Here is a 136,807-nt window from a genome sequence, read left to right as displayed (position 1 = left end):
TCAGCCCCTCATTCATCAGTTTACTGAGTGCCTCCCATGTGCCAGGTACCTGGTCCCCCCCAAGAGGCTTGCTGCCCAGATCCCTCTAGGCCCTGGCCCCTGAGGAGCTCACTCTGCTGATGACCTAGTTTGTGCCAGGCACTGCTCAATGCCCTCAGGGATATGGCAGTGATAAAAATGGACAACAGCCACATCCTCATGGAGCTTGCAGCCTAATGAGAGGAGACAGACAATAAAGCAAGGATGTGAGCGGTGGCAGTTTGTCAGGTAGTGCTAAGTGGCGTGGAGAAAAACAAGCAGGGAGGGACTGGGTAGTACAGGGTGGGGGTTAGGGAATGCCTCCCCGAGGTGACTTCTGGGTAAAGACCTGAAGGCAGGAAGGGCGAAGCCGTGCAGAGGTCCGGGAGCATCCAGATGGCAGGGCTAGTGTGGTGGCCTGGAGGCAGGAGGACACCACTGTGTTCAGGGCACAGGGCAGTGTGGAGGAGACAGTGGACGAGGGCAGGTAGCTGAGGGCTTGAGTCTGAGTAGACAAGATGGGGTGCACTGGCCCTGTGCCCTCACATGAGGGCAGGATGGATGCAGGGTGTTCGTTGCCCCTGGCAGAGGCCCCCCCCACCCCACCCTGTTCCTTCAGACTGGCCTCTCCCCTCCTGCCCGTTGCAGCGGAGATCCTGCAGGCCAACGACAACCTGACCCAGGTGATCACTCTGTACAAGCAGCTGGTGCGGGGCGAGGAGGTCAACGGTGATGCCGCCACTGGCTCCATCCCTGGTGAGCAGGTGGCAGGGGAGATGGGGAGGGGCCCGCCAGGCTGCAGGGGCACAGAGCTGGTAGCCGTGACCACCAGCGTGACCCTGGCCCCTTGAGATGGGGAAGGCCCCCAGGGAGAGAGCTGGGGACAAAGTCTGTGCCAAGCCTGCAGCTGTTGGGGAGGAAGTCTGGATGTGGACAGGGGAGGGAGCCGAGGGTTTGGCACAGGCAGGCAGAAGGAAGGCCTTTCTTCCATTGGACAAATCTGGCGTCTGTTGTGCAGAGCTAGATGGCACTCCCAAGGCTTAGTTTAATCATCAGAAGGCAGGTGGGAGCGTTTGACACGTAGACATTACAGGCTTGGCTCCAGTAAGGATAAAGTGACAGCCCTGGGGACCACAGAGGAGGGTAGAGTTGGCCCTGTTAGGGAGAGGTGGGGGTGGGCACAGAAGCAGCAGAGTTTAAGCGGGGCCTTAAAGGATGGGAGGCAGTTTGCCAAGTAGAGAGAAGAAGGCAATACATTCCAGACTGAAGGAACACTGTGTGCTAAAGAAAGGGCCTGGTGGGCAGATTCCGGGGCCAGGGCGCTGCGGCCAAGGAGGGGGAAGCAGGAGGGTTGTGAAGGGTAGGGGGACAGATTGCTGCCCCCCAGCCCCTGTGGACTTCAAGAGCCTGAGTGTCCACCACCCAGGACTTGCCTGACTCTCCTCTCCTACCCCAGGGAGCACCTCGGCCCTGCTGGACCTCTCAGGCCTGGATCTCCCTCCTGCCGGCACCACCTACCCAGCCATGCCCTCCCACCCTGGTGACCAGGCCAGCCCCGAGCAGCCCAGCACCTCCGTTTCCCTGCTTGACGATGAGCTCATGTCTCTGAGTGAGGAAGGGGCTGGGCTGGAGGAGGGCGGGCTCGGCTGCAGGTGTGGGGTGATGCCTGCAGCACACGATGCAGCTTGCAGAGCATGGTCAGCTCAGGTGTTACTCCTCCGCGTCCTGTGGAGGATGGGGGGTGGGGGGGGTGGGCGTTAGGCCCATTTCACAGCTGAGGAAGCTGAGGCTCAGAGAAATGAAGGAGCTCTTGCAAAGTTGTACAGTCAAAGGAGGAGGCCGGCCAGCCTCTGATAAGCCAGCCACACCTAGGCCCTGTTGGCCTGAGGGAAAACGGAGGGATTTCCCTGCAGCAGGTTAGAGCCTAGAACTGGGGGCTGCCCGGGCAGAAGTTCAGCATTTCCCCCTGCACTGGGAGGATGAGAAGGGGAACTGGGCTCCGCAGCACCAGAAGCTCCAGGGAAGCCGGCACCAGGGCAGAAGGCTCTCCGTGTCCCACGCTGGTCCTAGGCCGGGCCTGCAGTCACCGCAGGGCAGGGCAGGGCTCCAGAGCCTGACGGGAAGCAGGCTCAGCCCTGGGAAAGAAGCTGAGGGTGCCCAGCGGCCAAGCAGTTTTCGAGTTTCCCCATTTGGGTGCAGCTCAGAGGCAGGAGGGTGTGGTAACAGCCTCCTCTTAACAGCCCTAAAGCTGTAAAGAAAGAGGTGGTCGGGCTCTGTCATAGGAACTTGAAGGATAGGTTGGGAGGTTAACTTGGAAGCCAGGAGTCAGGTTGCATTCTCCTGAGCCAGTTCTGAGATAAAAACCAAACCTGCTGGATTCAAAAAGCGATGGTGCGCTGGGCCCCGGCCTGGTGTGCTGGGCCCCTGGCGGCCCGGCCCAGCAATGGAGGAGTGCTTCCCTAGCCAGTGCTGCCATGCTGTCTGATCTTACACCGCCTCCACCCGCCACCCGAGATGGGTGCCGTCCACATCCCCATTTTTCCAGATGCGAAAGCAAGGCCTAGAAAGGCTGGAGGACTTGCCCAAAGTGGGCGCCCGGGTTTGGACGAGACGCTTAGATTTTGAAGCCTCCTCTGAGCCTCTGCTGCTCTGACTCAGCTCCTCAGCCAGGAGAGGGAAGTGAGGACTCAAGAGTGAGGGACGAGGGGGACTGCAGCCCAGGTTGAGTTTCCCTCTGTGGGCATGTCAGCCGGCACCCTGCCTAGGAGGGTCTGATTACGGGGTGTCCGTGGGCCTGCTTACGAGTCCCCCCACCTGCCCCCCATTCAGTCAGAGCCCAGGGGACTCAGGGAGAGAGGCCCCTGACTGTTTTACCCAGAGGTAAAAACTGATCCAGAGACAGAACACACAGGCCCCTCTTCCCCGGCAGAGCCAGGACCGGGCAGCCGCTACCTGACCGGGTGGTGGGTGTGCATGCCCTGGTCCCCCAGCGAGTGGCTGTGGCAAAGCCATCTCCTCGTGAGAAGCGAGGTCTGCTTTGCACTTCCTGTCCCTGAGTCACTTCGGCAGAGCCCTGAGCCTCCCACTTCCTCTGGTTTCTTCTCAGAGGCAAAGACTGTGTGGGAACAGGAACCAGAAGTGCCAGGGCAGCACCTGCCCCGCTCTGAGGAGTGAGGAAGCCTTGGGACCACAAAGGGGGCTTGTCCTAAACGGTTCTCCGTGGCAGGGGGTGGGGGTGGGGCAAGCAGTGTGGATTTCCTGTCTGTCAAAGAGGGTGTCCCGGCACCGTACAGGCCCTTCATCCGATTTGTCTGGTCTATTACTCACAGTAACCCCCTGCTATAGATGCTGCCGTTGTCTCCATCTTACAGAGGAGGCACAGAGAGGTCGTCACCAGCCTGAGGTCACACAGCTAAGGGGGAGAGCTGTGTTGAAACTCCAGTAATTAGGCCACGCTCTGTCCAAGTCCGGACTCTGCTACTTTCCAGCTCTGTGACCTTGGGCAGGTTACTTAACCCCTCTGAGTGTCCATTTCCTTATCCATAAGAGAGGGATGAGAACCCCACACCTGCCTTTTAAGGTTGTCTGAGGATTAAGTGAGACTCACGTCTGAAGTGCCTGACACATCAAGGGGCATAAGAAATGGTAGCCGTTCCCGCTGTGTTGTGAGGGGGGGGGCCAGAGGAGGAGACCCAGGAGTCCCCACTTGCCACACTGCTTCAGGCTGGACCTCACTTACTCAGGATTTGCCAGAAACAGGAGAACTTGTCTTCTCTAGGTCCAGCCTAGGGTGAACTTGGCTGGCTTGTGCTTCAGGGCGGGCAGAGGTCAGACTGATCAGCAGGCCAGTGAGCAGGGCCACCCAGAGGGCCCCGGCTCTCCTGTGCACCAGGCAGCCAGCCCTGTTGGCACGCGCCAGGGCGGGCAGGGCCTTGAGAGTCGGCCCCAGTCCAGCCCCGCCTTTGTGCGCATGGGGATGCTGCGGCCCAGCCAGCCCTGGCCTGTGGTTGCTCAGATTCTAGGGCAGGCCTGGGCCCAGGGCCCTGCTCACTGCACCACAGCACCCTTCTGATGGTCAGAGGGCATCCCTGGAGTCAGCCGTTGGGCACAGGATGCTGACCCCTGCCTGCCTGGATCGGGAAGGTTAGGAACCTCACTTGGTGTCCTGCTCCCTCTTCCCCTCCCCCAACCCCCAGCTGTCAGCTGATGAATGAAGAGGAAAGTCCTGACATCTGTGGTTGGGTTGGCTTCTGAGTGGCTAGAGAGGAAGCGTGTGTGGGCCTGGGGAACGGGCCGTCGGGACCTTTGGTTTCTACTTCTGCTCTGCTGCTGGTTCCCTCTGAAAGTGGGGGTTTTTCCCCTTTGAGCTGCACCTCTCGGCGGTGGGGGGGGGATGTGGGGGAGGGTAGGAGTCAGGGAACCCCAAACAGCACACTGTCCCCCCAGCTCTCTTGTCTCTGCTCAGGAATGCAGCTCCATTACCTCTGTCTTGCTTCCCCACAGGCCTCAGTGACCCCACACCCCCTTCAGGCCCAAGCTTGGATGGTGCTGGATGGAACAGCTTCCAGGTAGGAGGGGCCGGGAACCAGCCTGACCTGTCCAGGGGGCAGAGCAGCTGCAACAGGCAGCCTGAGGGGGCAGGAGGGCCATGGGGCAGGGGGCGGCCCCGGGGCTGAGGCACCATCCCTGGGCAGAGGAAGAAAGGCAGTCCTCTCCTCTCCTCCAGGCGCATCTCTCCAAGTCTCAGCCTTGGAGCTTGAGATGGGAATTCCCTATTCCTTTTCTCTTGAGGGCAACTTGGAGGTCCCTGGAATGTGATGGTTTCTGGAGAACCCCAGACCAGGCCTGGCCCACTGATGGCCCTCGAATGAGAGGGGCATGGGCCCAGCAGGAATGTTGTCCCCATCTCTGCTGCTGCTTCCCCAGATGTCACCTGCAGGGAGGAGAAGGGACCTTTCAGCACAGCCCCACCCACCTGCATCCTTTGTATGCCCAACAGTCGTCTGATGGCACCGAACCCCCAGCCCCTACTCCAGCCCCCAGCACGGACAGTCGGCCCCCAGCGCAGATGCCCGTGCCATCAAGCAGTGGTCTGGATGACCTGGACCTCTTGGGGAAGACCCTCCTCCAGCAGTCACTGCCCCCGGAGTCCCAGCAAGTGCGGTGGTAAGGGCACACCCTGGTTGGCATGGGGTGGGAGCCCCCTCCCCCCACAGCAGCAGCTTCCCCTGGGCTTTCTCTGGCCCAGACCCTGCCCCAGCCCCAGCAGGGAACGGCCCATTGCTGGGTTGGTCCTGTGAGCAGTGGCTGCCGGGGTCCACCGTGTGCCAAGCACTGCACGGGGCTCAAGGGATGCGGCAGTGACCAGGGCAGGTGCAGGGCCCATCCCACAGAGCATGGAGTTTATGAGAGGGGGACCCATGCCCCACTCACACACCCTCCACTAGGCATTCCCAGCACCTAAGACCGAAAGCCCCAGGGTCCAGCAGCGAGGGGGACGCTGAGCCTCAGTGGGCGGGGGTGAGGGTTGGCGGGGGAGGGAGAGTGAGAGCTGCCAGTTCCAAGGTGAGGAGACCAAGGCCAGAGGGACAGGGACGCAGCTGAGCCGGCTGTCAGGGTCAGCCAGGAAGCCCAGCCTTTCCTGTGCCCCTGATCTCGCGGCCACTGAAGATTCACCTCTCAGTGCACTGTCCCCCAATAAGGGAGAAGCAGCAGCCAGCCCCCCGGCTCACGCTCCGCGACCTGCAGAATAAAGGCAGCTGCAGCTCACCCAGCGCCAGTGCCACCAGCCTCCTCCACACCACCTCCCCCGAGCCCCCTGGGCCTCCGCGGCAGCCCATGCCCACTGAGCTCTCACTGGCCAACATCACTGTGCCCCTGGAGTCCATCAAACCCAGTAAGTGGGGCAGGGGCGCGGGCGGGCACAGGCTGGGCGGGGCCGGCTCGTTGCCCTCTCGGGCTCCGTGTGGGAGAGCAGGTAGGAAAGCGGGGCTCTCCTCCCAGCCCTGCCTGACTCAGCGGGGAGCTCTGGGCAAGACCTCCCCCTTCCCAGGACTCAGTTTCCCTCATCTGTCCAGAGTGATCACAAAACTGCTTCATAAACCCCACGTTTACACGGGCAGGAGGACAGCTTATGGATGGCCCCCGGGCCTCTCCCCAGAAGGCAGGGCCAGGACACAGAGAGGTTTGGGGGTTGCCCCAAGATCGTGAAACCGAACCAGGATAAAGGTCCAAGCCTGGGCCTCTCCTGCCCAGGAGCCATAGGGGGGCCACTCGCAACACCAGGCCCCGAGCAGACAGGTGAAGACCGGGCAGTCTTCTCAGCCATGTCCATCTTGTGAGCTCACTGTGAGTGAGCGTGTCACGCCCTCAGTGTCCCAGGAGGTGGGTAGTGGTGCCTCTGTCTTACCAGTAGGGAGGACCCTGAGCTCAGAGAGGCGGAATGACTATACCAGGGTCACATACAGCGTGACCCCAAGTCACCCACAGTCCTTCACTTCAGCATGCCAAGAAGCAGGCACACAGCACTGGGGGACCCCCAGCTGTGAGTCCGTTCAGGGGTGGGTGTCCTGCGTCCACTGTCACACTAGAAGTTCAGCCGCCCCTCTGAGCAACAGGGTGCAGCACCGTCAGGAGTCGAGGCCAGGACCTCAGTTGGTGGGTTTGTTCATTTGTTCCCAGTGCAGCAGTGGGCACCTGATGTCAGCTGGGGGCGGGGGGGGGGGTGTTGGTCACATGTGCTTGGGCTCAGGGCTTGCACCCCTCCCATCACCCTCTCCTCTTCTCCTCTGCCAGGCAGCATGTTGCCAGTGACTGTGTATGACCAGCATGGCTTCCGGGTCCTCTTCCACTTTGCCCGGGACCCGCTGCCCGGGCGCTCCGACGTGCTGGTGGTGGTGGTTTCCATGCTGAGCACCGCCCCCCAGCCCATTCGCAACATCGTTTTCCAGTCAGCGGTCCCCAAGGTGACACGGGCATGCCTCCTTCCTCTCAAGGCAGGGTGACCTGGGCTTGATGAGGAGCCAGCTGTCCTGAGCAGGGGGACAGCTATCCTCCCTCTCTTCCTGGGGAGTCAGGGGGTAGAAGGGAACCAAAGGCAGAGCCCCAAGACCCCAGAGGAGAACGGGGACCGGGGACGAGAAGGTGGGGCTAGCTCTGGCCTGTCCCGCCCTACTGTCTGCAGGTCATGAAGGTGAAGCTGCAGCCGCCCTCAGGCACGGAGCTGCCGGCCTTTAACCCCATCGTCCACCCCTCAGCTATCACCCAGGTCCTGCTCCTCGCCAACCCCCAGAAGGTGAGGGGCCTGGTTGTGACAGGGTGCCGCTCTGGGGTGGGGGCAGCCTCTTCCTCCCCTGACCCTTCTGCCTTCCCCGTCTCTGCCCCAGGAGAAGGTTCGCCTCCGCTACAAGCTCCTCTTCACCATGGGCGACCAGACCTACAACGAGATGGGGGATGTGGACCAGTTCCCCCCACCTGAGACCTGGGGGAGCCTCTAGAACAGAGGGGGGCTGGGGAGCGGAGGGGCAATGGGATTGGCCCTGGTCTAGCCTGGGTGGGAGGCTGTGTGGCCAAGGACGCCCTTTGTTCCCACGGCCATAGCCCCTGGGCCTGGTGCTTCTCCCCTCCACCCCTGGGGCCCCTCCTGCCTTGTCCTCTCCCCTGCTGAGCCAAACCCAGCAGGAGGCTGGGCCTGGGTTTGCACTGCTGGGGACCTTCACCACAGGGGGGAGCCTGGAGCAGAGAAGGGCTGCATGGCCCTGGAAGGACTTGGGGTCAAGGGGGAGAAGCATGGCTGTCGGGCGAGGGCCAGGACCTCAGGCCCAGCTCCGAACCCAACCTGGGGGTGGGGTCATCCCTGCCTGTCTCTTATGCCTTATGGGAAGGCCCAGCCATACCTCGGGGGCTGTGCTGGAGCCGGGGCCCAGCTCAGGCCTCCTCCATAGGAACCGGGTGACTGTGGGGGTGATGCCTGCACCCCCAGCCGTTTGCACTCTCTAGTGTGTGGTTTGACTCTGCTTTTCTTTCTAAGTGGCCCTGTGGTCACCTTTCACGGGGCCCAGTGGAGGAGCTCCTCCTGTCCCCCACTCCTCCTGGGGGTCTCCCACCACCCGCCCTTTGCTCTCAGGCCTCTTGAAGGGCTGTGGGCTGTGTGACTGCTGGCCAAGGGGCATGTCAGAGGTGGTGGCGCCACCTCGGGGTTCTGGGCTTCTGGCCAGGGTGGGTGCTGCACGGGAGTTCTCGCTGTGTGGCCTTCATTCGTCGGCCTGTGCTGGGGCCTCCTGTGGGCGTCACCTCTGTCTATCCATCTGTCCCTGGGCAGAAGTAGGGCCAGCGTGTGAGTGAGAGCAGGAGTATTTATGGAAATAAAACGTCCTTTTTCCTGGACCAGCTGCTCTCATGGCCCTTCTGAGGTGGAGGGAGACAGAAGGGGTCCAAGTGGGAGGTCCCAGGGCCGCCCTGCAGACCTCTCTGCCTCTGTGGAGATGAGGCCATCGTTCTCCCCACCACCCCTGAGCCCTGCGCTGGAAGAGGCCCTGCTCAGGGGCTTGTGGCCGGTACTGAGTCACGAGAGAGGGCCCAGGGCTGTGGCAGGCCCAGAGCTGTCCTAGCTGGAAGTGAGTGGCCGCTGGGGCCTGCCAGGAGCCCCAGCTGCTGCAGACGGTGAGGGGGAGGCCCTGGCCGCTCACAACTTCCTCCTGCTGCACTCAGCCTGCAAAACACAACCGCAACGCAGACCCATCCGGAGGGCTGTGCCTCAGCTTCTCCCTCTCCCCAGGGGCTGCTCCCAGGAAGCAGGGCCCCAGTTGCAGCTTGTTTCTGGAGAGGGCCTGCACCAGGCCCCTGCCACGGCCAGCTGCAGCGCTCCCCCGCTGGTGTTATCAGTGTTTTCTCTTAACTGGGAGACTGGGGTCCAGGCCCTGGGAGCGGCTTAGAGGCCACACAGCTGAGAGAGCCAACCAGTGCAGAGAGAGTGAGGGGGAGCTGGTCTGGGGACTGCCGGTGGGTGGGGAGCCAGCCCTGCATGCTGCTGTGCAGGAGAGGGACACCTCTGGGGAAGGCTGCCCGCCATGTCTCCTCCCTAGCGGATGATGGCAAGTCCTGCATCTACGAAACCAGTTTCACTTCGGCTAACCTAGTATTCCCCCGTCTCAGCTGGGCCACTGAGCCCCTTTCCACAGATACTGAGACGTGCTGAGGAATAGCCCAGCCCGCCCACCTCCCCAGCCTGTGAGCTTTTTCCGTTTAGCAGATGAGTGACGCTTCTCTGCCAGGCCCACGCTGGAAGTGCAGGGCGAGAGTTGCTCCACGTTGGCTGTGCTGCCGAGGGCCAGAGTGGGAAGGAGGCCTCTGAGAGGGCACTTCCAGCTCCTCACAGTCCTCCTGGAGTGGGCCTTCTGGACGCCTGCCCCCCCAAGCCCCAGGGTCCAGTTGCTGTTCCCCTCCCCTCAGGCAGCACTCTTCCTCATCACTTGTGATGTCGCCGAAAGACTCTCTAGTTGGAAGGTTCTTCTTTCTAAATGAAACAAAACCCTGTTCCCTGTACCGTCCCCTGGGGTTCCAGAAGCACCATCTAGAGCACACAGTGAAGGACTGCAAGGTGGTGTGGGATGCGTGCAACTTAAAGCTGAGAGGCTGGGCCTGCCTCCAGCGGGCTCGCTGCTTGCTGTGTGACTTGGAGCAAGGTGCTTCCTTCTCTGGCCTTAGGTTCCTAGTTTGAAAAGGTGAGAGGGGCCCAGTGAGCTGTAAGGGTCCCTGAGGCCTTCTGAAGAGTCCTTGGGCAGAAGGATCCCCCAGACTGTCAGCTTGCAGTGACCTAGATGTTACAGGGACAGAGATCCCTTCAGTCTTTCCCGGACCTCCCATCTTCCCTTGTTCTAGTCTCTTCTTGGGCAGCCCTTGTGTCAGGTACGACCCCGTCCTCAGAGAGCTCACAGCCTGGCATGGAACCTGTGAGGCAGGAGCTCAGTGAGACACGCTGAGAGCTGGGAGGGAGGTGGACATGCGGGCCCACAGGGCCCTGCGTCTGAGAGGCTGGGGTGGGCATCTAATCAGAGGGGATGCTGGGCCTCCACTCCCTAGAGGAGTCATTCCCCAAATCCTGCATATCGATTCCGAGCTCTGGAGCGCTGCACAGGAGACCCGGAGCCTCGAGTCCTCAGGCTGGAACGGGGGGCACAGGGAAGTCCCACCCCAGGAGCAGTGGGACTTCCCAGCCCTTGAAGCCACACTTCCACTTCTATTTGTGCAGCTGGAGGCAGCAGCTCTTTTTTTTTTTTTTTTTTTTTTTTAGCAACTACAGCACACTATGCTTGTTTGTTCACAGCAGCCAAGAAAGGAAGAGGCCACTGCTCGCCTGGGGAGCCTCTCTGCTGTGTTCTCGATGCCCCTGCTCCCAGTCTCTGCAGGCCTCCTGGCCAACGCACAGGAGCCAGCCCTGGGCCTGGGACTGTGCTAGACCTGCTGCATGCAACCTGTCTCTTCATCCCCATAACTGCCCTGTGAAGAGGGGAAACCGAGGCTGAGAGCTCATCAAGTGCCTGAGGGCATGCATCAGGGCCCAAGTCTTACCAGCAGGCCTGTGCGCTGTCCACTATGGCGGCACACTGCCCCCTGCCCCCCGAGCCCTTCTCCCTAGCCCCCTATCAGCTCCTGCCCTCTGGGGCCAGGGTCAAGGGTGCACCCTCTTCAGAGCCATCAGGATTGTGGAGGAGTCCTTGTGCCTCAGCCCCGCCCCAGGGGTTCCTGGGAAGTCCTTTTGGCTTAAGGAGGAGACAAGGATGTTTTCAGAGCCCCAGAAATCACACCACATGCCCAGCTGCTCTGGGCAGAAACCGCCACCAGGAGGGCAGCACAAATATGGCCATAAGCAATTTGTCCAAGTGTCTAAAGTGGGATGTTTTTGCTCAGTTTGCGGCCCCACAGCTGACCCCTGCTCCCACCACCTCAGCGCCCGGCCACTGGCCTCCCTGCCCACATCCTGCTCGAGCTTGACCAGCAGACATTGCCTGGACCGTCACAGGTTTTCACAGACAATCTGAACTGAGGTCTTGGCCCCTCGAAGCAGCCACAGAGATTAAGGCGGGGGCAGGACCAGCATTTCTGGAGTCTCCAGGCTGCGCCATCTGGCTCAGCAAGAGAGCACGGGGGCTTTGGAGCCTGTCAGATCTGCTTTCTAACTCTCTAACTTGGCCTCTACCCCTTAACCAACTAGGGACCTTGGGCCGGGAGCTCTGCTCGCTTGTAAAGTGGGGACAATGGAACCAGCCTCACCAGAGGATGTGTTTAAGTATGTGACAGTATGTACCACTGTCCCCTGGCAGCAGGACACATTCAGAGGGCAACTGAGGCAGGAATGGGAGTAAAGGGTCTTTCCATTCCTGACTTTGCAGGCTGAATAATAAGAAACAGGGCCAGCACTGTTCTAAGCATTTTACATATTAATTCATTGAATCCTCACAACAACCTATCAGGTAGAAGCTATTATTATTGTTCCATTTTACTGAGGAGGACACTGAGGCTCAGGGAGGTGACCCACCTCACCGAAGGTCACCGAGCTAGTGAGAGGCTATGCCCAGCTAGCACTCCATCCACGCCCTTAAGCTCTGTTCTTGCTGTCTTTTGGGTTGGAAATAAGTGGCCATTGATACAGTGTCTTCACTTGGAGTTCAAGTCCGCTGTGTTTACTGAGCTCCCGTGACGGTGGCACATTGCTAGGCCCCGAGGATTCAGCATGGGCCAGGCAGGACCGGGCCCTCTGCAGGAGGAGACCCAGCCTAGTCCACGGGCCCTCGCAATGCAGTATGGAAAGGTCTTGCAATTGGAGAAGGGGTTGGCTAGTGACCTCCGACGTCCCCCTTCTGCATCTGTAGTTCTAAAACTATGATCTCACATTCTGAGTCCAAAAGTCTCTGATTACAACATCCTACGAAGGAACAGCCTAGGACCCAACCTTTGGGGCTTCCAACCTTTTATGATCCAACATCCAGTGTGCTTGAGCTTAAATATACCCTACAATATACCCCTCCCCCGGCCAAGAGGCCAGCTGTGCCATCCAGGCCGAAGAGCCCAGTGCTCTTCCTGCAGAGGCTCCTGGGTCTCACGAGGGGAGCCCGCAGCCCGGGTGGAGGCCCAGGGCTCTGGGGCCTGATTATGTGGCTCGGGCTGTTTCCACAGCAGCTGCTGCTACAGCCCACGTGGACTGACCCCTCCCCAGGCAGCTGGGGCTCAGGCCTGGGCAAGCCCAGGAGGGACAGAGGTAGAAGCCAGGCTTTGCCCTCAGGGACCTTCAGAACAGCTGGGGAAGTGGACAAGCCCAGGCCCAGTGTGGTCCGGGCTGGAGGCGGGGCTGGAACAGGGTGGAGACACCATGTAGCCTGAAAAGTTCCTAGATGGCAGGACCATGACACCTGGTGTCAAGCTGCTGGCTTGGGAGTCTTCAGTTTCCTAGTTCTGCACACAGTAGGTTGTGCCCATTGCACAGACAGGGGAAACTGAGTCACCACTGGGTGACTGAAATTCTGGGATCTGGCCATTGAGGAAGGTGGAGAGGCCAAGACTAGAACCCAGACATTGCACACTCCAGCCCCGCATTTTAAGAAGCCAGGTCTACACTGGACTCTGGTGTCTCCCTCCATGGAGGCATTCCTTAAGCCCTGCCCCCTTTCTAGAATACCCTCCAGGGGCCTTCCAGTGGGATAAGGGAGGTGGGAGGGAACAGTGCCTGGAATTTCCTCGTCCCCACCTCAGCCTCAGAGCCAGGAGCCTCCCAACTTCCGGCCAGGATTCCACACCCAGGTGGGCTCCCAGCTGAGAGGCTCTGGCTAAAGCAGCAGCAGCTGGGGGTCCCCTTCGCCCCTCCCCACCCTCCAGGGCCTGCCTGGCTCTCCCTTTGCGGAGTGAAGGGGCAGTCAGCACCCAGCGAGTGCCTACTGTGTTCCAGGCCCCGTGCTGGGCACTGGAACACTGAGATGTCTGAGGCCAAGGTCCTGCCCTCAAGAAGTGCCCAGTCTGCCAATCCACACACAGTAGGTGTTCAAGTAATCCCCAAGCAACTGAAACTCCAACAAAGCCAAGTGCAGTGGGTGTGGCAGGACTCTCCCCCATGCCCCCCCATCCCGCCCCGAGTGCTCCTGATGCCTCAGGGGTCCAGGGGTTCAGGGTAAGGTGAGCCTACTGCTTCCCAAAGGCTCTCATCTTGTATTGACTGGCAATTATGGAGCACCTACTGTCTGCTCAACTCTGTTTTGGGTGGAGGGCCAAAGCAAGAACTGCTGAGTTTGGGGGTCAGTGCAGTAGCCACATCACTGCCTTACAAGAAGGAAGGGCAGGGCCTGAGGAAGTTTGCCAGGAGAAGGGGCTTTACAGATGGAGGAAACTGTCGGTGTTGGGGCTGGGAGAGAGCAGGGTGTCGGAACAGCCCTGGGAGGGTTCGCTGTGGCTGGAGGGTGGTGGGTACCCCCTTAAAGGGGTGATGGGAGCAGGAGCATGGGTGCTGGAGGAGCAGGCAGGGGTATCCTGTCTGCTTTTCCGGATGGGCAGGGCCAGGACAGCTGGCCCATCAGGCCATTAGATAGCGAGTCCAGAGTTCCAGGGACTTGTCCAAGGGCACACAGCAGTGGGGTGGCCCCAGGAAGCCAAAGCCCTCAGCCAATGGCCCAGCAGGGGCGCAGGGGTGACCTTTAGCTCAAGGCAGCCAGGAGGTCCTTTGGGGAGGGGGTCGGGGCAGCATCCTTTGGCAGGCCCAGATGGGCCATAGGGGTCAGAGAGGCCTGTCCTTGGGCTCTGCCTCCTAAGCATGGAACTCTCTTTCCCCTTTAAGAAGGGTGCAAAGGTGATTTATACCCGGGCCTTGCAGGCCGGCGGGTGGGGCAGGAACCCGGGAGGCCTTGGCGCGCGGTGGCAGCAGCCGGCTTACCTGCTTCCCGCCACCGGGGCCGGGCGGGGCGGGGCGGAGCCGGGAGGAGAGGCCGCGCACACAACCTGCGGCCGGCCAGGCGGCCGGCCCGACCGACGCTCTCGGGACCGGCCGGGGGCCGTGGGGGCCCGGAAGACAGGGGAGAGCGAGGAAACAAACTTGGAGAGAGGAGTGACCTGGGGGCCGGGGGCGGAGCCCGAGCGGGGGAGGAGAGCGGCGCGAGAGCGCGGCTGGCCCAGGAAGCGGCGAGCGCCGCCCACCCATCCGGGGCGAGAGAGGCGCTGCGGGCAGGCAGGCTGGGCCGGGGGCTGCCGGGCCCTCGACCCCCACCGTGACCCCGCAAGCCCAGCCCGGCCCCAAGATGATGAAGAGGCAGCTGCACCGCATGCGGCAGCTGGCCCAGACGGGCAGCTTGGGACGGTGAGTGTCAGCCGCCTCCTTTCCAGCCCCGCTCTCACCCCGCCGGACCCTGGGGGAGGTAGAAGTGTCGGGGAGGCTGGGGACAGCCGGACAGCCGCCCTCTGACCGCCAGAGTCCTACCCTCTCTCCTTGCCCTCTGAATGCCACCCCCACCTCCCAAGAGGGGCAGGCGCTGGCTTTGGGAGAAGGGACACCCTCACCCCTGAGTGGAGAGGGTGCCGGGAGGGTCAAGGATGCTGGGTCTTCTCTGCCTCCATGAGCCTCCGAGTGGACAATCCTCCCTGGCCTCACTTGTCCCCTCTGTACAATGGGGACAGTCAACCATCTCTGGTTGCCTGTGGAGGGGGGAGGTGTGATCAGGGCCCCAGACTGTGGGGGAGGGGAGGAAACAGGGTCACGGCCTGGGGGAGGAGGGGCCTGCCCCTGCCCTGCTGTGTGCCTCTCCCTCCCGCCCTAGCCGCTGCCTGCTTCTCTGTCTTGCTTCTGCTTTTCCCATCCTCAGGTGGAAACATCCCCAGGTCTCCCGGCTCCCACCCCCAGCCCCTAAGCTGGTGGGGTGGAGGCCGGAAGTTTGGGGTGCTCCGAGGGCCTGTCTTCTCTCCTCTTCCCCCTGCGCTGGGAGTTTCCCATTCTCTGGGCCCAGGGGTGGGGACTGGGTGTCCAGAGACCTGGTTCTCGGTTCATGCTGGCACAGATGCCTGTGTGAGCCTGGGCAGTCAGGCCACCTTGCTCTGGGCCTCAGCGTCCCCATGTGTCCCCGGGGAAGGATCCCAGGGCCTGCCCACCCCCAGTCCAGAGTCCTGTGTGACTGACAGCCCAGGAGTCTGAGCTCGCACACTTCCCGTTCTTGGGGCCAGCCTAGGCCTCCTCTCCCCAGGGTCAGCAGAAGAGAGAGGCTGGGCTCTGGGGTGGCTCCCCCAGCCCCTCCTTTGGTTTCGTCCGCCCTCTCTCAGGACACAGCCCTGGGTGGAGGAGGAAAAAGCCATGAATCCTATTCCCGCCCCCACGGAATGTGCTCCGACTGGGATGAGGCAGGCAGGCCACCCAGGGCGGGCCCTAACTGGGAGGGGCACTGGAAGCAACAGGGGTCCAGGTGCCCTGTTGGGGGGGCAGGGGGTTTCCTAACCTGGGCCGGCTCAGCAGATGCTGTCTCCCCCCACAGCACCCCGGAGACTGCCGAGTTCCTGGGTGAGGACCTGCAGCAGGTACATGCCTGGGCCCGTGGCGGGTGGCAGGGCAGGCCCGTGCAGGCTGTCAGCGGAGGGCCGGGCGGGGACGCCTGTTGGGGGCCCCGGTTGAGTCATTCCCCAAGCTGTTGGACATGGGGTCCCCAGGAGGAGGGAAGAGAAGGGTGGTTCCTGCTCTGGGGGAGAACAGGGCCGGGAGGGTGGGGAACAGTAACCCCCCCCGGGCCCCCCTCCCAGGTGGAGCAGCGGCTGGAGCCGGCCAAGCGAGCAGCCCACAATGTCCAGAAACGGCTGCAGGCCTGTCTGCAGGGCCAGAGCGGGGCGGACATGGACAAGCGAGTGGTGAGTGGGGGTCCCGGGGAGGAGGGTCCTGGGCAGGACGCCTCTGTCCAATGGCAGAGCAAGGTCGGGGCTGGGGTCTCCCTGTGGGTCTGAGCCTCTGGCACCAAGAGGGTGGAGACTGCTCTAAGGCCCCTGGGTACCCTGTTCACGAGGCCCTATCTCTCCCCCATCCCCTCTTGACGCCTCCTCCCTTTGCGCCAATCCCTTGAGCCAACACCAGGCCTCTGACAGTGCCTGAACTTTTCTGTCCAATGAGCACCCAGAGCAGAGCAGGCCCTCAACTGAGGCAGTCTGTGAAGGCTTCCTGAAGGAAGTGGCATTTGAGCCAGATTTTGAGTGCTGCTCACAGGTATTAACCAACAGCCAGCATTTATGGACCGATTACTGCTAGTCTGTTACTAAGATGTGTCAATGCATCACCTGACTTAATGCTGACAGCAACCCTCAGAGGAGGCTGTGTTTATTAGTACTGTGTACAGATGAGGAAATGGAGGCTCAGAGAGGTAAAGTGACTTGCTCAAGGTCACACAGCTAGTAAGTGGCAGAACTGAGGTTTGAACCCTGGTCTCTCTGACCACAGCTGGTGCTCTCCATAACTGTGGGTGGGAATGTGTAGGGCTTGCTGTGGAAGCAGTCACAGTTCAATGTGGCCAGAGCACTGGGGGGAACGAGGAGCAGCGGGGACCCTTGGGGGGGGTTTGAGCTCAGCAGTGGCCGGGTTAGCCACATCTGCCCTGGGGCAAGGGGAAAGAGCCCACTAGCTCCTCCATTCTCTCTCCAGCTGTCTGACCTGGGGCAAGCTCCATGCCCTCTCTTCTTTTTTTTTTTTTAAATCTTTATTTTTTTTTCCCCCAAAGGCCCAGTAGATAGTTGTATGTCATAGCTGCACATCCTTCTAGTTGCTGTATGTGGGACGTGGCCTCAGCATGGCCAGAGAAGTGGTGCTTCGGTGCGCGCCCGGGATCTGAACCCGGGCCGCCAGTAGCAGAGCGCGCACACTTAATTGCTAAGCCACAGGGCTGGCCCCACGCCCTCTCTTCTTAGTTTTCCAGTCTGTAATGGTCATTCCTTTCTGCCTAATCAAGTGGCTTCTGAGAGGGGATAGGGGATCCCAGATGGGTGGGGACTCTACGTGGTCACAGGGAGATGTCACCCTCACCATGCCTTGTCATCATCCTGCTTCCACTCTCACCTGTGACTGTGGCCCTCCCAGGTCCCCTCCTCCCCTATCCCACCCAGTGCCTCAGTGGGGCTCTGCCCCCAGGGACTTGCCGTGTGCTGGGGGGGGGGGTGTTGGATGCCCAGCAGGCAAGCGCATACACTCACCTCCTGGCCGGCCCCACCCCTCCTTGTAGAAGAAGCTTCCTCTCATGGCTCTGTCTGCTACAATGGCCGAGAGCTTCAAGGAGCTGGACCCCGATTCCAGCATGGGGTGAGCACAGACATGGGCTCTGCCCTCACCTGGAGATGCCAAGGAGGGATCTGGGCTGGGAGGGGGTTCAGGTCGGGGAGGGCCTCCACGGTGGAAGGATGACCAGGCTGGGGAGAGTGTCTGGGCTGGGGACAGTGTCCAGGTCAGGGAGGGCGGCCAGGCCTGGGAGGGGTTGGGCTCAGTGAAGGTGAAGGAGAAATGGAAGGGCAGGAGGTGATGGGGAAGAGAGGAGGCCCTTCCTCTTTCCAGATGGTGGTGAGGGGCTGTGGGAGCCCGGGCCCACTGCGTGCTGTGTCCACAGGAAGGCCTTGGAGATGAGCTGTGCTATTCAGAACCAGCTGGCCCGCATCCTGGCGGAGTTTGAGATGACCCTGGAGAGGGATGTCCTGCAGCCGCTCAGCAGGCTGAGTGAGGTGACCCTGGCCCTGCCCCCAGCTTCCCCAGCCTCTGGCTCCCGCCTCCCCCAGCCCACTGAACCGCTCCTCATGCCTGCCCCCAGGAGGAGCTGCCAACCATCCTTAAGCGTAAGAAAAGCCTACAGAAGCTGGTGTCTGACTGGAACACCCTCAAGAGCAGGTGAGAGCCACAGCCTCTGGGTGGGGTCCATGCCTAGGTCAGCCTACGGAGGTGGCCACAGAGCTTCCAGGCCCTTCCCACACTAGGAGGACACTGCAGGGCCCGCTGGGTAATGTGTGTACTTATGCACACGTCTGGTCCTTAGGAACACGTGGTGAGGGTGCATGTGAGTGTGCCCCTGTGCACGTGTGTGTGCACGTGCTTGTGCCAACTGGGGGTGACCCCAAAGCCCAGGATAGCCATAAACAATCCTCCAAGATCCCTGGAGGCAGGAGGGCCCTCACCTTCCATTCTGGAGCTGGGTGGCTGTGATCACCAAGCCCACCACCAGGGGGTGCCCTAGAGCTCTCATGACCCAGGCCGGGCAGAGGCCCAGGGCCAGTGGAGCCAGGATTTGCGTCTAAAATCCTGGAATCCCATGTGGTCAGGCATATGGAGGGGACACTTGGCTCTGGGCATGCAGTGGGGACAGTGACCACCCCACCTTGGGATCATCCCCAGGCTCAGTCAAGCAGCCAAGAACTCAGGCAGCAGTCAGGGCCTGGCCGGCAACCCAGGCAATTACAGCCACACCACCGCAGCCAACAAGGTGGAGACGCTGAAGGAGGAGGAGGAGGAGCTGAAGAGGAGGGTGGAGCAGTGCAAGGTGAGGGGGCGCTTGAGGTTCCCCGAATGTGTTGGGGTGGCAGGGGTGGGTACTCTCCCCATTTCTCAGATGAGGAAACCACAACTCAGAGAGGTGACGTGACTTGCCCAAGGCCACACAGCTGGAAAGCAGCAGAGCCGGGGTTTGAATCCAGATAGTCAGGCTCCATGGACTGTGTACTTAGCCATTGCCTTGTCGCCTCTTCTACACCATACGCATAACACCTGGGAGGCAGAGACTTGGTCTGTTCCCCAGAATCTCAGTGTGTTTGCTGCGTGAGTGAACGAATGAATGACAGGTGAATGAATGAATGAATGATGAGTAACACAAGGCACTGTGCTAAGGATATGGGGACACAGAAGTCACAACTAGAAGCTGTAAAAGACCCTCAAGAATTTGAAGGGGTTCCTGTGGGCTGGCCCCAAGAACAAACCTTGGCAGAGAGGGGAGAGCTGGCTGGGACCCTCCAAGCTTCCCCACTGGGCCCCCGCCTCACTGGTGTAAGCTGTCCCCTCTCTGTCCCCAAGGACGAGTACTTGGCTGACCTGTACCACTTTGCCACCAAGGAGGACACATATGCCAACTACTTCATCCACGTGAGTCCAAGACCAGGCTCCAGCCACCAGAGCTCAGGGGTGGACGCCAGAGTTGGGGGCCACTGAGACCCCCTGCGAGATGGTGGAGGGGAGGGATCTGCTCTTGTGGACCCTGGGGGATGCTCAGATTCACCCACTTCCCCGGGGGTGCCCGTTGTCCCCACAGCTCATGGAGATTCAGGCCGATTACCATCGCAAGTCTCTGAGCTCGCTGGACACGGCCCTGGCGGAGCTGAGGGAGAACCACAGCCAAACAGGTAGGGACGCAGGTGGGCCCCGACCCCGTACCCCCGCCCCCTGCCCCGCTCAGGGCATGTTAAGAATCTTGCACTCCATCCTGAGGGGCGATAGGGAGCCATGGACGAGTTCTGAGCGAGGGAGGGCTCCGTTAGATGTGTAACAGAGAGATTGCTCTGGCTGCTGCATGGAGGATGGAACGAAGGGGGCAGGACTGGAGCCAGGAGACCTGTTAGGAGGCAGAAGGGAGGGGACGGTGGCCTGGACTGGGGTGGAGGCAGCGGAGGTGGGTAGATTCGAGAGAGATGTTGGATGATATCAAGATGTGTGGCATTGATGGTCGGGTGGGAAGTGGTACCAAAGTTGGCCAAAGCAGTAGCCCCTTGAGGACGTCTGGGGGTGCCCCTGTCTACCCTGACCTGGCTGCCCAGGGGTGGGAGGACCCTGGGCCGCTGATCTGTCTCATCCCTGCAGACCCCTCCCCCTCGATGACGGCCGCCCCCTCCTCCAGGGTGTATGGGGTGTCTCTGGGAACCCACCTGCAAGAGCTGGGCCGGGACATCGCCCTGCCCATCGAGGCCTGCGTCACGATGCTGCTTTCTGAGGGCATGAAGGAAGAGGTGGGACGTACTGGGGCAGGTGGGGAAGGAGCTTCGGGGCCCTCACTCTGTCCCAGACCTCCCACGTGCACCCTCCACTGGCTCCTGTAACCCCACCGTTAGAGCACGGGTCCTGGGAGAAGGCACGGCCTCCTGCTGCTGAACTGACACCACCTCCCACTTACTGATGCTCCCGTGGGCCAGGCACTGTGCTGCAAGCCCTCTGCATTCCTTGCTCCATTTAATTATGCCAATAATTAAACTGGCTTCATTTTATAAGGAGGAGACGTCCCAGCGGCACATGAGAAGGTGGCAGTGAAGCCAGGACTCCGGTGCAATCCCGGCTGCCCGCATCCGTCCTTTGCATCTCCGTGTTGCTAGTACACCAGCTCCTTCCCTGAGGACAGACCCCTGGGGGGTGGAGCAGACTCAAAGACAGACTTAGGCGTCTGCACAGTCCTGCTCGGCCTCCTGTCTCCCTTCCACTCCTAACCAGACGCCTGTCTCCCCACGACTTTCCCCAGCTCCTCCCAGACTTCCCACGTTGCTCATAATTCTAGAACTTGAGAGTTGAGAGGATCCACAGATACTGTGGTGTCCACTCTGCCCACCAGACCAGTGGGGATGCTGAGGGGCAGCGAGGGCCAGCCGCCTATCCCAGGCCATGAGTGAACCAGGGCCTCCCAGTCAGGGCACCCTGCCCACCCTCCGTGACCCTACTTGCTCCCTCTCGCACCCCAGGGCCTCTTCCGTCTGGCCGCCGGGGCCTCGGTGCTGAAGCGCCTCAAGCAGACGATGGCCTCAGACCCCCGCAGCCTGCAGGAGTTCTGCTCCGACCCCCACGCCGTGGCAGGTGCCTCCTCCAGGGAGCCCTGGGTGGGGGGCCTTCTCCCCACATCCCTTCCCCACAGCTGCCTGGAATGATCCCATGATAGTTTGGCTTAAGGCCTGATAATCTGCTGAGGAGACATGGGGTCCTTGACGTAGGGTCCATGATGAACCCCCTGAAATGCATGTACGTTTTTCTGGAGACAAGATCACAAGCCTTCATCATTTTCTCAAAAGGGCCCGTGGCCCAAAGAAATGATCAGACCTGGACATGTTAGTGTGAACGAGGGCTAGAGGTTCCTAACAGGTGGAGAGGGCTGGGTACTGGGGGTGGAGGTGGGGGCTTGGGGGCTATGTCTGAGCCCCCACCGCCACTTCAGGTGCCCTCAAGTCCTATCTGCGGGAGCTGCCGGAGCCCCTGATGACCTTTGATCTCTATGATGATTGGATGAGGGCAGCCAGGTGAGGACTGGGGAGGGGGGTGCTGGGGAGGACGAGGCCGCAGAGGTGTGGCCCTGAGCTGGCTCACCAGGTCTCTCCCTCCCCAGCCTGAAGGAGCCGGGGGCCCGGCAGGAGGCCCTCCAAGAGGTGTGCAGCCGCCTGCCTCATGAGAACCTCAACAACCTCAGGTGAGCCCCGAGCCCACCCCCTAGACGTCCCCGCAAAGCCAGGGCCCAGCTGGGACTCCAGGGCCCCAGGTCTGAGTCCTGCCTCCTCATCCTAAGCAATATTGCTGAAAACATAGCTTTGATGTACCAGTCATATTTTTTAATACTAGACATTGAACTAAACACATACCTTGAACTTTTGAAGCCACACCACCAGGCTTCAAGTCCCAGCTCTACCACTGGGTGGTCCTGGGCAGGCGGCTGGCCTCTCTGTGCCTCAGCGCCCTCCTCTGGAAACACGGAGCATTACAGTCCCTGCCCCCAGGGTGGCTGGGAGACTTAGCTCAGTGCCTGACACATAGTTGGCGCTCGTAGGTCAGCTGATTTGTTAAAATTTTTTAAACCATCTCGTGTGGTGTCTCTGCCACTGGTCGGAAACCCCAGGCTCTGAAATTCTCGGGTCTCAGGGTGTTGATGAGTGTTCATGGCCGAAATGCCCTGCCCCTTGTCCAACCCACCTCCTGCCTCCCCAGGTACCTGATGAAGTTCCTGGCACGGCTGGCCGAGGAGCAGGAGGTGAACAAGATGACCCCCAGCAACATCGCCATCGTCCTGGGGCCCAACCTGCTGTGGCCCCCTGCAAAGGAAGGGTGAGGGGCCGCGGGTCCGGGGAAGGTGGTGGTCCCCACCCCAACCATGTGTGGCTTGCTTTTCGCCTGGGCCTCGGTTTCCCCATCCTTAGAGCGGGTTGAGCAGCTCCTATTCTCAAGGCTGCTGTGAGGAGCAGCCCGAAGAGATCATGGACCCCACAGGACCTTGGAGAGAGGTGTTCTGGATGATGGGGTGCTGGGGGGTCTGAGAGCCCAGCCCTACCCCTCCACCTTCCAGAGATGGACTCAGAAGTCACTCCCTGGACCTCCATATCCTCGTCTGTAAACTGGAGAGAAATAAACTTCGAGGATTTTCACTTTGGGAATTAGATGAGATAATGGATGGAGAAATGTTTTATAAACTGTAAAGTGCTGTGATATGTGAGGGGTCTTATTATTCACCTGGCCATGGATGGCAAAAGGATGGCATTCATTTGCTAAGTATAATCAGTTGGTGGGGGTCCTAGATCCAAGAACAGTGAGGAAAGGGAGCCGTGACTGACGAGTGTCTGTCATGGGCGAAGGAAGGGGAGAATTGGGCGTGTGAGTGACACATTTGCCATCCACTGGTGATCTGTGAGCTTGTAAGAACAGGGGCCCAGTCTGATTGGTCCTTATGTCCCAGTGCCCAGCACAGGGCCAGGCAGAGTTGGGTCACTAAGACTTTGCTTATTGATGACCCACTTTGGCTCCCTTTCTGTCGCAGGGACCAGGCCCAGCTGGATGCAGCCTCAGTGTCGTCCATCCAGGTGGTGGGCGTGGTCGAGGCTCTGATACAGAACACAGACACACTCTTCCCTGGAGGTGAAGCCCCTGCCTTTGTGAATGTGTCCCTTTGTGCCCTCATCTGCCCAGCTCAGTGCCCTCCCGACTCAGCCTCAGTCCCTGGCAGCCCCACAAACTCCCCACGAGGTCTGGGGGAAAGTGCTTCTCCACTCTAAGCCTCAGTTTCTCATCTGTAAAATGGGGATGAGCCTGCCTGCCTCGTGGGATTCTTGTGAGCCTCACGTGGGAGCAGGAAGGCGAAACATGGTCCTGATGCTGTTGGGAGAGGGACAGCGGTCCTGATGCTGGCTGAGGCAGGGAGGCTGGCAGAGGCTCTGAGAGTTGAGACTGGCTCCCTTCTGTCTGCAGACATCAACTTCAACGTGTCAGGCCTGTTCTCAGCCCCCGCCCCCCAGGACAAGGTCAGCAACAAGCCGGCCTCTGAAGAGCTTCCAGCGGTTGCCATGCCCGCCCCGGCCACCACCCCCGCTCCAGCTCCGGCCCCTACCCCGACCTCAGTGGCTACCAAGGAGAGGTGAGGACTGACGGACATGAATGGCCCTGTCCTGGCCCCAAGATGCCCAGCCTGAGGCGCCATCTCTCAGGCGTCCAGCAGCATTTTAGGATGTGTAATTATTGTGTTTTCATCCCAAATACCAGGTTTCCCAGTTGGGAGGGGGTGGGGTGGAGACTCAGAGGCGGTGTCCCTCTCAGCCTCCGCTGTGTTCCCTCGTTCGTTGTATGGCTGTTTCCTGAGCACCTACTGTGTGCCAGACATTGTTTCAGGCCCTGGGGATTTGGAGAACAAGGCAGCTGATCATTCTGGAATTTGTAAATACCTGTGACTCTTCTCTTGGTCCTTTAAGTCCAGAAGGGCTGCGTGGCACTGTGTTGCCTCTCCACCCAGCAGGTATTGTCTAGTTTATCACAGATGACTGGGGCCCGAATCATGAATGTCCTCAGATGAGCAAGACAGACAAACGCTGCCCTCAGAGCTGGCATTCCAGGGGGCAGGGAGCGAGAATCAGCAAGGACACCGCTAAGCGCGCAGTAGAATGTCAGGCGGTGCTGTGCGCTATAAAGGAGAATAGGGCAGCGTCGGGGGATCGAGTAGGGACCTGCTTTAGCCGTGGGGTCAGGGAAGGCCTCCCTGAGGAGGAGCCAACTGAGCAGAGACCTGGAGGACGCCAGGAACGAGCCATGGCCTCCCTTTCTGCTTCTTACCCGCTCTCTGGCTTCTAGTGGCCGGAACATCCCATAAGGACCACATGGAGTCTGGGAGCCAAGGCGGAGGGAGGCCCTGCTTTCTACCCTCATCCTGGCCCCACAGGGGACCATGGACGCTGTTGCAGCGTCACACAGCAGCCAGGGGCTCAGCAGATGCAAACCCTGGCCAGTGCCAGAAGCATCTTCTCGGGGGGCCCAGCCTGGGGACAGATCCCAGGCCCAGCCGCAGGTGGTGGGAAACAAGTCCTGGAGGACCCAGACTCGGCCCGTGGGCTGGGAGTCTCCGCAGGATTCCAGGGGGCTTCTGGGAGATGGCCAAGCCTGACCCTGACCCTCTCTTTCCCTCGCAGGACAGAGTCCGAGGCGCCCCCCAGACCAGCCTCCCCCAAGGTCAGTAGGACGCCCCCGGAGGCAGCCGCCCCAGCAGAGGACATGGCTCGGAGGAGTGAGTTGGCCACGGGAGGAGAAGGGGGACAGAGGGTGGGCAGGGGGAGGGCTGGGCAGACCGTCCCCTGTTTCCAGGCAGCCGGGGAGGCCAGGAATCCAGGTGGCTAAGGCCCGAGTTTGCTGCCTGACACTCGGTTCAGATTGCAGCTCTGGGACCCTGGCAGGACTCCACCTGTCTGCGCCCCGGCCGCCTCCTCTCTGTAACGGAAGTCACTGCACCTGATTTGTGGGGCTGTTTGGAGAATTAAAGGTGCTGCCTGGCGTGTAGCCAGCACACAGTAAATGTCCGATGAAGGTCAGCGATCATGAGCGTTGGGGGCCGTGGAGTCCAGTCCCTCAAGAGGCCCAGAGACCACAGAGTGAAGAGGGCGGGGGGGGGGGTCTTCCAAGGGCAGTGAAAGGGAGGTGGTGGTGGGAGAAACCTGGGGCCTCCTTCTACGCCCTTTGGTGCCCTCACCTGTGGAGTTGGCCTAAAGCCAGGCAGGTGAGACAGCCGAGGATGCAGGTGAGGAGTCTGCCAGGGGGACCAGGACACCTGGGAGGCCCCGCCCAGCCCAGGAGGCTCTAGAGTTTTCCACCTGGGTGTCCTTGTAGAGCCGGGAGTAGATGGAGCGGCTGCAGGAGCCTCTGGACCAGCAGGAGTTGGCAGGTCACAGAGGGACCTCCTTGCAGGAGGGGGCTTCTAGCCGCCTTTCCTGGACGGGGGGCAAGTGGGATATTTGCTCACTGGGGCACAAGTCGAAGGACTGTCACAGCCTCACCTGAGCTGGTCCTCTCGTCAGCCCTGCGAGATGCAGGCTTTCATCCCATCTGACTGATGAGGAAACTGAGGCCCCAGGGGGCAAGTGGTTTGCCCAAATCCCCCAGTGGGTAGAGGCAGAGCTAGGGTGGGAGTCCAGACCCCGGCCCCACCCAGCCGCTCGGCTGCTTGACCAGGTTGGAACTGTGCAGTGGGGTCTCTGAGAGCTGGGGTAGGGTAGTTCTGGTGGGCTTCTGAGAGGAGGTGAGCAGGACCCAAGTCTCGGGGAAAAATGCAGCATTTCTTTATTCAACAAATATGTGGGCCCAGCCCCGTGGCCGAGTAGTTAAAGTTCAGCGCGCTCCGCTTCTGCGGCCCAGGTTCGTGGGTTTGGTTCCCGGGTGTGGACCTACTCCACTCATCAGCCATGCTATGGTGGCATCCCACATAAAAAATAGAGGAAGATTGGCATGGATGTTAGCTCAGGGCGGATCTTCCTCAGCAAAAACAAATACGTACTGACCACCCACTCCGTGCCCAGCAGCATGCTAGCCCCCTGCCCTCACTTAGTTTACGTTCTGGTCCAGGAGACAAGCAGTACCACTAAAAACTGACAAGATCATTTCGGAGGGCAACAAGTCTATGAAGCAGATACAACAGGAAAATAGGACAGTACTTGGGGCAGGGTGGGGGAAGGGCTGCACCTCAGCTGAGGGGGTGAAGGGACAGGAAGAGAGGCCTGAGTGATGAGGAGCTGGCCGTGGAAAGAATGTTCCCAGCAGAAGGGACAGCACATACAAAGGTCCTGAGGCGGCATCGAGCTTGGTGGATTTGCCACAGGCCACGTGGTCGCCTAACTGCCCCTTTCCTTCCTCCACAGCCAAGCGCCCAGCACCGGCCAGGCCCACCATGCCGCCCCCTCAAGTCTCCAGCACCCGCGCCTCCCCTCCGGCCCCACCCCTGGCACCTGGCTCCGGCAGCCCTGTGACCCCCCGGGCTCTGCCCCGCCGTCTGGTGGGCAGCAGCCTCCGGGCCCCCACAGTGCCACCCCCATTGCCCCCCATGCCCCCCCAGCCTGCCCGGCGCCAGAGGCGGTGTTCACCAGCCTCCCCCAGCTCGGCCTCCCCGGGTCCAGCCTCCCCAGGTCCAGCCTCCCCCAGCCCAGTCTCTCTGAGCGGGCCTGCACGGGAGGACCTGGGGGCAGCCACCGAGGAGGGAGGGGCCCCTGAGGCTGTAGGCAGGGCCCCCACTTCCCCACCTAACCCCCCTCAGCCCCGGGCCAGGAGCCTTGCCTCAGAGACTGACTGAGCTAGCGGCTGCTCCCCGACAGCCCTCAGCCTCCCTCCCTCGCCGCCTTGTCCTCCCAGGACACAGCCCTGGCCCCTCCCAAGGGGGGGGCCTCCAGCCTTTGCCTGCAAGTGCCTCGGTGCCCGCTGGGTCGGCCCCCACCGCGAGGAGGACTCGGGACAGTCCTCCACTTCCAGACCTTTTCCTCTTGGATCCACCCTGGGCTTGGGGGACCCCTCAGCCGACTCCCCACTCTGGCAGGGTCCCAGGGGAGGCGCCGGAAGGAAAGAGAGCTTGCCTGCTCCTACAGGACTTTTATTTTTCTCTTGCCAACGTGTTTTGTTTGTAAGGCTGGTAAATAAATTATTTTGGACAAAACTGGAACAGCTGCCCAAAGGATCATTTTATTTTCTGTCCTTGAAATAAAGAAGCCACTTTCATAAAAGGGGAAAAAATACCTCTTCTTTGCCTCCTTTCTTTCTTCATGTCTGAAGTAACAGCCAAGGATTTGAGCACTTTCTCGATGCTACACACTGTGCTTTTGTATGCATGATTTCCTTTTAATCCTCTTCCGGGGAAGTAAATCCTGTTCCCTCTTGCAGCTGAGGAGACTGAGGCTCAGAAGGTGACCCCGGAAGGTCACATGGCGAATGAGGCATGGACCTGGGATTGGGACCCAGGTCTGACTGATTCTAGAGCCTGGGCCTGTCCCTCACATCCGGAGCAATTTATTTAACTTTCTGGTGTTCTGGTTTCCTCATCTGTGAAACTGTGTAACCACTTCCACCACAGAAGTGTTGTTCTGAGGATTAAATGCAACCCTCCCATAAAGACCAAAGCACACAGGAGCCCCCTGTGGTGATGGCTGCTGTTGATGCTGTGTCCTCAGAGAAGGTGGAGAAGGATCCCCAAGTAGCAGGGTTGGATCTGTCCTCAAACATTCCCTGAGGCTGCTCCGGGCCAGACCCTGGGCTGGGTCCCTGACTCAGCCCGACACCCAAGGAATCCTGGGAACAGACAGGCAGGAGAACTGACAATTAGAATCAAGTGTCACAGCACGGGGAGCCCAGGTTAACCCAGTTAAGGGCAAGCCATTTAACCCAGACTGGTACGTGTGTATGTATGTGGGTGGAGGTCAAGGAAGGCTTCCTGGAGGAGGTGATATCGAAGGGGAGTCTCTCAGGACTTGGCCGGGTAAAAGAGGGAAGAAGGAAGAAATTCCAAGCCAAGGAGACCACCTATGCAAAGGCCGGGAGCAAAAGCCCAAGGCACTGGGGAACAGAAGACATGTGAGCCTCAGAGGCTGAGTGACAAGAGCGTGGCTTTTCTCAGGTCTTTGGACCCCCAGTTGCTTCTGGGGGTCAGACAGGTCTTCAGAGCCTTCTCAGAAGTTGGCAGACAACCTCAGAACTGTGACACATCCCTCCCCAAGTGGGGATCTAGGCAGGCGGGAAACCCCATCACTGCCGTGGGCAACCGGCAACTGCTGCTCTGGCTCCTTCCCTCCCTGCCTGGTGACAGGCTGCCTTTAGCCCAGTGCATCTCTACCCCAGCCTCACAGTAGAAGCCCCGGGGGGAATTAAAAAACATAGAAACCACGGTCGGCCCGGTGGCACAGTGGTTAAGTTTGTGCACTCCGCTTCAGCAGCCTGGGCTTTGCGGGCCCAGATGTCAGGTGCAGACCTAAGCGCTGCTCATCAAACCATGCTGTGGCAGCGTCCCATCTATAAGGTAGAGGAAGATGAGCACAGATGTTAGCTCAGGGACAATCTCCCTCAGCAAAAAGAGGAGGATTGGCAACAGATGTTAGCTCAGGGCCAATCTTCCTCACCAAAACCCAAACAAAACAAAACAAAACACCAAAGAAACCAAAAACTACCAGGCCCCACCCAGAAAATTAAATCAGAATCTCTGAGGTCCTGCCATGGATTGGTTGTTTTGTTTCAGTTTGGTTTTGGTGAGGAAGATTGGCCCTGAGCTAACATCTGTTGCCAATCTTCCTCTTTTTCTTTTTTCTCCCCAAAGCCCCAATAGATAGTTGTCTGTCATAGATGCACATCCTTCTAGTTGCTCTCTGTGGGACGCCGCCTCAGCATGGCTTGATGAGCGGTGAGGAGGTTCGCACCCAGGATCCGAACCTGCGAACCCCAGACCAGTGAAGCGGAGTGCACAAACTTATCCACTGTGCCACCAGGCTGGACCCTGGACTGATATTTTTAAAAAGCACTTGTCAAGTCATCGAACTGTGAGTTTAAGATCTATGCCTCTTATATCTCAAATGTAAATTACATGTATGTAAATTACATCTCAAAAAATCACTTCCCGGGCCAGCCCCAACAGCTTAGTCGTTAAGTTCAGTCGTTAAGTTCCGTGCGCTCTGCTTCCGCAGCCAGGGTTCGTTTCTTGGGCACAGATATATATACCACACGTCTCTCAGTGGCCATGCTGTGGCAGCAGCTCACATACAAAAAGAGGAAGATTGGCAACAGATGTTAGCTCAGGGCGAATCTTCCTCAGCAAAAACAGAAAAAATAAAAATCAGTTCCCCAGGGGACTCTACAGCACAGCCAGCGTGGAGAACCACTGGTCCACGCCAAGGGCTCCAGAGTCCAAGAAGACACCATGCACCTCTCTCCCCATCACACCCACACGCTGCTCAGGACTTGCTCAGAACTGGAGCGTCCACTGTTCAAAGGGCAATGAGACTCAACCCAAACACGACATTTCCTTTGGCATCTGTTTTCCTCCTAGCAACCAGCTCTCCTAAGCTTCTGATTGGCTGAGGACCGGGAGTCGGCTATTCGTTCCACATTTTCTACTCGTAACTCATTATTGGTCAAAAAAAGCGTCAGTCTCCCAGAGAGGCTTGGGGGTGGAAACTCGGCGGAGACTGGCTCAACAGAGCTAGGGGGCGGGGCGAAGGACCAAGCCAGGCCTTCATTGGTCCCCTTGCCTCGGTTTCGGCCACGATTCCGCCCTTTTCTCCAAGCTCCGTTAGCTCCCGGCCCCGCTCCTCTCCGAGACTCGCCCCCATTGGCCGCAGGCCAGGCCGCGACCCCGCCCCCCGGCGCTTCCGGCGCGCTGACTGGCAGGTGCGGGGGCCGCGCCGAGGGCGTGGAGCGCGCCGTGCCCGCGGAGGCAGAGCGGCGCGGCGTGCGTGCGTGCGGGCAGCCAGCCGGCTGCATGGCGCGCTGCGAGCTGCTGCGCGGCGCGGGTCTGCGCGACGTGCTGGGCCGGGCTCAGGGGGTCCTGTTCGACTGCGACGGGGTGCTGTGGAACGGCGAGCGCGCCGTGCCGGGCGCCCCGGAGCTGGTGCAGCGGCTGGCGCGGGCCGGCAAAGCGGCGCTGTTCGTGAGCAACAACAGCCGGCGCGCGCGGCCCGAGCTCGCCCTCCGCTTCGCGCGCCTCGGCTTCGGGGGGCTGCGCGCCGAGCAGCTCTTCAGCTCCGCGGTGTGCGCCGCGCGCCTGCTGCGCCAGCGCCTGTTCGGGCCGCCCGACGCGCCGGGCTCCGTGTTCGTGCTGGGCGGCGAGGGGCTGCGCGCCGAGCTGCGCGCCGCGGGGCTGCGCCTGGCCGGGGACCCCGGCGAGGACCCGGGCGCGGCCCCGCGCGTGCGCGCCGTGCTCGTGGGCTACGACGAGCACTTCTCCTTCGCCAAGCTGAGCGAGGCGTGCGCGCACCTGCGCGACCCCGACTGCCTGCTCGTGGCCACCGACCGCGACCCGTGGCACCCGCTCAGCGACGGCAGCCGGACCCCCGGTGAGCACGGGGCTGGCGGGGACGCGAGGTGGGGGGCGACCTGCGCTTTCACCTCCGCGCTTGGGGGTGAGGAGCGGGGAAGGGGCGTCTCCAGGTGACAGGTGGGGAACAGGAGGGATGCGAGGGCGGCCCCCACCCAGCAAGAACCCACGTGTCCACGTCTGGTAATTCTTACAGCCGCCACCCTGGGAGGAGCAGCAGTGGGGTCCCCGTTGGACACATGAGGAAACTGAAGCCCGTTGTGGCTCAGGGGGTTGCAGGTCCCCGACTCCCGGCCCTGGCCTTCCTGAGCCAGCCTCAAAGACTCCTGTCATTTTGTCCCACCCACCGTCGGGGTGAGGTTGGAGAGGTGGGGACAAAGCCTGGAAGGATTGTTCTGTGGGAGGTTGGAGCACCATTCCCAGGGGCAGGTTGGAGGCAGGTGTGTGGGGAGCACAGGAGGTGGATGGAGTTTGACCGAGTTGGAGTTCCAGCACCAGGCTCTGTTATTTTGCCGAGTTACATAATCTCCGAGCTTCTCTGTCCTGGGGGTAAAATGGGAATGCTAACCGTGCCAGTTTCATCTGAGGGGAGAGTGATCAGGGTGAGTGCCTGGCACTGGTAGGTGCTCAGGTGATGGAAGTTGTATCCCGAGCCCTCTCATGTTACAGAGCTTTATGAAGCATCTTGGTATCTGTTCTTTTTTTTTTTTTTTTGGTGAGGAAGATCGGCCCTGAGCTAATATCCCTTGCCAGTCTTTCTCTTTTTGCTGAGGAAGATTAGCCTTGAGCTGACATCTGTGCCCATCTTCCCCTATTTTGTAGATGGGTTGCTGTCGCAGCATGGTTTGATGAGCAGTGCATAGTTCCGTGCCCCATAGATCCGAACCTGCAAACCCTGGGCCGTGGAAGCGGAGTGTGTGGACTTAACCACTATGCCACTGGGCCAGCTTCTGATATCTGTTCTTATTTAGTTTCCACATTACTCTGGAGATGGGAGTTATTGTCCCATTTCTCAGTTAAAGAAACAGAGGCTGCGGGCTGGCCTGGTGGCATAGTAGTTAAGTTCGCGCGCTCTGCTTCGGCTCAGGGTTCGCGGGTTTGGATCCTGGGCGTGGACCTACACGTGGCTTATCAAGCCGTGCTGTGATGGCATCCCATATAAAGCAGAGGAAGATGGGCACGGATGTTAGCCCAGGGCCAATCTTCCTCAGCAAAAAGAGGAGGATTGGCGGGGCCGGCCCAGTGGCGCAAGCGGTTAAGTGCGCGTGGGTTAAGTGCGCGCGCTCCGCTGCGGCGGCCCGGGGTTCGCTGGTTCGGATCCCGGGCGCGCACCAACGCACTGCTTGGTAAGCCATGCTGTGGCGGCGTCCCATATAAAGTGGAGGAAGATGGGCACCGATGTTAGCCCAGGGCCGTCTTCCTCAGCAAAAAAAAGAGGAGGATTGGCGGATGTTAGCTCAGGGCTGATCTCCTCACAAAAAAAAAAAAAAAAAGAGGAGGATTGGCAACAGATGTTAGCTCAGGGCCAATCTTCCTTACCAAAAAAAAAAAAAGAAGAAGAAGAAAAGAAAAGAAACTGAGGCTAAGAGAGGGGATGTGAGCTGCTCAAGAGCACAGGGACCTGAACTTGGCACTTGTGCTCACCCCCTGCCTCCCCACCCTCCACGGAGAGCTCTTCGGTGCTGTTATCTTGGGTATTCAGACCTGCAGAGGAGGCAGGAGCAGGCGGAGGCTCCTACATCTTGGAGGGTTCAAGTCAGACAAGAGCAGATGGCAGCAGAGGTTGAGAGTAGTGTGTGGATGAGTCAGTACCCCAGCCAGTAGGCTGAGGGCCGGGACGAATCTCCATCACTCCCTCTCTGCTGACCACTGACCCAGACGGTCATTGATACCACATCCTGGGGGGCAGGGTGGTATTGAACAAAGAGTAGACACAGTATTATGATGGAGTGGCAAGGAGGGCCTAGAGCTGAGGGGATCTGGGAAGGCTTCCTGGAGGAGGCATCGTGCAGGACAGGGTTCTAGGGGATAAAACATGGAACAGGGCTTGGGCCATGGTAGGACCACTTCCAGGCTGGGAATCTATAGTTCTAGGCCTGTCGTAGCTTGGCTGCAGACCTACTTGCTGTGTGACCCCCTCAGTCTCAGTTTTCCCTTAAATCCAAGGGGAGGGCTCTGGCCAGGGCTCCCAGCCACAGCAGCTCGGCCTGCCCTGGGCCATGCTATGAAAAGTAAGTTTCTTCCTGGAGGCCTCAGAGCTCAGGGTAAGGCTGTGGGTTAAGAAGCCCCCGAGGGCTCAGGAAGGGTGGTGTGGAGGAGCAGAGGAGAGCCCAGGCCCTGCCATGCCTTCCCCTTAGGTCTCCAGCACCCACCTGGCTGTGCCCGCCTGCTCTGCTGGTTGTTCCCACAGCCTAGAGGGGGAGACAGAGGCTTAAAAACAGCACTGCTGTCCTATTTGTGCCCGACTGAATGGTGCAGCTTTGAAAGTGATATAAAAATATTAATAAAGGCCCCCGTTATGCATAAAATCTGAAACGATGCAACTCTCTTGTCCCAGTTTCCCCTCCCCTGCCCCATGGGTCTCCTAAATGGCGTGTTTACCTTGTTAGACCACATGGCAGCCACTTGAGCTGGCAAATAGAAATGCTGCTGTCTTAGGAGCACGTCATCAGCAAAACATGTGACAGCTTGGATGACAGGATGTTGAGAAAAGTGGATGACAGTGGTCTGAGGACAAAGTTCCCTTCGTAGATTCCCCTGCCAGGATGCTCACTCCCCCGGGGCCGGATCTTCGTTGCATTCGCGGCTCCGTCCCCACTGCCTGGCTGGTGCCTGGCCTGTAGCTGGGCCTCAGTATATACTGAGTGAACGAAGCAGGACGTCGGGGCCAAGAGTGGTCAGCTCTGTCCTGGTGGGAAAGGAAGTTGCTAACAGAGCTGAGACCGTTCTTGAGCTGAGAACAACACCTTGGGGTGACTCAGTTGAGTCCTTCCCATCCTGGAAGGAATTTCTAACCTACGGGCAAATGGCTTTTCTTTCCTCCCCAGTTCTCAAGAAAACAAGCTGGCAAGCCCTAGGTCAGACGCCAGGGAGAACCCCCAGCGTGTGGCTCCGGGCCAGCTCTGCCCTCATCTTGTGACACTGGGGGAGTTCCTTCTCATTTGGGCGCCGCAGGGCTGAGGATTCTTGGTGTTTTTGCCCGCATTAACCTTCTGTGCCTTTGGTCATTACTGTGAGAAGGGAGACAGGAGGCCCAGAGCATTTGGGGTCAGCCCAGTCATGTACTGATGAAGGTTTCATAACTGGGGGAGCCCTGATTCACACCATTCGCCAGATTCTGTGGTGTGAATACTCCCACTATGGCCCATTTCAAGCTTCCAATGTTTACTCCCTGTCCATGCAGTTGGGAAGATATGTACACTCCACTGTATGGTGTTTCCATCGTGGCAGATGTCAGTAACCTCAAGAGCATAGACAATGGTACAATAATTATGAACTGATGAGTTCTGAGAATTTCTTAACTTTGTTCTAACATAATTCATGCGATTGTAAGTTCATATAAGTTGACTTTTTTTTTTTTTTAATAATTTTATTTATTTTTTTTCCCCCAAAGCCCCAGTAGATAGTTGTATGTCATAGCTGCACATCCTTCTAGTTGCTGTATGTGGGACACGGCCTCAGCGTGGCCGGAGAAGTGGTGCGTCGGTGCGCACCCGGGATCCGAACCCGGGCCGCCAGCAGCGGAGCACACACACTTAACCGCTAAGCCATGGGGCCGGCCCCATATAAGTTGACTTTTAATAGTGACTTTGTTTAAGGACCAGCCCACAAAATCCCTGAAAATGACACATTCAGCACTCCTGACCCAGTACAAGCTGGCTCAGCACACGACTGGGTCAGACCCACCTGAACGCAGATCCTTCATCTGCCACCTACTAAGCTGTGCAACCCTTATCTGTAAAATGGGGTCCTTGAGCACCCAGCACAGCCCAGGCGCTTTAGACGTGCTTAGTAAGTTGTGATTAGGGGCCAGCCCAGTGGTGTAGTGGTTAAGTTCGTGTGTTCCGCTTCAGCACCCCGGTTCGCAAGTTCGAATCCTGGGTGCAGACCTACACACTGCTCATCAAGCCATGCTGTGGCAGCGTCCCACATACAAAATAGAGGAAGATGGACACAGATATTAGCTCAGAGCCAATCTTCCTCAGCAAAAAAAAAAATTGTGATTATTATCATCATCATTTGTTCAGGGACATTAGTGTGCAGGCAGAACATTCTGGCACCAAGATGTGCCTGTGGGCCGGGCACAGTGGCCTCATTGTGTGGGGCAGGATGGCACTGGGCTGGGAGTCACAGCTCTCCTTCTCTAAACAGCCCTCCTATTGTTAAACACTTGGGCGCCTTCCACAATTTTGCTTATTATAGTTACTGTGGCCATGGACATCTTCAAGCACGTAGCTTTTTGTCTCCAGTTTGAATTCTCTTCTTGTGATCCTCTTCCCGGCAGAGGTGGACTGGGTCAGAGGTGCGAACGTTTCTGTGACCTGCTGTGTTCCCAGTGGGTGGTGCCAGTTTCCGGCACCAGGAGCGCACGTTCTTGTAGCAGTAACCACAACTGCTGTTTGCTAAGTGCTTTTCCGTTTCCAAAGCACGGGCCCCTCTGATGCCCACAGCGCCTCCTTGAAGGTAGGCATTACTTGGATCCTCCTTTTCCAAGGAGTCCAAGGAAACTCAGAGAGGTTGAGTGGCTTGCCTGAAGGCACACAGCTGCCAGGGTGAAATAGTGAACTTTAGGCAGGACTGAGTGAGCCAGGCTCAGTTACATGCAGTGGCTCATTCAGGCCTTACAATACACCCATGAGATCAGTGCCATATTAGAGATGGGAAAACTGAGGCCCAGAGGGGTTCAATAGCCTGCCCAGGAAAGGTGGAGATGGAGTCTGAATGCAGGCGTCCAGTTACAGAGTCTGTATTCTTTTTTTTCTTTTTTTTTTGTTGAGGAAGATTTGCCTTGAGCTAACATCTTTGCCAGTCTTCCTCTAGTTTGTACGTGGGTTGCCGCCATAGCATGGCCGCTGACAAGTCATGTAGGTCCGCACCTAGAAACCGAACCCAGGCCGCCCAAGCAGAGCACACGAAACTTAACCACTAGGCCACTGGGCCGGCCCCCAGAGTCTGTATTCTTAACCACCACACTAAGACTTGGAAGCAGGCCTTTTGGCTCATTTCAGCGTCTCATTTTAGCCCCCTGCTAAGTTCCCTCCCTGAGAATTCCAGTTTCAGGGCCTGGACGCCTTCCTGGCCGCCCACCCCCCGTACTGACCGAGTCTCCATCTCCCTGCAGGCACCGGGAGCCTGGCTGCCGCAGTGGAAACAGCCTCGGGCCGCCAGGCCCTGGTGGTGGGCAAGCCCAGCCCCTACATGTTCGAGTGCATCACAGAGCACTTCAGCGTGGACCCCGCCCGCATGCTCATGGTGGGCGACCGCCTGGAGACTGACATCCTCTTCGGCCACCGCTGCGGCATGACCACCGTGCTCACGCTTACGGGCGTCTCCCGCCTGGAGGAGGCCGAGGCCTACCTGGCGGCCGGCCAGCAGGACCTCGTGCCCCATTACTATGTGGAGAGCGTTGCGGACTTGATGGAGGGGTTGGAGGACTGAGCCCACCCAGCCTGCAACCGGGGCCCCACCCCTCCCCCTCCCTGATCCCACAGATGGAGGCGATGGGCCGAGGGCCGCATTAAGCGCCACCAGCTCCCTGGCCCTACTTTCTGCACCCTGGTGGGGCTGGGACCCAGGGAGGTTTTAGGGCCCTTGCACCCCTTCCTAGTGGTGGCTGGGTGCTCTTTACTGTCCCAGAAGCTGCCCCCCTCCCCCACCGGTTCACCCTGGCCTGACCCAGCCAGGTGGCCCTATTTCCTGCCCTGTGACCTCCCCTCCCTGAAATCTGGGCCCTGATGCCCGCTGAAGATTCCCCCAACCCTGAGCACTTAACCCCCTACCCTGCCCTGGGACTGCAGACCTCCACCTGCCCCTCCGTCCTGGCCTTGGGGTCAGAGACCAATCAGAGGTCTAGGCTCCCATGAACCTTTGTTGTCTTGAGCCGTGAATGGACCAGTCAGAAGGCAAGTGACAGCCGCACTGATGGGTCCTAAGTGGACCAATTGGGAGCCTAAGTAACAGTGATCCTCTGATGTCCTGGAGCCTGAGTGGACCAATCAGGACACCAGGTAATAATGACCCATTGGTCACTTAGATCCTGAATAGAACAATCCAGAAGTCAGAGAGACAGCAGCCTCTTGACAATCTGGGTCTGACTGAACCAGCCAGGGGTCCAGATTTCTGTTGAGAAATAAGGGTCCAAGTGCTGAAAACACCCCTCCTCCACAGATCACGATCCAGGGGGCCCCTCAGTGGCTCTGGGGGCTTCTGTAGCCAAGAGCCCTGCCCTTCCCTGATCGTGGTACTAGTCCAGTGCTGATGGCAGCCACAGCTCGGGAGGGGGGGCTTTTGTGTCCCTCCATGTGTTGCCAGTGTTTGCTGTGCCACCTCTGCCCCGTGCCCACCCCCAGCTATTTATTTATTTATTATGGTGTGCCAGTGATGGTGGGGGTGGGGGCTGGGCCTCCCCCACTGCCTCCACCCCTGTTGTAACCAGTCCTCCTGGACTTAATAAAGTGTGAGTGGGAATGTGTGTGGGGTCAAGTCTGTGGGTGGGGTGGGGCGGGGCAGGAGGAAGAGCTCCCTAGAATGGGCCCACCAAGACGTTCCTCTGCATGAAACGATCCAACCCAGTTCCAGAGTGTTCTCTGTGCAGGAGCATCTTGACTCAATAGCACTTTATGCCTCCCTGAGTCTTTACCTACCAGTTTGTTTCAGTCCTTCGGAAAACCCAGCAAGCTTGTATTCCTCATCCCATTTTACTACTTGGGAACTGAGGACCAGAAACACGACGTTAGCTTACACAAGGGCACATGTCTAGAAAGCGTGCTCCCCTGAGGCAGTATTTGAACCTGTGTCGGCTGACTCCAGGAGGCTGCAGCCCCCTCTCTGTAGAACCTGAGGGGGAGACAGGTCCTCGCTGTCTGGGAGCTCAGGTGAGATGCTGCGGGGGCCCTCCTTCAGGCATCCTTCTCTTGGGGGATGCTGCTGTGACTGTTTGCCCCACCGGCCCCACATCGCTCCATCCCAGTGCCTCCTGCAGAGCAGGTGCTCCGCCATCAGCTGGCAGAGGGGCAGCCCGGAAAGGCCCACAGATGCTGTGTGGGGAGATGCCGTGGCTGTTCCAGGCCTGACTATCGCTCATTCACTTGTCACTTGAGCTTGCATGGGCCCCTTCCTGCTCAGCCTGTTTCCTCATTTGTAAAGCGAGGGGTGGGACTTCACGGTCTGGAAGATTCTCCCCAGTGAGATTCTCCTTGGGAGAGGGAGTGCTTGATGGAGCTTGGCGGCGTCTTGACGTGGAGCAGATGTGCACTCTCGAGATTTCTGGCTGCAGCAGAGACTCAGTCAACCTGCTAAGACACGGGGGTCTGTTGGCTGCCCTGTGGGGTGGTCCAGCAGCCTCCGGGTGTGTCTCTTAGCTGTGATGCCTTCCAGACGGTGGGTGCCTCTCGCTGGACCAGCATCCCAGGGCAGACTCATCGTCCTGCCTGGGGTCACATGCCCATCTCAGAACTGTGCCCAGGGGGGTAGAGCACAGCTCTTGGCCAGCCTGGGTCATGTGCCCCGCTGATGAGGGGAGTGCTTGCCCCCCTGGCCCCACTCTGGACCTCGCAGCCACTCCCCACCTTCTTCCTTGCTGACAGAATCCCGATTTCCTGCAGGGGAGCACATGGTGGGGTGAGGCACCCAGTCCCAGGTAGCGACTCTCTAGTGGCTTAAAGCTTGAGTCTAAACCAGTCATGGTTGAGTCCCTCCAGTGGGTTTAGTTTAGCCATGGACTTGTGATGTGCTTCTGAGGAGAGGTCTTCTGGGAGATTCTGGGAATGTTTGCCTCACTTTTCAAGGACATGGAGGAAAGACTCGCTTTTCTGGGCTGTGGGTGTGGAAGCTGTTGCAGCCATTTTGTGATCATGAGGTGTGACCCAGCAGATATCTCTGCGTTGTGACTCTGCTTCAGGTGGCAGAGCAGAAAGATGGGAAGAACTTGTTGGGATTGTTCCCCCCCCCAATTTTAATTTAAATGAGTTTCAAACCGACAGAAAAAATGCAAGAACAGCACAATGAACGCCCATATGCCCTTCACCTGGATTCCCAGTTGTTAATATTTCAGGAAGCTGATGGCCCTGATCCACGAAATGAAACAGCTCCTGCGCATTATACCCCCTGGTTTCAGTAGTTTCCTGGTTTTGCCCTCCCCCTATGCTGGTGACTTTCTTCATGACCAGAGGCCTTAGAGGTACTCTCTGTTGTCTCTGCATAATTTTTCCCTTTGGGGTTGGCTTTGAGGCGAGTGGCTGAAGCTCATACTCACTGAAATCTGAGCTTGGCCCAGCATCAAGGTCCCACCCAGCACTTTTTTTATTTCATTTTTGCTGTTACTGATAACCATAACCAAGGGCCTGTACACTTCACTTTTTTCACATTTCCTTATGCATCTGGTAAAGCAGCTCCTGGGGGTTGGAGCCATCTCTCGATTCCACTGGAAACTCTTACCTTCAGTAACTGACACAGCTTCTGCTCCAGACCAGGGGTGACCACATGGCCGCCCAGGAATCAGAAGTTCCTCATCCCCCGCCCTTTCACCCTTTCTCTTCCCAAACCACATGTTTCCATGAGCCAGGGCCACTCTAGCAAATCCCCTTCTCTGATACCAACTAAGAGGGAAAACTGTTTCCTCCAACCACAGAATACTTCTGACACCGACTGTAGGTTTTCTACACCAAGCAATTCTGCGGTTTCCTGCAGACGCCAACCGGGTGTCCTGCAACTTAATTCAATTCTGCCACTACCCGGAGTTAGCGTGGACCCCACAGGTTAAGGGCGCAGTCCCACAAGACTGCCCTCCGCTTCAGATGCCAGTCACAAGTCCTAGGTTGTCACCTGCACTTCTGACCAACTGGCTATAAATCAGGGGTTCCCACAACCCCCTTCTCAGTTTTGATAATTTGCTCTAGCAGCTCACAAAACTCAGGGACACACTTAGGTTACCAGTTGATTATGAAGGATATGATACAGGATGCAGATGAACAGCTAGGCGAAGAGATGCAGAGGGTGAGGTCCAGAAGGGTCCCGAGTGCAGCAGCTTCTGTCCCCGTGGAGTTGGGTGTGCCACCCTCCCGGCAGGCAGATGTGTTCACCAACTCCGAAGCTTCCCCAAACCTGTAGTTTAGGGATTTTTATGGAGGCTTCATCGTGTAGGGATGATCAATCAGAACTCAATCTCCAGCCCCTCTCCCCGAGGATGGGGGGTGGGGCTGAAAGTTCCAAACCTCTGCTCATGGCTTGGTCTTTCTGGTGACCAGCCCTCATGCTGAAGCCATCCAGGAGCCCACCCGGAGACACCTCATTAGAGCAAAAGACGCTCCTGTCACCCAGGAAATTCCAAGGCACTTAGAAGCCCTATGTCAGGAACTGGGGTCAAAGACCAAATATTAGAACACAAGATGCTCTTGGCACCCTAGCATCTAGGAAATTACAAGGGTTTTAGGAGCTCTGGGTCAGGAACTGGGGTCAGAGACCAAATATACATTTCTTATTATGTCACACTCCCCTTCTAATTTAAACTTTTAATTTAGACAAGTTCCAAACCAACAGAAAAGGCGCAAGAACAGCACGATGAACACCCACGTGCCCTTCATCTGGATTCCCAGTTGTTAATATTTGCCCAATTTGCTTAATTGCTCTTGATATATATTTACATTTTTAAACTGTAAACTCATTCGAGAGTACATTGCAGATGTAAAGACAGTTCATCCCAAATACTTCAGCTCATCTGCCTAAGCAAGGACTAATCGTGGATTACGGCTGTGCAGAAGAGCATGGACCGTCTCCCCGGCCACAATCCCTGATCAGACAGAAACCCAGATCTTTGATGATTTCATGGAGCCACTGAATTAAGTTGTCCTGGAAACCTCTTAGTGCCAGACTTCTTGTTATACGAAAGTTTTCCTTAATTTTAAAGCAATTTGTTGATTTTTCTGTTACTTGCAGCCAAAAACTCTCCTGATAACACAGGCCCCAGGCCCATGATAGAAAACATTAAAATGCATCCATATCCCACCTTAAATATATATATAGGGGTTTGTGGGGGTTTTTGCTACACTTTTTCTTTTCTTTTCTTTTTGTGAGGAGATCAGCCCTGTGCTAACATCTGCCAATCCTCTTTTTTTTTTTTTTTTTTGCTGAGGAAGACTGGCCCTGGGCTAACATCCATGCCCATCCTCCTCCACTTTATATGGGATGCCGCCACAGCATAGCTTGCCAAGCAGTGCGTTGGTGCACGCCCAGGATCCAAACCAGCAAACCCCGGGCCACCGCAGCAGAGCGCGCTCACTTAACCGCTTGCACCACCGGGCCAGCCCCGTTACACATTTTTCAGTTTTGTGTGTGTGTGCGCGGAAGATTAGCTCTGAGCTAACATCAGTTGCCAATCTTCCTCTTTTTGATGAGGAAGACTGGCCCTGGGCTAACATCCATGCCCATCTTCCTCTACTTTATATGTGGGATGCCTGCCACAGCATGGCTTGACAAGCGGTGCGTAGGTCCACGCCAGGGATCCGAATCCGCGAACTCCAGGCCGCCGAAGCAGATGCTGCGCCACCAGGCCAGCCCCTCAAGGTACTTTTATACTTTTGTTTTAGACGTTATTTGGCTGTGGGGATCTAATTTAGGGGTGACCAACCTCTAGGAATACGTGGGACACTTTCAAAGTAAGTAAATTCAACCTACAAAATTGTTTTCGAATGTAATACAGTTTTTATGACTACCAAGTTTTAAGTTGGAGCACAGTAAACATTTATGAATTTCAGCTCTGCAATTTTAGTATTTTGGAGCCAATACATTTTTTTCCTCAGGTCTCAAATATTTTCTAAGCTCTTAAAAAGCACTTAGTTTCCTGTGAGTCTATAATTATTTCAAAAGAAAATATTAAAAAAAAAAAAACAGAACGGACTCATGCCTGAGCCCTGGAGGGCTAATGAATGACAGAGTCTGGACCCCGCCCAGACCTCATATGAGAGGAAGAGCGGGTCCCCAAAGGCAAGCAGCGGCCTGTATTCAGAAGGGGGACAGACACCAGGTGGGAGGGCGAGAGTGACAGGTCCACTGTGTTTGAGGAGGAGGCTGTCTGGGCAGGGGGGACAGCACCAGCAAAGGCAGAGGTGAGAACGGATGAGCAGGTAAGTGGGGGCGGGCTCTCGCACAAACCAGCTGGAAAAGTGCCTGAAGTTGGGGGCACCCCCCACTAGTCCTTCCTACCCTTCATGGAGCAGGATCCAGAAAAGATCGTTCTTGAGGTCCAGGTACCCCAGGACCACAGTGTGCTTTCCCTGGCTTAGGAGATGAAAGGGCTTCAGCTCTAGCTCCCTGTGTGACCTTGGCCAAGTGGCCACTCTTGCTGCTAGTTTCTGTGTCATTAAATGAAGGAGCAGGTCAGGTGCAGTATCTCTGCAGTCCCTCCCTGCTCTGACTTCTAGGACTCTGGAGCTGGCTCTGATCACCCCCACCTTCCCAGGCCAGGCCAGCCAGGTCGGCTGGGGGCTGCGGATGGTATCCTCGTGGGCCTGGCAGCCCTCCCCACCACTGCCAGCTGGAGGAGACGCAGCCTTCACAGAGAAAGAGCAGGAGCGGGCAGGGCAGGAGGACGAAGGCTAGGAAGGGCCTGGATCCCCAGTCCAAACGAGCTGAGCTCGTTTCTCACGGCAGCAGCCAAGGTCCAGCCCACAGGACCAGCCTGTAGAAGAGAGGAATTCCACAGAGCTCGCCGCCTCTGCTGCAGGGCGGTGAGAGAGGAGGAGAGTCCCCAGGGTGGGGGGCCTTGGCCTTGGCGGGTACAGGAGAGAGAACTAATGCTGAGTCCCGCACATCACTCTTGTAATCTTCCAACCAGCTGGTGAGTGGGTAACATTCCCAATTCCCCGGCCTGGAAACGGTTCAGAGAAGTCCAGGACCTTGGCCACAGTCACAGCCAGGCAACCCCCAAATTAGGACTCGCCTCTCTTCTCCCAATTCTAACGTCAGCTTCGTTTCTGCACAGCTTCCCTGTGCAGACGTTCAACCCAGTTGGCAGACACGAAGCAGCGGGGAGGTGAGGAGGAAATGAGATAATGTATGAAAGCACGGCGCCGGGCACAGGGCCTGGCAGATAAGTGGGCGCCACCACTAGGAGGCCCTGAGGACGGGGTGGGAGTGGGGTCACAGTGCACCTTGTCCCTGCCTCCCCCAGGAAAACCACAGTCCTTGTTATAGGGGACCCAGAATCTGGAGAGACTCTCTGCCAGCCTAGGCAGGAGGGGACTGTTGGGGATGAGGTGAGGGTGGGAGAGCCTGGGAAAACAGACAAGAGGGAGGCTAAAACCTTCTAAGACTGTGGAAAAAACAATCATCTATTGAGTACAACAGACCTGAACTCCACCCTGTACTAACCTTGTGCAGGAGAGCAGGGTTTCACCTCCCCAATTTACAGATGGGGAGACTGAGGCAAGCAGGGAGAGGCAACTTGCCAGGATGCCCTGGGGAGGGCATGGCAGGGCCAGGACCAGAATCCAAGTCTCCAGACTCCCAAAGGGGCCTTTCCAGGGGGCCTATTCACAATGCCATGCCCCCTCTCTACCAGCCCTCAGCTGGCCGGACCCTGGAGGGGAAGAAAGCAGCCCCTCATCCAATAGCAAACACTTCCTGGTGCTGGGCCAGTCTTCCAGGTTGGGGGAAGAATGGAGGAGCAGCTCTTGGGGCCCCGGGGGAGCCCCACTTCTGGGCTGGAACAGCCAGCCAGGCCCACCTGATGGCAGTTGGGTGAGGACTGTGCCTGAAGCACCTCTGGTCCCCGGGCAGGACTCCTGCTGAAATGCCGCCATTTCTCCATCAGATGGAGAGGGTGTCTGGGCCCTTGGAGGGGGAACACGGAGGAAAGGCAGCAGAGCTGGCCCCACCTGCCCCTGCCTATGCTGAGGTTTGGGGGGGGCCCTGGAGGAAAAGTGAAGCAGCTACAGTTGGTTTCTGAGGCAGCCCGCTGGGAAGGGAGGAGGGGGGAGGGGCTTGCAGGAGGTGAGGCCCAGCCTCCTCCCCAGGCCTTCCCGTGGCCCCCCGTGCACTCCCCACTCCTCCTGTGCCAGGGTGGGCTTCAGTCCTCGGGAGGAGGGTGGGCTGGGGAGGCAGCGGAGGGCAAGGCTGGTTTGCTGGCCTGGCCTCCAGATGTGAGTCACTCCTGGTCTGCATCTTCCTCCCTCTTCGGTGCTGGCAGTTTCAGAAGGGGGATGGCAATGACGAGAAGGAGGTCCCATTGACAACTCCCCTAGCAAGCCCCCTACCTCGCCAAGTGCTCCCCATGCCCCTCTCCCCAGTGGTTCCTGGGTGCGAGGTGAGTACCCCTCTGACCCACCTTCAACTCTGTTGCTACACTGATCTTCCCTGCAGCCCAAATCTGGCCTCAATACTCACCCTCCCTATAACCTTCTGTGGTTCCCCAGTACCCTCAGATAAAACAATGTCCAAGCCCCTCAATGAGGCCCTTCATGATCCAGGTACTCCTGGCCTCCCAGCCTCATGCCCCATCTTTCCCCAGCACACCCTGAACTCCAGCCATGCCCCGATGCTCACAGTCCCTAGACCCGTGCTTTCTCATTTCTGAGCCTTTGCCCATGCTGGAACGCCAGTCTCTCCTTCTGCACTCATCCTTCAAGACTCGCCTTCTTCACATTCTGGACAGTCTCCACCCCACCGTGGTGCTTGCTCATGACTTCCCTTAGAGCCAGCATCACACCAGTTCTTGGTTAGTTTCATGGCCAGATTCTGCCCCAGCAATGGGCTACCTGAGCAGGGACTGGGAGGGGTTCATCTTGGAATCCTCTGAGGCCAGCTCAGGGCCAGGACACACGGTAGGTGCCCAGTAAAATATCTGCTAACCGGTTAGGGAAAGGAAAGGCCTGGCCTTGGAGGCAGAGATGTGAGGAGAGTGGGCAGGGGGTGCCTAGAGCAGGGACCCCCAACCCCTCCTGGCCTGGCCCACCCTGGGTCCCCTCCCAGGCCTGACCCTCTCAGACAGGTCAGAGGCTGTCAGGCAGGGGCTCTTGGAGGATCCCCAACCAGCCCCTCAGAAGTGCTGAAGCCCGAGGCCTGAGTCCCAAGTCTGGCGGCCGCCTCAGGCCTGGCACGGGCCCAGCACAGCGGCAGACACGAGCCCTGCTTCCGGGGGAGGCCAGGGTGGGGCCTTGTGGTTAATGGGTCCTGGGCCTCTGCAGAGGTCTGCAGAGCGGGCCACGCCCTGGTCCCTGCCAGGGGCAGCCTCAGGAGCCCCAGCTCGAATTCCCTGAAGGACCCTGCACCCCCTCAGCCATCTTCTCTGGGTACCCCCTGAGCTCAGCCTGCTGGCCCCAGGGCCCCTTCCCGCCAACTCCTGGGCCTAGCTCATCCTCAAACTATTTTCCATTGGCTTCCCCCAATCCCCACCACAGCACAATTTATGGGGGGGTAGGGAGGGATGGAGGAGAACGGGAGGTGGAGCCTGGACCCTGGAGGAGTGACTAAGAAGGAGTGGGGGGGTGTCCACTCTGATTGGTCACCTCTGCTCCAGAACCGGCTTCAGAATTCCATTGACTCCGCCTCCAGTGGCCCCCATCCCTTTCCTGACTTACAATTGGCTGAGCTTCCAAGGGGCGGGGCTCACCAGGGTCTGGACCAGTTAAAAGGGCGAGAGCCGCCCAGGGCCCATCTCTCGGGTGGAGTCTTCAGACAGCTGGTGCCGCAGTCCCCAGGAACATCCTCGAGTCCTCAGTCATGGCTTGCGTGAGTGTGGGGACCTCGCCCCAAGGCCCAGGGATGGTGGAGGCAGACAGCCAGGGGAGAGTGGGGGCAGATCAGGATCTGGGTTCTAGTCCCCACGGTGTGGTCCTGAGCAAGTACCTTTTCTTTTCTGGGCCCAGTGGCCGCATCTGTAAAATGGGGGTGGGCGCCATGGTCCCCCAAGGCCTTCTCTGGCTTAAGAATTTTCTGATTCCTCCAGGGTCTGACAGCACAGTTTTTTCTGCCAAGGTCTGACATTCTGCAGCTCTCTGAGAAATGGGAGTGGGAAGGGTGTGGCCAACTGGGGGGGGGGCACTTTGATGACTCCCAGGCCACTGTTCCTTCCCCCTCCTCCTCCACTCCAAAGAGCCTCCTGTCCCCTCCCCCCTGCAGCTGTCCCCAGTTACCAGCCAGGGCAGAGTCACCCTCTGCTCTAGAGAGCTCTGAAAAGTCGCCAGGATCTGAGAGGCTGTCTGGGAGGGGGCCTGCCTGGGTTAGTGGGTGGAGGGTGGTTCTGTCCAGGCCGGTCAGGCGAAGGCTGGGGGAATTCCCCACCACCCACTCCCACAAGCTGGGAGGTCAGGAGCTAAGGGAGAGAGAAGGAGGCAAGAATCTTCCAGGCCCCAAGGGAAAGAGTTCAAATTTCTGGCAGAAGGAACCACTCGCACTGATTAAGCTCAGGGCTCAATCTTGTTAACCCTGAGCCAGCCAGGCTGCAGACTCCAGCTCTTGGCGGCTCTCCCCTTCTGCAGAGGGTGCAGAGCTCCTTAGGGGTCTCCTCCCCAGCCCCTGCACCTCTCTGCACAGAGGAGCCGGCTCCAAGGGGCTGGTTGGGGATCCCCCAGCTGCAGGCCTCTTCTTCTCCAGCAGAGGAGCAGACCCCTTCGTTTACCTTGCTTTGCCACCAACTCGCAGTGTGACTCACCCTGAATCTGGTTTCTCTCCATCTGTTAAGTGAGGCGATGGGGCATAGCACCCTAGGCCACTCTGAATCCAAAATCCCCAAGCTGAACCGCACAAAGTTCTAGATCTTGGCTTCTAGAACCTCAGTTGTGTTACACACAGGAAACCGACCCGGTTAGGAATAGGCACTTGCCCAGGGCCACACAGAGAAAGAGAGGCTAGAACTGCCACCCGGGTTCTCCAGGCTTCCAGCTGGCCTGGTCAGAGGATCCAGGGTGGGGACGACCTCCGCCCCACCCCACCCCACCCCGGACAGGGTCTTCTGACCGGCTGGGCGTGGTCTTGTCTGCGCAGGGTCTGGTCGCCAGCAACCTGAATCTCAAACCCGGGGAGTGCATCAGAGTGCGGGGCGAGGTGACCCCCGACGCCAAGAGGTGAGGGGGCGAAGGCAGGGCGGCGGGGGATCGGAGCCCGAGGGCCCTGCCCCGCATCTGGTAGGTGCGTGGCCCGCCAGGCCTCGCTCCTCCCTAGGGGGAAGGGGTTAAAGCCGGCGGCCGCTGAGGCTGCTTTGTCCAGATGAGTCACTTCCTCCGCGGGGTCTGGACCATTCCTCCGCGGGCACCATTGTCGCCCCCTTCCCTCCAGCTGGAGCCTCTTAAACTAAACCAGCTGCGGCCTCACCTACCTTGGCTGCCCCCCCCCCCCCCCGGCCCCCGGCCCCCGCTGTGGGCGGGACCTGAGGCTGCGGGGGACAGGAAGAGGGGATGGGAGGGTGTCACTCCCTGCTCTCCTCTGAGGTCCCTCTCTCCTGCGTTCCTCACTCACTCAACCTTTCATTCCTTCGTCCTTCCTTCACCCATCATTAATTCAGCAGCAACCATGTGACCTTGGATCAGTCACCCGACCACACCGATCCTGGGTGTTAATCAGTTAGTGGGGCAAGAGGTGGTTGTGTAGAGGAAGTGAGATGCTGGGTTTCTCAATAACTGTGCTGATGACCCCGATAACGCGATAAAGAGCTGCACACCCCCTGTGCGCTGTTCATATGATTCTTAGGAAGCCATCGGAGCTGGGCGTGGCTCTTATCTCCACCCGGCACATGTATTATTAAGTATTATTTGTTCATTCGCTGCCTCACGGTTATTGAGCACCTACTGTGTGTCGTGCATCATGCCGGGCACCAGGGGTACAGAGATATACAGGACAGACAGGACACTTGCCCTCCCGGAGGTCACCATCTAGAGGGAGTCTCCGACCTTGACCCAAAGGGCTGGGACACAAACTAATGTTTGTGAGAGCCTTGGCTGTCAGCCCAGCAAGACTCTAAGAGGGCCGCCTTGTGCAGCCCCCATTGTGCAGAGGAAACTGAGACCCAGAGAGGAGCAGGGACTTGCTCAAGGTCACACAACAAGGAGGTGGCAGGGCCAGAACTAGAATCCAGGTTTCCTCCTCCCCGCTAAGGGAGTCCTCCTGGCTAGGAGTATTAGTGGGGTACCGAGCGGTGCCGACCGCGGGGGCTGCAGCGGGCTGAGGAGGCCTCAATCCCACCTGTTGCCCCTAGCTTTGCGCTGAACCTGGGCAAAGACAACGACAACCTGTGCCTGCACTTCAACCCTCGCTTCAACATGCACGGGGACACCAACACCATCGTGTGTAACAGCAGGGATGGCGGGGCCTGGGGCGCCGAGCAGCGGGAGTCGGCCTTCCCCTTCCAGCCCGGGAGTGTCGTGGAGGTGGGCTGGGGCTGGGGGCCAGGGGCAGGGTGCTGCGGGGACTGGGGCGGGGCTGGGTTTAGTGGCCAGAGACCTAGGTCCCACCCTGCCCTCCCCACCTTTCCCCCCTCTCCCCTCCTGTCTCCCCCCTCACCTGCTGTGTGATCCCACTGAGTGTTGTCCCCTCTCCCAGCCTCAGCAGCTCACCCGTGAAGTGGGGCTGTGGTCAGGGCCGCGTGAGGAAAGGGCTCGGGGAGGGCCCGTGACCTGCCGCCGTCGCCCCTGCTGTGGGGTCCACGCTGCTCACTGCCCTTCTCCACCGCCAGGTGTGCATCTCCTTCGACCAGGCGGACCTGACCATCAAGCTGCCAGACGGATACTCCTTCAAGTTCCCCAACCGCCTCAACCTGGAGGCCATCAACTACCTGTCAGCCAACGGCGACTTCAAGATCAAGTGCGTGGCCTTTGAGTGAAGCCAGCCGGCCCATGGCCCCCAATAAAGGCAGCTGCCTCTTCTCCCGCTGAACCAGCCTCCTGTGTGTGTGGGGGGGGTGAAGAGGGGGGTTCCGCCAGCACCCCCAGGCTCTGCCCCTTCCTGCACTTCATTCGCTTCCTCAATGCACTAAGTGCCAGTGACATCTCCTCCCCTGGGTCCCCTGGGCCAAGCAGAGGGCTCAGGACACGGTAGAGGGCTCGGTGACTACCAGATAAGACCCAGTCCCTGCCCTCAGACAGCTCCCAGCCCAGCGGGCCCCAGCACACAGTAGGTGTTCAAAAGATGTTGAATAAAGGAAACCAGGGGCCAAGAGGCCAGGACAAGATGGATCCATGCCCTGGTGTCCGGGGCAGCACAGAGCGGGGTGGAGGGAAGGATGACTGGGGTCCCTCTCATCTGTTTTCATGAGCTAGAAAGAGAGCTGGTTCAGACAGTGTGGGGCTACCAGCTGTGTGGCCTTGGGCACATTAACCTCTCTGAGCCTCGATTTAGTCATCTATACAAGGCGATACCAGCACGTAGCCTATCGTAGGGTTGTTGTGAGGACTCAATGAGCCGTGAGGAGGAGGACAGATTTAGTGGCTGGGAAGCGCTTAGCGGGTAGTGGTTTCCCGTCCCAGCTGCACCACCTCTTGAGATGTTATTACCCCAATTTGAAGGGGAGGGAACAGGCTCTGGGTAATGACATGACTCCCTGGTCTGTGCAGGCCCCGCTGAGCCTTGTGGGGCTCCCCAGGCACATACCCCAGTGCTGGAGTGTAAGGGCGGCTAGGGTGCTAGTCTAGAAACTGCTGGCCCTGTGGCCCTGGGCAGGACCCTCAACCCAACACTGGGCAGATGGGCTTGGGCGATAGCCCTGGCACCAACCGCTGGCCCGTCTCTGTATAGGAGGAACTGGGGTGTGGGGTGTAGGGGGGGATATGCCAGCCCCTGCAGAGAACCAAGAACTAGAGGCAGGCGGCCGGCTTGAAGCCCAGCCTCCAGGCTCCCAGAGGCCTCCTGCTGCCCACAGCCTCCTCCCTGGAGAGCAAAGGAGTGTGGGAGACTCCCTTGGCTGAGCCTCTCCTCTCCTGGTTTCCAGAGAGGATGTGTCTTCCAAGACCAGCCAGGCTCTGGTACCCAGGAGCGCAATGCTCAACCCAGCCCACCACCCTCACATCACGAGGGACGGGACCTGAGCTGATGCCTGGGCCACCCTGCAGACTGACCACTTCTCTGCACCTTCTCCTTCCTGCTCCCTGCTGCAGGGCCCCTACCTCCCCGGGAAACAGTCCCTGGAGACTGAGCCAATATTCTGGACAGCTTAGAATCAGAACCTCAGTGGGATCCCCAGGACCCCAGGGCACTGTCTCCTGAGGGGTGTGTAGGGCGGGGGCTTGGCGAATCTCCCTCTCCAGGACAGCCGGCACCAGCTGTGGCACCCTGGGTAGGTCTCCTTCACTGCCAGGCTTAGGTTCCTCAACTGTAAACTAGGAGTCATTATTCGTCCCTGGATCCCTTTGGGTGGATGATTCCCATTTCAGTGGATCCCCTGGGGGCATATCTCTACAAGAGGGCCAAGGAGGCTGGAGCACACAGGCTAGGGGCTGCCATGAGCCACACCCAATCTCCAGGCTCTCCTGGGACACCCAAGTGGCCACCCAGGGAGAAACAGCTTTCGAAGGCCGGCGGTGGAGGGGCGCCCTCTGCTGGACATTGGAGAAAGTGTCCCCCTCAGCTGCCTTTCTCTGGTCCCCACAGTTCACTCACACTGATTCTCCCTACGCTGGCCACAATACTGGACTGGGACTACAAGGGGGAAGAGGAACGCCCCGGGGCAGATAAGGAGAGAGACCACAGGTGTGGAGGAAGGAAATTAGGCTCGGAGTCAGACAGACCTCTGTTCAAACCCCAGCTCCATCACTGTGTGCCCTAGGACCAGTTACTCAACCTCTCTGAACCTCAGTTCCCTCATCTATCAAATTGCATTAATACCAGTATCTACCCTGTGGTTTGTTGCAAGGATTAGCTGAGATAACATAGAGAAATGCATGGTGCCTGCACATAGTTGGGAGTCTGTAAATGTTGGTTTCCTTCACATCTTTAAGACTCGGTGTGTCCCCAGAGCCTATGAAACTGGGACCAGAGCATTAAGTAGAGCTCTGCCCTTGGACCACCTGGGCCCACCCTCAGCACTTGCTCTTCTTGCTGTGTGACCTCAGGCACATAACTGCACCTCTCTGAGCCTCAGTAAAATGGGGCTCATATCTCAAAAGAGAAAATTGTGTAAAGAGCTAAATAAACTGCAGCTGCTATTGTTATTCTTTTTGCTCATCATCATCATAATCATTTCTGTTAAGAGAACGTGCCATCTCTTGCTGTGCCTGGCACACAGTAGGTGATCAATAAACATAAAAATAATTTCAAGGAGAAAACAACCCAAAAAGGGCGGCGGGTATTTTAGACTGTGAGCTGCAGTAAAGGGCTCTCAAGCTTCTGGAATCTGGGTAGGGTTGCCAGAACCTCATCTTTCTTCCTCGGTCAAGGGGATTGAAACTCCCTGGGGAGAGTTTGGAGTACCGGGGCACGCGCAAGGTGGCGGGATTCACTCTGCACTGGCAGCTTTCGCAGACGAGGCCTCCCTGAGACCCGCGTGGCCGGCAGCTCAGGCTGGGTGGGCTTCGAGGACCCACATGAGGTCCCGCAGGAGCAGCTGTCTCCTCACTCAGTCCCTGTCTCTGCGCCAGACTGGACACTCCGGGAGGGCAGAACCATGCGGCATACAGGGCAGCCGTCAGGGAGTGGCTCTGTACCCCACTTAGTAACTGGGTGACTTTGGTCGAGTCACCTCCCCTCTCTGAGCCTCCGCTTTCTCACCTGTATAATAGATGAAAGCAGCGCCAACCTCGCAGGGAGCTTGTGAGGACTGAGAACACCCTCAGCACAGTGGGAGAGTGAACAAACAAACCGTGGAGAGGAAAGGGGCCCAGGAAGGTTTACGATTTATCGAGTCGGGTGGCAGACCCTTCACTTTTCATCTACAGCCAGTCTGGGTTGGGAGTGGAGCCAGTAAATAGCAGGCACAGCCCAGAGACCCAGTGCCTGGGACTCAGAGGAGGCAGCCCAGCTGGGCAATGCTTCTACTGAGAGGGAGGGTGCCAAGGGTGGCATCAGGGCACGGCCACTAGGGGGCGGAGGGAAAGAGGGGCAGTTACTTATTACCCTGAGGCCCCACTCTTCAGGCAGCTCCCTGCTCTACCTGGGTTTGAGGGATAACTTCCTCTCAGCACCCAACATGGAGGCCCCCAGGGAGAGGACCCTCGGGGAACGGTTCACATTGATGGAGAGATGCACCCACTGTGTGCCTCGCTCCTTCCAAAACTCACGGTCAGAGCCTGCCTCTTGCCCTCCAGAGGAGGCATGCTAGCCCCTGGGAGAGTGATCCCTCAGGCCAGCCGCCCAGGATGCTGGGCCATGAGGCCAGAGACCCAGGGTCAAGTTCCAGCTGTGCCAGAGAGCAGCAGTGTGACCCTGGACAAGTTGCTTCCCCTCTCTGAGATAACAGTTCCCTTCTCTGCGCACCTGGCACACAGTAGGCACTCGCTACCTGTGCACTTACTTGCTCTCTGGGCTCCAGTCGCTTGTCAAAGGAGGGGATTGGGTCCTAAGATCTGTTATTGCTCTGGTATCCCCACTCTAGGCCAGTTCTGGGGTCACCTCCTCTGGGAAGCCCTCCACACTGGGGAAGCCAACCCCAAGCTCCTACAGCCTCCTGTGCTTCTCGCTGCAAAGCTTTCATCCCCTGGACTAACGATCACTGACCCTGCTGGACCGCCAGTCCTTCAAGGCCAGGGCGGCAGCTTGTCTGCAGCAGCCAGCACAGGTGGGTTGAGGGTGGGGGACTCCAGGCATGCAATCCCAGTTACTAAAATTCCCCTTGGGGGGCTGGCCCCGTGGCGTAGCAGTTAAGTGCTCACGCTCCGCTGCTGGCGGCCCGGGTTCGGATCCCGGGCGTGCACGGACACACCACTTGTCAGGCCACGCTGTGGCAGCATCCCACATAAAGTGGAGGAAGATGGGCACGGATGTTAGCTCAGGGCCAGTCTTCCTTAGCAAAAAGAGAAGGAATGGCATGGATGTTAGCTCAGAGCTGATCTTCCTCACACACACAAAAAAATTCCCCTTGGGTGTTGTTTTACTGAGTGCCTTCACATTCGTGCCCTCATTTTCAGTAGAGGATGTGTTATCACACCCCCATTCCATACTTGGGGAAACTGAGGCACAGGCAGGGGAGATGGCTTGCGTAGCAAACATATGTGCGTTATGTATTATGTTATACACACGTTACATGATTCACTTATTCCTCACAATCATAGTCTCAAAGTTTGGTCTGTGGACCAGCAACCTCAGCATCACCTGAGAATTTGTTAGAAATGCAAACCACTCTAGACCTGCTGAATCAGAAGCTCTGGGGTGGGGCCAGATGACGCGGGTTTCAGCAAGCCCCCCAAGGGATTCTGACGCACACCGAAGTCTGAAAACCACTGTCTTACCATAACCCTACAAAGTCACTATAATTGTCCCCATTTTACAAATAGGGTAACTGAGGCACAGCGAAGGCAACCGGTCCAAGACCACGGAGCTATAAGTGGGGTACCAGGATTCTAATTCAGGTAGTTTAGCTCCAGAAACATGCTCTTGGAGACCACCAAAGAGCTGACATCAGAATCAAAAGTAGGATCAGCAATCTTTGGCCATTCAGTAATAACTCCGCATTGAGCGCCTACGTGTTCCAGGCACCGTGCGCGTCGCTGGGGCCTCGGGGCCTCGCTCTCATGCTCTCACCGTTGCTAGTCTAGTAGGGCTGGGAGTCGTCGAGGCGGCAGGGATCTGTGTGTTACAGCAGGGGGGAGGGGCGGAGCCCCTTTAAAAGGCGGGGCCTGGCGAGCGGAACTGCGGAGCGCCGCGGCAAGGCGCCCCCGGGAGGCTGAACAGGGTGCACCCGGAAGTGTCTCAAGCAGGCAGACGCCGCGCCACCCAGGCCTCTTCGCTATGGGCCGCAACAAGAAGAAGAAGCGAGATGGCGACGACCGGCGGCCCAGGCTCGTTCTCAGCTTCGACGAGGAGAAGCGCCGGTGAGTGCCAGGGCTGGACCAGATCCCCTTCAGGCCGCGGGGCACGGCCAGGGCCAGGTCCGGCGGCGCACGCTCACGCGAAGGGCCCTTCCGGTCCCGCCTCCTGTACCGCGGCCCAGGCCCTCGGCCCTCGGCCCCACCCCCTAAACCGCGGCCCCTCCCCTCTGCCGCGGCCACGCCCCCTAGACCGGCCCCGCCCCTCGGCCCTCGGGGAGAGGACTCGTCCCCGCCCTCGCCTCGCTCTTCCCGGCGACCCGGCTGCCCCACACCGGCTGTGTGTGGCCCGGGAGCCGGAGCGCGGGTCTGAGCAATGGCTTCTACCTCCCCAGCCTGGCCCAGCCCGGCGGCCCCGCACACGGTAGACTCCCAGCGGTTGTTGCTGGATGGTGAATGAATGAAAGGAGTGGCTTCAGTTCATCTGTTCATTCCCCAGACGTTTACTAAGCTCCTTCGGTTTGTGTGCCGACCTCGGACCCCGAGCTGGACCCCTAAACCTCAGCGTCCGGTCGATCAGATAGACCCAGAATGCCATTTTGGCCTATGGTCCTGGGTCAGCGAAAAGCCTAGTGTTGGGCCCTGGCACAGACAGGAATGGTGCAGCCGGCACTAGAGAGATGAGAAGGGGCTGGGATCAGATGGGGGAGGGAGGGAAATGCTGCGGCATCATCAGGAACTCAGCGTGGCGTCAGCAGGCACTACAGGGGGTCCTGGGTGCAAGGTCCTGGGGAAATGGGGTGTTGGCCCAGTGGAGGGTTTGCAGAGGTCTGGGTGAGGGTGGCCTTGACAGCCTCACTGGAGTGGCTTGATTCAGTGGTAATGGAGTTTGCCAGCATAGAAGGGGCCCCCACCTGTTCTAAGTTCACAGGCCCACAACCTGTGCCCACCACCTGGCCCTGTTGCCTGAAGCTGAGAGCCCTGGAGGGTAGTGAGTGGAAAGAGGCAGCATCTCTCTCTTTTTCCTAACGTTACACTGTCTGTGACCTTGGGCACGTAACCTTGCCTCTCTGTGCCCCAGTGTCCTCTTCTGTAAAACAGGGATTGGTACCTGCTCCACGTGAGGATGACATGGGTAACACTGTACACTTTTGACATGTACATGACATTAACATGACATGTACACTTTTGAAATGGTGCCTGCACCTAGTGAGTGCAGTGTTAGCTGTGTTTCTCCTCCTGGAGCGTGCCCTTCTTTCCTTGCATCCCCTCCTGACCCTCCCCTGACTCTTCTTTGCGTCTTCCCTTTAGGGAGTACCTGACAGGCTTCCACAAGCGGAAGGTGGAGCGGAAGAAGGCAGCCATTGAGGAGATCAAGCAGCGGCTCAAGGAGGAGCAGAAGAAGCTCCGGGAGGAGGTGCAGAGGGGGAGGACGGGAGAGAGTCTCTGACTCCCCGGGGACTTGCAGCCTGGGATGGCCTAATAGTGGTATCTGCAGGGATGAAGGGAGGTGTGGGCAGGCCTGGGGAGCAGTTTGTACCCGTAGAGACACCGTGGGCCTAGGGCTGGGGGAGGTTTAGGGTGAAATCTGGTCTCACTCCTAGCCGTGGTCTCACCCCCGAGGTGAACAGTGCTCCTGCCTGAGGCTGGCTGAAATCATACTCACCCTGTCCCCTCCCTTTTGGGTTTCAGCGCCACCAGGAGTACCTGAAGATGCTGGCGGAGAGAGAGGAGGCGCTGGGTGAGTCCCGTCCTTGGTCTGACCTGGAGAAAAGCCAGCAGGCCTGGGTTTACTTATTCCTTGGTGGGTGGGAGGGGTGTGGGGGCTGCACAGAAGCTGACTTCCCCAGCTCTATGAGACTTGGTGACCTGGCGGCCAGGGGTGGTCCTCACGTACCTCTAAATGTGAGTGATCAGAGACTAGGAGGAGACCCAAACCTCTTGGTAAATGGATCCTGAGCAGAAAGCCCAGTTTCTGAGGCCCGGAGGGACTAGGGGTAGAGGGGAAGGGGCGGCAGCAGCTCCTGGTGTCACATGGGTTTTGTCCTAGGTGGGGACCAGGTGGCCCGGGGTCTCCCTGGAGCATGAAAGGAGGAATTGGATCATTTAGACTGTTTGTCTGCAGGCCAGGATCTGGGGCCAGTGACTTCCTGGGCCTCTGCTGTAGAGTAGAGGGGCCATGGCACTCCAGGGCCGGGAGGGGGCTGGAGCCTGGTCCCTTGTGCCCTGGGGCTGAGGCCTGGCTCTGTGCCCACCCCACACAGAGGAGGCAGACGAACTGGACCGGCTGGTGACGGCAAAGACGGAGTCGGTGCAGTACGACCACCCCAACCACACGGTCACCGTGACCACCATCAGCGACCTGGACCTCTCGGGGGCCCGGCTGCTCGGACTGCCCCCGCCCGAGGTGGGTCTCCCTCCCAGCCCTGGGGAAGAAGGGGCACGGGCAGACTGGCTTGTCAGGGTGTTGCTAAGTGCTGGTGCATGTCGTGGGGCTTCCAGTGCAAGGGGCCCTTTCCCTTCTGGGCACCCTTCAGGGCGTGGCCAGTCCCTGAGCCCTGGGCCTTCCGAGTCCAGCTCCACCGCTCAGCGGCTGTGGGAGTGCGGGCAGGTTTCTTTTTTTTTTTCTTTAATTTTTTGTTTATTGAGGTAACAGTGGTTTATAACACTGTATAAATTTCAGGTGTACGTCATTACATTTCGACTTCTGTATAGACTATGTGATGTTCACCACCCAAAGTCTAGTTGCCGTCTATCACTGTACATATGTGCCCCTTTACCCTTTCGCCCTCCCTCCACCCCCTTCTCCTCTCGTAACCAATCTATTCTCTGTGTCTATGTGTTTGTGTGTTGTTGTCTTATCTTCTGTACATGAGTGAAATCGTATGGTATTTGGCCTTCTCCATTTGACTTGTTTCACTAACACAATATTCTCAGGTCCATCGATATTCCTGCAAATGGCAGGATTTCATCTTTTTTATGGCTGAGTAGTAATCCATTGTGTATATACCACATTTTCTTCATCCATCCGTCCATCAGTAGATCCTTAGGTTATTTCCAAATCTTGGCTATTGTGAATAATGCTGCAGTGAATGACCATGGGGGTGTATGTATCTTTTCAAATTAGTGTTTTAATTTTCTTTGGATAAATACCCAGAAGCAGAATAGCTGGATTGTGTGGTAATTCTATTTTTAATTTTTTGAGGAATCTCCATACTGTCTTCCACAGTGACTGCACCAGTTTGCACTCCCACCAGCAGCGTATGAGGATTCCCTTTTCTCCACATCCTCTCCAACACTTGCTATTTCTTGTCTTTTTAATAGCAGCCATCCTGATGGGCATGAGGTGATATCTCGTGGTTTTGGTTTGCATTTTTGGGCAGGTTTTTTTTACCTTGTCTGCTTCCCTTCATCAGTAAATTGAGGTCGCTGATGAGAGCAACTGCCTTGTGGGGTTGCTGTGAGGGTAAAAGTAGTTAATCCACTCTCGTGGATTAACTTAGGAGAGCTGTTTTCTGTGATCACTCCCGTTGCGTGATACACAGCAGTAACACGGCACGTCTGTGTGCACTGACAGTTTCCTCCAGGCCTGGGGGGGCGGGTCATGTCCTGACTTGACAGAGTCGTGATTGCTCAGGGCGCCCAGCCCAGGCCTCTCAATCCACTGCTCTCTGTGACAGTCTTGGCCTGTGCTTTTTTAGCAAGGGGCTGGGCACAGGTCCGAGGAGGAGGCGCCATCCGTGGAGAAGCCCACCAGAGCCTTACCCAGGAAGTCCAGAGACCCCCTGCTGTCCCAGCGGTGAGCCCTGCCCTGTCATCCCCTATGAGCCTGCTCCTCGTGGCTGGCCTTGGTGAATGGCCTACAGAGTCACTTCCTGCTGGCCTGTGGGGGGCGGTGTGGGGCCCAGAGCAGCCCTCTGCTCTGCTTGTCAAGTGGTCCTCAGTCCCTCCTCACTGCCTCCTGCCTCCACCCCTGGGAGTGTTTGACCCTGGGTGCCCTTAGTGTCTGGGGTAAGGGCCTTTCTCTGTGAGCTGAGGAGCTGGCAGGCCCTGTGGGTCAGAGCAGGCTGCCTGTGGAATGGTTTGGTACTCCCAGCATTTGGGGCATGTCCTGACTTCCCCTCCCAGAGCTGGGCCATCAGTCACTCCCTACCCAGCCTTCCACCCGTGCCCTGTTGCCCAGGGAAAACCGAGGTGCTAGCCTCACCAGCCTTCCACCCTCCCACAGGATCTCCTCTCTCACGGCATCGCTGCATGCGCACAGTCGCAAGAAGGTCAAGAGGAAGCATCCCCGACGGGCCCAGGACTCCGCCAAGAAGCCCCCGAGTGCCACTCGTACCAGCAAGACCCAGCGCCGCCGGCTGACTGGCAAAGCCCGGACTGGTGGGGAGTGAGCCCCGAGAACCGGGCTGGGCCCCAGCCGAGGCTGCAGGGACCTGTCCTGTCTCAGCTTCGCTGTCCCCATAGCCCAGCCTGCACCGTGCTGGTGACTCCACAGCCCAGGGTTGGGAGGCCAGCACCTCCCTCTCCGGCCTGGCACTTGGACCCAGAAGGAGCAGGCAGCTGAGAGCTGGCCTCCCCGAGGAGGAGCCTTCAGGACCAAGTTGGGGCATCTTCCCAAATGTATCCCACGGGGCCTTCCATCAGATTTGTGAAACTAAGTGCCCTTGTGGTTTGTTTGTCCCCGGCCATGATGCCCCGCGCTAAGGGCAGGCCTCTGGGGTGGTGGGAACAGTCAGGGAGTGGGTCCCTCTTCACTCTCCAGCAGCTCTCCCTGTGGGTACAAAAAGGTAGTGTCAGGTCTGGGCCCCCTAACCAGGGCTGGAGACCAGGGTAACCACTGGTAGAAGCCGGAGTCTGCCTGCTGCTCTGAAAGGCGGGCAGCAGGGGCAGGTGAGCCTGGCTCTGCCCTGCACTGACTGAGACTTTGGGCCTGTCCCTTCCCCTTGGCCTCGTTGGTCTCCCAGCTGAAATCAGAGTGATGGGAGTAGATGAGTCCTGGAACATTCCCCACCCCCAAACTTGGGCAGCTTCCCCAGGCTTCCAGCAGCTCCCTGAGAGAGCCCACCAAGGGAGGAGTGAGTGATTAATCCTTTTTAAAGAAAATGCGTCTCAACTCGCCTGAAAGTGTGGTCCTTTGAGAGCAGACCCCTCAGGAGGCCAGCTGGTGTAAGAGCTGCCATTTCTTCCTGCTCCTTCCAGATGGATCTTCAGGTGCAGCTTCAGAGCCGATGGAAATCAGCCTTGTTCCTTCCCTGTCCCAGCTTGTGAGTGACCCGCCTCACTCACACACCCCGCTGTTCCCCTGACCGAGCAGGGCTGTTGGCAGAATCCGGGTCCACCTGCGGCAGGGACATGAGTGGCGTGAGGACAAGCAGAGCACCTATTCTGGGGCATTCAGACCCCTCTTGCCACTTACTGGTTCCTCTGATTCTGGGCCGGAGCACAGCAGTTTTGGGTTGTGCCCTGGTTAGGGGAGCTGTGTTGGGCCCTAACACTGGGACTGCAGAGGGTAATAACATGCTCTCAGCCCTGGTGAGGCTCATGGACTAGTGAGAGAGGGTCAGGGTGATGGGAGCGTGTGTGGGTGACAGGAGCGCACGTGATGGGAGTGCACAGCAGGTGCTGCCCAGCCCTGGACGTGGAGGCCCCTGAGGAGAGGGAGCAGGGAGCTGGGGTCGGCAGGGCAGCCTTCCCCTCCACTCACCCCAGCAAGGGCCTTCCAGGCGCAGCCCAGCCTGCCATTGGATGAGCACTCTCCCAGGTCACCACCCAAACCTGCCATATGGTGATATCTGGTGATAGCTGGTGGGGTCAGAGGGCCACACTTGGGCGTGGGAACATGAAGCCCAGGGCTTGTGGCTGGGAGGCCCGGTGACCTGGCTTCTCAGCTCCTTCCACCTGCTGCTTTCCTGTTGGCCTCCCCTGTGCTCGGGGTGGGGTGCCTCATCCCACTGGGCTGCCTCCATCCTGGGAAGAGGGTGGGGCCTGTTCCTGCACTCTCCTGGTGGTTCTGCTTCTCAGCCCAGGGCAGCGAGCGGGAGCCTTACAGCAGGCCCCTGTGAGCAGAACAGAGCTGGACCCGGGGATTCGTGCACACGGCAGGGCTCGGGGTGAACGCTGGCTCTGCCACGTGGCCACGGGTGAGCTCCTCGCTGTGCTGACCTCTCTGGGTCTGTTTCCCCATGTGTAAGACAACGTAAGACAATGGCCTCTTAGGGCTGCCCCGCGGCTGAAATGAGACCATGCGCACGAAGCCCTTCCCGTGGCACCTGGCCTTCCCCGGGTGCGCCTTCTGTGTTTATTTGCAGCTGCTGCTGTCTGCTGAGACATCTGATCCGGGTCTCTTCTCCCATCCCCGGTGACATGGGGTCGTTTACAACTTACATCTACAATTTGTAATGATAACTAGTATTAAATTCTCATCCGCTCTCTGCTTTTCCCTCAATTCTTCCAGCAGACCAAGGGCCTTGAGTCACAGTGACTTGTGCCAATCCTAGGATCAGGAGTGGAGGGATAGAACCCTCTGGAGAACTTGTCTTTTCTCCCCGGAACCCCTTTCTCCATGCTCCACACTGGATTCTTTCCTGCTGCTGCTCCCCATCCTGTGGGCCCTTGGGGTTGGGGCCTCTAGGAGCTTTATCAAGAAGGATTAGGTTTAGCTGCATATAATGTAAAACTAAATTTTAAAATAACTGGCTTATATAAGAGAGGAGTTAACAAAGATGGGAGATAGTCTGGGGCTGGGGGGCTGGGAGGCTCGGATGGTAGGCTTTTAGCTTTTTGTGTTGTACCATTTTCAACACACGGCTTCTACCTCATGGTCCAAGATGGCTGCTTGAGCTTCAGCCATCACATCTGCCTTTCAGCCGGCAGGAAGGAGGAAGCGATGAAGAACATGCCTCTCCTTTTACTTTTAAGAACACTTGACTCTTGTCACGTGCCGTTAGTTGGGCAGAAGGCAAAGGCGTGGGGCAGGAGGAACGGAGCTCCCAGCGGCAGGGAAGACTGGGGACTGTGGTCTATTCTGGAGAACCCTGTGCCCAGATCAGAATTGGGGATTGTGCGAGTAACTGAGGGGAGAGTTGGTATTGGGGTGCAAGCAGCAGATTCTCCCGCAGAAGCTGAATGTGTAAGGGCCCTCAGGAGGAGCCACAGGAGTTCCCGCTGTGAGGGACTGAAGCCGTAGCAGAGGCTCATCTGGTCCTCAGTCACCGCATGAACTGCACCCATGGGTCAGGCCCTGTGCTAGTCCAGTGGTCCCCCCTCATCCGCGGTTTCGCTTTCTACAGTTTCGGTTACCTGAGGTCAACTGCAGTCCAAAAATAATGCTACGTTGTGCACCCCACTTCGTCTCCTCACAAGATGTATCATATATCGTATCATTGTGTGGCTTTGTAGCATCTCACCTCCTCACAAGAAGGGTGAGGACAGTACCGTAGGATATTATCAGAGAGAGAGACCACATTCGCATAACTTTCATTATAGTATATTGTTATAATTGTTCTATTTTATTGTTAATCTCTTACTGAGCCTAATTTATACATTGAACTTTGTCATAGGTATATGTGTGTGTAGGGAAAAACATAGTCTATGTAGGGTTACATTCTATCCGTGGTTTCAGGCGTCCACTGGGGGTCTTGGAACGTATCCGCCGTGGATAAGGGGAGACTACTGTACAGCAAGGAGCAATGGCTGTGGTTACCAGGAGCCAGGCCTCAGCCCAGTAGAGGAGAGAACTCTCCCAGTAGGATCTCTTTGGGGTGGCCTGAGGTCTCCCCGGGGGATGAGGCGAGCAGGCCGGTGGAGCTGCACGCCTGGGTCAGGAACGCTGGAGGAGAGGGTTCCGATGTCAGGGAAGCCGCAGCTTCTATCCTTTCCAAGGTCCTGTCAACCTCAGAGGGCTTGAAGCCCCCAGGTTTGAGCGGTTGACCTTCCTTTAACTGTGTAGACGGCTCTGGCGAGGGGTTCCTGATTCATCGGGAGCTTGGAGAGCTCACTGCCTGTTCTGTTGTGAGCCGGTTGATCATTAGAAAAGCCTTCCTTGTTCTGAGCTAACATCTGCTTCCCTGTAGGCGCCCTGTAGATGTTTGCGAGCTGCTCTCACAGCCTTTCCCACTCTCCTCGACTTTGAGCCACCTCCTCTGAGAAGCCTTCCCTGACGCCTCCTTCCTACCCCAGGAATTAATCATTTCTCCGCCTGGGCTCCAATGACACTGTGTATTTGCTTCTTTTAAACGCTGAACACATTGTATCCTGGTTATGTCTGTGCCCCCAACCAGGCCATCAGCCTTCTGAGTGAGACGTGTGCCAGTAATTTCTGTTTCTGCTCCTGGCCCGGGCCTGCCTCACCAGAGGTGCTCAGCCAATCCTGGCTGAATTACATGGGACTCATTCCCCTCCCCCCAGGTACTCCCAAACAACCCTTGAAACAATCTGTTCTAGAATTTTCTTGGCCCTGGTGCCATGGTTGCCTGTCTGCAAGTTTCTGAATCTACTTTTTTCTTCTTCCCATCACCGTATCCGTCTCTCCTGGGCCCCTGCTGAAACCTTCTTCCCTATCCAATGAACTTTATCCTCTCCCTTCCACCCTAGTCACCATGATTGGCAAATAACGAAAGAGGATGGTAAACAAATTTATCGAGCACCTCTGACGTGCCAGGCAGTTACGTTATTAACACAACATCATTGTGAAGTGGGTATCAGCTCCATCTGACAGATGAGAAGACTGAGTCTCAGAGAGGTTAAGTCACGTCAGAAGTTACGCTGTCGTGGCTGATGAGACGTGGTCCTTACACCTCATGGACGAGACAGACACGTGGAAGTCCCCCTGGAGGTCAGGGGTTCGATAGTGTTAGAGGGCAGACATCCGTACGAGCCCCAGGGGCACAGAGCAGAGAGGAGGCCATTCCAGAAGGCTTCTAAGAGGAGGTGACCCTTGACATGAATCTTGAGAGAGGACGGCTTGACCAGGCCGATGGGGGAGGGGATGGGTGGGCAGACGGAGGGCCCGTGGTGAGCAAAGGAGACAGCGGTCCGAGAAGAGAAAGCTGCTGAGGCCCACGGAGCCCAGACCCTGAAGGGCCTCCAACACTGAGCTAAGGATCTGGACCTTTATCCTGTGGGCAGCAGGAGCCCCTGGGGTGGGAGTGGGGTTTAGCCAGGGGAAAGTCAGGCTCAGCGATTGTTCCAGAGAGATCTCCCTGGTGGCAGCGTCGAGGATGCACTGGGCAGACTGGAGTCTCCACGACCTGCTGCAGTTAGTTTCCCAGAGGAGAGGCAGGGAGACCCTCCTCTCATGCGGGCGCCCTCTCACTCTCTCACCAAGCATTGACTGAGCCCCTGCAAAGCCCCAGGCACCAGGGATACGCTGGTGAGCAAGGGTGGTCCCTGCCCTCTGGGGACTTATATTTCATGGGCCAAAGCTGTGGGGACAGAGAGAAGACTGGAGGAGAAATAATAATAGCAACATTTGTTGAGCACGCACTGTATACCAGTCACTCGTTACATGCTTTAACTCACCGAGTTCTCCCCAGTAACCCCACAAAGGAGGCAAGTCCATTAAGCCCATGTTGCAGGTGACACACTGGGGTGGGGCCCCCTTGGCCAGGACACTGTCTTGGCTGAGTTCTAACTACTCACTGCCTCCCAGTTGGAGCCGGAATTTAAGTTGTGAGTGGCCTCTGGCTGGGCACCTGCACATCCCCAGGGAAGGATCCAGAAGGTAGATGTTCTTCCCCAAGGAAACGAGCCACACCTTAGATACATACGTTAACACTGCTAGACTGGCTGAACAAACCAAAGAAATGGAGGCGGAGATCCAGGATCTTTCCTCCAGGGGGCGCACGCACGTGGTCCGTAAAGTGAACGACAGCCAGGAGCAATGGGAGCCCTGCACAGGAGCGCAGCAAAGTGAGCCCTTGCTTCAGGCTGGAGAAGCCAGGAGGGGCTTCCTGGAGGGGGTGGCGTTTAAGTCATCACTAAGGGAATGAAAATCTATCTGCAATTTACCATTTCAGAGACATTGCATAGAATGAAGATTAGTTTGGTTTGACTCACAGAGTGTTTAAAAACAATTTGACTTAGCCATATTCTAAAATGTTGAGATTTCATATAAAAGTTCATATTTCTGGCTTCTCTAGTAAAAGCAAGCCTGGCCACCTTGGATCACCACTTCACAGGGTGGCTGTGGGCTGGAGCCAGCCCTGAAGACCCCTTTAGAGACTCATGCCTTCCTGCCCTGCTCCGCTGGACCACAGCCCCTGCATCTCTGCCGTGCCTGCCCAGAGCACATGATTCTCCTGCAGGCCTGTGGGCAGGAAGGGCTGGGATGACCATTCCCACGTGACTGCAGGAAACTGAGGCTCCGAGGGGCAGAGTGAGGCTGAAACCGTCAGTAATCATTCCGCTTCCCTGATCTCTGAAGAGTGGTGTCGCAGCCACAGGGAACGGCATGAGCAGAGGTGGAGATAGGCAGGCACAGACTCTTCAGGGAGCAGAAAGGGGGATGTGAGGCTGAGACTAAATGGTGACACATGGTGACACTGCCCTGGCTGCCACCGTTACGCCCTTGGCCCTGAGCCGTCTGACCCGTCCCGCAGAACTCTGGGAGGGTGATTTTTAAACCAGGCTCTGTCCTCGAGTAACTGAGTGGCTTTGGGAAATTTGCTTGAGTCTTGAGTTTCACTTCTACAAAATGGGGATGATGATGGCTGCCCTTCCCATCACAGGGATGGTGTTGGGAGAAATACTGGGTGTATGAGGAGGGCAGCTTCACCCTCTTGGGAAAAGGAAGGACAGTTATTCTCTAGATTACTAAAGGCCCTTCCTCGGGTCTCAACCACCCTCATGGCCACTGTCCCCCCACAAGAGGGGGGCTTCCTCCAACAGTCCCCTTCACTCCTCCCGACCACCCTTGGCTCCTTGGCCCCCTCGTCCTGCCTCCTTCCAATCGTCTCTCCTTCAGGACCCTGGCTGCTGCCCACCTGCCCGCCGTCCTCCCCTGCCCTCCAGGGGCCCAGCCAGGCGGCTCCAGAGCTGGGGAGAGCGCCCAAAACGACCCATCAATCGGGCCCCTGGACTCGTCCTCCTCTCCCTCCTTGTCCCACTCCAGCCTCCCTGCTTCTGTCCCCTCAGCAGAAACGCTCTTCCCCAGGACCTGCAGGCTCACTCCCTCTTCTCCAGGTCTTGGTTCAGGTGTCGCCATCTCAGCGAGGCCTTCCCTCCACCTCATTTAAAATGTAATGCCCTCCGACCCCCTTCCCTGCTTCGTTTTTCTCTTTAGCACCTGTCACCAGCCAGCATGCTCCATATGTTGCTTATTTATCTTGTTTGGGGTCTGTTTGTCTCCACTAGAATGTAAGCCCCATGAACGCAGGAGATTCAATCTTTTGTTCACCGATGGACCCTCAGCACACACAACTGACAAAGTAAAGGCTCCGTAAATGATTAATGAATTGAATTTAATGAATTGTCAGAAGTGTCACCCTGAGTTGGTTCCAGGTTTTATTGATTGGTGGGGGCTAGAGGGTTGGGGCCATACCCTGATCTTCAAACTCAAACCAAGTACCCACCCCACCCCAGGCTCAGAGAAGTCAAGAAACTTTCTGAAGACCACACAGCCAAGAAGTGCTAGAGCCAGATATTGAACATGAGTCTCGCTACTCCCTGTTTTGTTTACAGTAATTGGGACTGAGCAGAAAGTTCATTATCCTTGTTACGAAGCTGTGTTTTCACCCGTTCCGTCCTGGGCTGGGATAATCTGTTCTGGGGCTGTCTCTCCTACTGGTCAACAGGATCCTCATCTCAGAAGCAGCCACATTTTATTCATGTTACCATCTCCCAGTGCCCAGCGCAGGCCTGACATATACCAGATACATATGAATGTCTGAGTGAATTAGTGAATGAAGATGCTCGGTAGTGGCTGGTGGAGTCAGACACACCAGGGTTTTAGTCTTGGCTCTGCCACTTGCTAGCTGTGTGACACTGGTGAGTTAATTTCTCTGATCCTCAGTTGCTCTGAAATGAGCATCTTGGTACTTAATCCTTCAGGTTACTATGTCCTCATGAATGTAAAGAATCTGGAATAGGAGCTGGCACATAGACAGTGCAGAGTAAATGTTAGCTTAAAAAGGGGGGCAGTTAAAAAAAGGGGAGAGCTGTGCATTTTGTCAGTGAGCTCCACATCAGTGGAAGTGTGCAAATGGAGGTTGAAAACCCCCGGGGGCATTTCATTTCATCCTCACAGGTAGTTACTATTACTCTCCCCATTTTACAGATAAGAATATCGAGGCACAAAGAGGTTAAGTCTCTAGCCCAAGGTCTGGACTAAAGCCAGCCTAGGGGACTGTGGCGGGAATGAACAAACGGGAAAGAGATCAGAGGGAGCCAGATCCCAGTGCCAGCCCTCTTCAGCCCCTGGGGACCCTGACCCAACTGCTCAGGCTAAACGTGCGGCAGGTCCCGCGCTCGGAGGCATCTGGGCGCCGCCCGCCTCCGCCCCGCCCCCTGGCCTCGTGTTGTCCAATCACACAGTCTTCGTGTAAATGAAGCACTGGAGCGAGCCTATGCGGGAGCGGCAGGGGCGTGGTCTTCGTCCTCCTCCCGGGCGAGGTTCTGATTCATTGTTAAAAAGGCTGTGACCCCGGCACCCCAACCCAGACCCGCTGTGCGTGGAAACCCGAGCCGAGGTTAGTACTGGATACCGGAAAGCGGGGGGACGTTAGGGAGGACTGGTGGAGGGGCGAAGGATACGGGCAGGGACTGGCTGACGCGCTCGGTGGAGAGAGGTCCAGAGGTCCATTCTCCGGGCGGGGCATGCGTGTCCGCTGGTTTTTCATCGCCATGTCCACACCTGAAGTGCATTTTAGAGAAGGATTTGCCCGTTGGGGAGGAGGAAGTGGGAGCAGTAAGGGGCACGTGGAACAGAGCCCCCTACAGCCGCCCCCGGGGAAATAAGCAGCGTTCTCCCTCCGAGGCGATGCTTCTTTATGTGGCCAGACCTGGAAAGAACCGCCCAGGCTGGGCGGAAGGGATGCGCGCCCCCTCCCCTGGAAGCAGGGAACGACGCGAGGAGATGACGGCCCAGGGGAGATCGGAGACCCCGGGGCCACTGAGGGTCCAGTAGGTGCCCCCCCGCCCCCCCCAACACACACCGTGCCCTGCCGCCTCCCCAGGTCTGATGGTGGAGGAGCCAGGAACCCTCGCCCTGCTGCCCCAGGGGAGGACTTGAGATTCTCTAGCCCTCACCCCAGACTGGCAGCAAAGGCCTGATCCCCCCGGGACTCTGTGGAAGAAACTCATCAGGTGAGGACAGGTATGCACAGGTGAGCTGGGTACACCGTAAAATGAATGTGAGTTTTGGGATGTGGATTCCTCCCACGCCCACCCACCTCCTGGGGCTCTATGTAGGTGAAGAGGGCATCCTCATGTTACTCCTCTGTCCGGGCTTTCCCCCAGGGCATGGTGTGGGAGCCCTCAGTGGTGCCCAGAATGGAGAGCTCTGTGCTCAAGTCAGACACCAGGGTTTCTCTTGGGCTCAGCTGTGCTGCAAACTTGCTGTGTGACCTTAGGTTGTTCACTTTCCTCCATGACTGTGTCCTGGACTCTGAAAATACCTAGCCAGCCTTTTGCCTCACTCCCAGTGTTTCCTGAGGGACCTGTGTGAGTTGGCAGAGTGACCCAGTGCCCCTCACCTTCACCTCTGAGAGGGTTGGGAGGCACACAGATCTGGGTGTGAATCCAGTTCAGCCATTGGGACCTTGAGCAAGTTCTGGAACTTCTGTGAGCCTTAGGTGCCTCATCTGAAATTGGCATTAATTTTATCTCCAATGCAGGAAAACTGTAAGGCAAGGGGACTCAGACTTTGGGGTGCATTGAATCACCTAGGGGGACTTTAAAATGCACACCCCCAGGCCTCACCTCTAGAGATTCTAATTGGGTGGATCTAGAGAGGGAACTGGGAATATGCATTTTATGAACAGCTCGGCTGAGTCTCATGCAGGGTCCTTGGAACACACTGTGAGAAACACTACAATGACTAGAAATCACTTGTCAAATACTTGGCAGAGGGCCTAGTGCTAAGTAGGTGCTTAATGAGTGTTTGTTGAGTGAATAAATGAACAGATGAATGAATGGATGGATAACCTTGTTTCCTTGGTCTTTGTCTAGGGGCAAGCTGGGGCTGGGGTCCAGGTTGGCTTCCAGCCAGTCACCTGGTCCTTGCCTCCCCCATTCTTCCCAGGCCCTGCCACAGATCGCAGGAGCTGCCCTGGCCTCACTCAGCCAATATGGAGGAGGTGGCTGGGAAAGCCCCCTGTGAACACTTTGAGGCCAATGTGCTTGCCCAGAGCTGCTGTCAAAACTGCTTCCACCCTGAGGAGGCCCACAGAGCAAGGCACCAGGTGGGCCGGCTTTCCTGCGTGGTCAGCATGGTTAGGGATGGGGGAGTCCATGCGGACTGGGGCCTGGCTGGGCCGCTATCTTGCACTTGAACGCAGACACTGGCCTTCCTCCTGGGCAGAGCCGCAGTTTTCCATCTGTACAATGAGGTGGTGGGACCATGTTAACGTTTCCAAGTGCCAGTCATTCTCCTGCTTTTATGATTTTGTTGTTGTAACCTCATGTGATCTATTACTTACCTTTTTGCTCTTTAAATCAGTACCCTTTTCTTATACTGAACCAAAACTTTACCGCCACAAATAGAAGACTAGGATCATGTCCTTTAGATGGAAGGTTAAAAAGAAACAACAGGGGGCCGGCCTGGTGGCTTAGTGGTTAAGTTCACGTGCTCCGCTTCAGCCACCAGGGGTTCACAGGTTCGGATTCTGGGGGCAGACCTATGCACCACATATCAGGCCATGCTGTGGCAGTGTCCCACATATAAAGTAGAGGAAGATGGGCACGGATGTTAGCCCAGGGCCAGTCTTCCTCAGCAAAAAGAGGAGGATTGGCAATGGATGTTAGCTCAGGGCTAAGCTAAAAAAAAAAAAAATCCCCCAGTACCAACTGGAGACTTTCTCCTGGAGGGTGTGGAAGGGGAGGAGATCCTCATTTTGTGATCGAGGTGGTCTTAGGCCAAGCGCCAGTACACGTAAACCCAGAGTGCCTGGTACACATGCTGTGAGAAGCACGGGACCGTGAATCTCCACGGGCCCTTCCAGCCTCGACCCCTATGGCTCCATAATTCCCAGAGGGTCCTGAGGCTCCTCCTGAGCCCAGCAGCCAGCTGCACGCAGGGCACTAGGCTCAGACAGGTGGCCATCGTAAGGGAGTCGCTGTTCAGCCTTGGAGCCAGGCAGGCGGGAGTTCCAGTCCCGGGTTTGGCACTGACGTGCTGTGTGACCTAGGGTCGTTAGACCTCGCTGGCTTCATTCTCCTAATGGGTAAAGTGGGGCAACAAGGCTTCTTCTCACTCAGGGCATCTGGCACTGCTCAGCCCAAGTCACGTGTGGCTGATTCAATACACGTTAGCTTCCTCTCCCTCCTTCCCAACCAGAAAAGTAAACGCTGGAGATGCTTTCCTACCTGTCTTGATGCCTCCAATAACAGCTCGCTTACCCTCATGCCAAGTTCAGGGCACAGCTGGCTGAAAGCCTGGAGAGGCCGTCTCCTGTGCAAATGGCCTCCTCCCAGTGGGTGGGAGATGGCAAGCGTGGAACAGCGGGAGAAACTTGGGTGCAGACAGTCTGAGTTCCTGTCTCCGTCCCACTACTTACCCGCTGTGTTCACAAATATTGAATAGGTGCTTAAAATGTGCCAGGCATTATGCTAGATGTCGGGGAAATAGTGATTAAATAGAACAGACACAGTCCCTGGTTCATGGGGCTTGTGGTCTGGCAAGACAAATGGAGACTAAGAAAGTAATCAGGCAAAGAAATATTGAATCATGGTTGTGATAAATGTTGTAAGGGAACAGCAAGCGGCACGAGGGTAAATGATAGGGCATCAGGGGACGTTTCTCCAAGGAAATGACATTTCAGCTGCTTGGTAAAGGCTGTGGGAGCATTGGCCAGGGAAGTTGGGGCAAGAAGAGGGGAAGAGAACAGTATGTGCAAAGGTCCTGAGGCAGAAAGGAGGATGGAGAGAGGCCAGCGAGAGGGAGGGGCAGAGGAACTTGGGGACAAGGATGGAGAATGGGGTGGGGGCTGGGTCTCGCTGGGCCTTGCGGCCTTGCTGAGGACTTTGGACTTTTTCCTGAGAGGCATGGGTCCCACTGAAGATTTTAAACAGGGGAGTGATGTGACCAGATTTGCATTTTCCAAAGTCACTTTGACTGCGGGCAGAGAATGGAGTGCAGGGAGGGAGAGCGAATCTGGGTGACCAGAGGAGTTTACTGACTGCAGACCTCAGCAGGGGATAGAGGCTCTCCGGTCATGAGGATCTGGTGCTGATGAAAGTCTTGCTCACGGATGAGCAGTTTCAAACATGTGCAGTCACAAAATTTGTGTGTTAAAAAAGCATCCCCAGCCTTGATGGAGCTGTGCAGATACCAGCCGGATCCCTAATGACACCTAGGCGCAAACTCATCCCTGCAGCCCTGATAAAAGTATCTCCTGGGGCTGGAGCCAGTTCTGACATCTTCAGCTACCTAGAATATGCAGAAATGGCCCCAGGCCCCAGGTCCCAGGGCAATCCTTTCCAGGAAGCTGGCTCTAGCTCCCCTAGGATCCTGGTTTCTGGATGCTTCTCTGCTCTGCTCTCAGCTGAGTCTCCCACAGGCTGGCAGGTGGTATCCCTGGAAATCACACAGCCTTGACCAGGTCATGGTCAAATTCTGGAGGGAGGGAGGAAGGCTGGGTGGGAGGGTCCTGCTGTATGTCAGGCACCCACATCCCTTTTCAATGTATTTATTCTTAAGTGTATTTAACATTCTATTGATTTAACACTAATAAAATTCTATTTAATGCTTTTATGTTATTTATTAAATTTAAGATGTACGGACCAGGCACTGTTCTAAGCCCTTTACAAATATTAACTCATTTAATTCTCCTAACACCCCTTGGAGATGGGTCCTCTTATCTTCCCAGTTTTGTAGATGAGAAAACTAGGCTCAGAGAGGGAAGCCACCGGGCTGAGGTCACTCAGCTGGGAAGTGGAGGTGCCAGGATTGGGCCTGATGTCTGTCTAAGGCCAGGGCCGGTGCTGACCCGCCAGACAGGAAATCAGAGCCGGTGATTGGCTGCTGGGCCTGCTCATGCGGTGGTGGGTAGTGATGGGGGCTGGGGGTGAAGCAGCGGGGAGGTGCCATGACACAGTGGGGGTCCTGCTGGGCCCAGCCCGGCTGGGACCCCTTGGTGATGCCCGGCGAGCGGCTCGCTCCTCAGTCATGCGGCGAGGTCCCCAGGGCGGCCAAGGCGCCAGGCCGGGCTGCGGATCTGACACCTCCCGCTGCCGAGCTCTGATCAGAATCTGGCTCCGGGGCCGGGGGCGAAACCGAACCCAGGCGGGCCTCCTCCGGCTTGGATGGCGCAGCAGACACCGCGGCCCCACTCCTTGGCCCTGCTCGGCTCCTGCTAGTGGCGGACTTCTTGGAACCCGGAAAGTCTGTGCCCCCCCGGGGCGTGGCCTCAGCCCTGGGCTCTGGGCTCCAGGGTCCCCAGGGAGCATGCCCAGGCCCCGGCCGGTGGCTGTCAGGTGAGCGGCGGGGATCAGGTTCCTGCGGCTTGGTGTCCTGCATTGTTCTTGGCTGGGCCCCGCTCATGAAACAGTGATGAGGGGCCCCTGCTCCCGCGCCGGCCCTCTAAGGTTTCCGCTCCTCGGCCGCCGCCGCCACCGCCCGGAGTCGGGCCTGGGAGGGCGGCAGCGTGGGGGCCTGAGCCGGAGCCCCCCGGGCCCGAGGGTGCTGACAGCCGCCGGCCGCCCGCCACCGCCGGAGCCGCCGCGCAGGTAACCCGAGAGGAGGCCGGTGCGGGGTGCGCGGCCGCTGCCTCCCACCGCCGGGGGAGGGCCCTGCTGCCTGGGAGGGGGGCCTGGGGGGGCTTTCCCGGAGGCCAGCAGCTGTTCCCCCTGGGTGAGCCCGGCGCCAGCCTGCACAGGTGTGGCCTTGCTCAGGGCGGGAGGGACTGAGAAGCCACAGCCTGCTCAGGGCCCCCGCCCCCACCGCTAGGGCCTTGACCCTCCGGCCCTGGAGCCCCCCGGCCCTCCTATAGTAGGGCACATCTCTCCTTTCCTCCACAGTCTTATTTTCCCATCTCCTCCTCCCTCAGACTACCTCTTTCTCCCACAGACCTTCTCCTTCACTCTCTAGGCGCCTTAATCCTCCCACCTCCCCACCCCCCTCATCCTGCTCTTCAGGCTGCTGAAGACCCTTCTGGTGCTTTTGTGCACTTCCCAGCCTCAGGCACACACACATACATATGTGCCAACACACATGTAAATAAACTGACAGAGACTTATGTGAACATATGCGTCAGCACACCCACCGGGCTTGCACACACATGCTGTGCACACATGCACACACACAGGCCTTTATGCACATACCTGTACACACGTGTGTGCAGGCACACTCTGTACCTCTGCCAGCCCCCAGCTTGGGTCCCAAGGGGTGCTTCCAGTGTGACGGACAGCTCTCCTTGAGCAGTGTGGGATCCCAGGAGGAGAGCCTGGAGTCTCGCTCACACCCCTGGTGTGGGGAGGGGCTGTGAAGGGGGAGGGGAGCCCCCACGTGGGCGACCAGCTGCCTCCTCTCTGCACTCTGTCCCAGGAGCCCGGGAGCCCTGTAAGTGCTGAGGTGCCCTACTGCGACCTGCCCCGCCGCCCACCTGCCTCTGAGGACCTGCTCAGTGCCTCGACCGTCGGCTGCCAGTCCGTGGTGGGCCCAGGCCTTGGGCCGGGGCCAGAGAGGTGGGTAGAGCCCCGGGGCCTGGGGAGGGGCTTCCGGGTGGAGGATGCCCTGACCCAGCCCACCCCACACCCCTTCACGATGGCAGCATCTGTCCGATGGCTGCTATCCTGGGTCATGTGGTCAGTCCACACGGCCTGGGCACGGGCAGGCGGTGGGCATCTTCCTCGGGCCTTCGCTCAGCTTCGCTCCAGGGTGTGGAGAGCCATGCACCCGCCCTGCAGTGGGCATGGCCCACAGCCCGCCCACCTTTCCTGGTTCCTTTCGCAGTGCTTGAAAAGATTCCACAGTCTCGGCTCCCAGGGGCACTTGGTGTCACCCACCCACCTGACCGTGCACTGCTCCGGGCTCTGGGATTCCCTCCACCCCCAGGCCGGAGCTGAACTGAAGTCCACCTTTGGGCCCTGGTGCCTTGGGAGGGGATGACTAAGGGTCTAGAAACCTGAGTTCTAGCTTCAGCTCCATCCCTGATGCTATGGGATATTCTCTCTTTTTGTACCTCAGTTTCCCTGTTTAAAAAATAAGAGGGATTGAATCAAATCAGCATTGCTTTGGAAACATGTGTTCCTCACAGGTAGGCGTTATTAAAAAACAACAACAACAGCTCTGCCATCAAATATGTTTCAGAATGTCTGGAATAAACAAAGTTGAACACTGTATCTTTCTTGCAGGACTTGTCAGAGCCTTTAGGTTGCTAGCATGCATTATGCTTCTGGGTGAGGGAGGTAGGAGAGATGTGTAGTGTGTCCCAAACTTATCTGACCACAGACCTCTTTTTCAGGGTCATCACCCATTTCCATCTTATAGGTCACTCTCTGGGGATATTGCCACCTCTAAGTCTACTTGAGCCTAAGTCTACTTGACCCGAATGGCTTCTCTTAAGCAGGGATTTCTCTGCAGCTCCCTCCCTTGGGATCCAGGCTGGTGGCCCTGCCACTGCCCTGGAGCCCTGCTACCTCTCAAAGCCCCCCATTAGACCAGCACGATTCTGTCTTCTTAGTTGTATTAAGCTTGGGGTCCCCACTCTGGCTCTATGACAGAGCGTTGGGGCTGGGGCCACAGCCCTGGTTCACAGCACAGCTCTGTCCTTTCTTAGCTCTGCAACTTTGGCCAGTCCCCTGGCCTCTCTGAGCCTCAGTTTCTTTATCTGTAAAGTGAGAATCTTTACCCTCAAGGGAGGCTGTTGTGGGTAAATGAGGCAGCCCATGTAAAGAGCCCCCTTCTCCTCTAAGGTGCAGATTCCCGGCCCCTGTGTAAGGTGTGTGTGCCTGGGGGGAGGTGCGGGTGTTACTCCTTAATTCCCATTATTCTGGGGAAAAGTCGTGGGTCTGTTTCCTCTCCAGGTGCCCTGCGGGTCTCCCTGCAGGGGGCCCCACCGCCGCCCCCAAAAGCGGGAGCCGGGAGCCGGGGGCAGTGCCCTATCTGGGGGGCCTGGCCTCCTCGCTGTGTGGAAGCTTCGACGAGGGCCCTGACTCTGGCACCAGCTCCAGCCCCGACTGCGGCGCCCCTGATGACACCAGCAACCCGTCCTCCACGGTGAGCTGAGGAGGAGGCCGGGGCAAGAGCAGATCCCCTCTCCGTGCCAGCCCTGGGGTGCCGGCCAAATTGCAGACAAGGCTGAGCCTCTCACACCAGAACGGGGTCAAGGTCCTCTGGAGACTTAGCCGGCACCTTGGGCCGCCTGGACCACCCTCCTGGAAGGGGCGGGGTCTCTGCAGGGCAGGCCCAGGAGGGCGGGGGGTGGGGTGGGGTGGGGGTGGGGTCTGGCTGTAAAAAGATGGAGGAAGGAGTCTCAGCTGACAGGGAGCTCCGGGGGAATCACTGGTGGGCTTAGGCTGCCCCAAACTCTCAGGTCACAGACGGCTGGGATGTGGGGTGGTGTCCAGGGCAAGAATGGGACTGGCCCTGGTAACACACTGCTGAGCCCCATGACCAGCCCCGGCAGAGATCTCCGAGGGACAGGGGAGAGGGAGCAGGCTGGGGCGCCTGGCGGGGGCTGAGGGCCGTTTAGCCGGGAGAAGAGGATACTCGGGAACTTCCAGGAGCATTCACCCCTAAAGGGCCATCACCCCTAAAGAAGAGGCAGGCCATCCCTGGGACCCCCAGGGGGAAGTGATGGGATGGTGGGTAGGGGCTCAGGAAGGCTCACCACCCCCCTCTGAAGTAGAGACTTCTATGATCCCATTTTGGGGCAATGGATCTCATTTGAGACTCAGAGAAGGGAAGAATCTTATTTGAGGCCACACATCTGGGCAGTGGTGGGGCGAGGCTTTGAACCCACTTCCTGGAGCCTGGGGGTGTCTCTGGGGCGGGGGCGGGGGCTGCCATGCCAGGGCCCTCCTGCCACATGAAGTCCAACTACCCTGGGTTCAGGTCCCCTCCTGTGTAAACCAGTTCCAGCCGTGTGACTTCGGGCACATCCTCAGTTCCAGCGACACGCCCGCCTCACTGGTCGATTGGAGATCAGCTGTGTTAACACTTGCGGAGCCCAGTGCCGGGCACACGGCAGGCGCTCTTCCAACGTGGGTTCCTCTCCCTGCCTTCTGCCCATCTCCTGCTGGGAGCGCAGGCCCTGGGGTCTCTCTTCTTACCCTTCAAGCACGCTTTCTCCCCTTCCCTGGCAGGACTGGGACCCTGTCGAGAGGCGGGAGGAGGCCCCCAGCAGGGACGAGCTCACCGTGATGATCCCGCGGAAGCCGCAGGAGGGGCCAAGAGCTGACAGTGCCCGACGGGTTCCCTTGGTCCTCACCCGGTCCCCTGTGGGAGGAGACGCTGCAGGCCAGAGAAAGGAGGGTGAGTCCTTCTGCCAGGCCAGGTTGGTCTCTGTGACCACGGGTGTGGTGATGGCCAGGGGCCTGGAGCCCAGATAGCCATCTCACTGGCCATCTGGGCCCCTGGGCACATCTTTGGTGGGTCAAGTCTGAGTAATAGTAACAGTTCCTATATAATTATGGAGCAGCCATGATGTGCCATGCCACCTGCTTTAAATACATCATTTCACCATTAGTGGGTTAGGGTCTTCAGGTTACAAGTGACAGAAATTAGCTTAGTAAAAAGTCTAGGGAGATGTGACTTTAGGTATGGCTGGATCCAGGTGTTCAAGCAGCATCAGACATCTGGTTTCTGCTCTGCCTTCCTCTGTGTTGGCTTCCTTCTCAGGCAAACCCTCCCCCAATAGTGGCATGTTGAGCAGCAGCAGTGCTAGGCTGTGTCCTACCTGCTTATCAACTCCCAAGCAAGAGAGCTCAATCTTCCCAATAGATGTAGCTAAAGTCCCAGAAAGGGTTCTCTCTAGGACCCAGCGTGAATCATGTGTCCAACCTGGTGATCAGGGCTGGGATCAGCCCCCTGTGCAAACCTCATGGCCTGAGGGTGGGGGAGAGGAGATTGCCCAAAGGAAATCGGAGTGATGTTGTTCCCAGAGAAATGGAAAAGGCTGCTGATGGGGCCAAGCCCACAGACGCCCATGACACTGGTCAGCATCTTGCTGGTGTGTGAGCCGAGTGGCCTAGGCCAAAGTGTGGGCCCTCCATCCCTGCTGAACTGTGTTGCCTCCTGGTCTGTGTCTTCAGCATCATCAGGATTTGGAGATGTGGAGCTAGGCCATCCATGTCCTAACCCCAGCGGGCAGTCCTGGCTTCCCATGGCTCCTGTAGCATTCAGTCATCAAACATGGGAGTACTAACTGTATGTAAAACCTGGTGCTAGACACTTGGGTGTTCAGGAGCAGGTAGACATGGTCCCTGCCCAGAAAGCACATCATCTAGTACAGCAGACAGATGGGAGATGATGAGCAACAGCCCAGGACAGAGACGATGTGCTGTGCTGTGAGCGCAGGGCTGGGTGGGGGACAGGGGCAGAGGACAAAGAGCTTCGTTCCGGCCTGGGAAGGACTCACAGAGGAGTGCCTTCTGGACATGGCGTTCTGGCGGAGGAAACAGCCAGGCAGACGCTTGGAGGCGTGAGCTGGGGGTATCCTGATATGTACAGCTTGAGCAAAGATGGGAGTGGACGGTTGGGCCAGACCATGCTGGGCCTCAACAGTCTAGCCAAGGAGTTTGGACTTTCTTCTCTAAGTAGTAGGGAGCCACAGAAGGTTTTTGAGGAGGGGAGTGATGTAATTGGACCTGTGCCTTAGCAAGTTCACCAGGGCAAAGGTGGGAAGGAAGAATTGGAGCAGGGCGAGGCTGAGGGGTGAGAAACCAGTAGACAGATGGTTGTAGCCACTGTAGTGATCACAGTTCGGGCACGAATCACCAGCTGATGCTAAATTCTTGGGTGAAAGGTTGTCTGGGAACAGGATAGTCACACAGTCTCAAAGTGTCACCCGTCAGATTACACATGGATTACAGAGTGAAAAGGCACCCTGAGGGTGGGAAGATCTGGCAGACACCACCTCAACCTAGTGGCCGCTCAGCATCCCAGCGTGGGGCAGACCAGCCTCAGGTGCCCCCAGTCATGCGCTTCCTGCTCAAAATGCATCGCCGGCATCTAATCCCCACAGAACATCCGACAAACCCACATTGAGGGACATTCTGCAGGGTAACTGACGTGAAAGACAAAAAAGCGCTGGGGAGCTGTTCTCGAGTAAAAGAGCCTACAGAGACAGGGAAGTGAAATGCCATGTGTGATCCTGGTTGGATCCAGGATAGGAAAAGACATAGCCATAAGAGATGTTACTGGGACAGCCGGGCAGTCTGAATACGGACCGTGTAGAGAGCAGCACTGTATCCATGCTGGTTCCTGAGTGTGATAACGGAGGGACACTGTCCGTGCTCTTAGGAGATGCGCCAGGAGAGGGATGGGGTGAAGGGTCCTGATGTCTTTAACTCTCGCATGGCTCAACAAGATCCAGAGATGATAGGCAGCTGTAGAGAGACAGACAGAGAGATGATAGACAGGTAGGTAGGTAGGTAGATAGGTAGGTAGGTAGGTAGGTAGGTAGGTAGGTAGGTAGGTAGATAAAGCAGTGAGGCAAACTGTTAACTGCCGGTGCCTCTGGGTGAAGGATAACTACACGGGGATCGATGCACCATTCTTGCGACCTTCTGTGGCCCGTTGCAATTGTCCAGGTGAGAGATGGAGAAACCTGAATTCGGGCCATGGTTATGGGATGAGGAGGGGACAGAGAAGGAGAGATATAGGAGGTGGACTTGATGGGACTAGGGACAGGAGGATACGCAGTCCCAGCTTCTGGCCTGGGTGTCTGCGTGGACGGCAGTGCCCTTCGCTGGCAGCGGAGGAGTGGGGAGGGGATGTGGCAGCGCTGGCCACCCGCGCTGGATCTGAGAGCCCTGAGGAAGAGGGTTAGAGACTGGGAGTGCTCCATCAAGGGTCAGGGCCGTCCTCACTGGCCACTCCTTCTCCCTCGCCTTTGCTCACCCTTCAAATATCAGATGCCCCAGAGCCCAGCCCTGGGCCCCCTTCTGTTCTCTCCCTGCACACTCAGCTGCTCGGCTTTCAGTACTATCTGGAAAAATCGATGACTCCTGAGTCTACACCTCTGGCCTTGATTTCTCCCCTGAACTCTAGTCCATCTGTACAGCTGACCTGTCCCCTGGAATGTATGATAGCACCTCAAATTCAACCCAGCACTATTTATTTCACCCATTGGATAAGTATTTCTTGAGCACCTACTGTGTGCCCGGCTCTATCCTAGTGCTGGAGAAACCGCAGCGAACAAGACAGATAATGGAGCTGGCAATCCAGTGGAGGGAAGGCAGACAACACAGATGAAAGCTAGATCGGAGGGTGGTAACTGATTTTTGGAAAATTAGGACAGGAGGCTGTGAGGGCGAGTGGCCGGGCCTCTCTGGGGAGGCGACACTGCAGCTGAGATCTGATTCAGAAGCAGAAGGAACAGCCAGTGCAGAAGCCCTAAGAAGCAGACAGAGGTGGCAGGTTCGAGGAGCAGAGGGAAGGTGGGGAGATGGGAGCATGTAGAGCGTGGGAGAGGGTGGGGAGGAGGCTGGTGTGTGTAGGGGACCATCAGTAACCTGACCCGCCTCCCAACCTGTATCTCCGGCAGTCTGTTCTGTCACCACCTGTCCCGCAGCTCAGGCCCCAAATCTCGTGTTATTGTGATTCCTCTTTCCTCACCCTTTATATCCAACCATCGGCAGTTCCGGTCAGCAGTGCCTCCAAAACGCACCCCAAATCTGTCCCCTTCCTCCCATCTGTACCACTACTCCCTTTGCCAAGCCACCGCTGCCCCTTGTTGGGATTATTGCCAGCGCCCCCTCAAGATCTCCCTTTTCTGCCCGGCCCCCTTCAGTCCACCCCCATCCCCAGCAGCTGGAGCCATCTTTTAAAACTATTAATCAGATCTTGTCACCACCCCGCCCCCACCGCCTGCCCTATCAGGCCCTGGGATGAGTGTGGGAGGAAGTAATAACACGAGGGGAGCCAGTGCCTCCCCGGGTGTGAATGGACTGATAGGCAGGTGGGATTTTGTACTAAACACCTGCTTTCTTGCTCTTAAACACAGGGGCAGTGGGATGGGGAGCCTCACTATATGACCCACTTGATCAAAGGCAGTCACCACTGTCCACCTGGTGGCAGGTTACCAAACTGCAGCTGGGGAGGGATTCCTCAACTCCAAGAGGCTAGGAACTCCTGGACATCCCTCTCGGGGCACCTCCCGGCTTGCAAAGCACACTCCGTGAGGCAGGCTGTGCAGAACCGGGCTGGCTGGGGGACGGGACACCGAGTGCCCTGGGACATCTGTAGAGCCTGCATCGTGTGCCCACTGAGGGGGCTGCAGGAGTGGGCTCGGATCTTGGGTGGGCCAGGCTCAAAGGGAGGCTTGAGATGGGCAGGAAAGGGAAGAAACCAGGGCTGGGGGTGCTGACCCAGCTGCGAGCCACGGGGAGCGATGGAAAACAGCGTCTCAGTCAGCACCATGCTCACAGGGCGGGGAAGACTCCAGGATGAGGCAGAACTCGGAGCTGGATGGTGGCAGCACGGTATCATCCAGCACCCACACTGTGTTAAGCACTTTCCTGAGCCCAGGAGATGCGATGGAATACGAGAAGGGGAGGCCCTTACCCACATGGAGCTGGGAGGCCCGTGGGAGCGGGCAGAGCCTGCCAGCCTTGGGAGATCCCTGGATTTTATTCCAAGCGTGGTTGGGAGCCCCTGAAGTTTTTTTAACCTTCTTTTATGAAATAATTTTAGATTTATGAAAGAGTTCCCAAGATAGTACAGAGCATTTCCATTACACTCCTCACCTGGTTTCCCCTATGCTAACGTCTTACATAACCATATCACAATTACCAAAATGAAGACCTTAACGTTAGTACAATGCTATTAACTAAACTACAGACACTGTTGGGATTCACTAGTTTTTCCACTAATGTCCCTTTTCTGGTCCACGATCCCACGTTGCATTTGGTCCCGTGTCTCCTCCAATCTGCGGTAGGTTTCAGTCCCTCCTTGTAAGCAGGGCCGTCTAACCAGGTTTGCCTTTGGAAAGGATCTCCCTGGGTGGAACAATGACCTTGGGCCCAGAGCACGTGTGTTGGGGGCTATGGCAACTATCCAGGTGAGAAATGAGGGCGGAGAGCTGGGAAGAGGCGGATGAGAGAAGCAGGCGGACTTGGAACATGGGGCATTGGTCCGTCAGGCAACAACAACGCTGTTTTAAGTGCTGTTGTGTGATTGGTTCTGCTTCTTTGCTAGATGTTGGAAATGCAGACTTGAGCGACGCCAGCTCAGAGAGGTGGGAGGAGACAGAGGTTTCGAGGGCAGAGGAGAGGGAATCTTAAGCATGACTTTTAATAAAGGCAGTCGAAGCTCCTTCAAGACCAGCCACAATACCCTTTACTTCTCTCCTGAAGCGCCTGCCCAGGGACATGCAAACAGCTGGTAGCCACCACGTGCTCGGTGACCGAGCGACTGAGGGGGTTGGAGGGTGACACCAAGATCATGGGGATGGGAGTTATGAAGGGGTCACTGTTTAATCCCTTAGACCAGGGCTTCTTAAACTGTATGTGCATGGAACCTTATTAAAATGTGGATTTTGATGCAGTATGCCAGGGTGGGACCTGAGATTCTGCGTTTCTAGCAAACTCCCAGGTGAGGCCAATGCTGCCCATTCACAAAAGGCTATCCCATCTCTGCACCCATCTCTTCCTCGTGGCAGCCCTGAGAGGAGCCTCTGGGTATGAGGACCGGGAGATTTCCAGAGCTATCACACACGGAAGAGGCTCATGAGAAGACATGGGGGAATTTCTCGGAATCCAATTGCGGGGAGAACTGGGAATGGAAAGTTGTGAGGCGGCTGCTGCCAGATCCACCTCTCCCTCTCTGGGGTCGCACGGGCTGTTGTCAAAACTGCTCTCTACGAGTTTGCTTGTTCTCTGACTTATCCATGAGCCCCCAGACTACGTGACCTTACGGCTCTGGAGCGCACCCCCATTGACTGAGTCAGCCTGGGTTTCATTTCAAATTCCCAACCTCAGTTTGAGAGAGGCGCCTGGATCCTCCTCCAGTCTGCCGTGATCGGGGGGTGGGGGTGGGGGGGTGGAGTCACTTGGTATGGACGGTGTGTCCTCTAAGAAGAGGGTTGGGGTCTTCCCTAATCATCTGTCCCAGGGGACGAGAAAGGTAGGGTGTGAGAGCTGCCTGGACCTCTCCCTTTACCTTGAACCTCTGTCTTCTCTCTCCAGACACTGGCGGTGGGAGCCGAAGCGCCGGACAGCACTGGGCGAAGCTCCGGGGAGAAAGCAGGTACTTCTCCGTGGAGCGGCACCAGTCAGCGCTAAACCAGGCCACCTCCGCGACACCACAGAGCGGACCTCGAAGTGCCACCTCCCAGGCTTCCTCTCTCCATTGCTCTGCCCAAAAGGACGTTGCCCAGGCTGCTTCCACACCACCCGATACCCCCCGAGCCTCCTCTCCCCCAAGAATCACCCAACGGGACAACCCCAGAACCTCGTCCACCCAACGGGACACCCCCAGGAGCTCTTCTACACAGCGGAACACCGCCAGAGCGTCCTCTCCCTCAAGAGTCACCCAGCGGGACAACCCTAGAACCTCGTCCACCCAACGAAACGATCCTCGAGTTTCCTCTCCCCCCAGAGCAACCGAACAAGACAACTCCAGAATCTCTTCTACCCAACAAGACAAACCTCAAACTTCTTTTCCTACGTGTACTCCCCAACAGGACAACCCCAGAGCCTCCTCTCCCAACCGAGCCACCCCATGGGAAAACTCCAGAACACCCTGTGCCCAGCGGGACAACCCCAGAGCTTCCTCTCCCAACCGAGCCACCCCATGGGAAAACTCCAGAACATCCTGTGCCCAACGGGACAACCCCAGAGCCTCCTCTCCCAACCGAGCCACCCAACGGGAAAACTCCAGAACATCCTGTGCCCAACGGGACAACCCCAGAGCCTCCTCTCCCAACCGAGCCACCCAACGGGAAAACTCCAGAACATCCTGTGCCCAACGGGACAACCCCAGAGCCTCCTCTGCCAACCGAGCCACCCAACGGGAAAACTCCAGAACATCCTGTGCCCAACGGGACAACCCCAGAGCCTCCTCTCCCAACCGAGCCACCCAACGGGAAAACTCCAGAACATCCTGTGCCCAACGGGACAACCCCAGAGCCTCCTCTGCCAACCGAGCCACCCAACGGGAAAACTCCAGAACATCCTGTGCCCAACGGGACAACCCCAGAGCCTCCTCTCCCAACCGAGCCACCCAACGGGAAAACTCCAGAACATCCTGTGCCCAACGGGACAACCCCAGAGCCTCCTCTCCCAACCGAGCCACCCAATGGGAAAACTCCAGAACATCCTGTGCCCAACGGAACAATCCCAGAGCCTCCTCTCCCAACCGAGCCACCCGGCGGGACAGCCCCAGAGCCTCCTCTCCCAACCAAGCCACCCAACAAGAAAAATCCAGAACATCTTGTGCCCAACAGGACAACCCCAGAGCCTCCTCTCCCAACCGAGCCACCCAGTGGGACAAGCCCAGAACTCCTTGTATTCAACAGAACACCTCTAGAACCTCTTCTACCCAACGGGCTAACCCTAAAACCTCTCGTACCCAATGGGATAACCTCAGAACCTCTTTTACCCAGCGGGACAACCTGCAATCCTCTTCCTTTCGGCGGGACGACCCTGGAAGCTCCTTCCCTCGGTGCTGCACCCCAAAGGACAATCCTGGACTGTCCCCTCCCCATCGCCCCGCTCAACGGCACAACCCCAGGAATTCTTCACCCCACCGGACTAACAAGGACATCCCCTGGGCCTCCTTTCCCCTCCGGCCAACCCCGAGTGATGGCCCCCGAACCTCTTCCCCATCTCGCTCCAAGCGAAGTGAGGCTCCCTGGGCATCCATTGCCCTCCGGCCAACCCAAGGTGACAGGCCTCAGACCTCATCTCCCCCCAGACCAGCCCAGCGGGACCCACCCCAGTCCTCCTCTGGTCCTACCCAGCACAACTTCCCATCCCAGGCCACTGCTCCCTCCCATGGCCCGGGCCACCGCAGTGCCTCCCGGACTTCCTCGCCTCTGCACCCCACTACCTGTGGGGCACCCCAGACCTCTTCTGAGCCCTCCCAGCCTCCATGTGCTGTGTGCATTGGGCACCGGGATGCCCCTCGAGCCTCTTCACCTCCTCGCTATTTGCAACATGACCCGTTCCCCTTCTTCCCAGAACCCCATGCATCTGAGAGTGAGTCGCCCCACTACGACCCACCCTGTGTGCCCCCAGCCGTGTGCATTGGACACCGGGATGCCCCCTGGGCTTCCTCACCCCCCCGCCACACCCAGTTCAACCCCTTCCCCTTCCTCCCAGACACTTCAGATGCTGAGATCCAGTCCCCCCAGCATGACCCTCCTCAGTTCCCCCCACCTGTGTGTATCGGGTACCGCGATGCACCCCGGGCCTCGTCCCCACCACGCCAGGCCCCAGAGCCCTCCCTCTTGTTCCAGGATCTGCCCAGGGCCAGCACCGAGAGCCTTGTCCCCTCCACTGACTCTCTGCATGAAGCCCCCAACATCCCCACCCCTGTGTGCATAGGGCACCGGGATGCCCCCTCCTTCTCGTCCCCACCACGCCAGGCCCCCGAGCCTTCCCTCTTCTTCCAGGACCCCCCTGGGACTAGTATGGAGAGCCTGGCCCCTTCCGCTGACTCTCTGCATGGCTCCCCAGTGCTGCCCCCACAAGTGTGCATCGGGCACCGAGATGCACCTCGAGCATCCTCCCCACCCCGCCACCCACCCAGCGACCTGGCACTCCTGACACCCTCACCTCGGCCAGGCAGCTCTGGGGGCTCCTGGGGCTCAGCGCCCCCTGGGGAGACCAGGCACAACTTGGAGAGGGAGGAGTACACCGTGCTGGCCGACCTGCCCCCGCCCAGGAGGCTGGCCCAGAGGGATCCAGGGCCCCAGTGCAGCAACGGGGGCCGCACCCGCAGCCCTGGCCGCGCAGAGGTGGAGCGCCTCTTCGGGCAAGAGCACAGGTGAGCCCAGGGCAGGGTCATCCAGGTGGGCTGGGAGGAGGATCTGCAGCAGGACGGGTGGATGGTTCACAGGCTTAGGTTGCCAGACAGAAAGGGTTTACACTCCTGCCCTGCCACTAACTGGCTGTGTGAGCTTGGGCAAGTTACTTCATCTCTCTGTTTCCGCATCTTAGGAGGGGTTTTTTTGACAATTAAGTGATGCTTGTGCGTAGCCTAGTGATTAAGAGCGAAGACTAGGGTCAGGCAGGCTGGGTTCAAATCCTGGGTCAAAGCCACTCTGCAACCTACGTGACCTGGTTAAGTGATTTAACCTATCTGAGCCTCAGTTTCCTCATCTGTAAAATGGGGAGAGCATTAGCACATTAATTTTCTTTGATGTAGAGTCACAGGTTTATTTTGTTTTTTCCTCCTTCCATGAGATACAAGACTAGAGTGCCCATGATTCTTTTCTGCCTTAACAAAGAAAACCCACAGGTCCCCACGCATTTCAGAAAACAGAGCTGTCACTTTAAAACATATGGCCAGAGCCACATATTTTAAATAAGAGAACTCACAGAATTGTAGACTTTTTACGGGATAAATGTGACTTTCCTGGGACGTGGTGACAATGTCTTGTGAGTCTCCTGGGTCAGCAGCACCGTCCATACCGGCGGTTTAGGACCCAGCAGAGCATCTGCCTTTCCACAGCCGCGGGAAGGGGAAACACTTCCTCCCCATCTGGCTGAGATTTCTTTCTCCAGCAGTTCCAGCCTTGGAGTTTTCAACGATCAGGGCTGGAATTCCATTAGAGTCAAGAAAACAGCAAAAAAAGTAGGTCTGGAAGACTCAAAACTTTCAGCACACAATTCAGTGGATTATAGTATATTTACTGGGACCAAGTTGTACAACTGTCACCGCAACTTGATTTTAGAACGTTTCCATCACCCTGAAGGAGCACGTAATATTTTGCATCTAGAATTCCTCTCTTTGTTGTCTCTTGGGCAACATTTTCTCTTAGATTTGAATCTGCATGAGAAACTTTATCTCTTATTCTTCAAATTTCCTTTTCCAGTAAGTTTGACCTATTTACCATCCAGGTGACAACTTTTGTGGTCTCCAGTGTTAGTGAAATTCTTTCTTTGGCCTTTTTTTTAAAAAAAAAAACACTTTAATTTTTTAGAGCAGTTTTACAGCAAAATTAAGTGGAAAGTACAGAGATTTCCCAGACACCCCCATTCCCCCACATGCCTGGACGCCCCCACTATCGACATCCCAGACCAGAGGGGTACATTTGTTAGAATCCGAGAACCTACACTGACACATCATTATCAGCCAGAGTCCACAGTTCACACTGGGGCTCACTCTTGGTGTTGTACATTCTGTGGGTTTGCACAAATGTATAATGATGTGTGTCCACCATTATAGTAACATACAGAATAGATTCACTGCCCTAAAAACCCCCTTTGTCTCTGGTCTTTTTATGATTACTATTTTTGGTCTGATGTTAATTTGCATATCTTTGACTTTATCTGTTAACTCAGCAGGGACACTAAGGTCTTTAAAACAAAGTTAAATTTTTTTTCTTTCTTTTTTTTCTTATGGGGATAACTTAGAGAGATAAAGAGTTTATAATAGAAGTCCAGAATATGTTTATACTTTCATTAATCATTTAATTGTTTTTACACAGTTACTTCTATTCATTTTCTTTTATTCTCTTTGAAGTAGATTACTTTTTTAAAGCTTTTTTGAGGTATAATTGATATACAAATAATTGCATATATTTAATGTTTACATTTGAGCGAAGGAGATTTTTTACCTTTTTTTTTTGGAAGATTGGCCCTGAGCTAACATCTGTTGCCAATCTTCCTCTTTTTTTTTTCCTTTTTTTCTCCCCAAAGCCCCAGTACATAGTTGTATATCCTAGTTGTAGGTCCCTCTAGTTCTTCTATGTGGGATGCCGCCTCAGCATGGCTTGATGAGCGGTGTGTAGATCTGTGCCCAGGATCCGAACCGGCGAACCCCCGGCTGCCGAAGCAGAATACGTGAACTTAAGTGCTATACCACCGGGACAGCCCCAATTATTTACCTTTTAACCAAGGTTTTATAACTCTACTGAGTAAAATCTTTCCTCTTGTATGGCACATTTTCCAAGTAGAAAACCATTCGTCCTCTGAAGATGAAATTTTAAAACCTATTTAAGTATTTGTAAGGGGCAGACGGAAATTTATGAGTGGGTGGCTGGAGAGCTGCACTTTTATTTTCTCCCACTTATTCAACATGTATCTATTGAGCATCTATTCTGTCCAAGCATTGTGCTAACTGAGCCTGGAAATTTTTTCTTAAAGGGCTATCACATTAAAGCATTAGGAATTTTGGCTTAATATCTTCATTTTCCCCCCTAGATGCCTTTGGAATCTCTTATCTTAGAATCATAGAAGCATTTCGTAGTCTCTTGAATTCACAACAGAGCCTTCATGGAATGTGCTAGACTTGATGGCTCTTGTCCTTTAATATTCTCTGGAGGTAGAAGAGCCCTTCCAAACTTCCAAAGGAAACCCGTTTCCTTTGTCACCCTCGGTGCAGCCACACCAACCCTCAGGAACAGGCGGCCCAGGGGATGCTGCTGCTTCAGCATCAGAAAGGCTGGGTCTCTGTTGGAGTCTCAGAATCTTCTTGAGCCCTTCGCTCCTATCTCTCAATTCCACATGGGAGGACACTTCTCAGAAGGAACGATCACTGAGCAAACTAGAGTTTCTATGGAAGATGCATTCCCCTCGAAAGAGAGTACACATTTGCCTCGCCTCCCTGCATGAGTATTTTCCTCCGTTATCCTCCCCACCTGGTCATGTTTGGGGCTTTTGCTTCATGGATGTTCCCACACCCGGTTCTGGGGAAAACTCACGCTAAGCCCTCAGATCTCACAGAGCAAGGAACTGCCCTCACTGCAAATTAGATTAAAAGTTGAACCTGATCAGGCAGCCCTAACTTTGGTTCCCTGTGAGTCAGCTGCTAAGAACTGCTGAAAACTGATCTGATTTATGGATCTGATTCTAATGACCCTGGCAAAAGCCGTGAGACAGCAACAACAAACCCCAAGCCCGTAATTGTTTTCCTCTCCAAAGCCCCTGTAGAGCTCCAGCACGGCTCCCACGCTGGAGGCAGACCGCGGAGCACGGGTTCCCGCTGAGACCCGAGCAGAGATGCGTCTCACTTCCCTTCTCGTGGCCCAGTCAGGGCTCGGCACCTGGTTGTCTTTTTCAGGCTTCTGGCTCCGTTCAGCCACGAGAGGCTCAGCTCCATTTGTCAATGCAGATGAAGTCAGACTCTCAAACCTTGTTGAAACAGATATCCAGTGGGGTGGTTGGATCTTTTGTTTTGACCTCTTACATACGGGAGCGGAGAGATGTGTGCCCAGATTCTGTTTGGCATGCGTACCTTTCCACCAAGATGTCATGTTGACTATTAATAACCGTGGCTACCAATTATCGGGCAGGACAGCTAACTGGAACGGGGGACTTTTTACAGCTCAGAGGTCCAAAGATGACCTATCTTTGGTGCATGTGGCAACAGCACCTGAAGTCTAGGTGTCTTAGAATGGCATTTGCAGAGACAGTTGATGTTGGCCTTTCTGGAGCTGTGGGGGAAGAGGGGACGTTTCTTCCTTCTGATCTTGCTGAGAGCTCTTTTACCAACAGCTAGGACGGCCCGGAGTTTTCAAGGCTAAATGCTGGAATCCCGTTAGTCAGTGTGGTGGGGAAAAAGGTGGGCTTGGGAAATCCAAAACGTGCCATACGGACAGGAGGAGGGCAGAAAGAACAGAATACGGGGGCACGTAACATTCTATGTCTCCCATCCCCACCTCTTGGGTTGCATGAAATGAAATGAGATCTTGGCCCCTGGAACACAGGAAGTGCTCAATGAATGTCTGCCTTTATGATCCTATGTGCACAGTGCCTGGTACACAGTAGGTGCTCAATAAATCTTAATTCCCACAAGGACCAGTCTAACCTCTGTCTGGGGGTGAGTGATGGGCTGCTTGTGGGTGGTGGTCAGACAGGAAGTACTGAGGGAGACAGGAGGCGGTCAAGGCCAAGGTGGAGCCCCCGCCTTTGCTCACCCCCTTTTCTCATTTCATCTTCGCTACAGCCCCATGAGGCAGGAAGGGTAGAGCAGTGTCCACCATCCCTGTTTTTCAGAAGGGGAAACTAAGGCCCTGAGAGGATTATCCTTCACGTAGGGCCCTTCAGTGAGCTTGTGGTGGGTCCCTGGATCTCCCACATCTCCTCCCTTTGGGGGTGTGAGTAGAGGACTGGGGTGCCGGGAATGGGGCAGTCTCAAGGGCCCTCAGAGGGGCGGCTGCATTTGCTCATAGGAAGTCCGAGGCACCAGGGGCCTTCCAGGCCCGGCACGAGGGGCGGTCGCAGCGGCCCGACCAAGGTCAGAGCCAACTTCTCCGAAGACAGTCCAGCCCTGCCCTCAGCAGGGAGGTGAGCACTGCCAGCCTGCCCTGGGCCCCTGCACACACCCAGCAGGGGTGGGCCACTGCTTCTCTCCTCCCCCAGGTGCCAGGCAGGGGTCCTGGGAAGGGAGGTCCTTTATGAAGGGGTCAGAGTCCCCATCATGGGTGTCCAGTGTCCCCCTCTCCCAAAAAGCCAGCAGCTCTTGGCAAATTGAGAAGGACCCCAATTAGTCCCTTGAAGACGCCCCTTCCGTGCTGGCCCCTTCCGTCATTAGGTTCCTGCTATCTTGAGAGGTTTCCAGGGAAAGCCTCAGGTGTCTCAATCCAGCTCTAAGGGCGATCTCTTCCAGGGTGGGGATTTGTATTTTTAAAGCAAGTTTTAGAGGGCAAGGCCGACCCGGTGGAATGGAGTGTTGGTGTGGAAATTCCGGCACCTGATAGCCTAGGTTGGAATCAATATCTTGGGGGGAGGGGAAGCCAGAAAGTGAGCAGCTCTTTGCAGATCTCTTTCTGGAACTGAGGAAAGTGGGTGAGAGGGAAGAGCTGACTCCCCCGGGGGGGGACTCCAGAGACCCCAGGTACTTTCTGACCTGCTTTAATCCAGGCTGCTGGGAGGACACAGCTTGCCTCTCCCTGGGGCCTAGCTAAGACCCCAGTTTCCCATTTTCCCAGACAGAGGCAACCCAGTTGGGGTCCTGGAGCCTCATCTATCCCCTCACCTCATCCTCAGGTAACCAAGCCCCTTGCGAACCAGGCAGAACCAGCCCGGCGGAGCCGAGCAGAGCTCCCTCATCCCAGGAGCCCCAAGAGGCGGCCTGAGGGGGACCGGCGGCTCCAGGGGTCCTCGCTGCCCCCAAGGACATCAGCCAGGACCCCTGAGAGGGAGCGGCACACAGAGAGACCTCTGGAGAGTGGCTGGGCAGGCCAAAGACAGCCTCTGGTGGGGTGGCAGAGTCAGGAGGGGCTGCCAGGACCCCGGGGCCCTCACAGACACCTGGAGACAGGCTGGAGCAGCCAGGAGGACCTAGGCCTGGGGGGTTGGCAAGGACCTGGGGATCCCAGCTGGGGAGCTGCCAGAGCCCCTGAGGGAACAAGGAGGGGCCCTCCCAGGGAGTCTGAGGAGAGCTGGGGGCAGCTGGGTGGCCCCACCTGCCACAGGCGGCAATCAGAGGCCTGGGAGGAGCCCCCCGACAAGCCAGCTCAGAGGGGCTGGGGCATTCTGCAGGAGCTGTCCAGTGCCCACCAGCCTTTGAGCCCCCCAGAGAACTCCAGGGTGGGCCAAGCAGAGTTCTCAAAATCCCAGCGGCCTGAGACACCCACCGCCACGGGCTGGGGGGCCGAGGGAGCATGCCCACACCTGCACGGCCCTGAGAGGCCGCCTGCGCTTGACTGGAGGGACCTGGCGGGCCTTCTCAGGGCGCCCAGAGAGGAGGCCTGGGCCCATACGGAGGAGCCCACGCTCACTTCCCATCTGCCAAAGCTGGATTGGGAAGGCCTCCTGGAGCTCCTGCAGGCCCAGCTGTCCCGAAAGGACCCAGCTGGACACTGGGGTGGCCTGGTCACAGCTTTGGGGCCAGAGCTGGGTTCCCCGGGCACAAAGGGTGCCCTGGAGCGAGAGCAACACAGCCAACCTGAAGGCTGGGCCGAGGCCACCCTAGTCAATGGACACAGCCCTGGGCGGTGGCCTCAGAGTCTGCCCCAGCCGCCTGGCCCTGCCTGCACCTCCACCCAGTGGCCAAAGACCAAAGTGACGAGTGGACCAGAGACCTCGACTACAGCTGGTCTGGAGGAGACGGGCCAGCCGGCGAGCAGGAGCCCTGCAGAGGGCCCCAGCTTGCCGCCGTGGGAGGTAAGTCAGTCTCCCCTGTGACGGGCAGCCTGAAAGTCAGCCCCTCCCCAGACAAGTGTCCTTAGAGAGGTCTCCCTTCAGCTCCTGCACACCCTCCAAGGCTCAGCCCTAATCCTCTCTCCTGACCAAAACCTTTTCCAACCACCAAACCAGACAGCAGTGACCATGACCGACACTTTTTTGAGCATTTACTATGTGCTAAGCCCTGGTGTGAATGTTGCATGGCTATTTTCCTCATTTAATCTCCATAGCAACCGGATGGGAAAGGCACTGTTTATCTACAGATAAGGAAACTGAGATAGACAGCCACTTGCCCAAGATCACACAGCTAGTAAGGGCTGGGGTGGGGGTGGAACCCCAGTCGGTTCAGTGCAGATCACCCTGAGGTCCCCCAGCAAGACACTCTGCCCAGGGCCATCTCCACCCCTACCACACCCCTGGCCCGTGTTGCCTCTGGTGGCTCCTACCTGACCCTGCCTGGGACTGCAGCCCATGTGTTCACGTCCCCTCCCGTTGCGGTATTCCTCAAAGCCCAAGACATCCCCACTTACCCCTCTCTGGCTGCTCCAGCTCCTCTCAGGACAGAGAATAGGCTGCCTCAATGCTCATTGGGTTCAGTCAGCTGCCAGGACAGGCTGCTTACGTGAGAGCCTGTGTGCAAAGTGGGCCCAGTGCCTACCCAGTAGGTGCTCCCCAGGTCCCTTCCCTGCCTCACTGGTCCAGCGGCAGGGTCACAGTCAGTGGTACTCTGGGGCTGCCTGGAGGCCACAGACCTGCAACCCAGCCTCTGCTCCCCAGGAACACAGCACGTGGTTTCGGACACCTAGCCTCTCTCGGCCCTGGTCTTCCTTGTAAAATGGGACCGACTTCCCTGACAGGCACCCTGACAGGCTCCCGCTCATTCATCCAAACCCTCCTCATCGCCGTGTGTGCAGTCCAACGCTGCCTCCCGTGTGGATGGCGGGGGAGGGCTCACAGCCTGCGGGGCCCGGGCTTAGTGCTGCACACGCTTTGCCATACGTGCTTCGGCTGGACATGAGGCAGCTGCCACTGTCTCCATTTTATAGATGAGGAAACTGAGGCTCAGGCTTGTTAGGAACTTCCCGTGGGTCACACATGTATAGGTCATGAGAAATGAGATCCAAGTGTCAAGTCCAAAGCCTGAGCTTTAACCACCATGTTGTGATGCCTCTGAGCCCACAGCAGGACTGAGGAGGCACCTCCCCTCTATTTCCCTGTGTCTTTTACTAATTTCCTCTAGTCAACTCAGTGCATAGACACCAGACATGCGGGGATGAGCCAGCTTGGTCCTGCCCTCAAGTTGCTGTCAGGCTTGTTGGGGAGGCAGGTGGACCACAGGCTGCTCAGGGAGGGCCAGAGGCTGTGCCCCAGTGGACACTGGGGTGTGTAGGCTGGCCTGGTCAAATGGGAGGAGGAAGGGCAGAGAGATTCTCCAGCCAGAGTTAGTCCACGGTGAGGCTCAGGGGTCCCCGGGAGGTTAGGAGATGGTGACTGGGGAGGGGCTGGGGCATCAGGTGGTGAGGGACATTTCAAAGATGACACAACAGAGGCAGTCACAGGTTCCGCTGGGGCTCCAGCTGCTCACCCTCTATGAAAATCCTTGGCGTGGCATTCAGGGCCTCCTGGCCTTCCTTGCATCCCAGATTTGCCCTCTAGTTGTGCTGAGCTGCCTGGAGAGGTCCATGCGCACATCTCCCTACCTCTGTGCATGCTGTTCCCACTGCCTAGGATACTCTTCCCTTCCCTATTCACTCACCAAATGCCTGTTCATTGATCAGTGACTACATGGATGCTCAAGTGCATGCAAGCAACAGGTGGAGGATGGGTGGGTCAATGGGTAGATGATGGATGAATGATGGATGACGGATGTGTGAATGAGTGGTGGACAGATGATATATGTTGGACAAATGAAAAATAGATGGTGGGTGGATGACAGATGGGCGGATGGATGATACATGGGTGATGAATGGATGACAGACAGATGATGGGTGTTAGATAGATGGATATTGCTTAGATGATGGGTGGGATGATGGATGGATGGATGAATGTTGGGTGGAACATGGATGGATGGATGGATGTTGCATGGATGGGTAAATGTTGTGGAATATGGATAGATAATGAATGTTGGAAGGATGGATAGATGGAGGATAGATGAATAGATGTTGGACGGATTGAGGAAGGATACATGGATGTAGGATGGATGGATAGATGACGAATAAAAGAGGATGGATATATAAATGGGATAATGGATGTTGGATATATGAGTGAGTGGATAATGTAAGATGGATGTTGGATGGTTAGATGGATACATAGATCTATTGATGTTGGACGCTAGATGGATGTTGGATGGATGGGTGATGAATGGATGGATAAGAAGGTGGATAGGTGGATGAACCCTGGGGAATAGCCTGGGCTAAGCTGTGTTCTTTCTTATCTCTAGTTCCAATCAGAGGAGCCTGAAGAGTCAGAACCAAGCAGAGGGCAAGACTCACTGACTGACAAGAAGCAGGCAGACTCGGTAGCTGGGTCATGGGTTTGGGGATTTAGGGAGGGGAAGGAGAGGGAAATCAGGTTGGAGGTGGGCTGAGGTCCAGATGAGCTTTGGGGTCATCCAGACCAAAGTTGGCTCTGCCATGGGGTCATCTGTGTGTGTGGTGGGGCCTTGAGAAGAGGGGCTCTGGAGGAGCTGGGCAGCAGAACCACCTTCTGGCTTGGGGACCAGGGTGGGTGGACGATCCCGGGGTCTAAAGCCCAAGGCTCTGCTTCTGACTTGCTAGGACTCCCTGAAAAGGTCACTGCCCTTCCCTGGGCAAATGGCAGAGTTTGGCCCCAATGGTCTTCAAAAGCAAGGTCCTTCTGGGTCTGGAGGACTGGTCAGGCCTGGAGAAAGGGTAGGGCTTCCAGGAGCTGGTTGAAGATGGATGAGGAGGTGCTGCAGTCAGCGGGGCCTGGAGGGTCTCCAGGGTCATGGAGTGGGAGAGATGTGTGCAGGGGGTGGGACTCACTGAGGCTGCTCTGAGGCCTGGCTGCAGCTGGAGCGCACTGCTCTGCCCCACCCCTCCCCACGACCTGCCAAACAGACTGTTCTCATCACCCTCAGCCTCCAGAGAGGTGAGGTCAGAGCTGAGGGCCTCGGGCAGCGGGAGGCGGGGAGAAGGAGACCCGCTATTGGGGCTGTGTTTTCCTCGTCCTGCTGTTGTCCTGCTGTTCCCTGTCCTAACCTAACCCTGAGAAGCCAGGTGTGATTGGGTTGGGGGCGACATCTGTCTGGCAGCCTGGAGCCCTCGAGTCTGGCCCTGCTGCTAGTCAGAGCTGGGGGCATTCTGTCCAGCCCTTCACTGTGCAGATGCAGGAACAAGGGGCAAGGGAGTCATCAGGTCACTCAGCCAGGTGGCTGGACTCAAACTAGAACCTAGGGCTCGGGACCCCCCACCCAGCACTCTCTCTGTTCCCCCGCCCTGCTGCTTCCTGGCTCTGCACCATTCCCCGCCCGGCCTCGCACAGCGGCAACAGTAGCAGCACCAGCATTCCAACTGCTTGGGGGCCGGTCTTCCCATCGGGAAACAGGAGGAGACAGGAGACTGATCACTTGAGGCACTTCCAGCTCTCATGGGGGCTCCAGCAACTCTGCTCTTCCTCTTTCTGGGTTCTTTCTTCACACTTCCTGGAGCCGGAGTTTCGTGAACAAAGAGGAAATAGCAATACAGTGGTCCCCCTCTAGTCCCCACAAAATAGACCGTCCCAACCACATGGAAAAGCTCTCGATCCACCCCCAGGCAGCCTGGACTGGACAGAATTGATAACTGCCTCATTCATTCGTTTATTCACTCACATACCCTTAGTGAGCGCCTTCTGCATGCCTGGCTGTGGGCCAGAGCTGAACTGGAGCGGCAGTGGTCAGGGCGGTGATGGGGGATGTGGTGGCAGGGTGGGGTCCTTCCCCCAAAGTCCCCCTGGACCTGTGCTTTGATGCTTCACGTTCCGCCTCTGGATTCTGGAGAGTTGGGCACTGGACTCTGTCCTGCCTCAGCCAGTGACCTGCTGTGTGACTTTGGGCAAATTCCTCTGCTTCGTTGGGGCCTCAGTTTCCCCAACAAGGATGACTCCAAAGGGGGCGCTTTTGGGGGTCTGCTGGGGGTGGCTGTAGAAGTCTGTGACTCATTCCTTTCACAAAGGTGAGGAGAGTAGGCAGAAGGGAGACTTGGGTTTGGGGGGCCCTTGTGCGACCTCTTGGCTCCAGATGGTTGTTGCCATGGGGAAGAGGGGCCCAGAGTTTCCCCAACTTTAGATATTTCAAGAGAAACTAGAAATATGTAATTCTATGTTAAACCTCCTGATTATTTAACATTGGAACCCAACACAAAATAATCTGAAAACCCTACGCGGGCTGAGCACACGTCTGTGGTCCGCACTCCCCTCCCGCTGGCCACCTGTGGTTTGCACGTCCCCAAGGGCGCAGCCACAGGATCCCTGTCAACCAAACACCGCGTAGTGTGAACGAGTTAACAAGCTCTTTTCTCAGCAGCTCTGGAGAGGAGGGAGATGGGAACCCTGGGCCTTTGAGGGGGGCATGGCACAACAGGCAGGGGAGGCCGAGTCAGGGGCTCCCCCATCCCACCAGAGGGGCCTGGGGGCCAACACTGGACCCTGTTTGACAGGCAGACAAGAGGCCAGCGGAGGGCAAGGCGGGGAGCCCACTCAAGGGCCGACTGGTGACCTCATGGAGGATGCCCGGGGACCGTCCCACGCTGTTCAATCCGTTCCTGCTGTCTCTGGGGGTCCTCAGGTGGCAAAGGGTAGGCTGGCTGCAGTGGGGTGGGAGGGGTGAGGGTGGGTGGGGAGGCGAGGGAGGAGGTTAGTCAAGGAAGAGAGAGTGGGGGCTGAGGGGGAGGGACTTGGGGACCCCACAAGAGAAAGGAGAGCTGGAAGCAGAGTCCTAAGGGCCTGTGGTCTCTGTGAGTGAGCAGATCTCCCACCTCCAGGGCAGGGCTGGGCTGTCGTCAGCTTTCAGGGTGAGGGGTGACTGAATAATCTACACAGCTGAAAGCTCCCAGTCAGCAACCGGGCCAAGGGGAGGCAGGCTGGGGGGACGGAGGAGAGGAAGAGAAGGCCTGCAGGGGCTCTAGGATTGCAAAGGGTGTCTCAGACCTGGGCCTCAGCCAGTTTCACAAACATCTGGCATTACGTAACCCAGCCCCTGCCCAGAGAGGGCTGGAAACACTCAGGCCTCTGGTTCGGGGTTTCCTCAGGGGCAGTGAGGGGAGGCAGCTGTGACTTGCTCCCTCCTGCCCCCTACACAGTGGGAGGAAAGGGGCCTGACCATCTCCAGGGGCCACAGGCCGCCTCGTGGGGGTCTCTGCTCTCAGTGACAGGCTGACTCTAGTACTCTCGTTGCCTCTGGGTCCAGCACTAGGCCGGACATGTTAGAGACTGTATACCCATTTTATAGATGAAGGGACTGAGGCTCGGGGAGGTGAGTTGACTTGCCCGAGGCTGCACAGCCAGGGTTTAGAGCAGCCAGCTTCTTGCTGATTTTCTTCATTCCCACATAAGAGAACGGCGGCAGCCAAACTCATGGAGCTTCAGCTGCCACATCTGTCTAATGGGGAAAATCTATGGGACACTCAGGGCTCCAGGGAGGGCTCAGAGAGATCCAGATGCACAGAGGCATAATGGTCGGGGGGCTTTCCCAACCACTTCAGAATTTCCTCTCTGCTGCTCTCTGGGGGTTAAGACACAAGGTGGTCAGGCAAACACGGTTAGCTGGGCAGGTGGTACCTACAAGCCGTGGGCTGGAATTAGCTTATCAGACTACACTAAAGGTCACCCACACGCAGCAGGTCTGGCAGGAGGGGCCAGGTAAGTCCCTGGTGGAGAGCGGAGGAGAGAAATGGGGACAGACGAGAACCCTGAGATGATGATGGTGATAATAACCGGCATGTATTGTGCACCAACGGCGTGCTCAGTTCTGTGTTCATTGCACGGCATGCCTGATTGCATTTAACCCTTACCACCAGGCATACCAGGTGCGGTTCAGATTGTCCATTTTACAGATGAGGAAATGAAGCTCAGAGAGGAGAAATCACTTGTTCTAGGTCACACAAAGGGCAGAGCTAAGATTTGAACCCTGCTGTGGCTGGCCTCAGAGCTCCCCATCCCTGTGCATCCTCGTCTCCCTGAGCCCCCCCTGCAGCCCTGAGCGTCTCCACGGATTTTCCCATTAGACAGATGTGGCAACTGAGGCTCAGCGAGTTTTGCAGCTATGCTCTCATCTGGAAATGAGGAAAATCAGGAGCTGAGGGTTGGAACTGCCGGTGTAGCCTTGCTGACAATTACCTAGAGCAGCTTCAAACATCTCTCAGGATGGATGGTGAACTTAGCCCAAGGTCAAGGGCCAAGAAGCCTGGGCTTGAGTTCTGTCTCTGCCCCTAAACTGTGTGGCTTTGGGCCATTGTCTTCTTTCTCTGAGCCTCACACTGTTATTCTCAAGAGAGTAATGGTTGGAGAGGATAACCTCCAAATTTGGTGGCTCTGGTTATTAACTCACTCCTGGGTCCTGAGGCTGTGTCATTTCTGTCCTACCAGGGCAAGTTGTGGTAAGGCAGTCATTCCTCCATTTGTGCGTTCTTCATTTGACCACTGTTCCTAAGGACCTACCATGGGCTGAGGCCCTGGGCTGGCCTCTGAGACAGAGCCAAAGGACACTCGTCCCTGCCCACAAGGAGCTCACAGTTTGGTGAGGATAATGCCGTGTAACTGGGTAGAACACACTGTGGTCCTCACTTCAGTGGGGGAATGTACAGATGCGGGGAGCACTGGGCAGGGAACGCTGGACAAGGAGATTCCAAGTCTGTGCTAGGGGCACTTTGGCTTCCTTTGGACTGAGACTTGAAGGATGAGGAGGAATTTTCCAGGCAAACAAACATTTGGAGGGAGGGAATGAGAGAGGGGGAGGGAGAGAGAGAGTGTATGTGTTGGGGCACAGAGGACAGGAAGGGAAATGTTCCAGGCACGGCAGAGAACAACATGTGCAGTCCCATCCGAGGTACAAAGGACCTGGCTTATTCTGGGAATTCCCAGTTGTCCGGCGTTGTGTATCCCTAGCATGTAAAATGTGTGTATATAATGACAGAGAACAGAAGGCAGGGGCCAGATGATGCTGGGCGCTGACTGCCTGGAACAAGAATGTAGAGCCGGTCTATTAGCATTGGGGAAGCAGTGCAGAATTATGAGCAGGGGAGTGGTCTGACCACTGAGTTGAGGGTACTAGAAACGTCGTCCCAGAGGCCAGGAAACCAGCAAAGAGGCTGGTGCCATCAGGTGCCCAGGCCACTGGGCCAGGGCACTGGTGGTAGGTGAGGTCCTCTGTGTGTTCACTCGCTCTCCCAGGGACTGATGCCTGAGTGAGGTGCAGGGTAGGGTGGGAAAACTCAGCACGGGGATGCCAGAAGGCCAGTTTCTAGAGGAAGGTGGGCTTACCCCTGGCCTCATTCCTCAGGGTGGAGGAGAGGCTCCCAGTGGAAATGCTGGGAAAGAACTTCAGCTCCCTAGGCCTCCATTTCTGGATCTGTGAAATGGGGATAGTAATTATAATTATGACAGCAATAATTTTTGAATCCCAAACTGAGATGGCAGAATAATTGAAATGGCAATTATTCTAAGCTCCCTTGGCCCCCTATCTGAGGATAGCTAACTAGGGATAAAGGGGTTGTTCTGGGTGCTTTACTTAATTTAACACTTAATCCTACAGCAACCCTATGAGATAATAGCATTATCCCATTTTACAGAGGGTGAAGTTGAGGCACAGAGAGGTTAAGTACCTTGCTTAAGGTAACACAGGGTTTGAATCACAATGCCACACAAGCTACCACATGCATTTAGCAACAAATTCCACCAATTTGGAACTCAGATGAGCTCCTGCAGGCAAAAAGCCTCTTAGAAACTGCCAAGTGCTCTGGAAACGTGAGAAACGAGTGTATGCTCACACCCAAGAACCCAAAACGAGATTCTTAAACCCAGAAAGACCTGCTTGTGAGAAGGGGGCATTTGGGCAAGGCCTTGCCATTCCAGAACTTACTCTGTGCTTAGATTTCGTGCTAGGATTCCCCTCTCTTCTTACTGTGTGGCCTTGGACAAGCTGGCTCACCTCTCTGAGCCTGTTTTCTCATTAGTAAAAAGGGGACAAGGACGCCTCCCTGTCAGGTTTTGGTGGGCACGAGAGTTGATTACACAGGTGACGAGCGGGGGTCGGTGAGTGGGGCCCGCTGAGATGTTAGTACTGGGTGCTTTGCCCGCCTCTCCATCGAACCGAGGCGCCGAGCCCTAGTGGACCCACCGCTCCGTCCGGCGGCTCGCGGCTGGGGCTGGGGAGCCGTAGCCGGGACGACGCGGGGCCACACCCGGCTGCCTCCAGCCCGCACTCCGCGCCGTGGCCCGACGGAGTCACCGGCACGCTGGGCTCTTCCTTCCTCCCAGCGCGCCCGGGGCTGAACCCGGCCCGCCTTCCCTTCCCTCCGCCCCCATCCGCCCACCCCGCCCGGCCGCGCGCGCCCGTCCCGTCGCGGCAGGCCCCGCCCCCGGGCCCGTCCCGCGCTCCCATTGGCCCGCCCGCGGCCCCCGCCGCTGCTTGTCCCGGCGTCCCCGCCGCCCATTGGCCCGCCCGGATCCTCCCAGGAAGTTTGAAAAAAAAAAAAGTTTTATGGGCGGATGGAAGGGGCCGGGGCAGCGCCGGGGAAGGGAAGGGCCGGAGGAGCGGCGGCGGGCGGCCGAGAGGGGCGGCGGCGGCGGCGGCGGGGTTCCCGCGCCGCTGAGCCCGGCCCGAGAGCCCTGTCCCCCTTCCTGCCTCCTGCTCCCGCCGCCCCGGGGCGCCGCCATGACGGTGAGTGCCCCCCGGGCAGCCTCCGTGCGCCCCAGGCCGGGGTGAGAGCGGCGGCCCGAGCCCCAGCCCAGCCGCCCGCCTCCCGGACAGCCCCCTCCTCACTTCCCGAGGCCAGAGGAGGGCTCGGCCGGAAGACGGGGCGGCCCCAGCGCACGGGCCGGCCGTCCTGCCTCACCTTCCTCCAGCCTCCTCCTCACCTTTCCCGGCCTGAAGCCCGGGCGACCCCGAGGAGATGGGAACGCCCCGTCCCGGGCACCCCCTGTCCTCACTTTTGCGGGACCGTCACGAACGGTTTCGGGGTGGTCTTTTCCCGCCTCCCCTCAGCCCCCTTGGTGAAGACCTGATCTGATCCCCCCAAGCTGCCAGACCCCTAGGGGCTCCTGGGGCTCCTAGCTGTGGGAGGAGCCGAGGTGGGCCCCGCCTGGGTCTGGGGGTTCGCCCTGGGCTGGAGAGAGGCGCTCCCTGGCTCGGATGGGTCTCTGCCCCGGGCCTGGGAGGGCTGCCCTCCTGTGTGGGCGCTGGCCGGCGGTTGGGTGGATGAGAAGGGGCCGCCCCATCCCGCCCTGTCTGGGAGCCCATCCTGGGATTTCTCAAGCGGCAGGATACCGGTTCTCTCGAACTGGCCCCTTCGCAGGGGCGCTGGGGCCTTGGGTGGGGCAATCCCCGAGTGGGGGTGGGGGACACGATGGCAGTGGTTTGTCTTTCTCTTGGGGATGAGCCCTACCCAGGCTCTATCAATACCTGTGCCTCAATTATCGTATTGCACCGCACTGCCGTGGTCACCATTATCCCCATTTCACAGTCAGGTAAACTGAGGCTTGCAGGGAATTGGTGAGTTGCCCGAGGTTGAGGTTACCCTGAGAGTAAGGGAAGGAGTAGCTTCTTTCCAGGTCAGTCTGGCCTCTTGACCGTGAGGTTCTGGAAGGGAGAGGCGGGGCTGCTTTTGGTTTCTGACTAGTGCTTAGGGAGGCTCTGACAGCCTGGGGGGCGGGAGGTGGGGGGTTGAGCAGGGTGTGTATGAGCATGCGCGCGTCCCCTCTCGTCAAGTGAGTGGAGACCCCGACCAGGAGTGGGCGGGGTCTCCGGGGGATTGGCACCAAGGGCCTCTGGCCCTGTGAATGTGATGACCTGGCCGCTGCCTGGACTTCCTCGGCCTCCGGCCTCCGCACATCCTGCCACCTCCCTGCTGGCCCTTCCTGTCGTCAGCAGCCTCCCCTTCCCCGTCGGGGAGCAGAGGGGGATGTCGGAGGAGGAGCTGAGTCAGTGTCCTGCCACCCCCCCACCCCCCCACCCCGGGCATTGCCCACTGGGTGCCTGCCAGGTCCTGGGCTGGATGCTTTCACATTCCCAGAGTCAACTCTTCACGCTTGATGGTAACTCCCCATCTGACAGACGAGGACACTGAGGTGTGGGGAGGTGAAGGAACAAGCCCCGGGTGACCAGGCTGGTCCCTGGCTGAGCCAGAATTTGTATCCAGGTCTGTCCCAGTTTTCTCTCTGGGGTGAGATAAGAAATGCACACAGTTGCATCTCGTGGGGAAGCACGGGCTGAACAGGGTGAGGCTGCTAGAAGTGGCCTGTGGTAGTGCTTGGAGGAGGGACAGGCCCGCTGGGGGGAGGGGGCTTCCCGAGGGAGATGCCCTCCTATGATTGCAGGACTTTGTCAGGTGGAGATGGCCTGGGAGGAGGGAACGGTGTGGACAAAGGCCGGTGGTCATGTTTGGGGAAAGGGGAGACAAGGGGCCGGGAAGGAGGCCTCAATGGCCAGGGAAAGCATCTTGGGCTTTGGTCAGGGCACTGGGGAGCCACGAGCCGTGTTAGAGCAGAGAGGAGGCTCGTGATCCCACTGACTGTGTTTGCTGGGTTCATCCTGGCTGCCTTCAGACCTGAGCCTGCTCCAGGCTGGCGTCCCTCCTATACCTTCTTCACTGCCTTTCCCTCTCTCCTGGCCCCATCTCCCTGACCCTCGTGCCTGACCTCAGGGATCTGCATGGAGCAAGTGGTACGGGTGCTGTGGAGGGGGAAATGCTTAGAGGCTTCTGGCAGCCGGGCCTGGAGTCAGGATCCGCTCCGCCTCCTTTTGCCTTAGGCTGGAGCAGCCCTGCCCCCCCCCCCCCAGCCTCATTCCCCAGCCAGGCCTGGCGTCAAATTATATACCTGTTCCCTTGTTTATTGTCTGTCTCTCCTGAGTCCCACCCGGGCAGGGGCCACATCTCTCATTGACAGTGGATTTCTTGGCCTAGAACAGTGCCTGGTGCTTAAAAAAAAAAAAGGAAGAAATTTCTGCAAACATTCTCTGTGCCCCTGGGTCCTGGAGGGTGAACAGCGCATGTCCCTGCTTGTGAATTGCCTCTAATGTAGCCTGTGAGGGCTAAGTAAGTCGATTCAAGATAATCATGGATGCAACAGAGGCTGGAGGAGGGCAGCTGGTGTAGTGTGTGGTGTGTACTGGGAAGGGGGCTTCAGAGGTGGCAATAAAGACCCTCAGACAGGGTCTTAAGGCATGAGTAGGGGTTCTCCTGGTCAGCGGAGGAGGAGGAAGCTGGGTATTCAAGCAGAGAGGACACAACCGTGTGTGGAGGGCCCAGCGACCTGATGTGCTGGGGATAACAGAGGATGGGTGGTGACATAAACATGGGACCCCCCTATGCAGAGGGGAGACCAGGCTGAAAGTGTGGACTAAGGCTTTTGTGCCATCCTAAGGCAGCTGGATCTTGTTTAGAAGCCAGACTTGGAGGTTTTAAGCAGACTTGTGACACTAGGCTTTTTTGAGTGGGTCCCCCTGCCAGAGTGTGCTTAGAGGAGGCCATGTCGACGGTGCAGGCAGGCAGGAGGCAGTGCTGATCTGTGGCCGTGGCCAAAGGGAAGAAGGCGGGCTACGAGAGCCTGCTGGTGTTCCTGAGGGAAAAAGGAGAAGGTGGGCTTCCTGCAGGTGGAAGCAGGGTGACCGGGCCTGAGGAGCCGTGTGTGAAGGCGCAGTGACAGATTTAGGTTATCAGACCTTCTGACCCTGGCGGCGTGGGGGCGGTGGGGGGGCGGTTCTCAGGTGACTGCAGGACCGCCCCTGCCAGCGGGTTTAAAAACTCACATTGGCAGGTCTCCTCTCCCCAAGGTCACCGTGCCATCTCGTGCCTGATGTGGCGTGCGGTGTGTTTGTACCGGCTTCCAGAGGGTCACCAGACTTCTCCATACATGGCACATTCAGTTCTTTCACAAAGTTTGGGGGAGGGCAGGAACCCCTCCATCATTTGCCACAGTAGGCAGCCAGGCCCAGGGAGGGGATGTGACTTAGGAAGGTCACTGTGACCCCACTTCCCAGGCAGCCCTTGGGGTCTCAGCCTGTCATTCCTCTGGAAGCCTATGGCTGGTCTCCTAGCCCTGGCGCAGTCCGATTGGCTGGGTCATCTGCTGGTCCTTCCCAGGGCGTTCCCCTGCGTCAGCACAGTGATGCCAGCTCCATGTGCCACCCCAGAAAGCCTGGCTCCTCAGGGCCGGGGGGTAGAGATGGGGACTGCCGCCAAAGCACAGGAATTCAGACCAGGGAGGTAGAGGAGGGTGGATATTTATTCATTAGGTTTTCCCTGGGGCCTGGCCACAGCATGCCAGGCCCTGGGGCCACCGGAGGTCCCAGTTTGAATGAGGTGGACCCAGGTGACTTGGTGGCCTTGAGCGTGGCTACCAGTTTTCAGTGCTAGCTTGGGATGACTCTGGGCACCCATGGGAAATAGGGCAGGGAAGAGAGGAGAGAGACAGGGCGTATAGCCCCAGGGCTTCCCAGCTCTGAGCAGGGCCCATGTCCCCTCGGTTACACAGGTCTGCAGGGAGGGACTGCAATGCAGAGGTGGGGCTGCTGGCCTGCCGAGATCCAGGGGCCCTGGTCCCACGGCCACGGCTATGGGTGGCTGTGGCTGTCCAGGCTGCTGGCCCAAGCCCATCTCAGGCCACTTCCTCCACCTGAGGAAGAAGAGAAGGGCTCCCTGGGAGGAAGGCGGGTCAGGGGAGGTGGCCAGGTCAGGTGGCTCTGGTTTCCAGGTGTCCAGCTGCCGCCGTCATCATTGCTGCTCACCCCCAAGCCATGCCACCCGCTCCCTCCACGCAACCAGACACCTTGGCCTGGTGAGGCTGCGATGCGAGTCCTGATAGGTGGGCTCAGAGCCATGGCAACAGGTGGCCGCCTCCTCCCTGCCCACCAGTGGGCCGGAGCTGAGACTCTGCAGAGGGACGGGACTTAGACTGGAGAGAGGTCTCCCCAGTGGGCAGGAAGGTCTGGTGACTGGTGCCCACCAGATGGGCAAGGCCAGAGAAAATGCCTGGATGAGCAGCTTCTTCATCTAGGCCTAGGTGGGGGTACCTAGCTCACGGGCCCCCGTGGACCATGCTGCAGCTGGGAACCCCCAGACCCCGGGGCCGAGCCCCACTGGGAAGCACCCACCAGGTAGGGCTTGCCAGGACTGAGGTACCATCTCCCTGGCCCTTCCAGAGATCTAGGGGGGCCAGAGGATCTCTGACCCCAGCCTGGGCCTGAGCCTGGGCCTGGCTCCATCTTTCAGGGTTTCCAGGAGACGAGGGAAGAGCAGGGCTGGTTGGACCACAGGAGGGTCAGCGGGTTGGGGGTGGGTAGGAGCTTTAAGGCATTTTCCTGGTGGGCCGCTCGGGCCTTGTCAGCAAGAGGGACTGGGTGGTTCGCTCAGCTCCTGGGCAGCCTGTTTGGAGCTCTCGAAGGGTCTCTCTTTTTTTTTTTTTGTGAGGAAGATCTGCCCTGAGCTAACATCCATGCCAATCTTTCTCTTTTTGCCGAGGAAGACTGGCCCTGAGCTAACATTCGTGCCTGTCTTCCTCCACTTTATACGGGACGCCGCCACAGCATGGCTTGCCAAGCGGTGAGTCGGTGCGCGCCCGGGATCCGAACCGGCGAACCCTGAGCCGCCGCAGTGGAGCGCGCACACTTAACTGCTTGGGCCACCAGGCCGGCCCCTCGAAGGGTCTCTTTACAGGCAGAGTTCTCCCGGCCCCTCTGTCTTACTCCTGGGTGAGGAAGGAGGCCGATGGCAGGGGAGCTTGGACATCTGTGTCGGAGGCGCCAGTCACCCAGCCCACCCTCTTGGCTCTCAGACGTTGCCGGATGTTGGGGAACGTGGCCAAGGCTGCCTCAGTGGCTGGGGAGCCTGCCTGGATTTGGGAGTTACTGGGCCCTCAGCCCTCTTTCCTGGCTGCCCAGGACCTCAGTCTTACCGGACTCGGGGGCAGGATGAGCACAGCATCTCTTCCTCCCCAGCCCCATTTGGTTCTCCGCTAAGCTGACTCATCTGCCTCCTCGTCTCCCCACAGCCCGACTTGCTCAACTTCAAGAAAGGATGGATGTCAATCCTGGACGAGCCGGGAGAGGTAGGAGGGCTAAGCGGGAGGTGAGGAGGGTGACCTGCTGCAGTGCCCTCTCAGGTCCCTGGGGCACCCCAGGAGGCCGAGCTGCTTCCCAGGCCTGTCCCTGGCCTCTGGGTAGAGAGGCTCCAGGGTGGGGGCCAGAGTGGAACTCTGAGGGTGGAGTGTTTCGTGTCCAGTCAGAAAGAGGGCCTTGGGCCATGGGGATGGGAGGGCAGAGGCTGCCAATCACCTTTGAGCCTTGTAGAGCAGGCTGCAGAGTATAAAAGTCACCAGGGATGGAAGGTGACTCACGCCCTGCACCCCATGCCCTCCTCTCACCAAGAGCCCTCCCACCTCTTGACGACTGGCTGGGTACCCAAAGGGCCTGGGTGGAGAGGTTCACAGAGATTATCTGGCCTGAGACACATACAGATTCCCAAGACTCAGCCATCAATAGCCCCGCTGCCCCGGGGTGGGGCTCAGAGCACATTTCTTGACGTCTCACCAACCTGGGGCCTCTGGTTGAGTCACAGCTTCCTCTGGCCTCAGTCGCCACATCGGTGAAATGGCCATGATGGATAATGATGATTGTTTCCAGGGTGGATAGCAGAGTCACAGAGGTCCCACACAGCCCTCCGTGCCTGCTGGGGCCTCAGCTAATAACCCTTCCCTTTCTCCAGTGTGTCCATCTTCAGAACCAGAAGGGACAGTGGCCTTTCACCGACTCTGCCCTTTCAGCTGCCAGGCTGGAGCTGGCTTCCTGCCCACCCAGCCTGGGAGGGGACGTCTCCTCGCCCCTGTCCTGCATGCGCCTGCGGCTTGGGTCTGCGTGCAGCCCACATGCCAGGGAGGGCTTGGAGCCAAAGGGAATCTCATTGTGTTTCCTGCCCACATGTCTTAGTCCCTCCAGCCTACAGCCTTCCGTCCCCGCTGCCTGCCTGCCTGTCCTCTGGTGGCTGTGCTCCAGGCTCACACAAGGCCTGGCACCTGGCCAGTGACCCATCCCGCCTCCCCCTCCAGGGTCTCTGAAGGGCAGAGATTATGGGCCCCACCCAGAACCGACCGTTACTCATTCTCCTATGCAGGGTTTTGGAATGTCCAAGCTGGAAGGGCTCCGGGAGTTCAGCCAGCCTAACCACCTCGTGCACAGACAGGGGACAGGCCCACAGGGGCTTCGATCTCTTCCAGGCCTAGCAGCACCTTGGGCAGACCCAGGCCTAGAACTCGAGGTTCCTGAGGCCCACGGAGCTCCATCCAGCTCCCATCTCAGACTGTCCTCGACTAGGCCTGGAAGGGCCAAAGAGATCATTTGGCATAGAACCCCTGCCCCGCTTTACGGAGGGACACCCCAGGTCCCGAGCAGCAACTCGGGCCACTCAGGAAGAGCAGGCTGGTTCTGAGAACAGTCCCCAACCACCCAGTGCCTGACCCTATGCCAAGTGCCATGAGAGACTCAAGGGAAGGTTAGGAATTTCTAACCTCACAAGAAGGCTTAGGGACTCCTTATTGGCCCAACTTTACAAGTCAGAAGACTGAAGCTCAGAGAGGTCAAGACAATTGACTAAAGACACACAGCTAGCAAGGGATATAGTTGTAATCTAGATCTGTTGGATGCTAAAACCCTGTTTCTTAGAGGAGGCAGTGTGGAAAGAGGTAGGAAGTGTCATCCTGACACTTCCTTGAAAACTTTCCATCTTCTTGAGGAAGGAAAGCTAAGTACTTGAAATAACAAACAGTGTGGGTAGGGCCTGGTGGTGTGAGGGAGCCCCAGGAGGGCCGGGGACTGGGTGACGTGTGCTGACCCTGGCGGTGGGTGGACCTCGACTGGCATTCCAGCGAATGGCCAGAAGCCCAGAGGTGGGCTGAGCTTGGCACATTTCATATCAGGCTGTTCTGGTGCCCCCGTCCCTTTCCTGGGTGTCCTGCCAGCCTAACCCTGCTGGAGCAGAGAGAGACACCCTGCATGTACAGATAATGCGTTCCCACAAGCTGAGCACGCGTGTAACCAGCACCGGATCAGGAAACGGAATCCAACCAGCACTCAGTTGCCTGCCCCGGGTCACCTTCCAGTCCTCCTCTCTGGGGGACTTGTCCTTGGCCACCGAGGTGATCCAGAGGGGCATATGGAAAAAGGCTTGTGAAGTTCTGATCCCTGACTGGCCAGGCAAATGACCTTACGCAGGTCACAGCCCCTTCCTGGCCTGCACTGTGGGGACTTGCTGGTAGAGCCTTGGCCATCTTGGAGGAAAGGATCAGAGGGGTATGGAAGTGTCAGCAAATCTGAGAAGGGCTCCCAGGGGAAAGGGAGGGCATGGTTACTGAGGAGAAGCTGGCCCATTTCACAGATGCTGCCCCTGAGGCTCAGAGAGGAAATGGAGGCTAACTTCTAATGTGGATTCGCCTGCCCCCCGCCCCTCAGCAGGCAGATTAGGGTGCCAGGCCCTGCTGTGAGCAGAACGGTAGACCTGGCAGTGCCCAGGACGCCTGCAGAATGGCGCACACATGCTCTTTCAGTCCACTCTCCCCGGCTCACCGCCCCCTCTCCTTCACAGTGGAAGAAGCACTGGTTCGTGCTGACCGATTCAAGCCTCAAGTACTACAGGGACTCCACTGCTGAGGAGGTGAGACCACGAGGTGGGAGGGCTCCCTCCCCATCAGGTGCGGGAGGACCCCTGCAAGGGGCTTGGGGGGCTCCAGTGGGATCCCCGGAGAATGTGGATCATCGTGGGCCTTCCTGCTGCAGGCAGACGAGCTGGATGGCGAGATCGACTTGCGCTCCTGCACGGACGTCACTGAGTATGCGGTGCAGCGCAACTATGGCTTCCAGATCCACGTGAGGCTGCGTGCGGTGGGGGCTGGCATGACTGGAGGGCACCCCAGAGGAGATGTTGGTGTAGAGCGTGGCTCACCGTCAGAGACTGCTGTCACTCATTTATTTAGAGACTGTCCTCAGAGCCAGTTAGCAGCTCTGTTGCCAGCACTTAGCATATCCAGGGAGGTCCCGGATATCACTGCAGGGGCAGTTTGAATGTTGGGAAGGTCTTGGAGCCAGTGGGGCTCTTCTGAGACTATTGGAGGGGAGGTCTTGTACCCTCTGCTCACCTCCAGGTTCAAGATCTTGGACACCCTCCTGGGAGGGAAAGGCTGCACTCCGTGGGGTCCATAGTGGGGAGGGAGTGATGAGGCCGGCCAGGTGGCAACCTATCCATGGGGTGGACTTGCAGACTAAGGACGCTGTCTATACGTTGTCGGCCATGACCTCGGGCATCCGGAGGAACTGGATCGAGGCTCTGAGGAAGACTGTGCGCCCAACCTCAGCCCCGGATGTTACCAAGTACGTGCTGGGCTGGGCCAGGGCCTTGGAGGAGGCACTCACCCTGCATCCCTGAGTGGGGTCCTGGCAGTCATCTGAGGGCCCTGTGGCTGTACCTTCGGGGCCTCAGTTTCTCTATCAACAAAATGGGGAGAGGGCAGTTAGCATTCTTGGCAGTCATCCAGAAACACATTGAGATTTGAGGTTCCACTGCCGTCTGCTTATATCCCCCCACATCCTGAGACGGTGGGGAGAGAAGATGCAGGTGAGTCAGAGGCCCCCGCTGGGTGGCTGACTGTCTCTGCTGTGGAGGCTGTGTCCGAGCCTGTGTTAGGGAGAGGGGATGGCTGGGTAGTCCGGGGGGAGCTCACTCCCTCTGGAGGTCGCCGCAGGTGGAGGGGCAGGAGGGCTGTTACCTAGTGGTAGAGCCCCACACAGTCTAAACCCCAGACGCCCACGGTGGCTGGGACTGGTGGCTGCTGGGCAGCAGGAATGGAAGAACGAATCCCCCAGCCTGGCCACACCTGGCTGCTCAACACGGCCAGTTGCTCTCGTCGAGTCTCAGGTTCCTCGTCTGTCATGCTGAGTGTCATATGAGGACGTGCATGGAGGCCCTTTATCAACTGTGAAGTACTCTGCAGCTGGACTATTATTTAGTACATAAGCTCAGCTGCTATAACAAAGAAACCCCAAACAGTGGCTTAAACAAGGGAGAGGTGTGTTTCTCTCTCCAGAACAGTCTAAAGGTATATAGTCCAGACCTGCTGGGGCAGTTCTGCGGCCCTCAACTCACTGCTCTGCCTCTGGGCCAAAGGACTGCAGGTTCTCATGGAGTCCCAGCCAGCAGTCAGGCCAGGGCACGCCTGTCCTCTCACACCCAGTGGCGGAATGTAGTCACATGGCCACATGTAGCCGCAGGGGACGCTGGGAAGTGTAGTTTGGGGCTGGGCGACCATGTACCCAGCTATTGCTGTGGAAGAAGAGGAGAGCCGCCCAGTTGTTAAGTCTCCACCATCCGTACTCTGTGCACCCAGAGGTCACTGTTTGCCTCCTCAGCAGGGACTGTGGGCATCTCCCCTGTTCCACTGGGAGCCCAGGACCCTGTCTCCCCAGTACTTTTAATAATAACGCTTTGATCACCATTTGCAAAGTGCTTCCTGGTTGCTTTGCACACAGTGGCTCACCTGGTCCTCATCCGTCCTGTGAGAGCATTGTCCCATGTGACAGATGAGGTGACCGAGGCTCAAAGAGGGAAGCCAGATAGCCTGATCCTGCTGCTGGCGAGTGGTGGAGCTGGGCTGGTTCCTGGGTCTGCGAACAAGGAAGCTCTAGTTGTAACGTCCAGGCTGGGCTCTTCCTCCCCTGGGGTCCGTCCCCAGGCCCTGGCACACGGTGGCACTCCAGAAGTGCTCGTTTGGGACTGAGTGGGTAAGGACCCGCCTGACGTGGCTCTGCTGCCACCCTAGGCTCTCCGACTGCAATAAGGAAAACACGCTGCACAGCTACGGCACCCAGAAGGGCTCCCTGAAGGCGGGGGAGCAGCGCGTGGGCTCTGAGCTCATCGGCCGGGGCGGTGGCCCGCGGAAGGCGGACGGGCAGCGGCAGTCGCTGGACTATGTGGAGCTCTCCCCGCTGACTCAGGGCTCCCCACAGCGGGCCCGCACCCCAGCCCGCACCCTTGACCGCCCGGCCAAGCAGGAAGAGCTGGAGCGGGACTTGGCCCAGCGCTCTGAGGAGCGGCGCAAGTGGTTCGAGGCCACGGAGAGCAGGGCCACAGAGACACCGGCTGGCGAGGGGCCACGCCGGGGTCTGGGCGCCCCCCTGACTGAGGACCAGCAGAGCCGGCTCAGTGAGGAGATAGAGAAGAAGTGGCAGGAGCTGGAGAAGCTGCCCCTGCGGGAGAACAAGCGGGTGCCCCTCACCGCCCTGCTCAACCAGAGCCGTGGGGAGCGCCGGGGACCCCCGAGCGACAGCCACGAGGTGCTGGAGAAGGAGGTAGGCATCACCCCACCAACGCGCCTCCTACCCCTGCAGTCACCTATGGCATTTATCTTGCATACCTACAGTGATGGGGAGCTCACCCCTGATCCACTGTCTGACACCTCAGACTCCTTGTGAAATGGAATTTTCTTTCCTGGACCTTGTTTTTTTTTTTTTGTTTTCCTTCTTAGTTCTGTTCTCAGCAACCACAGAGAAGGGAAGAGACGGGAGAGAGCATTTATTGAGTACCTTTGACATACCAAGCCTTGTCCTAGGCCCTCTTTGCCTACACTGGCTCATGTAACCCTCACAGCAGCCTTATGGCCCCATAGGGTAGACCTCATCCACTTTTACTGATGGGACACGGAGGCTCAAAGACGTTTCCCCCTCCACTTACATCGTGTGGTAAATATCTGACCACGGTGTCCTGCTCCCAACCCTGTCTAGCCGCCTCTGGGACAAAGCTCTCCTGAGTCACTGACCTGGCCATCCAGGAAACAGCTGGACTGTGCCCCTCGCCCACATCTCCTCACCAGGCCCGCTTCCCCTTCTCAAACCCATAGCCCATCACTGCCTCCCACCAGCCCCCTCCCTGCTTCCAGTCCCCCGCTGACCTTGCCTCCTCCCCTCACAGGTCCAGTCTCTTCGTGCCCAGCTGGAGGCGTGGCGTCTCCAAGGGGAGGCCCCTCAGGGTGCACCCAGATCCCAGGAGGATGGCCACGTCCCCCCAGGCTACATCTCACAGGTGAGGCTGGGGAGCTGTTTCATGGGGGATGGGGGCAGGTTTCTGGTTGCCATGTTCTCAGAAAACAGCTAGTGTTTTGGGAGCCCTGCCTGTGTCCCAGGACCCGTGTGAGAAATTTGACATGCATCATCCACTCAATCTCCCCAGTGGGTGGACATGGTCACTGTGCACGTTTTACAGACAAGGCCACTGAGCTATGAGAGCTTATGTGACTTGCCCAAGGTCTCCCGGCCTGGAGATGTCAGAGGTGGGATCTGAGCTCGGGTCCGGCTGACTACAGAGCCATGTGTGAGCCCCTGCGTGACCCTATGCACCTGGACCCCTTCTCCCACCCCACCCTGGGAAGTGGGGGGCCAGTGGAGAGGGGGAACCCCAAGGGGCAGGCCCCCGGGAGTTTCCCCCTAAACAGGGACATCCTGCCCAGGCCTGCCAGGCCGAGGCCCTGCACAAGGTGGTCTGCGGGACGTGGGAGCCTCCACAGCCCTCGGGGGACGCACAGTCTGCTAGGACAGCGGTTCTCATGGGGGTGATTTTGGTCCCCTGGGGACCTTTGGTCATGTCTGGAAACACTTTTGACAGAAAAATACGTGTGTGTATATAAATCCACACTTAACATATGTTCATTACCGATTTTACTGATATAAAGGATGTTTAGTACACAAATTACAAATAAAAACTACATAATACTTTTTATTGTGAATTCCATTTAGCAAATTGATTTTTCTCAGAATGCTTTCATTGTTTTTTCCGAATGCTTGTATCCACAGCTAACTGACAAACAAGCGTCGTCCTAACATGAATTTTGGTTGACGTTTTTGTTTATGTCAATGAGTAAGATGAGAACACGTTATGTTGGAACTTTACTTGGTCAATGTCAGTATTTCCTCGGGTTTCTGTTCTGTTTACAATGTGATGGTCATAGACCTGGCACACTTTTCAGTTTAATCTGCATTGTTAGCATTTTCTCATCACTTGCTTAAGTCTAGACAATCAACACAACAATAAATCAAGCCCTGATTTGTAATGTTTGCCAACGTCCATGGTATAAATACTCCCACTACGTCCCTGAACATGGAGTTGGGAAGATACGTGCGTGCCATTATATAGCATTTCCACCATACAGATATAGAGGTAAATAGTCTCAAGAGCAGAGAAAATAATAAAATGCAGTGAAATAATTAGGAAGAGATGAATATTGAGTACCAGCTTTGTTTTAATGTAATTAATTATAAGTTTATATAATTTAATTTTAATAATGGCTGTGCTTAGCATCTGCATCACGAAATTCCTAAAAATTTGACGATCAACTGCCTCCAGTAAGCACACCATTGCCTGAAGCAGAAAAGAAGGCTGGGATCCCAGGCTCTGGGCAGGGGGCCTTCTAGAAGTTCCAGGGAGGGAGGTTGCTGTGCGGGGCGGGCGCTGGGCTAAGCACTGGGGGGTGGGGGCCATGGGCTATGGCAGGAGGTGGAAGGCCAGTGGGTGCCTATCGTGGAGAGCTCCAGTGCCAAGCCAAGGAGCTGGGATCTCATTTCACAGACCTCAGGAGGTTTGGGGTCTGACAGTGACCTCGGGGAGGTGGTGTTGGAGTGGAGTGGGGCTTGGGAGGGGGCAAGGCCAGCGTCAGGAGCGAGGACGATGGCTGAAGGAGAGAGGGATGTAGGAGGGTGTGTGGAGGCAGGAGAGTTTGGGACTGGGTGACTGGGCCCGAGGAAGGCGGGGGACCCCCTAGGGGCCCTGGGGCTGGGGCTGCTGTGCAGGGCCAGGGGGCTGTCCTGGGCTGAGTGGCAGAAGGAGGACCAGGGCCAAGGAAAGTTGGGGCCTGACGTGGAGGGCTAGCTTGGGGGTCACCTGACTTGGGGAGAGGGCGAGGAGAGGGACCTGTGTTGTCAAAGGCTCCCTTGAGGCCAGAGGAAGGGGTGGGTGGGGTATCTCCAGGCAGGAAGGGGCCCAATACCATGGCCTCAGGCATCTGGGTCCCCCTCAGAGACCCCCACCCAGAGGGCTTCAAACTGTGCTCTGTGGAGCCCTTGGATGCCCCAGGGGCTGCCTTCCTAGATGGATCTATCCACACCCACCAGCAGTCAGAGCACCTCCATCTCTGTCCAATTTACTATTAGCACCTGCATTAGATTTCCTTTGGAAAAAGGTGTCTGTCACAAAAATGAAATTTGAAAAGCACCGCTCTGACTTCTCAGCTTACAGCTGGGGAAACTGAGGCCCAGAGAGGTGGAGAGACCTTTGAGCTGGAGGCAGACCTGTGTCTGCAATCCAGGCCTCCTGGTACCCAGGCGCCCCGCTGGGCACTCCAAGGGCTGTCAGCATTTAGTCCTGTTTGAGTGGGAGGGGCAGGGGGAGCAGGCAGAATTGGGGGGTGGTGAAAAGGGAATAATGGGGATACAGAGAGCCCGAGAGGGGGTGGAGGAGTGGCCCCGGATGCGGAGGGCACCAGAGAAGAGGAGCTGAGCCATCTGTGTCCCCCTCAGGCACCAGAGGAGGTGGCTGGAGGTTCACTGGACCCTGAAGAGGGGACAGGTGGGGAGGGATCCCTAGCCTGGTAGCTCATGCCGAGTGGGTGCCCCTTTTTCAGCTTGTGGAGCTTTCCACCACAGGACAGTGGCTGGGGGTTCTGGGTCTTCACCCACTGGGGCTTCAATGCCTCCTCTGGCAAAGGGGAGCCTTCCAGCCTATTGCAGTGGGGGCCACGGACATTTCTTTATCTACTTTGATCGGCGTCAGAGGTGGCCACCAACACCTTGGGCCCTCGGGAAGGTAGGTCAGAGAGCAGCACCTGGCCTTCTAGGACCCCTCCTCATGGGCTGGTTCCCATGTCCTGACGTCAACCTCCAGACACCCTATTAGGTGTCGGGTCTGCCTACCTGATCTGGCCCTTTAAGAGCATCAGTCCCGGCCTGGCCCCATGGCGCAGCGGTTAAGTGCTCGCACTCCGCTGCTGGCGGCCCTGGTTCGGATCCCGGGCATGCACCGAGGCACCACTTGTCAGGCCATGCAGTGGCGGCGTCCCATGTAAAGTGGAGGAAGATGGGCACAGATGTTAGCCCAGGGCCGGTCTTCCTCAGCAAAAAGAGGAGGATTGGCATGGATGTTAGCTCAGGGCTGATCTTCCTCACACACACACACACACAAAAAAAGAGCATTAGTCCCCACCCCCCATATTGCTGCAATCTCTACAGGTGGGTGATCTCCACAGGTGGGCGCTGGCTTTCCTTAGGGACCCTCGTGAGTTGGTTTCTTGGGGCCTGTTTTACAGCTGAGGAGACAGGCTCAGAGAGGGGAGGGGGCTTGTTCAAGTTCACTGCACGGTGCCACCAGGACTGGGGTCCGGTCTCTGGGCCCCAAAGCCGTGTTCTGTTGTCCTGACTAGGGGGACACACAGAGGACAGGTGCAGAAGCCCAGAGGGACAGATACATCCCACCCGCCACTCACAACACTGGACCTGGGAGGCCAGGCCCTTGCCCTTCCCCCCACTGACCCTTGCAGCCCCAGGGGTGGCTGCTGGAGAGGTGGGGGTTGGTCCCCACTTGCCGTCAGGTGCCCCATGGCATGGGGGAGTCTCTTGTCTGGCCCTCGGTGCCTCGGTTTCTGCCCTGGCTCTTCCCTTCCCTTTTTAATGATCTCATATATTTCTTAATTACATAAGAAATATGTTTACATTTTCAAAAATAATTCTAACAAATCAAATGGTTGGAAATAAACAGGTGAACTCTCCTTCCCCTGCCTGCTCCCACCCCAGGGTTCATCTTGGCTACAATTTGAGCCCATCTGTATAGTGTCCTGTTGCTGCTGTAACGGATTACTACAAACATAAATCACACAGACGTATCATCTCACAGTGTTGTAGGGTAGAAGTCCTATACGGGTCTCTTGGGGCTAAAACCCAGGCATTCGCAGGTTCCTTTCTAGGTAGGATCCCTCTCCTCGCCTTCTCTGGCATCTGGTGGCCGTGCACATTCCTTGGCTTATGGCACCTTCCTTCATCCTCAAAGCCTGTGAAAGAGAGTGAAGTCCTTCTCATTCCCGTCACTGACCTCCCATGGTCACTTCTCCCTCTCCCTCTGCTCTCCTGCCTCCTCTTCCATGTCTAAGGACCCTGTGATTACACTGGGTATAATAATCCCGGATAGTCTCCCTGTTTTAAGGTCAGCTGATTAGCAACCTCTGTTCCCCTCTGCCATGTAAGGTAACACAGGTTCTGGGGAGTAGGACGTAGTCAACTTTGGGGGCCCAATACTCTGCCTCCCACAGTATCCTTTTTCTGTGTTTTCGCATTCATGTACTTGGACGTACGGCTCTGTGTTTTGTTTCCGTGAGTGCATGTTGTCAGAAGCTGGCTTTCGTCACCTGACTTTCGGGACACCTTTCCACACGGTCCACGCGGGCAGCTCTGTCTTTTAATAGCTGCCTGGGTCCTTTGTAAGGCGCCATCCATCATTTATTTAAAGGCTCCCCGTCAGGCATTTAGATTGTTTCTAGTTTTCATCTGTTACCAATGTTGCCGTAGGGAATACCTTTGTCCAAGAGTCTTTGTGCACATGTGACTGTCTGTAGAGTCATTCCTAGGAGTGCACCTGCTAGGTCAAGGGCTGGGGTCATTAAAAATGCGACGATGGGGGCCCGCTGGGTGGCATAGTGGTTAAGTTCCCATGCTCCACTTTGGTGTCCTGGGGTTCACAGGTTTGGATCCCGGGCACAGACCAACACGCTGCTTATCAAGCCATGCTGTGGCAGAGTCCCACATAAAATAGAGGAAGATGGGCACGGATGTGAGCCCAGGGCCAATCTTCCACAGCAAAAAGAGGAGGATTGGCAACAGATGTTAGCTCAGGGCTAATCTTCCTCACACAAAAAAAATGCAATGATGCCACCAGACTGCCCTCCACGCACCCTGTCACAGCTGACTCTCCCTGCAGTGGGTATTATCAGTCTTTTAAATACTTGCCAGTCTTGTCTACAAGGCCCCATTTTGTGATGTCATCGATTTCAGACTCAGCACCTGCCACAAAAGTCAGCCCCTGGCCGGGATCCAAGGGACTCCAAGCTGGGTCAGATCTTCCCTGTCTTCGGGGAACTTATGTCCTGGCAGAAGCAGAGCCTTTGGAGGCAGGGGAGAGGCTGCTCAGAGACAGAGCTAGGAGGACATTTAAGCTTGGCTGCAGGCCGAGTGAATTACCCAGGAAGAGGAAGTTGCAAAAGAATGTTCCCAGCAGTGGGAATAGCATGAGCTAAGCTCAGAGGTGTGAACCTGCCGTGAACTGTTTTTATAACGTTGAGGTTTCTTGCGGGGGCAGCTGGGGATGAGGCCACAAGGGTCAGACCCGGGAGCAGGGACTTGACCCTGTGGGATTGGAGCCTTGGAAAGTTTGGAGCAGGAGAGTGACAGGGTGAGGTTTGCGGATGGCAGGAGTGAAGGCAGGATCGGGGGCAGGTGCAGGCTGGTGGTGCCAGGGTCCAGGAAGAGGGGTGAAGCCTGGACCAGGGCAGGCCTGCCCGGCGGCATCTCTCCTCAGGCTGGGAGAGGGCCGCTGTCCGGGCAGTGGGGGCAGCCCCGTGACCTGGCCTCCCACCCGCAGGAGGCGTGCGAGCGCAGCCTGGCCGAAATGGAGTCCTCACACCAGCAGGTGATGGAGGAGCTGCAGCGGCACCACGAGCGGGAGCTGCAGCGGCTGCAGCAGGAGAAGGAGTGGCTCCTGGCCGAGGAGACGGCCGCCACGGCCTCGGGTGAGGACCCCGGGCAGGAGCAGCACAGGGGGGCTGGGCTCCTCCTAACTGGACTCAGGAGGCCTTGAAAGAAGACGTGCGGGTCTCAGTGCCAAACTTGGGGTAAAGGATCAGGAGGGTTGGAAGCCCCAACACTGGCCTCTGACCCCACTAGAAAAGGGGAAACCAAGGCAATAAAAGATCCGCCCCCGCCATGAGATGTGACTCCTCTCCCTCAGGGGCCTGCAGCCAATGGGAGGTCCACCTCAAGCCACACACAGGAGTGTGCTGGGGAGGGACTGCTCAGCCACAGAGCCTGTCCTCATCAGAGTGCCGCGGCCTCACTGGGCACACAGGCTGGACCCTGGGGAGAGCAGGGGAGGGGTGAGCATTTACTGAGCCCTAGCACCTGCCGCCCACGTAACATTACCCAGTCCTTGCAGTGCCCAAGGGAGAAACCTCATTTCACAGATGAGGAAACCGGGGCTCAGACAGGTTCGTGATGTGTCCCAGATGGCATAGCTTGGAGGTGGCAGAAGCTGGAGTCAGAGCCCAGGGCACTCTGACTGCAAAGCTACGCTCTGGACCCTACCCTCTGCTCTCCCAGGCCAGAAATAGGAATGCCTAAGATGTTGGGCGACTCCCTCCCTCTCTCTGTCCACTGCTGTGTGCGCCTGGTGCATCCTAGGTACCCCCATGGGGTTTGCAGAGTAATGGAAATGACAGAAGAGGTCGCATGATCTAGAACTTGCACCTGCCGAGGGCTCTGTGGCCCCCCATCCCACACCCTGGGGCCTGTGTGTTTTGCATTTTAGGAAGATAACCCCCCACCCCAGCAGGTCTGGGCTTCACCCTGAAATCCAGCACTAAGGTTTTCTGCAGTGAAATTTCTCAAAGTCACGCTTCAGTGGGATAATAATGACACAAATAGCCTTGTGTTCGTTCAGGTCGGGGATTGCCACCACAAGGCTTATGAACAGCTTTCAGTGTTCAGAGCTTTTGGATTTTGGAATTACGGATAAGACTGGATGAGGATTGTTTAATCCTCGCAACAACCCCATGTGAGTGGGAAAAGAGACTCGGTCCTTGCGAGCTCACAGTCTGGAAAATAAACTGATGGGAGCTAATGTCCTGGCATTTACTCTGTGCCATTCGTTGTTCTAAGTGCTCTGCACATATCTTCCAGTAACCCATGACAGAAGGTGCTGTTGTTATCCCTGTTTTCCAGATAAGGGACCTGAGGCACAGAGGGGTTAAGTCCGCTGTGCAAAGTCACACAGATTTCCATCTACTGCAGAGCCTGCACTCTTGACCACCAGGCTGGGCAGGCAGAACCTCCAGGTTCTGCAGGGAGGACTGTGTGGGGTCTTATTCAGAAATCACTAATGAGGTACCAGTGGTTGGACACTGAGGTGTCTCCCCAGCAGGGTCCGTCAGACCAGGCTCGTTATCCTCCCTTGATAGACAGGCTCAGAGAGGTCGAGCAGCTTACCCAGAGCCACTCAGTTCATGACACAGCCTGGACCGGTGCTCTGTGCATACCACTCCCTGCTCCTGTCTCCGTGGTGTGTGTGGAGTCTCGGAGGAGGTGGAGCTTGGTGCTGCTGACCCCTCCTCAATCTCCCCTGTGCCTCTCTGCCCTGCTTCCAGCCATTGAAGCCATGAAGAAGGCCTACCAGGAGGAGCTGAGCCGGGAGCTGAGCAAGACACGGAGTCTCCAGCAGGGCCCGGATGGCCTCCGGAAGCAGCACCAGTAAGATGGCACCTGGATCTGTGGGCTGGGGCTCCCTCCAAGCCAGGGGCCCAGCTGTCCACCCCGGTGGTTATGAGTTGGGACCTGTGCTGAGGCTGCTTGGCAGAGGACACGTCAGTTTGCCCCCAGCTGAGGCCCCCACTGCAGTCACATGGCACAGGGAACAGAAGCAGTGGGGTGTCTGCCAGATCCCCAGGCCGGTCCACCTAGACAGTTCTTCAGGCCTCTTCTTGTCCAGCCAGTCTCAGCATCCACCCTCCTCTTCCTGTCTTTAGTGTTCCCTAGAGCTGGGCTGCAGTATCTCCCTCGGCCAGTAGGTGTCCCTCCCTGCCGCAGAGCATAGTTCTGGAATGTTGGGGCTGTGGAGGCCTTAGAGATGGGCTCCTCCAACCCACCCCCTCACAGAGGAGCCGCCTGCAGCCCGGAGAGGCTGTCAGCAGTGCACAGCCCCTCAGTGGGCTGAAGGTGGAACGAGGGTGGGAACCCAGGCGTCCTGAGCTGTTCTGAAGCTGCCACGACCTGGCTCCGGGCTTGGCGGAGGGCAGGAGCCCACACCATCCTGGCCCTCCCCCGCCCGGGCAGGTCAGACGTGGAGGCGCTGAAGCGGGAGCTGCAGGTGCTGTCAGAGCAGTACTCGCAGAAGTGCCTGGAGATCGGGGCGCTGACGCGGCAGGCCGAGGAGCGTGAGCACACGCTGAGGCGCTGCCAGCAGGAGGGCCAGGAGCTGCTGCGCCACAACCAGGTGGGCCTGGCCTGGGTCGAGGGTGGGGGGTGGGCGGTCCCGGCATCCCTGCCCTGACCCCCCCGCCCCTCCCAGGAGCTGCATGCCCGCCTGTCAGAGGAGATCGACCGGCTGCGCGGCTTCATTGCCTCGCAGGGCACGGGCAGCGGCTGCGGGCGCAGCAGCGAGAGGAGCTCCTGTGAGCTGGAGGTGAGCGCCCTCCCCTGTGCCAGGCAGCCCAGCTGGCTCTCGGGGCCTGGCGCCGGCACCCCTATGGCCTGGGTCTGCCCTGCAGCGGGGAGCACCGGGGCTGGGAGGGGCTGGGCCCAGTGAGGAGAGGCCCCCGCAGCTGGAAGGACAGCTGTGTGCTCCCAGCACTACTGGGCTGGGCAGAAGCCCTGCAGCCAGAGTCCAGCCCTCCCGTCCCGGTCCTGCCCCTACCTGCTGTGTGACTGAGACAAGTCACCTCACCTGTGTGAGCCCCAGGAGCTCATCCGTAAAATGGGGGTCGCACCTCCCTTACGGGAGAAGCTGGAGTGAGAAAATGCATGTGCAATGCCAGGATCACCCGAGTCTCATTTTATTTAACAAAAATGTAACGCGGCTTTACTCTGGGCCTGGCACTTCAGTAAGACCTGTATAGCTGTTGGCTCATTGAGTCTTCCTAACGGGCTGAACCTGTCTCCCCCTTGGTCAAGTCAGGACGGCAACACCTGCCCCTCAGAGTTTGGGGAGGGGTTAATGAGGTGGTCCGCAGGGAGGCCCAGCCCTCTCTGGTTCACAGTAGGGTCACACTGTGGCTTCTTTTCATCCTGTTTGCCCTCAAGTTGAGGGCCTGGTGCTGTGTTGGGGCCACAACAGAGGTGACCATAAGATACCCACTCCTATAGTATGGACAGAGGCGAGGGAGCAAGGAGAAATCAGAGAGGGCTTCCTGGAGGAGTCTGCCCCTGAGGTGTAGCGGGTCTTGGTGCAGGTTGGGAGCTGCATTCTTGGGGCCTGAGGCAGGGAGAAGCCAGGCTGCAGGGCGCTGTGGGGCAGGGGAGCTCTGGCCTTCAGTCAGCCTGGCACCCATGACCCCAGGTGCTGCTGCGAGTGAAGGAGAACGAACTCCAGTACCTGAAGAAGGAGGTGCAGTGCCTCCGGGATGAGCTCCAGATGATGCAGAAGGTAGGGCCTGCGGGCCGGGCACGGGGGTCAGTGGGCAGGGAGCCTTTGATCCACTGGAGTACCCCGTCCTGGGAGCACCTCTCTGCACCGGCCACTCCTTCCTCGTCACCTCATCCGGCTCTCCTGGCCTCGCCCACGTAGGTGTCATTATCCCCATTAACAGACTAAGAAACTGAGGCTAAGAAAGGATGAGGGCCTTGCTGAGGCCACACTTGCTTTCATTTACTCAGCAAATATTTACTGAGCACCTACTGTGTGCCAGGCACTGTGCAAGGTGACGAGAGAGAGCCGAGAACGAGACAGACCAGCCCCTGCCCGTGCGGAGCGTGCGTTCCGTGAGGAATGAGCCGCTGCTAGCGGTTGGGAGGGCCGGGATTTTCAGGCTCAGGTCTGTGAGTCCGTGGGCCGCCAGTGACACGTTGGTGCCGTGTCCCTGTGCCCTTGACACCCCCTGTGTGTTGGCGGCTCTGTGAGCCAGACTCACGGAAAGGCCCAGCCCTGGGCCAGGCTGACCTGGTTCTCATCCCAGCTCCTCGCGGCCATGTGGTCTTGGGCAAAAGCTTCACCTCCCTGCGCCTCGGCTCTCAAGTGGATGAAAACGATGCTGAAACCGGGTCACTGGGGGGTGCTGGGAGGGGTAGGCCCAGGGTGGGGGTCGCATGGGGGAGCATCTGGAAGAACAAGGCCCAGGGGGCAGTGGAGGGGCCTGGCTGCTTTGTGCTGGCCAGCAGGGAATGTGATGGGCATGTGCCCAGCAGGCAGGGCCAGGCAGGGAGGGCCTCTGCCCTCACAGCACCACCGCCCCCAGGACAAGCGCTTCACCTCGGGAAAGTACCAGGACGTGTACGTGGAGCTGAACCACATCAAGACGCGGTCGGAGCGGGAGATCGAGCAGCTGAAGGAGCACCTGCGCCTCGCCATGGCTGCCCTGCAGGAGAAGGAGGCCGTGCGCAACAGCCTGGCCGAGTAGAGGTGGGCGCCATGGGGCTGGCACCGGGATGGACAGGGGTGAGGCCAGGCGGGCACCGGGCCTGGAGGTGTGCACTCGAGGCTCATCCACACCTGACTCACTGTGCCACCTGAGCCAGGACACATTCTTCTCCTGGCCTCTGTTTCCCTTTCTGTAAGTGAGGTCGGTGACCCCAGCAGCATGGGGTGTCGTGGGGATCGGTCAGAGGGAACTCTGTAAACTTGAGCTTGTTCCTTTGGGGCGGGGAGTGCGGCTCAGGATCTGATTGTTGCCGTGTCCCCCCGTGTGACAGCCGGTGCTCTTAACACAGCATGACGCCCGCAGCCCGCTGAGTCCCCGCCGCTTCCCAGGGCTGACGGTGCCCCAGGCTCCAGTGTGCCCACCCCATCAGCCCCGGCCGCCTGGCGCTCAGCACCGATCCCTCAGAGCATCCCTTCCCCCAGCTTTACCCTCACACCCTGAGGGAGGCCGGCCTTGTGTGCCCCTTAGTCTCAGTCCTCCTTGAGTTAGGGTTTGAAACGTTCTTGTGATCTTTTCCTAACGCCACATCTATCTGGAGCTTCCTCTTTCTGACGAGTCTTGTGGACTTCTAAGGCATGTGAGAGAGGCCACCTGTGGGCCAGGCTCTTTGAGGAGCTCGGAGGAGCAGATCCGGCCTAGCCTTGGGGGACGAGAGGCATTGGAAGGACCTACTGGCCACCCTTGCCTGACCTGATCCAGGGCCCAGGGCCCAGGCTGGACTCCCCCAGCCCTCAGCTCCCCCACTCTTGTCTTCCAGGTCCTCGTGGTCCAGCCCCGCTGCAGACCCCCGGCCCAAGGGGACCAGTCACCCTCCTTCCCTACTGGATGGACGTCAGAAGCCAAGCTTTCTCCCCGCCCTCTGTGGGCCGCACGTACACACAGACACAGGCACACACACGCACAGGCACACACACGCACAGACACACACACACACTCTGCGTATCTGAGCGTGCCCCTCGCACTGGGTCTTATCTTGCACCTTCTTCAGGATTTTATATGTGAAGAGATTTTTATATAGAATTTTTTCCTTTTTTTCCCAAAACACTTTATACCTTTTAAAAAGCAGTTCCTGTGGCCGTGTGCCTCCCACACTGGTTCCCCTGTCTCTAGCCGCCTGCTTGGGCTTCTGGCTGTGGCCCTGCCCGGGGTCTGGTGGAGGCCCAGCAGCGGCCAGAGCAGGGTTGACTGCTGGGAGAGGCAGGGAGCCAGCACCCTCTTCCTACCCTACCTCCCACTAACTACTTCCTGCCCCGGGGGCTCCACACCCTGGGACTCTGGACGGAGGGACCGATGGACAGAGGGAGCCGGCAGCTGTCCCCGTGGCCCCACCTCCTCGTCTGGGGGTGCTGGGCGTGGAACGCTGGAGCAGCCCCATGATGGTGTTTTTCCTGCTCCGTGAGCCTTCCTAACTTAATAAAATGTTCCAGCAGCTCTGGTTTCCTGGTTGGCTGGGCCGGGCGGGTTATGGAGGTTGGGGGTTCTTAAAGTGGCTTCACCACCCACACCCCCCAGCACACCTTTCTTCCTGGGGAGTGGCACGTGGGCTCCTGAGGGTGGAGTTGAGAATCGAGTTCCTCCACCAGGCAACGGCTTTGCAGCTCCACGTGGGGTTTGCAGACCAGCAGCAGCAGCAGGGAGCTGGGGAGTTAGAAATACCAAGTCCAGGCCCCACCTGATCTTCTGCATCAGAGTCTGCACTCTTACACAGCCCCCCAGCGATGCGTGTGCACCTCCGAGTCTGAGGGCCTGGAGAGGGCACTGGGCTCAGGCCTTGGAAAGAGGAGCTGAGACGTCACCCCTGACCGACCTTGGGCAAGCCACGTGCCCTCTCTGAGCCTTCATCTGCTTCTCCATCAAAGGGGGTGCCTTTCAGCCCCAGTCCTGTATTGAGGCTGTGCCCAGAGGTCATGTCCAGCCCTGGGCAGGGAGTGGGGTGGGGGCTGGACGTGGCCACCCCAGGCCCAGCAGGCTGGGAGGCTTCATCACGGCTGGCTGGCCGTGCTGATCATGGGCACGCGTGGGGCCGGGAAGAGGCCCCATTTCGGAGCCGCTGCAGGCCCAGCCGGGGCTGTCTGCTTCGCAGGGCTGTGGCTCAGGTGAAGAGGACGGGAGAGGACAGCTCGAGCCAGCCTCGCCCCACCCGCAGGGCTCTTCTCACCAACCTCGGGCTCCTCCTCTGGGCTGGGCACGGTGGGTACAGAGTTGAACAAGAACTGGCCCTGCCCCCACTGAGGCTACAGAAACAGGCCACACAGGGTCGGGTCCCAGAAGGCTGTGGGCACCTGGAGGAGACCCTGAGCCAGCCTGCAGGTCAAAGAGGACTTTTGTAGGTGGCTTTGGGATATGACTTTTCCAGGTGGGAAAATCAGGAAGGGCATTCCGAGTGAGGAAACAGCACGAGCACATGCCCTGTGAACACCCCCGGTGTGTGCAGGGAAAGATCCACAGGGGAGCGATCTTGTGGGGTATCGGGGGGTGTACCCCATTCCCTTGCCAACACTGGGTTTAGGAAAGGGCATGGGATGCACTTCCAGCCGGTGAGACGCCAGGGGCAGTTGGGCGGGGGCGGAGGGTTGGAGGGGTAATCTGGGAAGGTCTTCCTTGCTCTTAAAAAGGGGCACAGGGGAGGCCTCTCTCCCGGCCTTTGGACAGTGTTGGTGAAGTCCCCAGGTTGCCACCATCTTGCCACATCAACGTGCTAAAAGTGGCCGAGCAGAAAGAAGGAAGAACGGGGACCCCTGAGCCGTCAAATCGTCCAGCTGGGCACTGCCCTGACTCTGGCCTTCTTGCTCAGGACATAAGGAGCATCCCGGAACCACTCGGAGAAGGGTGTCTCCACCGGCTGCCCCAGGGTCCAGAGCGCAGTCCAGACCCCTGCCATCCTCACCGCGCTCCGTGGCCCCCCACCCGCCCTCCTGACATCCTCCACGCCATCCTCTGCCTCTACTACGGCCTCACCCCGACTCGGGGCTGCCCCTCTAGCCTTGGGCTGTGGCAACACCCTCCTCCCGGCTCCCTCCCGCCCCAACCCCAACTCGGGGCTGCCTGGACACTCGAAAAACCGAAAAATGTGAAAAGGTGCTCCAGCTCAGTCATTTGAAAACAATGAGATCTCTCTCCCTACCTATAGGAGAGCTCAGATTAAGAGGACTGACGACACCAAGGGCCATGTCGGATGTGCCAATCTGGAGTTCTCACGTACTGCTGCTGGGAGAACTGTGGGAAACTCACGGTTTCCTGTGAAGTTAAACATACACCTACCCTATGACCTAGCGTTTCCACTCCTGCATGTACGCCCGGAGAAGCGAGCGCTTAGGTCCACAAAATGACCAGTACAATGATATTCACATCAGTCCTATTCACAGAAGGCCAAATCTGAAAACAGTACCTGTGTCCATCAACAGTAGAACAAATAAACAGTGGTATATTCGTACATTAGACTATTATACAGCCATGAAGAAATATTACAGCTACACGCAACAGCATGATGAATCTTCCAGACATAATGCTGAGCGAAAGAAGCCAGCCACAAAAGAGCACAGACTGTACTATTCCAGTTATATGAAGTTCAGGAACAGGCAAAGCTGTTACTATGGTGATATTCATCAGAACAGTGTGTACCTCTGGGCTCCGGGTCGGGTGGGGCACAGTGACTAGCAGTGGGCACAAGGGAACTTTCTGGGGTGCCAGAAATGTTCCATATCTTGACCTGGGTAGTGGTCACATGGATGTATACACATGTAAAAATTCACCATGCTGTACACTTAACAATTTGTGCATTTGACTGTGTGAATCATGTCTTAATTTAAAAAAAAAAAAAAACCAGCCAGGGTTCCAGCAGGTGCCCAGGTGAGCCACATGGGGAAAACCCCAATAACCTGTCACAGGGAATTTGGCCAAAACCATATGATTTGGCTGCAGGTCTGGTCTCCTTAGGCAGCCAGGTATGTGCTATGGAAAGAGCAGAGGCTGGGGTGCCAGACAAACCTGCCTGGGTTCAAACCCCAGCTCCTGCCTCCAGCTAGCTACGTGAACCTCCCTGAGTCATAGCCCTCTCTGGGCTTTATTTCCCCAACTGTTAAGTGGGGACGATAATGTCTACCTCAGAGGGCTGTTTAGGTATTAAATTATCAACTGTTTCAATTCTCTATTGCTGTGTAACCAACTAGACTGAATGGCTTAGAACAAGAGTTTATTATCAGCCATGGTCTTGTGGACTGACGGCTCCGCTAGGCAGTTCTTGGTGTCTTTTCTGCAGTTGCTGTCACGTGTGGCTGGGCTGGAGTCATCTGAAGGCTCGGCTGGGTTGGACATCCAAGATGGCTTCTTCACTCACTTATCTGGTGCCTCATCTGAGACAACTGGGGGCCACTGGACATCTCTCTCCCTTTCCCCATGTGGCCACCTCCTGTGGCTAGCTTGTGCTTCCTCACAGCGTGGTGATCTCAGAGAAGTCTGTAGTCTGACATCTTACACTGTGGTTGACTTCTCTTGGAGAGTTTCAAGAGACGCTCGTGGAATCTACAAGCTTCTTATGACTTTGGCTTGGAAGTGCTGTGGCATTCCTTCCATCACATCAGTCAAAAACAGGTCATAGGGCCAGCCCAGATCAACGGGAGGGGACAACACCAGGGTATGAACCCTGGATTGGGGGCTCATTGGGAGCCATCTCTTTTCTCGGTGCTCTGTATCTCCACCTACTTCTCCAGCTCCTCCTTCTCAGTCTTCTTTGAGGAGTGCCTTGCTTCTGCTCTGTCCTTGAATGTTGGGGTCCCCCAGGGTCTGTCCTCAGCTCTCCCATCTTGTCTTTCTACACATTCTCCTGTGACAAACTTGATCTCTCGTCCTTGGCTTCTAACTGTCTCCAGCCCAGACCATTCTCGGGACCTCCAGACCTGGACAGCCTCAGTCCCAAGGCCACAATCAAAGCCCTGTCTTCCCTCCAACCTGCTCCTCTTCAGTTAATTATAAGAAGCCACAGTCAGCACAGAGGACGCAGCAAACCCAGCCTGGGAGGTCAGGGAAGGCTTCTTGGAAGAGAGGGTGCTGGAGCTGAGCAGGAACTAACTAAGATAGCAGGATGGAGAGAGTATTCTAGATTGAATGAACATCATGTTCAAAGGCACTGAGACGGGAAAGTAACCCATTCAGGGCTTGAGCAGGGTTTGGCTAGAGTGTGGAGTGCATAGAGGGACCCAAAATAAGGCCAGAAGGGCAGGCCAGAGCTAGAACCCAATTCTGCAAGGATGGTGGGGGCCATGGGCGCACGTCTAAGCTTCATTCTTAACCCAGCGGGGCGCCATTGGGGAGTGCCCTGGCTCAGGATGGAGGTCTGAGTGAAGATGGGGGTGTCATCAGCACATGGGTGTTAGTGCAGGCCCCGAGTTAGCCTTGAGGGTGGTATATATTTGGGGGGATGGGGGGTAGGTTAACAGCAGCCAGAGCGAGCAAATGCTTCAAGAAAGGAGTGGCCGACAGGGGCTGGAAGAAGAGGCCCACAAAGAGTCCACTGAGTTCCGTCAGGCACAGAGGGTGTGGACCCGTGTGGGGTGCGGGGACTGTGGGGGAGGACAGAGAAGTTTTGTCACTTCCTTGTCACCAGAGTCAGACTTTACTCTGCCTGCCTTTTCTAAGGCGTAGCGTTCCAGTCACCCCAGCCCCACCCCATCCTGGGCCTCCGGGACCACCCACCCACTCTCAGCCCCAGGGACCCCCAGCTCCTCTGGGGGGGCCAGCGTCACGCACAGCGGCTCCCCTCAGAAAGCACTAATGATACAGGCCCCCACCCTCCCCTCCATCCCTCCCTCTTCTTCCAACTGCCCTCATTTATGCCCGCTGCCCCTGCCCTGACCCTGGACGCCCCCGCTCTCACCACGGGAAGACGCTGCAGGAGGCAGGATGAGGGATGAGTCAGAGCTCAGGTCCGGCGGGGTCAGACAGCCCTCCCTCCATATCCTTGCTCCTAGCTCTGCAACCCTGGGCAAGTTACATAACTTTTCTGTGTCTCCGTTTCCTCCTCTCTAAAATGGGGATCGTAGTGTGTACCTCGCAGAAGTGTTGTGAAGATTCAAAATGAGCTAATACATGTAAAACACTGAGAAGAAGGCCCGGGGCCTGGTAAGTGCAATGCAAATGTTAGCTATTATTATTATTATTGTGGTGGTGGTTGTTATTGCTGTGGGGCGGTTATGAGGATTAAATGAAATGATGGAAGTAAAATGCATGGCACGGGGCCTGGAATACAGTAAGTATTTCAAAAACAGGAGCTGTTATTTTATCATTATTAGTCAGAAGTCAGTGGATGTCCCTGGCCCCCACCATCCCCAGGAGATCTGGTTAAACTCGGTTCAAACTGCACGTCCACGGCCTGTGAGAATCCAGACCTTTTCCTTCCATTTCGGCAGGTTCCCGTCTCACTTTTCTGGGCTTCCCGAGGCTGCCTTTCTCTTGGGGAGGGGTGCGTTGCCAGGTACAGAGCCAGACCCCTCAGTGATTCCACAATAAATCGTCTCACAAAGTGTGTCCTATTAGGGGCGGGGATCTCAACGTCTTACCCCTTGCACCATCTCGACCCCGGGCAGGTGGGGGGCCCCTGGCAGTCTGGGAGGAGCCCAGCCTGGCCCCTGGGTACCACCCAACTCCTCCTCCCCACCCAGCCCTGGCCAGCTCCCCTCCACTGCGCTTGGATGCAGCTGCTCATCCTCGTCCCCATGACCACGGCCTCACTCAGCCTCTTCCCCGGTCCCCAGCCTCTGGTTTTTCTCCTTCAGTCCAATCCGCACACCACCAGTGTGGGCTTTCTAAGACAGACGGCTGGCAATTGTTTCCCTTCCTGAAGCCCTGCCCTGATTGCCTGCTGCCCTTAGGATCAAGTCTTGGCACATGAGCCCCTCAGCCTGCCCCTTCCGGCTCCCTGGGCTCCAGGCTTCCACATGAAGCCACCTGCAGCTCCCAAGGGTGCCCAACCACGCACTCGTCTGTCCTCACTGCTCTCCTCCACACACACCTGACCACTCCCTGCCCCTCCCCTGGTAGAGTCAGGACTCAGATCAGCCATCATTGGCCACCTCCAGGAAGCCCTCCCAGATCCCCCAGATGGGGCTAGATGACTGCTCTGGCTTCCACAGCCCCTCGACTTGACATGTTCTTTCTACATGGCTCCCCCAGATTGTAAGCCCCCTGAGGCCAGGGACCAGCTCTGATTCACTTCTGTTTCCCCAAGGGCTCAGCACAGAGCACGTGGAGTCTCAGCAGGATGAGTGTTTGTTGATTGACACGCCGACCGACTGACCAACTGACCAGAAGTGAATGACTACCCCACCAGGCACCCTCTAGACAGAGCACAGCCACAGCCTCAGCCCCATCCGCGTGCCAAATGGCAAAGGGCGAGGTCTCCCCGTGAGCCAGCTGGGAAGCCCAGCAGCCAGCCTGAGGGGCTGGGAGCTAATGGCAGTTTCCAGCACATGAAAGGCCCGGCTGTACCCATGAGTCACCCCTGTCATCCTAGCGTCCCATCTGGACTTTACAAGGGCTCCACGGGCTCTGCGGCCCTAGGAGGGAGGAGCTGACTTCAACATAAGTGAACTTTATAGGCAGCATCCCTGTCGATGCTCACAACAACCCTTTGGAGTACCCATTGCTGTCCCCATTTTACAGAGAAGGAAACTGAGGCTCAGAGAGGAGACATGACTCACCAAGGTCAATAATTTAGTGACCCACATCTCGGCTCGTCTGACGCCAGCGCCCGAATCTCCTCCCTCAGGCCGCCTCCCTAATGGTGATAATATCCACCTTTGGTTGAGCAGTCCCGTGTGCCAGGCCCTGGAGGAAGCATTTCACACTCATTATCTCCTTTAGTCCCCGGAACAGCCCAGGGAGGGAGGGGCACAACAATCCCCACTTTGTAAGTGATGGGCTGGGACTCAGAGCGGCGCAGTGAGTCACCCGGTCACAGAGCTGGAGTCCAGGTCTGTGGGTCTCACCACGCAGACGGCCTCTCGAGCTGACCAAGGTCTCCTCATCGCCTGGAGACCAGGTGCCTTGGGGCCCCTGCTGGGGTGCAGGTGTGGGGAGGGTCTGGGTGCACCTCTGTTGGGCTGACCGGATGAGCTACCGCCACACTCCTGCCTCAGTTTCCCTAGTAAAGCAGAGCAAGAGCTTCCTCTCAAGGGGGCCAGGAAGGCGGGAGGACCCTAGAAGGGGCAGGAGGGTATCCCAGCGGTGCCTGCGTCGTTGGCTGGCTTACCCCTTCACCGTCCTGCAGCTCCAGACTCACCCCGTGCGTCACAGTGGGGTGCCGACCACACTTTCTTCCCAAAGCCCCTGCAGTGCTGCTCCCTGCCTAGACCTCCATCTGCACTCCCGGACTCCCGGGCCAGACCCTCCCCAGCTCTGGCCACCCTAGACCCAGTCAGTCACCCTCTCCAAGCTCCCTTGTAGCTCCTCAAGGCCATGGCTCAACGAGGCCTGCGGCCATCTCTGTGTCGCCATCTCCACTATCAGTGCAGAGGGAGGAGCTTGCATCCCAAAGATGGTCACCTGAGCCTGAGTCCTGGCTTGGCCACCCACTGGCCCTGTGACCTCAGCTGAGGCATCTCCACAGTGAGGCCCCAGCATCAGGAGTGGGGCAGCTGTCTGTACTGGCCGAGCAAGTCTGAAAGGTGACTAGTGTGGACTCGCTTTCCCAGCAGAGTGACATTGCTGCATTGAGGAGGAGGAGGCACCGAGGGGGCCCTGCCCAGAGACCCTCAGGTGGGCCGGGCCAGCTCTGACCCTCTGGACTCCAGCAGATTCTCACATTCTCCTGTTTCCTTAGGAAGACAGGTGTGCAGGTGTCTCTGGCCCCACACCCAGGGTCCCCCCAGAACCCAGGCCCCAGCCTCACGCATGTTCTCACCTCTTCACTCCTTCATTCCTCCATCCATTCATTCAATGAATGTCTATGTCTATACAAGAATGTTGATCGCAGCATTGGAAGTAGGAAGTGTTTAAATAAATTCACCACCACATGTGCAAGCAGTTATACAAAGCAGTGAGGAGGTTCTCCACATGCTGATGCGGAGAGATCTCCCAGGTGTGTTGCAAAGCAAACAAAGCAGGTGCAGAACCGGGTGTGGGATGGGGCACCCGTCATGTACAAGAAGGGAATACGGCCGCTACAGATTGGCATATGTGTTTATAAATGCTTAAAACCTTTCTGGAAGGATTCACGCACACACACACACACACACACACACACACACACACACACACACGAGTGAGAAAACCCTGGGCATGCGAGACCCTGGAACAGCGGGTTCCTCAGGGAGGGGGTAGGAAGGCTGGGGGGCAGGGGTGCAGGGACACATTTCAACGTTATACGCTTTCATACATTTGAATTGTCTCCCAGGTGTGTGGGATATCTATTCCAAAATAAATAAACATTTAAAAAATAATGAAATGGCCCCAAAGGGAGCATGGAATGGGGACGACAGAGCTGGAGCCAACCGCGGGGTTCAGTTTGTGGTTCTACCTGCCCCAGTCAATTCCTCCAAGACCTCGCTTCCTCCCCCCCTGAGATGGGGTTAATAATAGAATTAAGTGAGGTCACAAGGGCACGGCTCCCGCACACGCACACGCCTGCCACAGCGGCCGTGCCCACCGAGTGGCAGCTGTTAACATCACTGTTAATGTCCTGGTCGGGCCTGTTCCAGGCACTCAGGTGACACAGACATGAAGGGACACGCCCTCACCCAGCTCAAAGACAACAACCCCAGGGAGGGCAGATGATGCAACTCACCGGCCGGAGGAGCCAGCGCAGGCTGCAGACAGAGGTGATGCCCCGCTCAGACTCCAAAGATAAGTAGGCAGGGGACAAAGGAGGGGAAGGGCGCTCCAGGCTGGGGGAGCAGGCTGGACACACCTGGAGCCACAGCCCATCAACAGAGTTGTAGAGGCTCACGGTTGTGAACACCTGTGTGCACAGCCGCCCCATCAACACATACTCCGCTGCTCACATATACAGCACTTGTATGTGCCTGTACGTGCTCCAGGTGTTCGCAAGCCGGGCAGAGCATGGAGGGCGGGGCTGCTTGGGAGTTAGGGATGAGGGCTGGGCACAGACTGCTGACTACCTGTGTGACCCCAGGCAAGTCACTTAACCCCTCTGTGCCTCAGTGCCCTCACCTCTAACCCAGGGATAATAACAGTACTGGCCTCAGAGAGATGGGGTGAGGATTACAGGATGCGGTTCCAATAGAACTGAGAACACCAATCAACAGATATTCACGGTTACGATTCTAATATGCACATTATCATGTATAATAATGTACTTCATGACATATCAATATCATTACATGAACACAGTGTGCTCATATTTCATAGTATATGCTAATTTTTTGTTAAATGCATGCCTAGGGTGCATGTCTATGTATTAGATATACACACAAAAGCCTCCATGTGCCCACTCACACATCTCGTGCACACCTAAACGCATGTACGTGTGTATGCACACACGCATCTCTCTACATGCCCACTCCACCTCTGCCCTCTCCTCCCAAGCTGAATGTCCACGCAGGGCAGTGAGGCAGGTGGTCCAAAATGTTGCCCTAGCCTGAGCCAGGCCAGTCTCGCAGGCTCCAGGCTGCCTTCTCAGACCTGCTGAGAAGAGTAGACCCAGACTGATGGGGGCCAGGAACCACATTCTAGGGCCACTGAGTCAGAGCCCAGCTGCTCTGGATGGAGAGAAAGCTCCAGGGTCACAGTGCATTCTTAGTCTGGGACCCCTGCACCCAGAACAGTGCCTGGTATCGAGCAGGAGGCCCAGCTCATGGTGCGTGTTGACTGACGGTGTGATCGTGATCAAATGGCTGCCTATTGTATGAAAATGAAAATAGAGTTGTCTTGGGGTTGCCTATTTCATCTTCATCTCCTCTCTGGGCTGTGAGTTCCACGAAGATAGGGCTCATGTCTGATTTCTCTTTGTTTCCAGCACCCAGCCCAGATTCTGGCAACGAGTCACCAGTGAGTGAATTAGGATATATTTGGCTGTGAACAGCAATAATAAGATTAAACAAGAAAGAAGTTTATTTATCTTACCCGGAAAAGTCTGAAGGGAGGGATCCCAGGCTGAGCCACAGTGTCTGGGATCCAGACTCCTTATATCCTTTTATCTAAGACCTAGACTCCATCATACATGGTCTCCATTCACAAATATACCTCACGGTCCAAGATGGCTGCTCTAGTTCCAGTCAGCACATCTGCATCTCAGCCAGCAGGTAGGAGAAGTGAAATGAAGAAGGGGCAAAGGGCCTATGCCAGCTTTCTCTTAAGGAAGCTCTAGCACAACACCTCCACTTATATTCCTTTGGCTGCAACTTGGTCACATGGCCTCTCCTAGCTGCAAAAGAGGCTGGGAAAGGCAGTCCACTTTAGGTGACCACATGCCTAAGCCAAACATCAGAGGCTATATCACTGTGCTCCCTGGGGGACATGGATACTGGCTCGACCTTTATCAATATTTGCTAACTCAGCTGTCTAAGATTCAGAGAGATCTCGGGAATTCTTTGTCAGGCTGGGGACACATAAACTGTACTTGAAGAGAGAAGGACTCTAGTTGTACCCCAGCCTGTACCGCCTGTACAGAGGTGCTAGCAGTAACTTCTGCTAGCCAGAGCTCAGAGAACATGTGAGACAGGACCACGTCATGGTTAAAGGCACACGCTTCAGAGTCTGTCAACCTAAAGAGCAAATTCACCTGTTATTTTATCCTCAAAATGAATTTATTCAGGAACAGCCAAAAGAATTGCAACACAGAATGTGCATGCTATGGCAAACCATAGGCAAATCCAGAAAACAGAGGAGGGGGGCTGCCTTTATAGAGACAAAGGGGGAGCCGGGTGGGGCTGTTCTCAAGGAAAGTCCGCTGCGGGGGAAGTAACAGTTCAGGGTGGTGCCGGCTTCCCATTGGCTGGGCTATAGACAACTGGAGAGAGAACTCTTCCTTCAGTAGCCAAGTAGTTTTACTTCCCGCGGGACAGGCAAGCCTCCCTCTCTTCCTGTTTGGTGGAGGTGAGATGTGGGATAGGGCGTGAGAGCTCCCCCTACAGGCCTTCCCGACCCCCGTTCGATTAAGGCGTCTTCATCTCCACAAGTCTGGCATGTTTTAGTTCCTGCTCCAGCACCTTTCCCCTCAAAGGAAGGTCGTGAAGATGCAACAAGGTCACCAACACAAGGCACTTGGTGCAGTGCTAGGCACAGAGGGGCCTCAGAAAACCACCCGACGGGAGAGGGCAGGGGCCACTTGATCCGGCAAAGGTCTCGGGGAATTGGGATAGGGCTCGGCCTCGGCCACCAAGGGACCTGGAATCCTCTAAGTATAGCAGGAACCAGCTTTTTTGTCACTTTTATCATATCCCCTCTAAGTTTAAAAAATTATTTACTATACAAGTGAGGTAACATTAACTTTTGAAAGTGAGAAAAAGCAGATAGCTAAAAGAAAAAAGAATCATCTATAAAGTTACCACCTGGAGCTAAATTTTATTAGTTTATTGACTGTCCTGTCGACTGATTATAACCCCGTGTGTACACATAACTATGGATACTTATATATTTCTTTTAATGTAAAATTGACATGCTTTTCATGGGATCACTCTGCACATAGGCTACTTGAAAACCTCAAAAAGCTAAAAACTACCCTGTTGAAATACACCTTTTTCACCTCTTGACAATCAACATCTCTCCATGCCAACAAATCGGGGAGCTCCACCGTTATTCTTCCTGGCTTCATAAGACCAAGATTTAGTCCACTGGTTCCTCTCTGACTGCTTTACATGTGAGTTTTTTCCAACTTTTCTAGGGTTAAAAATAAGGCTGCAGTGAATATCCTCATACACATACACTTGTGTGAATTTCTGGTTATTTCCTTAGGCCAGATTCCTATATATGGGCCTCTTCCATGTGGTAAAAGTTTTGGTCTCTCAAATGAACTAATTCAGAAATAAGAGATTCCTGCAAAGCAAAGCCATATGGAACTGCCAATTAAAGCTTTGGATCAGCAGGAGAAAATCCACTTTTCTCACGTTGAACTGGCATAAATCTTAGCCAAAAGTAAACGTGTTTGTGAGTCTCTGCCGCCTTGTTGTAGGCAAACACACCATGTCCATGCAGGAGTCTGAAATACCAACAATGATAACAGCTAACACTTAAATGGCACTGACTGGGTGTCAGGCTCTCTTCTAAGTGACATCTATATATATCATTTATTACATACATATATATACATTTAGTCCTCATGAAAACTATCACGTAGGTGCCACTATTATCCCCAGTTTACAGGAGAGAAAACTGAGGCACAGAAGGCTCAGCTTGCCAAGAGCCTCATACCTGTAAGTGGTGGGGCTGGGATTTGAACCCCAACAACACGGGTCTATGGTGCTTGGACCTCACCCCTATGCTAGACTTTGTGGACTTCTAGTGGGACGACGAGGTCCATCCAAACCCTGAGTTTATAGGAGAGAGCACATGCACGCAGAGAGGGTTAGCCAGCTACCTCAGGTCACACAGCAGATTGCGGTGCTTCTCCCACACCCCGCATGCCTCCTAGGGTGTGTTTAAACACCTTAATGCCCATGGGAAAAGGACTCAAAACCTTTCTAAAGAAGCCGCAGTGACCCAGAGTTTATGTCCACTCCTCCCAGGGAGCAGCACTTTGCTCTCCAGCCCAGCCAGCACCAAATGTTTTGAACACCCGAAGGGAGTAATGCCAGCTGCGTTTGGGCCCCAGCTGGGCACGGCCCCTGCCAAACAGCAGCCAGGCCCAGTGTGTGGGCCTCCTTGCCACCCCGGGCATCCCAGCCTCGGCACCAGGGCCCTTTGGCTGCTGGTGCTGGTCAGGGCACCAGCTGGCGCACTTGAGAATGTGGGCATGGAGTAGAAAAGCAGAATCTGCCCACCCACCTAACCACTTTCCAGCTATAAGAGATCGTGACGCTAATATTTTATATTTTAGAATCCTAACTTACGTGAGAGTTCTGATATAAGTGAGTACAAAATTCCCAGCTTCCATAATTCGATTATTCTGAATTCTTTGATTCTGGAAGTCTTTGCTGTTCATTCCCAAAAGCTGGGGCCAAGAAAAGCCATCGCTCCCTCCTCTGAACAGTGAGGATGTGGGCCGCCTGGAGGACATCAAAGTGCTGGGGGCAGCTGGTTTAGGGCTCTCAGAGGGAAGGGGCCACGACCTGTGTGCTCTGTCACCTTTTCCCGGAACCTCTGGTTTTGTTTTGCATGGTGTGTTGCTCCCAGGATACCCTAGTCCCCCACCTGGGGACCCTTCCTTATCTCCTCCTCCAGGCAGGCTCTTGCTCATGTGAGGGGCCCCACGGTCAGCTGACTGCTTTGATAGCAGAGCACATGTCCTGAGGTTAGGAAAACAGCTGGCGCTGACGTTGTATGTTATTGCTTTTTGAAAATAAGAACCACAAACAGCCACTCCACGTGCCCCGGGCTTCAGCAGCAGGGCCTGCGCTGAGGGGGAGAAACAGAGCCTCGGATGAGGGCTGGGATCCTCCGGGGCCTCTCCTGGCAGACCCCCTCCTCTGGGGCTTCCATGACCTTCCTGGCTGTGGCTACCCGTCCATACGCTCGCCCATGGCTGGAAAAGACCCAAACCCAGAATGTTAGGGCAGGTCCAGTGAGGGAATGGGTCCCAGAGCAGGGCTGAGGGGGAGACTCAGCCAGATCACCGGCAGAGCCAGGACGGGCCCCACTCTGCTCATCACAGCCCAGGTGTGAGTGTCAAGCTCTGGGACCAGGGTCTGGGTCTGGCTTCATCCTAAGCCTGATGTCGGATGAGGGGTTGAGAGGCAGGGACTGGCTCAGGAGTGGGGCCGGGGTGGAGTGGGTGGCACGTGGCGTGATCCCCCAGATAGGCCTGCAGAGGGTCTCCAGCCCGGCGGTGCTGAGTGGGTGCTCTAAGGACTGGGGAGAGCAGGAGCAGGTTGGGGTGGCGTTCGGGACTGGAGCCAGGGCCAGCCTCTCCACACTCGTGCACCCCGCCTCTCCCACGCAGGTGCGGGGCCAAGAATGGGCTCACTTGGCCTTGAACGCTTTTCCTCCAACTTAGTCTGTACACTTTCAAACTACAGATGAGCTGCAAGATTAGTGCAATCAATACCCGCATATCCCCTGCCCAGGTTCACCAACTGTTGCCATTTAAATGGCGCCTTTTTATTTCTCTCTTGGGCTCTCTGTTGACGCCTATGTCTCCATATACACAGATCTATCCATCCACACAGCTGTATCCATGTCTACATAAGTATATTTTGTGACTGATCTGAGTTGCCAACGTCGTGACACTCTCTCTCAATCCTTCGGTGTACATCTCTCAGGTGATAGGCCACTCAGCCTCCATGACCATCATCCAATGAGCAAATTCAAGAAATGGAACATAGGCACAATATTATCTAATACACAATCCACATTCAAGTTTCCTCAATTGTTTCAATACTGTCTTTTAGAATTTGTTCCTTTTTAAATCCAAGGTCCAGTCGAGGATCCCGTATTGCATTTAGTTGGCTGGTGTCTTCTGTCTCCGTTAGTCTGGAACGCGGCTCCTGCCTTCTGTAGTCTTTCATGACTTGAACAATTTTGGAGGGTCCAGGCCTGTCCTCTTGCAAGATGTCCCTCAGTTTGGGTTTGTCCTGTTCTTTTCTCATGATTAGGTCCAGGTTGAGTCCGAACAATTTAAGGCTGTTGACTCCCAGCGGCAAATTGTTATCTAAACGTGTTGATCTAACGTCCTGGGTACTTGGCGAGTGGAAAAGGGAGTGCCCATCGCCCTCCACTCTTGCCAACACAATTATCATTCCTAAAAATCTTAGTTAATGTGAGAGGTGATAAATATGACATTGCTGTTGTTTAAACTTGCACATTTTGCTTATTTATGAGATCAAATTAGCTACTGGTATTTACTCGTCTATAAATTATCTGTTCGTGTACTTTCTCCTGTTAAGGGCTTACCATTTTTCTCTTAAGGATTTGTAACACTGTTCTACATGCTAAGGATACTTACCATTCATCATATTTATTCTGAAAGGTTTTTTCTGTATTATTTTTTGCCTTTTCATCATATGTATGTTTTGACATCATGAAGGTTCTTTCTTTATTACAGAAGTAATGCCTGCTTATTGTTTATGAAACTAAAACAATATAGAACTGTAT

The 136,807-nt window shown here is 57.1% G+C and overlaps 6 protein-coding genes across 12 annotated transcripts in view; all 6 read left to right on the top strand.

Annotated features, from left to right (window-relative positions):
- Positions 1–8,403, top strand: part of GGA1 (golgi associated, gamma adaptin ear containing, ARF binding protein 1) — a 19,489-nt gene extending 11,086 nt beyond the window's left edge. For both annotated transcript variants that reach the window (XM_058568405.1, XM_058568404.1), the window contains exons 10-17: positions 667–774; positions 1,475–1,627; positions 4,522–4,586; positions 5,018–5,184; positions 5,721–5,914; positions 6,814–6,983; positions 7,202–7,312; positions 7,404–8,403. In XM_058568405.1, coding sequence (XP_058424388.1) covers positions 667–774; positions 1,475–1,627; positions 4,522–4,586; positions 5,018–5,184; positions 5,721–5,914; positions 6,814–6,983; positions 7,202–7,312; positions 7,404–7,514 — 1,079 coding nt within the window. In that variant the 3' untranslated portion in view covers positions 7,515–8,403. The remainder of the gene's footprint in view (positions 1–666; positions 775–1,474; positions 1,628–4,521; positions 4,587–5,017; positions 5,185–5,720; positions 5,915–6,813; positions 6,984–7,201; positions 7,313–7,403) is intronic.
- A 5,613-nt stretch (positions 8,404–14,016) lies between these two features.
- Positions 14,017–26,903, top strand: SH3BP1 (SH3 domain binding protein 1). The gene is made up of 18 exons (XM_058568403.1): positions 14,017–14,353; positions 15,516–15,558; positions 15,778–15,882; positions 17,238–17,314; positions 17,616–17,727; positions 17,814–17,890; positions 18,392–18,536; positions 19,064–19,132; positions 19,299–19,389; positions 19,844–19,989; positions 20,710–20,821; positions 21,177–21,258; positions 21,345–21,425; positions 21,938–22,054; positions 22,761–22,858; positions 23,189–23,354; positions 24,397–24,491; positions 26,113–26,903. Exons 1-18 carry the CDS (start codon positions 14,295–14,297, stop codon positions 26,538–26,540), a joined length of 2,103 nt encoding a protein of 700 aa, XP_058424386.1. The 5' UTR covers positions 14,017–14,294; the 3' UTR covers positions 26,541–26,903.
- Positions 26,904–29,692: 2,789 nt separating this feature from the next.
- PDXP (pyridoxal phosphatase) lies at positions 29,693–36,944 on the top strand. Its single transcript, XM_058568401.1, has 2 exons — positions 29,693–30,276; positions 35,599–36,944. Exons 1-2 carry the CDS (start codon positions 29,703–29,705, stop codon positions 35,913–35,915), a joined length of 891 nt encoding a protein of 296 aa, XP_058424384.1. The 5' UTR covers positions 29,693–29,702; the 3' UTR covers positions 35,916–36,944.
- Positions 36,945–45,094: 8,150 nt separating this feature from the next.
- LGALS1 (galectin 1) lies at positions 45,095–48,338 on the top strand. The gene is made up of 4 exons (XM_058568402.1): positions 45,095–45,200; positions 46,455–46,534; positions 47,662–47,833; positions 48,139–48,338. The coding sequence occupies exons 1-4, from the start codon at positions 45,192–45,194 to the stop codon at positions 48,283–48,285; spliced, it is 408 nt and encodes a 135-aa protein (XP_058424385.1). The 5' UTR covers positions 45,095–45,191; the 3' UTR covers positions 48,286–48,338.
- Positions 48,339–53,286: 4,948 nt separating this feature from the next.
- On the top strand, positions 53,287–59,788 carry NOL12 (nucleolar protein 12). 2 transcript variants are annotated; one of them, XM_058568399.1, is made up of 6 exons: positions 53,287–53,422; positions 54,668–54,773; positions 55,049–55,097; positions 55,621–55,763; positions 57,058–57,155; positions 57,585–59,788. In XM_058568399.1, exons 1-6 carry the CDS (start codon positions 53,340–53,342, stop codon positions 57,748–57,750), a joined length of 645 nt encoding a protein of 214 aa, XP_058424382.1. In that variant the 5' UTR covers positions 53,287–53,339; the 3' UTR covers positions 57,751–59,788. The 2 variants fall into 2 exon arrangements, with proteins under 2 accessions (XP_058424382.1, XP_058424383.1); XM_058568400.1 differs by lacking the exon at positions 53,287–53,422 and adding an exon at positions 53,789–53,875.
- Positions 59,789–66,531: 6,743 nt separating this feature from the next.
- On the top strand, positions 66,532–122,038 carry TRIOBP (TRIO and F-actin binding protein). Of its 5 annotated transcripts, none has more exons than XM_058568380.1 (22): positions 66,532–66,661; positions 67,599–67,758; positions 72,060–72,199; positions 73,541–73,733; positions 74,822–74,990; positions 80,867–83,669; positions 88,021–88,135; positions 88,838–89,956; positions 92,418–92,495; positions 104,183–104,239; positions 106,768–106,836; positions 106,959–107,048; positions 107,440–107,549; positions 108,995–109,523; positions 110,143–110,253; positions 115,846–115,993; positions 117,623–117,725; positions 118,308–118,467; positions 118,543–118,656; positions 119,530–119,616; positions 120,425–120,588; positions 121,365–122,038. In XM_058568380.1, exons 2-21 carry the CDS (start codon positions 67,645–67,647, stop codon positions 120,584–120,586), a joined length of 6,471 nt encoding a protein of 2,156 aa, XP_058424363.1. In that variant the 5' UTR covers positions 66,532–66,661; positions 67,599–67,644; the 3' UTR covers positions 120,587–120,588; positions 121,365–122,038. The 5 variants fall into 5 exon arrangements, with proteins under 5 accessions (XP_058424363.1, XP_058424364.1, XP_058424367.1 ...); XM_058568381.1 differs by having other exon boundaries at positions 66,532–66,671; XM_058568384.1 differs by lacking the exon at positions 66,532–66,661 and adding an exon at positions 94,636–94,773 and having other exon boundaries at positions 67,526–67,758.
- The last annotated feature ends 14,769 nt before the right edge of the window (positions 122,039–136,807 follow it).

The sequence above is a fragment of the Diceros bicornis genome, chromosome 25 (genome assembly GCF_020826845.1).
Source record: "Diceros bicornis minor isolate mBicDic1 chromosome 25, mDicBic1.mat.cur, whole genome shotgun sequence".
Classification (NCBI taxonomy): Eukaryota; Metazoa; Chordata; class Mammalia; order Perissodactyla; family Rhinocerotidae; genus Diceros; species Diceros bicornis.
The sequence above is the reverse complement of the archived record's forward strand: the minus strand, read 5'-3'. Positions and strand labels throughout refer to the sequence as shown.

Coding starts and splice junctions, on each gene's coding strand:
- SH3BP1 (XM_058568403.1), top strand. CDS start 14,295: ATGATGAAGAGGCAGCTGCACCGCATGCGGCAGCTGGCCCAGACGGGC. Junction 14,354..15,515: donor CAGACGGGCAGCTTGGGACG/GTGAGTGTCAGC, acceptor CTCCCCCCACAG/CACCCCGGAGACTGCCGAGT. Junction 21,426..21,937: donor GAGAACCTCAACAACCTCAG/GTGAGCCCCGAG, acceptor CTGCCTCCCCAG/GTACCTGATGAAGTTCCTGG.
- PDXP (XM_058568401.1), top strand. CDS start 29,703: ATGGCGCGCTGCGAGCTGCTGCGCGGCGCGGGTCTGCGCGACGTGCTG. Junction 30,277..35,598: donor CGACGGCAGCCGGACCCCCG/GTGAGCACGGGG, acceptor ATCTCCCTGCAG/GCACCGGGAGCCTGGCTGCC.
- LGALS1 (XM_058568402.1), top strand. Junction 46,535..47,661: donor GTGACCCCCGACGCCAAGAG/GTGAGGGGGCGA, acceptor TGTTGCCCCTAG/CTTTGCGCTGAACCTGGGCA. Junction 47,834..48,138: donor AGCCCGGGAGTGTCGTGGAG/GTGGGCTGGGGC, acceptor CTCCACCGCCAG/GTGTGCATCTCCTTCGACCA.
- NOL12 (XM_058568399.1), top strand. CDS start 53,340: ATGGGCCGCAACAAGAAGAAGAAGCGAGATGGCGACGACCGGCGGCCC. Junction 54,774..55,048: donor AGAAGAAGCTCCGGGAGGAG/GTGCAGAGGGGG, acceptor TTTGGGTTTCAG/CGCCACCAGGAGTACCTGAA. Junction 55,098..55,620: donor GGAGAGAGAGGAGGCGCTGG/GTGAGTCCCGTC, acceptor CACCCCACACAG/AGGAGGCAGACGAACTGGAC.
- TRIOBP (XM_058568384.1), top strand. CDS start 67,645: ATGGAGGAGGTGGCTGGGAAAGCCCCCTGTGAACACTTTGAGGCCAAT. Junction 117,726..118,307: donor GGCCTCCGGAAGCAGCACCA/GTAAGATGGCAC, acceptor CCGCCCGGGCAG/GTCAGACGTGGAGGCGCTGA. Junction 119,617..120,424: donor AGCTCCAGATGATGCAGAAG/GTAGGGCCTGCG, acceptor CACCGCCCCCAG/GACAAGCGCTTCACCTCGGG.